The sequence below is a fragment of the Ostrea edulis genome, chromosome 10 (genome assembly GCF_947568905.1).
Source record: "Ostrea edulis chromosome 10, xbOstEdul1.1, whole genome shotgun sequence".
Classification (NCBI taxonomy): domain Eukaryota; kingdom Metazoa; phylum Mollusca; class Bivalvia; order Ostreida; family Ostreidae; genus Ostrea; species Ostrea edulis.
Window position 1 is genome coordinate 14168780 of NC_079173.1, and position 127511 is coordinate 14296290.

Below are 127511 nucleotides of genomic sequence, written 5' to 3' on the forward strand. Positions count from 1 at the left end.
ATATTCCTGGTTGATTCGATACAGATGATTCTATATCAGGAGATGAAAGACACAAAAATGCACATGTTCCCCTATAAATGTTAATTTACCAATAAAACATCGCGATCAACAATACAAATGCTTTTTCGTCTGCTGACATTTCCAGGTTTGTCTTTTGTATAGGAGATCATCACGTAACAAGGACAGACATCTGCGCCAACAGCGGGAAGTTTCTCAAATGTGATTCCAATTTTGTTTTGAAAATCAAAGATGTCATATGCATGCCTAATAACTACACCTGTCCTGAAAAGGGCAGAATTGTGTCGATTTGCGAAGGTCAACGATCTTGCGAAAGCATCGGACTGCGACAACAAATGTGGACGTACTGTCAGGATCAACCAAGCAGAACGGTACTGGTGGATTATTCATGCGAATCTGGTAATTTGCATACTTAGCAGTTTTATATATGCATATATTCAATTGTCCACCGTAAGCTTCGTTTGTTTTTCGTCAACACTTGTTAAATTGAAAGCTCTTTCGGAACTATTATTCTTGACACGAGTACGTATTTCTTAGAGGTGCATGTATACTTATCACCGAACGGAGTTCAATCATGTTGAGAAATTTAGTTCTGAATTGGAATCACTCCATGCTCTCGAAGTTCGTGAACCTCAGAACGATGTTCAATAACATTATGAACACGAGTTTCGAACGCACTCTAAATGCTTTTAAATATTTTCACAGTTGACGATAACGCCTTTTGTCGAACAAACCTATGCAGTGATCAAAGCAGGGGCCTTTTGTGTCCCCCTAAGTCCAGCATTCACGTGACTGATCTAAGATGTGGATCAGATAGTCAACACTGTCCTTGGAACCTTCATCATATCATTTATCCTACATGTGAGGGAAAGCATGAATGCCACGCTTCCGGTCTACGAATACTGGGATTGGAAAAAATCTGTCGTGTCCATTCATTCGTCATTGCTGATTACATTTGTGTTCAGAGTAAGTTTAGCAGTTTTATGATAAGAATATGTGAAAATGTTAAGGGACGCATGTGCATGGGAAAATCGAGCAAGTCAAAGTAGCATGATTTCTTCTTTATTCTCTAGCCCAGTTTCCAACCCTCTTCAGCACACCTAGTCTGATATACATATACGAGGGTTGTCACAGAAAAACGCGAACTTTTAAAGTATGTTTTCTTTCACTTTTACCATTAGGCAAATACATTGAACACTTTTGGAATATTGCTAATACGTTTCAATGAAATACTCTTCTTGATAAGTTTTAAATCACAAATAATTCAAAGCATATATAATAGTAGTCGGCTAAGCACTGATGGTCGGTCCAGCACTGATGACGTCAGTGTACAGTAACCTTACAGTCCTTCATTTTGAAAGTAGCACCCGTTTGGTGATGTACATTTCTCCTGCCGTTTAACCCGTGAATGAAACACATTTCTAAACCACTGTGGTCCAAGACATCTGGTACATGGAAAGTTCGATATTTCCCGACGAATTTCGATCACATTTTGAACCCGCTGTCCTCTAAGATGTCTTTCAATGCTAGAACATATGCAGAGTCTAGTGGAGCAAGCTCTGGTGAATATGGTTAGTGTTCTAGTATCAGAAAGTCCAAGATGTCAGGGTTCGCCTCCGTGTGTTCTGTCCTATGACTTGGAGCATTACCATTATGATGTATCAATTATTTAGGCTTGTTTGGTGTGACCGCTCTTTTTCCCTCAAAGCACATATAAAATCACGACAAACAACATAAAGAATCAAAATGATGTACATGTAATAAGTTTTTGTCCATGTGCGAGTATTTTCATATTAAATTTCCTCTAGGATAATGATCTAAACTTTAATATAAAAAACATTATTAGACACTCTATCCTAAATTTAATTTTTAAGCAATGCTGGGGTACCTCATTGACAATATCTTCGTGGTCTTTGGTGATCAGGTCTTCCCAACAGTCTTTTGGAATTTGCATGGGCACGGGTTGTCCTTCTTTGTTAGCTGACCTGTATTTTTATTGAATTTATTTGCTTCTACATGAAAAGAAAAAAAATATCTTGCTGTGGCTTTCAACTCGACATGTATATATATCGACGAGCTTATACCTATTAATTATTAATTACTAATATTCTTTCATTTGTCGAAGCTGACGATGGAGAAGCTTGAAGTCATCCCGTTTGACATAAAGTTGAACTGTTATTTTGTCATTAACACTCATGTTCAATAAAATATCCAAGTATCAAGCAGATGTGGAAGACTCTGCGGTGTCTTGTATCTAATTTCGCGTTCACTGGAATATATCGAATAAGAATATTGTTATTAGATAAAACATCGTCGATGTGTCTAACTGTCGAGTTGAAGGCCACAGCAGGATTTTTGTAAGGAACACAATTTTCTAAGAGACCGCTGGAAGAAATAATCTCGAAAGACTACACAGACATTGTCAATGAGGAACTCCCAACATCAGAGTACATGTGCGTAGAATCAAAATTGTGTTTAACAAAGAATTATTTTTGGATAAATCATCACACGATATGAAAATTTCCGAGTTCTGGGTTATATGCTGGGGAAAAAACCCACCAAACATTTCCTTCCATGACACACTGTTTTTTGTTTAGTTTTGTCTTTGGTATTATAAAATTTTAAGGAAATCATGTTATCATCTTGCAGGGAGTACTTAGATGGATTTTTCTAGAAATAATGTTAACTCTCGGGGAAATCACTTCTAAGTTGACTGTTTAATTACTAGTATCCTCCTTTATCATGCACGATATATAAAGCCAATGTGGAAATGAGAATTTAGTGCAAATATAGAGTTTGCCAGCTATGCATTTTATGCGATAATGTATATTGGTCTTGGTCTTTGTTAGCATATTCCCCAAATTACTACATTAATATAGAAATCGATTAATTGTGTTAATATGTACAACGAATGTAAGAAGACCATTGAATCCCCCTTTAGCCTAAAATCCGATTACTTCGGGGATCTTCGGAGATATTGCATGACGAAAATTGCAATTTCCATAATCTGAACATAATTGACTTTTTCCGGATAAGTAGCCTTGACTTTCATCAATGTCCAACGTTCCTAGTGGATTTAATTTTGTCTCGTAAAGGGATAATTAACTTAATGTAGTATATTAGCGAAGGCAACATAATGCGCGTAAGAACGGAATGTCTGCGTCCTTTTGACCTCTTGTCACGTGACATTGAGACGTAGTATTGTATATCACGTGGTAGAGGAGGTCACCTTTATGGTGAATGAAATAACATATTCTAAAAATGCATTGCGCCAAAGGAATTCCGAATTGTGGTGTTTTATTTCATATTTTGTTCAAACGTATCTGTATTTAATTTCTGCATCAAATGAAATATTTTGTTATGGTGTGTTTAACCTGAATTCAGACTGAGGGAATATTACCAGTGTTTTGTTTGTCAGTATGAGACGTAGTCGTAAATACATTCGATTACTTTGATTCCATGAATTATCAAAATTTGATGGCCTAGTAGATCAATTCAAAAGCTCCTTACAGGAATTCCTACGAGCCTCGTCTTTTCTTTAGTACACTGAGCCATATGTGCTAACGTCTGTAAACTCATCCTAGTTTTGAGGCTTGTGTAATCACTTGACCATTTATAACTGAATTTGACCAAATCAAATAAAAATGATCAAATCATAATATTCGTTTACCAAACACATCGAACAATCCTATTTGAAAACTCTCCTCAATACTTAGACGTACATGTATTGAAGGGCTAACATTAAATGTTAAAATTATCAACGTCTCTACCTGTTTGTAGAAGAAATGTGGAAATTAATAATTAGCCGTTATTGTTTTTAAATACACATTCTTTCATACATGCATGGGTATGCATATATTCCATAATATATATGTGTGTTCTCGTATACCATGACTATTGCATACTTGTCTTAAATACCACTTTGTTGTGCATTGTATATAATGACGGAGATTATTGTTAGGATTGCTCACGTCACTGTGTGTATATCGTGTGTATTTCAGAAGGTCCGGGGAAGAATAGCTCCTTGTCTAAACAAAGCATTTATTATAAAAATGTGTTCCTGAAACAAAACGGATTCTGTGTTACTGTAAGAAGCAAATTTCCCACAAAATGGTCAAATGGGGCCGAGTTATTATAAAACGTGTTTTCCCTACCACTACATACTGTACATGACCAGCTAGAACGGAAACGACAAAACCTAAGGATACATGTACCTTTGCCATGTACATGTGTATATTTCGATTAAGAATTTGGGGACTGGGCGAGGCTACATATTTCAATTTTCATCGATGTAAATGGTAAGCGCTATGATGATTTCAAAAAGGATTAATTGACGAAAAACAATACCAGCTTTTGTCAAATTGACCTCTTCATACAGACTTCAGTATTACTTTGTTCAAACAATGACCCCCAGGGCCAGATTAAAACCACGTTAATGGTAATCAATGATAACATAGAAATGAAGTATTTATTTTAAAAAGTGCATACATGTATTCAGACTAAAAAAAAATTAAATGGACTTCATAATAAAAAACTCGCTGATGAATGTTTGTATTGGAATGTAATACTTATTGCAATATGTTACATCATTTACATGTATAACACTATCACATTGTATATTTACACAGACTCTGTCGTGCATGACACGTGCTCAGGGTACACAAACCGGCTTCCATCCAGATTCGGCGTCATAAAAAGTCCAGGATATCCCCAAAATCCCAACGGAAATCCTAACGGTTGTGTGTGGAGAATACCTCTTGGACTAGGACAACGAATTGACGTGACAGTTCATTTGGCATACTCTCGTGAGAAAACCGAAGGAAACACGTGCTCTGCTAAATTTCTACACGTGCGTTATGTAGACTGCCGTTCCCTGACGACAGTTACGGAATACTTCTGTCAAACGCACGAGGTCAACATATCCCGTCAGTCGTGTGGTGACGTCACAATACAGAGTTATTCATACTTCAAAGGAGACGATAGAGGCAACCGGTTCCTTGTGTCATACGAGGGTAGGATTTTGATACTGTGTGACTCGGGTTCTCGTATTATCTGAAATTTATTTGTTAAGGAGGCACTCTAGATCGTCATAATGGCTGACTTCTTTTAAAAACACAAATGTAAATATGAATATCAGTAGTATTTGTCATTTCATTCCAAATATATTTGCCTAGCTGAGAAGCTCATTAGGTTAGCACGTCGACTACTGAACTGTAGATCGCGGGTTCAAGTCCAGCAGGGGTTTTATAAAAATCAGTTTGTTTTCTACTAAAACTGCATTTCTTGACTAAATAAAGTAAATTTGAAAGTTTTCAATTTTCAAATATTGTACATATCCTCCACTTTTAATCCATATCAAAATTTCTCTGGTGTAGCATTCCTCCTTAAGTCCTTTAATTTTAGTATTGTAGTTCATGTAAATTAAAAAACAAATTGCAAAAAGTGTTATTTTGTAAGATATCATGAAATATCACTAAACGTTTTCATGTTAATCGTATAATTCTCATAATAATTAATTTTCAGTTGTTGTATATGACGCCAAGGGACGTTCCTACGTGCCCTATATTCTTCCATGTGGAGGTTCTTCCGGGAGTAGCTTTTACGCATCCTCAAAGGACGTCCAAGATGGTGGTTATTTATCGTCTAATGATTCCACGAGTGGTATGAATATTCATCAGACTAACTTTCTTATTCTAATCAGTTTTTAAAATTTAATTTTAAGCTAATAATACGTCATGAATTCGATGGTTGAGGGAATGCAAAATTGCTCTCTCTGTAGCGGTGCATTCGAAAAAAGTCTGACTTGTTCTTGAATTTCCTTTAAAAGAGGAATTGAGATTGAACAAATTATTAATGCTACCTAAATGTACATTTACCTAGATTGTTAGATTGTTTGGCTTTTTTTTCGTTGATTAGGAAATGGAACTGTGATAGAATATGCTTTGGATCCTGAGAAATTTTCCCTTATTCTTAGTAAGTATCATATATATATAGTACGAACTTACACTATTTTGGAAATGCATGATACACGACTGTATATTTACATCACACCACATATTACATCTTAAGCACAAAAAAGTCTGATGATAAAATAATGCTATTCATATATACATGTCACAAAGCCGAATGCGTATACTCGACTACATGTAATGTTTTCAATTCTACTTCTGCAAAACTTGCATGTAGTCAAGTATATACTCAATCGGCTTTATGATAGTTTTATTATACACTTACTTGTGTAGATGTTTCTACACTTATTTCTGGATGGTTATATATATATATATATATGAGAGAGAGAGAGAGAGAGAGAGAGAGAGAGAGATGAATTATAGGGATAATTTTAGAGAGATTATAGGATAAAGTTATTTTTAATGCTTTCTTACTTCCGTTTTACATTTCTTTTACAGAAATAGTGATGATCATATATATATATATGTGTGTGTGTGTGTGGATTATAGGGATAATTTTAGAGAGATTATAGGATAAAGTGATTTTTAATGCTTTCTTACTTCCGTTTTACATTTCTTTTACAGAAATAGTGATGATCATATATATATATATATATATATATGTGTGTGTGTGTGTGTGTGTGTGTGTGTGTGTGTGGATTATAGGGATAATTTTAGAGAGATTATAGGATAAAGTGATTTTTAATGCTTTCTTACTTCCGTTTTACATTTCTTTCACAGAAATAGTGATGATCAACTTCCTTCTGTTCATCGTAGCCTTTATATTAGTAGTGTCAATCTGCCTTGTTTGTTACAAGTAAGTATACATATGTATAAACCAATAATATATACTATTAAATAAGATCTTTACCTTAGAATCAAATTATGGAAGGAAAATAAAGATCGATATTGCAGTTCTGAATTTGAAGAAATAACAATCTCTAATTTAAAGTTCATATTGTAAGCAAATACGTTCTATGTATCTTATGAATACATTAATATTTTTTTCTAAAACATGGTACAAATATTTGGAATATTTGCAATGGTGCACAGAGCAATGCAATTTGGCGAGAATAACAATTGATATTTATGACTAATACACCGACATTCTGATTAGGATAATGCAATAACAGAGAGGTGTGAAACTTTGGTGTTTTATGTCTTTTTTAATTTGTACTAGAACTGTGTAACAGGAGTATATGTGATGTGCTTTTCTAGAGCTTTACTGCATGTTCGTTTGGTTCAGATTAACGTTCGATAACTCTTGCATTCACCATGTGATTACTGGGTTGTCTTGTATTAATGAGTTTTAAAACAAAGTTTAAATGTAATATTAAAACATCAAACACAAATATTTCTTATAACATATGGTAGTGAATCACACTTTAATCATTGAAATGAAGAAATTTAGTGTAGATTTCGAGAGAAATAAGCAGGTGCTGGTTTTAATCGGAATGTTGTCATAGATACTATTTATACTGTATTATTTGACTGTACTTTTAACTTCTTTATTACAGTAAATGTCATTAAAGCAAAAATTACAGAGTGATGATGATTTCATTATAAGTTAAATTTCACGTTTCCTAGTATTTCAAAGGTTTAGATAAACTTTGTCTTCACGGTGTGAACTCTGTTTTATAGAACACGACAAATGGATAGACAAGGCGGTTATCAAATAGCTAAGGATGGTGAAACTGCAGGTACATCTAAACAGAATGGTGTGGAAGAAGAGACTAAAGTATTACTCAGAGAAAGCAATGAAACCACTGTATCAAATAAAGCTAGTAATTATTACCCTGCAGTTCAAAATAGAAATACATACGATGGAATTTACAATGAAATCAAATCGGAGGATTTACCAGGTGCAAAGGAAATCAAACCGAGAAAGAAGAAAGACCCTTATGCTTCGTACGATAGTCTGGACTTTGACAGCGGAGTAGGTGCGGATATGGTCGGCGGAAGAAGGTATAGTGCACGGTGTTCGGCGGAAGTAGTTGTGTCAAGTAACCTTCCGCCAACCCCACCTCAGACGCCAAGTGAACAGAACACAGTTCAAAATGGTATCAAAGACAATCAAGTTGTTGTTGGGGAAGATGGCGTTCCCCATGTGAAAATCAATAATGATTTTTACGCAATTGTTCAGAAATCCAAGAGTCTTCCAAATGGCACAAGTAGTTCTCATCCCTCAAATTCTTTTGAAGTGGAGCCACACGACAATCAAGTCAATGGTACCAATGGGGGGCCCTTTTCATCATCAGGGGTGTTACCACAGCATGACTGCATGCTACACAATGACGTCCATTGTAATATTCCCCCTTTTCCCAATCTAGATAGCTACGATAACATCCATATTGACAACTTGCAGTCTTCATCAACCGCTTGACATTATCGCTACGAAACGATAATATTTGTATGATTTTATCTCTAGTCCCATAGATAGCCTAGCCAGGGAAACGGGACAGCGCAGTAAGTTTTACTCAGCAACTGTTGGAAGTTGCGGACCCGTCCTACTAGATCTAACAATGCAATGTAAATGAGTATTTCTATAAGCCCATCTGTCCACAACATGCATTTAATTTATACATTAATGAATGCCAGCAATTAAGGATTTGATTGATAATTATTCAGGCATGATAGAACTTTACATCGAGCACCTTGCTTTGTTTAAAGTGTAATTCGAATATATCCCCTTTATAAAAATATAGTTGTCCTGTCAGTGTTTGAAGTCTTCAAGAAATGCTTTTTTATCGAATATTACAACGATTATCCATTTCTTGGCAAGAAGATATATTTACACACGGATTTACAACGGGATGGTAATAGTTTCTAGATTACATAATTATTTAAGCAGTTCCTGAATGTTTTCCCTATTCTAACCAGGAAAATTTAAAATAGAAACTATATGAATCTTGCCAGGTTTATCTATTATCAAGTGCAATATAAGTGCCAAAATAAATGCTTTAACCAGATATATTGTTTATTGTTATTAATGACAGTTAGCATGGATGGACAATACATATGCATCATGGATGTGTAATGGCAAAATATATGATTCCATGCATCCTGTAAATTACAACTGCTTCAGTGTTGGCGAATGAAAACTTTAAAAAAAAAAAAAGAAAAAAAAAGTCCATCTTCTGGGAATGGAATTGAAATTTCTCAGAGATAGATTTGATTTTCGTGACAAATCTCTTTGGTGCCATTGAAAGTTACTTCTACATATTTCATTCCTCCTTGGCCTTTAAATTATGTACACTCCCAGAGATTTCCGGTAGGCATCTGTCATTTCCAATAGTGAATAGTAGGCTTGTGAAAAGCAATGCCTCTACGTTTATTACGTCATCGACCATCTTATAAGTGTGAATAGTTACTGGCAGGAAGATGGATCTGTTAGTTATTGCAAATTATTTCTTAGTGTGGTATCTACATGTAGTTGATATTATTTCATTGATTACCTTAAATCTCTCTTATATGGAGTCCAGAATATTAAAACGCGTTTGATATCCATTTTTTTTAAATGATAAAAGCATTGATGTTTTATAAATGCCTTTCTCAAAATTTGTATAGGACACTGAACAAATCAAATGGTTTATAGAATGAAAAGGTGATAATGACAAACAGTGATCAATCTCATTACTTCTATAAAGAATACAAAATTGGGAGTAGGGCAAACACGGACCCTTTGCATACCAGGGATGGGATCAGGTGCTTAGGAGAAATAAGCATCGACAACCGGTCACCCGTGAGCCCTATATCTTAATCAGGTAAATGGAGTAATCCATTGTCAAAATCATTGTGTAAATAACGGCCTCATATTAGTTCCAGTTCCTCTTTGTATGAAACAACGAAATACAAAGAAATATCGATTTGGACCACAAAGGCGACATAGTAAAAGTAAATGGACATTTCAGTAGTAAGTACACATGTAATTACAATGTACTCGTATTAACTGAACATAAACTGGAACAAAGGGGCATCGTCAATGTGGAAAACAACAACAGGGTGGGGAACTATGATGAAAACGTCACATTATGTATATGTGTCGTATGTGTATGGGAGGTACTAGGATGAAAATCGTATCTATATACATGTATGTTCATTACATTTTCAATAGTGGGATATCCTAAGGACACTTGATAAAAATGGAGGCATTCAAAATATATTTTGGGCTAGTTTGATTATAAATTACAGATAAAAAAAAGTTCCCAGACGGTACGGGACATGTAAATTTGCTATGATCATATCTTCTTCAAAACTTGAAATATACATGTATTTTACATTCCATTCCAGTCGTAAATTACAATCCTTTTATTTATCAATTTAGTGTTCATTTTTATTATTTTTAAACAAAGAACTTAAAGTGTCGTCTATTATTTACCCATTGCGTACAAAAAATTATATTTTTACAGTTGTTATTATACCCCCCGAACGAAGTTCAGGGGGTATATAGGAATCACTATGTCTGTCCGTCCGTCAGTCTGTCTGTCTGTGCAGATTCGTGTCCGGGCCATAACTTCTTTGTTCTTTGACTTAGGCATACGGTATTTGGCACACACGTGGACCACCATGAGACGATGTGTTGGGTACCTTCATGACCTCTATATGACCTTAACACTGGACCTCAATGTCAAAATTAAAGGTTTTTTACAATGGGTTCCTGTCCGGGCCATAACTTCTTTGTTCTTTGACATAGGCATACCATATTTGACACATGAGTGTATCACCATGAGAATATGTGTCATGTACCTTCATGACCTCCATATGACCTTGATCTCAAGGTCAAAATTAAAGGTTTTTACAATGGATTCGTGTCAGGGCCATGACTTCTTTGTTCTTTGACATAGGCATACCATATTTGACACATGAGTGTATCACCATGAGACGATGTGTCGGGTACCTTCATACCTCTATATGACCTTGAACTTTGACCTCAAGGTCAAAATTGATTATAGGGTTTTGACATAGTCATACAATAAGACATGAGTGTATCACCATAAGACTATTTGTCATGTACATTCATGACCTCTTTATGACCTTGACCTTTGATCTCAAGGTCAAAATTATAGGTTTATGCCATGGATTTGTGTTCGGACTATATCTTCTATTTTCTTCTACAAAGGCATATCATATTTTTACACTCAGGAAAGAGGTAATTTATACCAATTACATGTAACAACACCCTTAGGGAGATTGGGGTAAGCGGGGGGTATTCTTAGTGGGCATTGCTCACAGTACCTCTTGTTTTCACACTGTAAAAATAACAAAAATGATTACTGCTGGAAGTATAGTTTTAAACATCAATAAAGAAACACTGAAAAGTAAAAATGAATTTTTTTTTATAACAAACAGAAATTTATAGAATTTATTTTACGAATGGGATTATTTTTCAAAAGTCCTAAGTAAATGTAAATAAATAGACAACTACGTCAAGGTAAGTGGAGAAGAGGATAAAACGATATACATTGAGGAATAAGCAGAGAAACACCATTATATAGAGTAGAGTTAAGGACACAACATCACCTAGAAGCTATGTGGTAAGATAGTCACCTGCAATTCACACATTAAAGGCAGTAATGGTAACATCCTGTATGCTGAGAAATAACAAGCAGAAAGGTGGAAGAATCACTTCAGTAGTGTATCAAACAGAGGTCTTGGGAGAATTAACGAAAGTAGAAACAGAGGCCTCGGGAGAATTAACGGTAGTAGAAGTAGAGGCCTCGGGAGAATTAACGGAAGTAGAAATAGAGGCCTCGGGAGAATGAACGGAAGTAGAAATAGAGGCCTCGGGAGAATGAACGGAAATAGAAACAGAGGCCTCGGGAGAATGAACGGAAGTAGAAACAGAGGCCTCGGGAGAATTAACGGAAGTAGAAATAGAGGCCTCGGGAGAATGAACGGAAGTAGAAATAGAGGCCTCGGGAGAATAAACGGAAATAGAAACAGAGGCCTCGGGAGAATGAACGGAAGTAGAAACAGAGGCCTCGGGAGAATTAACGGAAGTAGAAATAGAGGCCTCGGGAGAATTAACGGAAGTAGAAATAGAGGCCGCGGGAGAATTAACGGAAGTAGAAACAGAGGCCTCGGGAGAATTAACGCAAGTAGAAAGACAACAACAGAATCTGGATATTGGTACTTCAGACATTACAAGGGAGGAAATCAGGTTTGCAATAAAGAAGTTGAAGCCCAACAAGGCAGTGGGGACTGACAACATCCATGCTGAAATGATGAAGGTGAGCGGGGACACCAGTGTTGAAGTGCTATTCACACTGTTCAACACTCAACAGGGTATGGACTGAAGCAATGGAGGGGACCATCATCAAATTGTCGAAGAAGGGCGACCTTCCGCTATGCAACAACTGAACGGGAATTACTTTACTGTCCGTCGCATGGAAGTTCTTATGCCTCATTATACTGGAGATGATTAAGGGTGAAGTAGACGTCATTTTGAGGAAGACGCAGAGTGGATTCAGTAGGAGCAGATCATGTGTAGACAACATATTTTACCTGAGAAACATCATTGAGCAAAGTTTTGAATGGCGGTCCTCATTTTATATTAATTTTATAAACGTTGGGGAAGCATTTTAAAGCATGCATCGGGTCATGCTGTAGAAAATAATGGAGGGATACGGAATACCAGAAACGACCATAGGCATTATAAAAGACATGTATTCTTATGCTCAGTGAGACATGAGGGATCATCATCTGAATGCTTTCTGATGACATCTGGTGTGAGACAAGGCTGCATCATATCACAATTCATGTCCCTTCTGTGTATTGACTGGATGATGACACGGATAACAGAGGAAGCCCGTGGAATTCACTGGATAGTTACAGCGAGACTTTGTTGATGACATCATGTCCTGGGCCACATTTAACATCAGATGCAGGAGAAGACCTACAAGTTAAAGGAAGAGGGTGGTGAGATCGCTCTGAAAAACAATAAAAGACCAAGGTTAAGAGAATGAACAACAAGAACACTAACGCAATCAGCGTAGATGGAGAAGATCTGGAGGAGGTAAAGACATTTTGTTACCTTGGGAGCGTGGTGAACATCAAAGGCGAAGTGAAGGAAGAAGTCACTATCAGAATAGGAAAAGCACCTACAGCATTATAAAAACTCGACAACATCTGGAAATCAAGGACAATCTCGGGAGAGACCAAGGCTAAGCTGCACAAGAGCAATTTTAGATCAGTGCTATTTTATGTGGCGGAATCATGGAGGACCAACACGGGGATAGATAGCAGACTGAGAGGGTTTGAAGGAAGATGTTTAGGAAGGATTCTTGGAGTGAGGTGACAAGATCGGGTCAGCGACAAGGAGGTAGCGGAGAGAACTGGAATTAGAGACCTGAACATGGAGATAAAGTGCAGAAGGTGGATATATATGGGACATATTGTTAGAATGAAGGAAGACAGCTTTGGAAAAAGAGCTATGAAGTGGGCACCACCTGGAAAGAGTAAACTTGCGAGGCTTAAAGGGACTTTGAGAAGAACTGTAGACAAAAAATGAAGAGAACCAAGTCTGGATACATCTGGATTATTATAGGACGAACAGCGCAGGACAAACAAATCCTGTCTTACTTGTGAAATAAATTCTGTATCCAACAACAAAACATTGAATATCCTCTATATCTACTATACCGATTGTTAGGCCGTTCTTGGTGCACTGATTTTAACTACGGATAACTCCGTTTACCTGATCAAGATATAGGGCTCACTGCGGGTGTGACCGGTCGATAGGGGAGTCTTACTCCTCCTGGGAACCTGATCCCACCTCTGGTATATCCTGGGGTCCTTGTTTGCCCAACTCTCTATTTTGTATTGCTTACAGGAGTTATGAGATTGCGCACTGTTCGTTATCTTCACCTTTCATATGTACTAGTATACAAGAGGACCACAGGCCTTACTGGTCATCTGAGTATTAGTTAAACGTATCAATAGCCCTAATGGCTAGGTAATCTATAATATTTTTCTTGTTCTGCATATCTAAGCTACATTTTAATATTTAGGTTCATTGTAAAACAAGACGTGTTCTTTTAAAGTACACAACTCCCCCCCCCCCCCCCCCCCGAAACGGCACATCCATTTATGTTTTTCCTAAATATTCATAAGATATCAAATAACGATATGTCATCAATGACAATTTTGTGCCACCCTGGTATCAAATCACCTACCCCCTGGGATCCTACAAGAACAAAGTACAACTTTACAGCGGCGCACGTTTGACGAAATATGTTCATCAGTAGACATAGATTAAATTAAATATTTTCACATTCACTAACCGCTTTTAAATTCTGCACATATAGTAAGAGCATCAAGATGCTCCTCTTGTATTAAACTGGCGGTTATTGCGTATTTCTATAAACACGAAGTTGATCTGAGCAAAGAAAACCTGAAGAGTTTAGATATGAAATGTATAGAAGTGTAATGTTCTGTTTGTCTGTGTTTTAAAAATTTATCTTCAAAATTTAGAGTGAACCGTTCTCGTTTCTGGTCGGTACAAACAGTTCACCACATACAAGTGTATACATTATCCCATTTATCCATTCGATGTTCTTAAAAATGATGTTATCTGTCGGCAGCAGGCCTAGCCTATGTAACACTGTATACAACCGATGAATGTAGTATATAATACGGGCGTGAAAAAAATGACAGCTGGCCTGATCGGTAAAATATTTTCATTCACGATTTCAAACAATTGTATGTTTATCTACGATGGTGATTAAATGCACAGTGATGTAATTCATTCGTTGTTGGTTACTGGTATTATAGCAAATCAAACGCTTAAACGACCTCAAACGTTTGCAGAATAATGATTGTAACACTTCACGAAGATGACCGTGCGTTCGAGATTACCGTACATATATGATCATAAGATACTTTTCTTATCTTTTTTTTTTTGTTATGGTAGAGGCAGATATACATATTTAATCCAGATTTTGTGTATTCCGAAATTTTGTCTATTACAAATAAAACTTGTGGTCAAGTATTTCTTAGGATTTACTTCGAATAACTCCGTTCACCTGATCAAGATATAAGGCTCACGGCGGGTGTGACCGGTTAACAGGGGATGCTTACTCCTCCTAGGCACCTGATCCCACCTATGGTTCGTCCAGGGGTCCGTGTTTGCCCAACTCTCTACTATGTATTGCTTATAGGAGTTATGAGATTGATCACTGTTCGTTATCTTCACCTTTCATTTACCGTACCTAAACCCTTGCAAAGATGCATTGCTAAATCCAGTAAATGTTCTACCAAGCCCCTGTCTTTGATCCTCACGAAAATATTAACAGCTGTCAAGTCGAAACTTCAAACGTACCGGTACTGTGAGACTACGTATGCCGGAAGTGGTGTAAATGAAATGTGGATTCTAAAAATTTCTAAAGAACTTTTAGTAAACTTCAGCTGAGACCACAAAAACCGAGGTCTCGTGTCACAGCAGGTGTGGCACGATAAAGATCCCTCCCTGCTCAATTGCCATAAGCGCCGAGCATAGGCCTTCATTTTACAGCCCTTCACCGGCAATGGTGACGTCTCCATATGAGTGAAATATTCTGGAGAGGGACGTTAAACAATATTTAATCAATCAATGAAATCGCAAAACATTTCTCAAATCAGCAACATCAAAACGGATGACTTTTGAACACTTTACACTACCATTCCTCACGATAAATTATAGCTAGACCTTTTGACATCATAGACAGCTGCTTCTTCAACAAATTTGGAAAACGCAAATATTCCTATCTAGTGATCAGTCAGCCAACAAATTACTTTGTTAAACGCCACTCTGATTCCATGAACAAGTACTCTGAAGTTGAAATAAAAGATATGCTGGAGGTCTTCGTTGACAATATCTTCGAGGTCTTTGGTGATCAGGTCTTCCAACAGTCTGTTGGAATACCCATGGGCACAAATTGTGCTCCTTTGTTAGCTGGCCTGTTTTAATACTCCTATGAAGAGAATTTATTAAAAAACTTCTACGTGAGAAGAAGAATCTTCAATTCCTTCAATTCTACATTTAGATATATCGACGACGTATTATCTATTAACGATGATAATTTTCATTCATATGTCGATTTGATATATCACAGTGAAATCGAAATAAAAGACACCACAGAGTCGTCCACTTCTGCTTCATACTAAGATATTTTATTGAAGTAGATATTAACGGCAAACTAACAATTTAACTTTATGACAAACGGGATGATTTCAGCTTCTCCATCGTCAACTTCCCACATCTATATAACAATAATCCATTATCACCTGCATGTGGTGTTTATATCTCTCAACTGATTCAATACACAAGAGCTTTTCCTGCTTATGGTCAGTTTTTAAATCGAAGCAGGATACTAACAAACGTGTTGATGGTGCAGGGGTTCCAACAGTCTCGTTTAAAGTAAGCATTTCTCAAATTCTATGGTCGTTATAACGATCTAGTTTGCTAATACAACCTATCATTGGGTCAAATGCTGTCTGGCATGATTCATACCGATTGTTAGGCCGTTCTTGGCACCCTGATTTTGACTACGGATACCACCGTTTACATAATATACCTGCTCAAGATATAGGGCTCACTGTGGGTTTGACCGGTCAACAGGGGATGCTTACTCCTTGGCACCTGATCCCATCTCTGGTATATACAGGGGTCCTTGTTTGTCCAAATATCTCTTTTGTATTGTTTATACGAGTTATGAGATTGATCACTGTTCGTTATCTTCACCTTTCATTTAAAAGATTCTATGGAACCACCGGTAGTAGGGAGTTGACAGTTTTCACTATAATGATATCAACAAAACCAACAATCTACTATTAAATGTGAAGTTTACGAAAGCCCACTGAATTCATTTTCTTAGCTGGAAAAAAAAGTTTGCGTTATAATACGAAAATTGAGTGAATTAACGCGTAAATGTAGTGATATCCTGCGAAAGTTTCACGAATTAACGCGAACGTTTCACGAATGAATGCGTAACTTTCACCTTATAACGCGAAATTTTCGCGAATAAACGCGCAATGTTCGCGTCAGAATGCAAAATATTCCATATAAATATAGAGTGAAACTTCTCCAGACCGGCCCCTCAGAAAACCGGTTCTCCCTAAATATCGGCCGATTTTCAAAGTCCCGGCAGAAATCTTAACATTTCCTTACAAAGAAAGTCTTACAAAACTGGCCACCCAGGAAAACCGGACATCGGCCACTTTTTTGTGGGAAATTATCGACCAGAGGTGTGAAAAACACGAGTGGCCTCTTGAAAGTCTATTGTTTACCCTGTGCTGTCAAAGGTGTTAATTGACACTTAGCGTATCCAGGTGACCCTTCCAAATTCTGTATAAAAGGTAAAGAAAAAAAAAACAAAAAAAAACCCCAGATAGAAACATATTAAATGAATACAGTATCAAACGCCATATTGTTGCATCATTATATCTTATGGATATAAGCGGTAGTTAATAAAGAAAACTAAACCATGACTGTTTTAAAATGATAATAATTAAAAGACAACTTAATTTTCTTGGTTTCCATAGACTTAAAATTCCTAAGAAATATTCAAATAGCAATTTCATATTTACTACTGCACTTTTCAAAAACATCAAAACAAATTTGTTAATGATATAAGCGATGCATGTAGACAGAGTTTTTATAGGTAAGAGGAATTCCAATATGCTTCTGTGTTTTCTTTATGTACGGAATCGTGTTATAGATTTTCAGTTTAGAATTAGATGATTTCATTGAGAATATTTCTTGTTAATTACACATGTGTAGGTACATGTACAAGCAGACTAATTTGATCTCCGCCGATAATTGATCATAGATCACCAGAAAAAAGGGAACAGTACCTACTTTGTGAATATTGAGATAAAATGTCTCTAAATGCTAAATTTTCGGTTAACCGGCCACCCCTCCAAACCGGCCGTTTTTTTCGGTCCGAGAGCCGTCCGGTTTAGAGAAGTTTTACCGTGTATTATATAAAGCAGGAACCCGTTATTAGTACATTAAAAGTAAAGAACTCTTTACAAACGCTAACACACCTGCATTTTACATACGCATATTTCAGAAGTTTTGGAATATATGCTATTAAAGTTTTAATGAATGCAAAGTAGAATTTAATTTTGTTATTGATGAATACCAGCTAGTTTTGCTCAGCTAACAATAGCTTTTAATACAGGGGTATAAAATTTCATCCATTGAAATCAAGTCTTAAAATGTCAATGAATAACTCTCTCTCTCTCTCTCTCTCTCTCTCTCTCTCTCTCTCTCTCTCTCTCTCTCTCTCTCTCTCTCTCTTTTGAGAAAAATGAATGTAGATACAGAAAAATGAATTTCCTTTTTAGATCACTTGAGTCACTGATTTTGAAGATCCTGCACTGCCAGGGCCTTAGAGGCTGGGCAAAAACTTTCATAAATTGATTAATTTTCAAACTTCTTCTCTACAACTGCACGTTTCTAAGAACAACTTATTGCATAGTCATGTAGAATAAGAAGGCTTCTTAAAATTATAAATTTCACGATCTCCGGGGTAGAGGTTGTGACTCCGGGGCGGGGCCAAATTTGATACATGTACATAGTGTTTATGTGTAAAACATATAACCTAAATAACATCTTCTTTAGTGCTAGTGACACTGAATTGAAAGTAAATGGATATTTGGAAGTAGAACGTAATGTAAACCTTTACCGAAGTTATAAATTCCATGATTCCAGGGACAGGAGTTTTAGTAGCAAGGTGGGGCTAAAATGTTCATATGATTAAATGTGTGTTTTAACATTGGAACATTTCAAAATAAATCGCCTTCCAATTCTTTTCAAAGTTATGAAACATCCTTGGGACAGTGGGCATAAATTGTATAGTTCAGGACTCCTGCACCCCCAGGCCCTTAAGGGTTGGGCGAAAACTGTCAGGTTTTTTTTTAAATATACGGAGATATTTACTTGAAGCTTGTAATTAGTGGGATGAAATTCTAATTAGTGGGATGAAATTCTAATTTAATGGGATTCAATTCTTTATTGTCCTTGAGTTATACAGCTCATCGGAATACATCTAGTACATGTACATTTGTATACACAATATATCAAATTGTATAAGATAAACAACAGGTGAGTGGACAGGAGAAGATAGGAGGAGAAGAAATTACAAATAAAAATAATATATATGTAATCGCATTATGAGATTCACATGTTATTAGAAAAATACTATAATTATATTATTGATTTTCAATGCTAAACTTCGTATTTTCACAACTTGAACTAAGAATTTTCCCAAGTTATTGAGTTCTTTGGTATTGTCTACACCAAGGAGCTTAATTAATTTAAAGACACTTGGTTTTGTGTAATAAAAACTCTTAATATATTTTTTTCTCAAATCTTTGTAAAATGGACATTTCAGGATAAAATGAAACTCATCTTCTATATCATTATAATCACATAATTTACAAAGCCTCGCAGTCCTTAAAACATTATTGTGTCTGCCTTTTTCAATATTCAAAGAATGTGAAGACGTTCTGAATTTAATGATATTTTTTTCCCTTTTAAGTTGATTGGTCTTTTGAGATATGATTGTAAACAAAAGTTATCTATTAAATGTTGATAAAGAACACTTTTTGGTGAACTTGAAAGAGACGACATTAGGTTTTGTTTGTAAATATCCAATATTCTGAATTCTATTATTTTATAATCTTTAAGCTGATTCACACACGACTTTTCCAACAAATATTCTAAACCAATGCTTGACAGATCATGTTTCACATTAACAATCCAGATGTCATTGTTTGCAATCATATTTTTATAACAATCTTTCAAAATACAGTTATTCGAGGTTTTAATTTTTAACCAGAATTTAAAAATTCTAAAAAAAATTCTAATGTAAAGTGGAAATCTGCAAAGTTCACAATACACCATACTATTGTTGGTTCTTTTGTTTACTCCTAACACTTTTTTACAAAAAGAAAGATGCACCTTTTCAATGTCAGGTGCTTTATGAAAACCCCAAATTTCACATGCATATGAAAGAATACTGTGTACATAAATATCAAAAATGGAACATTGCGTATCAACATTAAAATAATGATTTCTCAAAGTATTAGATATTGCAAAAAGTGCTTTACGTCCTTGTTCGGCAACATGTTTTTGTATTTGAAAAAAATTGCCATTGTAATTAAACAACATTCCTAAATACTTAAATGTATTTACAACTTCAAGACATTGATTTTTATACATCCATTTCTCAGTTTCCATAATTTTCCCACTATTTCTAAAAATAACAACCTTGGTTTTTGACACGTTCACAATCAAATCCCAATCATTAGAATAATTATGGAGAGAATTTAACATATTTTGTAATCCTGACGGAGTCTCCGATATAATTACCACGTCGTCAGCATACATTAGTAAGAAAATATTAATCAATTGTAATTCAACAGATGGACAATTGTTACTAATGAAATTTATCTCAAAATCATTAACATAAAGAGCAAAGAGTATTGGCGATAACAGATGTTGACCATGTTTCAAAACGGCCTTCTTAATTTACAACCGCACCTCTTTCAGCAAAACTAAATGCATAGTCATGAAAAGTTTAAATACATGTAACGAATAGTGATCAATCTCATAAATACCAATGAGAATAAAAACAAAATTAAGAGTAGGGCAAACATTGACCCCTTGACAAAGCAGACGAAGGGAAGTCTCTACAAAAATTGCAAATTTCATGACCCCCGGGATGGAGGGTATGACTCCAGGGCAGTACCAGAGTGGTATGTAGTGGTTTTTTTGTTGTTGTTGTTTTTTTTTTTTTTTTTTGTTTTTTTTTTTTTTTTTTTGTATAAAACATTTAAACGTTTCTTAAATGCTACTGATACTAAATTGAAACTAAATGGATATTTAGAAGAATCCTTTTAACAACATTGTAAATTTCATGATCCCAGAGATAGGGGTTTCGGTTCCAGGGTGGGGCCAAAATTATCATAGTGATTATCCCCTTTATTATTTGAAAAATACTTCTTCTTTAAGTTTGCTGATAGTGTATAAAAATTAAACGCACGCTCAATAAAAACAGAAAGACGTACCAAAATTGTGAATTTCGCAACCCAAGGGTTCTGAATCTAGGGTGGTTCCAAAAATAACCAGATACATTGTAGTGTTAAGATAACACCCATCACAATGGGCATTTTCGGGAGTATTGTGTTTGAAGAACACATATTGTTTTAAACTGCTGCTAAATATTAGAATTTAACTTTGATATGCAGAACAAGAAAATTATTAGAAATTTTTTAACCATTGGGTCTAGTGGCACTTGTAACTGATATCCTCCACCCCTCTTGGATCCACTATAACTTTTAGGAAAATAATTGGATCCTCCTGTCCTGACAATATGCACATCTAACAATGGCAATGAAGCATTGTACAAAGTTTCAAATCTTTCTGATAAGCCGTATACACGTAGGAGGAGAAGTGTTCACAAGCTATTTTACATCCTCCACCCCTCTTAGTTCCACTATAAGTAACTTTTACGAAAATAATTGGATCCTCCAGTTCTGACCATATGCACATCTACAAACGGCAATAAAACGTTGTACAAAGTTTCAAGTCTATCCGACAAGCCATATAGGAGGAGAAGCGTTCACAAGATTTTATGACAGACAGACAGACGGACGGACAGATTAAAGTACAAAAACAATATGTCTCCCCCTGAAAGAGGGGAGACATAACTAATATCGCATGACTGTCAATGGATACACACGTTCATTTATACTACTATATACTCCTCTTGGGTACCTGCACGATGTGTGTGTTTATTATTATTATTATTATGGCACGAGGCGGCCCATTATTATTACATGTATATGAAATAAGATTTGAGAAGTCGCATGCGTTTCTGCGAGACTGATGTCTGTTACTGCCGAGGTGTTCTAATAAAGTATGACGTCTTTGATTCATTTATTTTGTTTTTGACAGAAGTTTATATATTATATTTTATTATGGCCGTAGTATGATATGTAAAATTTTAAATGTCAAGAAAATCAATATGAACTTGACGCATAGCGATGCATTCTATAAATAGAAGACAAGAAAATCAATACACTCTTAGACAAGCAAGCACGGGGCCCACGTGACACACACGTAACATGTAAAACTGGAGGATTATTTTATTGATTATCGTGAAAAATTGATAAGAAACTAACCTTATAAATGAAAGAGGTGACCATCTAGTTCGATAAAAGAATAGTTTAGAAAAGTGTGTTTAATGTATTGTGCGAGTCTGTGTGAAAGTGGATTTTGTTTATTTGCTATGGGAAAATAAAGACATCAGCCTAGTGGCCTCTCCCCATGTTTACTGATTGGGACTTTAAGTACAAAAACATACTACTAAAATTGGTAAAGTATTGAAAAACACGATTTAAGAAATTTGGGATTGGCAAGTAAACTTGTACTTTAGCACCCCCATTCTTTGTGAAATCTGTGGTACATGTAGATTAAGTAAACACTTTGTTTTTTACAGATAGGCTTGGGCTTCATTTTGCACAGTCCTACGCTTCACATAAAATAGCAGGGCATAGAAAACCTTACGGTGCCAGATTATTTTACCTGGGTGTACAATATATACGATGAAAACAATATTTTTGCAGAGCTATTTTGAATGCACATTTTGTCAAATTAAAGGGGAGGGGTTACAACCGTATTTCATGTTTATTTCTGTCCAAGTTGCAATACAATGAATTCTGTGAAATTTAGAAGTCCCCAAATGCTACGTAACTGAAATGCAGGTCAAACTGTGCAATGTTTTAAAGTTGATATGCATAAAAATTAATTTTCAAAATATTGAATCACGCGTGAAAAAAACAAAACCCAACCCAAATTTCAATAGAAAGATTACATTAGATACGGATTCGATATACATTTACATGTGATTAACACTGTCCATAGTGTGAAACGATAAGAAATTGATATAATGTAGGTGCGGATCTAGAAAATATTCAAAGGGGGGAGAGATTGAACCAGAGGATGAATTTGTTGATATCATGATATGTATTTTGAACTTTTTTGTCTGCATGAGATTTTATAGGTTAACTAACAAATAAAAACACTTTTTAATAAAAATGACAAACAAATTTACAACTTTATTGCTAAGGGGTGAGATCAAAAGTTCAATGTCTGACAAATAAAAACTAAATTCATATAATTTTCATCAACAACCCCCTCCCCCTTAAAGTTGAAAATAATAATCAGTGTATGAAAATCGTTGTGAGCCCCCCCCCCCCCCCCCTAACTAACTATTTAAATTTAGATTTTTATCTGACAATCAATTTACTAATGATATTCCCGGAAAAAATATAAATACCATACTCTGATATATCTCTCTTTCTCACTCTTGTATTACAATCTTGTTACCCCCTTTAGATCCGCCAATGTAATGTACAGGCGTTCGCTGCATGTCTTTTCTACATATCTTTTAAATGTGTTTTGGTCGTCCAAAATATTGATTAAAATTTATAAGAAGAATTTATGATATATTAAAGATATATTGATCCCGATATTTAGTCGAGGCAAAGTATATCGATCGATCGGATTAACGTATTTGTGTATCGATTGATCGGATTAACGTATTTGTGTATCGATCGATCGAACAATCGTGGACTGTGTATATAGCCTGCTGTTGACTTTGGTATTGCGAATTAAGTTGAAATCTTATAAAAGACTACCTGCAATATTGAGCTAGCAATAAATAATTACTTCATATAATTAACTATTCTTTTCACTTTGTTCTTTCATCTCTATTTCTCTATTTTTTTCAGCCTTCGTGTGTTTTAATTTTCGCGTGCTTTTAAACAAGGAATTCTTTAGAACACGTTTCTAAAATATAATAATATTTAGTTCTTACACTTCCCAAAATCTTCCCGGCCCATAAATTTGGTGCTTGCACCAATGTTTCTTGTGTTGGTTGCATTTCAGCTATTTAAGAGTTCATGTGATATATTACATCGGGACAATAAACTATTTGAGATAAAAATAGACAGGAAGGGGGGAATTTATCGAAATATACATTTAACCCGAATGTGGATTACACTTCAACATAATATTTCTCTGGACAAAGAAATTGCATACTTATACAAGTAAGGGGTTTACACATCAGAGTGTGTGTCGTATGGATTTATAAACGGCATCATTTTATTAGCAAACATCAAGGGCCCAGGAGATTTAACCCCGTTTTCCTTAACTGACAGGTCTTAATCGTGTGTAAACAAGGTATTAAATGGCGTGACCCAGATCAACACTAACTACATGAACGTGGAATTTGAAGAAAATACGTTCTTAATCAAGCAATCCAATGATTTCTGTCTTCGACAAAAGAGAGCATAGCTATCTTTGTTATTATTATTATTATTTTGTTTTGTTTATATTTTTTGAATTGGTTTTTATACATATAATAAAGCACACGAATGCATCAATCAAGTCATATATATATAAGTATCACTATGTGTGGAGAGAGTCATGTTTAAGCAGACATCACTACCCCCACTCTCAATCTGTTACACGTGTATATTATGAATAACGCGGTGCTTATAATATTATTCAATTGTTTTTAAGATACAATGATTTAAAGGTTGAATAACTCGCAAAAAATAATAATCCAAAATTCCGATTGAAATTTGAGCGCGTAATTTCATCAGTGGCTATAGACCTTTATTGCAATCAATTGTTGAAATATTTATTAAAAGAATTGGATGCATGTATCCTTTCGCTGACGCCCCATAAGAACACCGTGGTAACTTTAATTCTCCATTACATTATTGACTGTAACAACATATGATCCCTGCTTTTCTACTATAAAATTACCACCAGGATTTGAAATTGATTCGTTTCCTTGAAGGCATTTATTCTTGTGATTGCTTGAATTCCTTGAAAGCTCAAATTTTCTTTGATTCTAATAACATGGTACATGTGTTAAATATCTGCTATATAAGACTTTATTCGCTATAAACGTGTACGCACTAGTACATATGGCACACACTGTGGTTATAAACGCGTGGGAATCCCCTTCTAGTCTCCCTGTAACAACACTTCCTGGTTGATCGTCTGCTAGCAAGGAAAAAAAAAACATGGAGATAATGTGACAGTCGCAATGGATTGCTTCGATTAAAGTAAGTTGAATAGTTTGTCAGTATTTAGAACTGAGAGAGAGAAAGAGGGAGGGAGAGAGAGAGAGAGAGAGAGAGAGGAGATGGGTAGAGTATACTGTATGAATTTTTATTTTTAAAATGTTAAATTTTTATCTATGAATTTCTGTAGTCACGAACGCCAATTTATAATAAGTATCTGCACTTCCAAGGAAGTGTATTTGTAGTCTGATCGAATAAATCATTGTCATAAATAGTTTAATCACCTGAATGATTATACACGTGCATGAACTGAAGTTTTGAGATGTTTACTTTGCAATAAGATATATTGATCGAGATCTTGTGAGATCAAGTTCATAAATGTCTAGGTTTTTAAAAACGATATTTATTTGATATAGATATCAAATAAATATCGTTTTTAAAAACCTTATTATTCAGGAGCTGTATTAATATATTTCTGGAAGGAAAATGTTCTTTTATTTTAAAAGACAATTCTGTACCTTGTGAAGAGATTGAATCTTGTAAACCAACTTGTACGTGTAGATTGTATAGATGCAGGTATATTGTATACGATGTCTGTCTCTAACGCCATGAAAACAAAACCACACGCGTAGGGTCAGTGGAATCTACATACATGCAATTTCAACACAAGTACTGCATCGTTCCAATATTAAAAATAAGTTTCTGGAACCAGGTCCTAGCTCCGGAGACAATTGTACGTCATTTTTCTCGAGATATTCTTAGGATTCCGCTGAAGCGATGAGTGTGTATTGTGTTTAACGGACACCTACACGACATATATCTGATGTTTTTATACTACAGACAGTAACCTGAATCGATCTGTACGTGTGGATGTAAGGTACAGTGTTTCACTAAAACAGGAATTTGGACATATATACGCGTAACCACAATATTCTAAACAACACAAGGGTCGCCTGCGATGAAATTATGAATCATGGTATTATTAGGTGGCAGGGGACAGTTTCTTTGGTTTTGAAACATGTGGATAGGGGGTATACACCAAAGTCAGATTATGACAGACTAATGAAAAATCATATTTCCCTTTTATGTCAATATTTGTATTTCATATTAGTGTAGTTAATAAATTATGACCCTAAATTACATGTAATCTATAAATACTGGTGCTGGTGCACAAAACATGCTCTGAGCAGGTTCCCCTTTTTTGCTTTGCTTTTCCCTCATTTGGCCTAATCCGCACCACCCCCACACCATCACAGTACCAAACATGTGGATTTAGACACTGTGCACAATCAAGAACCCTATCTGCCCTTCTCAAAAATCTACCTCTCATATGGGGCCATCCACCTTCCCTCACAGCTACAGACCTTTTGCTAGACCCTGCATGTTTTCACCGGAATTTCTTCAGCAACTGACCACGTGTCTTAGTTTCGTATTTGCACCCATCTATATGCTAGGAATCATGGTGACACCTACATGTTGTATATCAACATTTTTACTAAGCACTCAGCTACATTTGACATGCATCCTAAAATTATTGTATACATTTTTTTACATGTAATATCACTTCAAATACAGGGTAATTCCATTTTTTTGAAAAAGTTGACCGGGCCTATAGTGCGAAACTGTCCCCTGCTACCTTAGAACGTTATCATAGTTTTCCATGAGAGATGTACGGACATAGTGACCACAGACAAAGTAGTCCTTATGTGCTGTCATAATTAGTAGAGGACACTTTTTAGATCATGTTAATCTTGGTTCCGTATTTTATCTATAATCTGGGTCACTGAAGTATATTTAAATTCCATGTCACCTGACCTTTATCAGGGTACTGTTTACCTAGAAACCCTGGCCAACTTCTTCGAAACGTGGAACTGAAACCAATTTTGCAAATAAACTTCCTTTAAAATGAAACACAGGAAAATACCTATACTGTGGCTTTCTGTTTTACTTTCACGGTGAATATTTTCTTAAGAATTAGAACATGCACAAATACAGTTATAGGTTTTAAAAGACGCAAGGAATATGTCATGCTGCAGACAGCGTTTGATTCAAACCCAAAACAAAAATTAAATTTCACTAAAATTGAGATGATCGATTTGTCCCCCGTCACCGATATGCGTGCCTCTTCTGCACGAGGAAGTTAAAATGCGTAAGGGCAAAATAAAAAGCAAATAAAAACCACCAAAAAAAAAAAGGAGATTGTGACCCCCTTCGCTGGGCGTCAGGGGAGGAAATCACATCATATTTGGAATGGTTCGTAAAGGTAAATGTCATCCTATCAGTTGCTAAAATTGCAAAGATTTGCTTTTATTCTGATCCTTAAATACATGACAAGCATAGGAGTCTCATGAAAGCATTTCCCCGGTTTTCCATACCCCTCAAAATCAGACCGGTTTAAGTTCCACTTAATAGGCACACACAAAGTCAAGGCGTCGACTCAATAGGTGACAATAGAGAAGGAAGAGAGAAAGGCAAATCAAAATGTTTCCTGTCTGAGTGACCCCTGCGCCGTGGCGTTTGGACGCTTCAGGACCGATCCATGTGTTCATTCTGTAGAATGTAAAACATACTTTTTCTTGATTCAGAATGTGTATTAATTAATTAATTAATACAATGGTTCATATTTTTTAATGACACCCCCCCCCTTCAGAGGAACATTTTTTTTTTAAATTTCCGACCGTCGAAAGGATATTGGAAACATATTTAAAACGCAATTCATGCAGAATCCAGACGTAAAGCGTCGCAGTTCATGCCCTCATGTATGTTCATGTATGTTTCAAAAATGAATATATCATATATATATATATATATACATAATACATTTAATATTTTACCTATACATGTATATATATATATATATATATATTAAAAGAAATAGAATAAACAGTACACAAAGTTAAAAATTTAACGCAAGCGCTTTCATTTTATAATCCTCAGGCGTTACATTTTAAAATAGTTTTTATTTAAAACTATTTTAAAATGTAACGCCTGAGGATTATAAAATGAAAGCGCTTGCGTTAAATTTTTAACTTTGTGTACTGTTTATTCTATTTCTTTTAATATTTTATACCGGACACTGTGATTTTTTTTAAAAACACAATTTGGATATATATATATATATATATATATATATATATATATATTATACCTCAGTATGAGAATTCCATGCAACGCGTAATCTGATTGGTCTTGACGGTCACACGTGCCAGGGATGACAAAACTTCATATCTCCCTGTCAAACATCATATCTCCCTATCATATTTACCCCTTGGGCAGCCTCGTGCAATTTTCATAAATTTAACGTCAAGGTAGACGAAGTGTATTGTGACGTCACAATAAATCATTCTACTTTCATAGTTCGTAAGGCAGAAAATATGCGGGTCTCTGATACACAGTTGAATCGCATGGTTTTAGTTGATACAAAAGCAAGCAAGTAAATTAGCATTTAAGGAGAATGGAAATACAAAAACTGGTTATCATATCACTGTATTTCGTTGTTTGTACCTTCTACCGTAATACATTGACGGTGCGGTGTTACCGTTAGGACGATCTCAGCTACATACAATGTATAGATGAGCGGACTCCAATTTCACATGCACTTTTGTAATCTTTTTTGTTTCGGTATAATAAACAATTTATTGCATGATAATATTATATACACATACATGTATATATATATATAATTTGTGTTTACATAATTTATTAGTTTCACTTCTGTTGAGGAAAAGAATCGTACTACATTTAAGAGGCATACGCACATTGTTTACGTTCATGAGGAAATGGCTAACATTTCAATTTGCAACGATATCGAAACATGTAAAAATATTCCCTTCATCATCCATCTGCTAGAGAAAAATAGTAGTACGCTGATCCATTTTACACCGAGTTTGAGACCGACAGAGAGGTGTGGTGAAAGTGAAAGAGAAAGTAATGCGATTTGATAAAGCCTTGATAATCATTTGATACACGTAAATAAGTATGGTAAAATAAATCATAACTAGGTTGTGTTGATATAATAATGCAAGAAAAAGTGTAAAATATAGAATAATGATAAGTGTATTTGCCAATCAGAGTTTGTCCAAGAGAAAAAAAACCATGTATTCCCCTGATTTTTGAATTCATCATAAGTATTTGCAATGTTGAATTGCAGTATACTTAAGTGTAGTTATTTGTGTTTTAAGGTCAATCAGCAGTTCCTGTGTTGATAGGCTTTGTTGCTGACATCCTTTTTTGTAAATATATGATTTGATAATTAACAGAATGTCTATCTACCAGTCCTTTTCCCTCCCAACTCCTCTTCTCTCTCTCTCTCTCTCTCTCTCTCTCTCATGCATCAGCAAAGGTATGTATGTGTATGCATTTGTTCACTTATTTATACATTTATGTGACATGGATATCGATAAATTTTTGTGAATTCTAAAACAAATTACACAAGAGTTGTAATTCCCACAAACTGGGAAGTAAATTAATGAATAATTATTTCTAAATTACACGAAATGGGGACATTCTCAGCTAAACAATCATTAGGTTATTATATGTGTTTTCAAAAAATAATAAAAACATCTTGTATAATATATATTTAATAGTATTAATGATTCTTAAAACAAAAATGTATTTTATTTATTTTTGACGACGGAGAAAGGTTTAAAACATTATTCCATCCAATCGTGATCAAATATAGTTGTTTCGTTGTTAGTCCGGGATTACATTGTACTTAAGATATTCGACATCATCTAAAACAAGGACAAGTTGGAATAAATTTTTCTATACTTTCTGTATTTAAATTTTCATGAAAGTAAGTATGCATACCCTTTCTTGGGTAGACATTTCACAAAAAAACTTGTGTAATTCAATTTCCTTGCGATACAGTATAGTACAAGTTAGCGCTTTCAGCAAACATGCATTTGCCGTGCTTTACATTACGGCATGGGATATATTAGAAATACTTTTGAAATTTTTACAAGAACAGCAAGATTCTCATTAATTTGCAAGAATTCTCAGATAGTGTACAAATGGTAGCATGCGGGGGGTGGTTGTGGGGGGTGGTTAGGGGTCACAAGGAAAAATCTTATTCTTTAGAGCAACAGTTCAATGATTAGTCAAATAAAATTGAATATGCAAGCGTTCACAAGCAGTACCGATTCAAATTTCTGAAAATCATGGCCCCGAAGTTTAAGATGGGGCTTCAATAGGAGATCAAATTCTATACGGTAATATATCGGGGTAAATAGTCTTCTTAAGAATAATGGGGTCATATATTAATCATATTGATAAGCAAGCACCATCAGGTAGTGCAGATTCAGTTTATTCAAACCATGAAGATGAAGCCGCAATACATGGAGGTGGTCCGATTTTTACATGGCAGTATAGATGTGTCTGGGTAACACAGATGTATCGTTCTTGCTCCTCACCGCTACGACCCAATGTCGATCCCCGTGATCGGCAGTGGTTGTATGTGAGAGGGTATGTTGGCCGCTCGCTCGGAGACGTGGTTTTCATCCGGGGTACTCCTTCCACATAAGGACCCCCTACCGCCAATGTCCTTGTATCAAAGGCTCACACTGAAAATAAGCTTTCGAGCTTTCATGGGTTATCCTTAGTATTTATTTATGTAGATTTGTATGTATGCGTATGGCGATCAAACATTATCTTTTATTTATTTATGCGGAAATTAATCTCCATCATTGATAGTTGTGCTCGTGCATTTAACATCTCGTACGGTCAGTGAAATGCACTTAACAAACGCTATTTGCGACCGTTCTTTGACGCTTGTGTGAATATGTTTCTTGTCTCTACTGAAATGAATACTACAGGGCCATTTAAGATAATGAGGCATTAGAGTCTACATCAAATTAAAACAAATGCTGTAGCTCTCATGAATATCCACAATTACACTGTATACTGAACAGCTAAAACACACGGAATGAATTCAGCTTCTCCATTCTCAACCCACTGTATTTATCATTCTTTATTAGCTGACCCGTTTTATATTCTTACGAGGCAGAATTTGATTTTTAAAAAAAGGTTTCTACATAAGAAGAAAATAAATCTCTTCCCGTGGCCTTCAACTTCGCATTTAGGTATGCCAACGACGTTTTGTCTATCAATAATCTCTATTTTCCTTCATATGTCGCTTCGATATATATCTCACCGCGGGTGTGACCGGTCGACAGGGGATGCCTACTCCTCCTAATTTTTAATTTAAACATATTTTATTGAGAAACTCAATAGGATTGGGCAACAGGCATATCCTACATGTATGTAGGCCCTCTCTCATGACAAATGGGATGACTTCATTTTCTCCATCGTCAATTTCACATATTTATGTAGCAGTACTCCATTGTCACCTGGATATTTTGTTTATGTCTCTCAACTGATTCAATACGCAAGAACATGTTCTGCGTATGATCAATAGTCTCGTTTAAAGTCAGCATTTCGCAAATTCTACAGTCGTTATAACGTTCAAATCTAAATATCAATACAGTCCGTGATTAGTTCAAAGGCTGTTTACCGTGTTTCATACCAACTGTTAGACCGTTCTTGACATACTGATTCTGACGTTTACCTGAGGGCTCACAGCGGATGTGACCGGTCAACAGGTAATGCTTGCTCCTGCTAAGCACCTGATCCCACATCTGGTGTGTACAGGGGTCCGTGTATGCTATACTCTTTTTTAAAAATTATTTATCATGGGATTTGTGATATTGATCCCTTCTCGTTGTCGTCACTTTTCCATCGACCACAACAGATATTTATCCTCAATTTAGGCCGAATAAGCATAAATAGCTTCGTATGCCAAGAACACCTACCTTGAATTCATTATTAAAGGATTATGGATATTGAGAAATACAGTGCACATGCATATACAGATCGGTATCTTTATAGCGAGTACCACAGGGAATTGACACGATTGCTTTACAGTGGGCCACGTGACGGTAGCACTTTATGGGCTTGCCCAGCAGATACAATACACATATCCTGTAAATGGCTCTCCAAGTTTATTTGCTTTTATCGCCAATTACTTCATGACTTTCTTTACTTTTGCAAAATCTACCCGAATAATAAGCAGGTGCTACATGTAAGACAGCTCTATTTGGAAGTCTCATTTCATTGGTTAAAGGGACTGCGCAACACCATCGATATGAAAGGACAACATCTAGCTAGGAATTTCCTTTGAGGAAAATTTAAAGCTATTCACTACCGAGAAGGATTTCATTGTTCGAGGATGAATACTTCTACGTAAAATGTCTTACACATCCTAGACAAGCAAGTTAGTCAAAAAAGCATTAAATAGATACAATGATGCTACCAATCCTGAGCAGCATGCATTACAAATGTGGATTGTCTCCCTTATGACAATTGCATTTACCATGGAAAGAGAATTACTGTCAACTGATACAGTTCGCCATGTTTTAGGATATAAAATCGCGTTTTCCAGCTATGTATATATATATATATATATATATATATATATATATATATATATACTTTGTGTTCCTTTTGAACGCTTTCCCAAGCACACTACGTTTGGGTTGCAATGTCATAGCAGTTAGTTGCATTCTAAACAAAGGTGTTGGGATAATAATTACTTAAGAACTCTCATAGTCGAGGTGAAGAAATCCTTTAATTGGGGGATTAAAAATGGTGAAAATGTTGTTCGGGATAATGATTATAGTATTTACAGGGGCATGAACACGATTTGAACTGAAATTTTAAATTTTATTTTCCTATTTTGAATGTTTACAATGCCTAACTATGGTATTTCTAATAGTCAGCAAAAATTTGAATATGTCAGTTGTTGCGTTACAAATGAGATACAGCACTCACAATTCTTTGTTACAAGTATGTAAACAAGGTTTGTGCCATGCTTTTGTTTACATATAAATTGCTTAATAGAAAATATCATGTTTAAAACAAAATAAGATGTTCCAAACACTAGAAACTGCTTACAAGTAACTGAGACATAAATCTGCTATAAACGAAACTCTTAACAGTATAATCAACCTATGTAAACAAATACATGATACGAGTCTTGTTTACATACATGTACATGTAACAATGTATTGTGAGCGCTGTATATCTCTTGTAACTCGACAACTGACATTTAAATTTTTGTTGACCATTAGAAATATCTTCGTTGAGCATTGTAAACATTGAAAATGGAAAAATAAAGTTTGAAAGTTTCATCTGAAAAAAGTTTTGCATATTCATTAAAGCCCACCTTTACGTTTTCTACGCCCAATCAATATACATGTACTAGCAATTTGTTTGGGGGTGGGTGGGGGTGGGGTGGCAAACGCAGCATTACCGCAGATAGATATCTTCATTCTTACTGCATTTTTTAAAATATTCAGAAGTAACATTTAAAAAGATTGATCACTTTTCGCTATCTTCATTTTTCATTAACATTATATTTTCTTACAAATGAATATCAGTAAATGATTTTTTTTCGGGCATATGACTTATTGGGTTGTTTTTAACGCAAGTTTTAAGAATGAATAAATTTCAGTCAGTCATACGAGTAGAACTCGTGAGCTGGAGTCAATCAAAACTTGATTGATCTATTTGCCAATATGTGATTCTTCTCATGAGTAACAGATGTGGTCCATACTTTCTGAAGCAAAACACGTCTCAAGACCATAAACTAAGAATATTCTTAAATCAAAATTTTTGATTGCTTATATCTTAAGACTTATCTTCCACAGATTTTTGAAGAAATCAAATGTTGGTTTACAAAGCACAAATTAGATGCAAACATATACAGAAATCTTTACTTGTGTATGAAAAATTATTTTAAAAGTTAGTTAGATTCGAAAGTAAGATTTAAGTATATTCTGAGTTGATAGTCTTGAGGCCAGGAAAAATAACGGGTTTTTTTGGTGGTCATTGATTTGTTTCATATATCAAACTTGTCGAGCAACATCTTAATGTTCGGTTTTGTAATAAGGCTACATTTTGTGTTGTAAATCAGACTTTGTGAACCTACTCCTGTCTTGAAATTCTGCTGTAATAGTTAAAGGATACTTTCCATTTAAATAACAAATGTAAACAAACACAACCTGTCAATATAAGCACTGATTGGTTATTTTTCGGGTGTTTTCTTTCGGGAGATGGCGTTTCAGATCGTTTGGTGTCCACGTATAATACTAGTAACTACATGTAATTACAATACAGATTGTAGGGTGGGGCACAAAATGTTTAGGAGGGGGTACATAACCTTTACAAAACCTTGACACGGCCTTTATCTGGCAAAGGATTCAGGCGACGTCAGAGGTTCTTCAGAAATGCTTAATTGTTTGAGGTTGGAGTACATGTACTTTAGAAATTTTTACGTTTACGTAACCAATCTGTTACATGGTGACCCACTTGAGAATTTCAGTTTTGATAAACATGTCGTGGAAGGCACAACCATACACAAATTCACCCACCATTTATACACACAAAAGGACGAGAATTAGAAACCTGTTTCTTAGATCTTTTAGATAACTTAATGCATAACAATGTTCATGCATATGTTGTGACAGAAGCATGCGGTCTTACTGCTCCCGTTCCCGTAAAATAAATTCCATAATGTGAGAATTAAGATAATGCACAAACATACCCATTGAATGACAGGGGTTTTACTAATTACATACATATATTGAATGAGGGTTACTTTTATTAGCCAAGGACTATTCGACTGTTTGAGAAAAATACCATCTAGTTTACTAATCACTGATAACTAGGAGGGGTATAGCGATCACCCCACTCTTCATGCAGACCAGTCTAACGGAACTTTGTCTAACCGGAAATTGACGGACGTAACCGAACAGTACTCCCATTATCCTGGAAATATACTTTGGATAGTTTTCTAGAACGCATTGTGTATGAAACATAAAATATGATGTCATTTGTTTGTAAACTGATGTTCTGTCTCACAGTGAAGGATAGCATTGCTGAAGATCAATTTTCAGCGCATCTCGCGTCATACTGATTGGCGTGATGGCTGCTCTTGTTTATAGTTAATTCACGGAGTTAATTCATGAAGGATCCTGATATGATGTGTGTTTTTATCGCCAAGTACTATTTAGATTAACTGTAAACTGATTACGAATTCGTATCTTGTGCATACACAAAGAGGTGACTCGAAATAGCAATAATGAGAAACAGGAAGAACAAATTCAAACCACAATCACCCTTTAAAGAAAAAGAAAACACTCTAAAGTTATGCGTCCGCTAGAAGGCGTTCCTCGAGACACTTCGGTAAGAAGAGGTATATTAGTATGAACCCCTACAATATCTGAAGTGCTTATTCATTATAAATTTTTGATCAGGAACATGAATTCATTCATATTATTTTTGCTTCAGGTAGCTGGCCGTTGATCTGGGAACATGTAAGTATTTTTGATCTTGAGAGAATCCATTTCGTCAGATTGTAGATAGGATGTCCATATTTGCACATGTACTCAGCACGTCTCGGTATTAGTTTAAAGAAGCCTTCTCAATATCTGAATAAAACAGTCTTGTAGATCAGATTTCTATTGTATGTGATAAAGAAATCCTTGGTATTTCGTTTAAATAAATTCCCATATATAGTACGGCATACGTAAAATTGTAGCTAAAGGTATTTGTGAACAATAAAGACATTTTGAAACTCAGGTGTCCGGATTTAAAGTCTTAATGCTTTTAAATGTTTTGTAATCAAAGCAATCGCTGAATATTTAACATTATTTTTAGAACAACTGCTTTTTTTAGCGATGACTAATTTTATTTGGAAAACTGCATATTGCCGTATAAAACAGATCATTAATTTATATTCTTATTATTTAATATCAAACAAGTAATTGACTATTATCTAAATATCATACATGTATGAACCCAAAGTATTACTGCTTCCATTCACATCTATATAAATGATGCATGCATGGGAAGCATATGATTTCAATTACTTTCTGATCAATGAAATCCCTCTTGACACTGTTTCCTGTTAAAAATAAATACATTCCATTTGCTAACAGGACGACCAATGGGGCGATACTTCCCCAATTAGGTTTATTCCGCATAATCAGGACTTCCTGAGTCTTGTGATTGCTCTACCATCATAATCATATATATATATATATAGAGAGAGAGAGAGAGAGAGAGAGAGAAAGAGAGAGAGAGAGAGAGATGATTATACATACATACATATGTATGTATGTAACATACACATCTATAATATATATATATATATATATATATATATATATATATATATATATATATATATATACATCGTTCAATCGTTTCACTCTGTCTTGATACATGCACTTCAATCGGAAAATACCAATCTATCAATGCACAGGATGTAACTGTCATTCGCTAAACAGAAAGACGACTGAACGGTTGCTGAAAGGTGATTGCATGGTAGAGCTCTTCAACTTCAACAACTTTCCAGACCGTTTAGTGAACTTTTAGTTAGTTGATTGAATGTCAATTTCATCCCGTGAATAGTTATATCTTCTTGTGGAGTACTTATAATGAATTTTTACTTTGATAGTTTTACAATATCAAGGTGTTTTCATATATCACAGGATGACCACGGTTACTTGATATCCATTACGTCACCACGTGTTATTGGAACAGGCTACTTCCGCTGCTGTTACTGTCTAAAGTTTCAAAAGGTCACCTGCGTTAAGATCAATATCACGAATCACGTGGTTAATTCGATATAACCATGTTTGCAATAAAACTGTAAAATTTATTTTTAGCAAAACGTGATAGTTTCAACCTTGTCTTTCTGTCGGACTGTTTTGCAATCGCAATACAGTGGCGGACCCAAGTTTGTATCTTTTCCACCAAAGAAAGGGTGTAGATGGGTGGGGTTAAATATCTAAAAAAAAAAAAAAAAACCGAGCGTTTTTGAAAAAATTAAATTTAATCAAAAGGGGACTGCACCCTCGACACCCCTCTTTACATCCACCACTGCAATATACATACTGTACGATATTTTTAGTAATTTATTGCGAAATACAACTCAGACGATTACAATAGAAAATGTGATGTACATGTATGTTATGTTCTTAAACAATCTTAAGCTAAGTGCCTCATTATGTTTTGTAGGAAGGAAAATGTGACAAAATGAGTAATTCCGATATAATAACCGCTGCGAAAAATGGAGACATCCAGACTGTGATTAACTGCATCAACTATGGTGTATCGGTGGACACGAGAGATCAGGACAATGCCACACCGCTGTACTGGGGCTGTTGCCGTGGACATGCGAAGCTAAGTGCCGAGTTGATAAAACTTAACCCTGACGTCAATGCCAAGGTCACGTGGGGCTCTACTGCGTTACATGCGTCATGTGATCGAGGCCATATTGCTTGTGTCACATTGCTAATTCAAAGGTATGGCCTTTAATGGAAGTTATTCTGTTATAGCGATGGCTTTTCAAGAGGCTCATTAAAAAAGTTTATTGATTTGTTTACAGATAGGAAGGAAATAATGTTTCTAACTTATGTAACAAGTCATAGAAAAGCCCACGTGTTTGTTTCTGATCAAAGTTTTCTATGTGAACATATTTTTGACTTTTCACGAATAACAGATTTCAACCATTTTTTAATCACATAATCCATATGTAATAAATGAATGTTCAAATAACGGGTTATTTATACCTTTGATTGGGAGAAGCGTGTAATGTTTACAATTAATAAAAGGTAAAAACAAAAAAAAAACAAAAAACAAAAACAACAACAACAAAAAAACAACAAAAAACAAAAAACAAAAAAACAAAACAAAAAACACGACTGAATCAGGAAAAACCAAAATGCATAATTATGAAAGCTTGCATCTATATATATTCATTGCTGATTTAAATTAGGCCCTATAATCTCAGTGAAAGTACCATCGTTATTACACATGTGTACCGTCATACCGCACTAAAATGGGTCTAGTAGTCGGTAGAGGAGTGTCACCGAATTTTTACATTTTTGATGATTTATAATTTACAATTACGCTGTAAAATGGTTGTTTTATGAAGTGGTATCTTTATACCATGAGTATTAAAAGCAACTAGGCCTAAGTGCAAATGACACCATGACAATTACTTTCTCAAAGCAGGAACGTTCCGAAAGAAAGTCTGCTAAAATAAACGGTTGATCCTATGCCTATGACGTAAACAAACTGTGTCAAAATATAAGAAAAAATCACAAAAAGTCTGAAAATAAAAACATATACCGTATGCTAGTATATGTCAAAGTGTGGCGTCCATGATTATACATCACTTTCCCCTATGACCCTTGACACACATATATCATTAGGTAATTCCATATGGCGACGATGTGTGTACAAAAGCATCTATTGATACGAAACATATCAGACAGATTGGTAAATTAAATCGCTATAACGACCATATGATTTTTCGAAATGATAATATTGATAACAGGAATGTTCCCAGGGTGAGTAAGGCCAGGATTGGGATTTGCTATTTTACATTGAAGTATATGAGAAAATCTTTAAACCTCCTCTTTTGAACCACAATAGTTCCGTTTGTTAATGGCAAATGTTGGGAAAAACCAGTTACGATACAAGTACCCTCACGTCTATTGTATAGATTTAAATCTACTCAAACTATGGCCCTAAAGACATGAACAGGGGTAGAATTTTGCATTTACGTTCTATACAGGATTATGGGAAATAGTTGTTAAACAAATCTTAGAAGGGGGGGGGGGGCAGTTTATCAATTAGTAAGCAAGCATCTCTAGTGCTCGAGGACTTCGAATAAACCAAAGGAGTTATTGGTCCATGGGCCTTTTCTTTTCTAAGATTATCGTCATTAGTTTAGGATTTCATATACGTATTTACTCGCCATAAAATAGTGTACTGATACCGCCCACTTTATCAGGCAATCGTGTTTCGATACATTTAGTAAAGATGATCTGAAATAAGCAAATGTTTCACTTACGCACTCAAACGACAGAAATAGTAATATCCCCCCCCCCCCCCCCCCCCCCCGATTCAGGAAGGCGTAAGTAATTTTCGGCACGATTGTATCTCCAATGTTCAAATTTCTTACAAATGTTGTAGTAATTTTTTATCATCAATTTCTTTTACAGTGGTACTGATTTAGATATTCAAAATAAGAGTGGCAATACTGCTCTACATTTGTCGGCGTACCGGGGCAATACTGAGATAGTGAAACTGTTGGTACAACACGGTGCAAATGTATTCCTCCGCAACGTAAAAGGGAGAAGTGCCGCGGAAGAAGCCGAAGTGGGGTCGCACAGAATCACAGCACAATTCCTTCACAGAAAAATGCAAGGTACATGCAGTACAAATGGCATGAATTTATACAGCACATAAAATTCAATTTCTATGGATTCTTGAATGAAACGATTATACATTGATTTGTGCTAAATCAGTTAGAAGTTATTGAATATGTTATTAAAATATTTTTAACCCAGAAAGATACACAGCGATATGTGATTATACTTTATTTCTTCTCGAATATCCAGCGGTTATTTCATGAATATGCTTATTATCTGTAAGTAAACTCGCTGCGAAATCGTCGATAAATAAGCAGGTGTGTAGGTATGAATAAACGAATAAAAATGACTGAAAACTTTTTTTAAAATTTAAATTCATTCGAAACGTTTCTCAGTTTATCGAACTTGCACGAGATATTTTCCAAGTGCAGGTTTGTGAAAATTTAATTATATAGCAAACAAATTTAGAGGTCATCGAGGTCAAGAGAAACTCAAACTTACTGTACATATATATCACTTTTATTTCCCGACACAATATTTTCGCGAGGATACAATAATTTATTTATTCACAAAAATTATCTTTCAAATCACTATTTATTGCTTATGTTTTATGCAATTAAGATTTTATTTGCAAGAACTAAGTTTTCGCGAATAATTAGTCTCGTGAAATTACGAATAAATAAAGTTCTCACGAATAAAATGCTATTTACAATAACCAGAGAGCCGTTAGTAATATTTATGTATCGATACCTTGAAAACCAGATATCATCATATACGTGTACATAAAACGAACTTTAATTAGTTAAAATCCAATTACCATTTTAAATTGTACCATTCAAAACGCAATTGCACAAAGGTTAGTTAACTTCAACAGACAGTTAAATTGCCAGTAACAATTAAAATTATGTAAGCAAGTGAAGATAACGAACAGTGATCAATCTGAAAAATCCTATAAAGATACAAAATTAGGTGAAGGGCAAACATGGAACCCCGTACATTCCAGAGGTGGGATCAGGTGCCTTGGAGGAGTAAGCATTCCCTGTAATATTCACCGTGAGCTCTCTAACCTAATTAGGTAAACGAAGTAAACTGTTGTCAAACTCAGATATAAAAAAGAGAATAACAATTGATAGGAAACATGTCAAACAGCATTCAACCCAGTAATAGCTTGTATTTGCAAATTTGATCATTATAACGACCCTAGAATTTGCGAAATGCTGACTTTAAACGAGACTGTTGAAACACCTGTAACTTCATCTTATTTGTCAGGAGCCTGTCTCGATTTAAAAATTGATCATAGTTTACACAGAACATTCTCTTGCATATTGAATATACAGCATTTACTAGACATATACTGTCGTTTAAGTTAAGTAACCTTTGTGTAATTGAGCTCAGATGTTCATCGTTTTTAGTCCGTCCGATTTTCCATGGTGGAAATCCTTGCAAACTTTAAACTATACTAACCTCTTCAGTAAAATCCCTGATTTGTTATAGTAAAAATTCTATTGAACTTTAGTAAAAGTTTTGATACTTAGACATGCTTGAGTAAACAAAACTTGATATTTTGAATATTTTTTTCATACTTTGATTGTATATTTTAGTAGAGTAAATATTTCAATCTAAATCATAATAATGATAATAAACTAGACACGATCTCATTGCGAAGAACGAGTGGGCTTTCAGTTGATTATGTACTAACGTTATGCACTATAAAGAACAATTTGAATGGTATGTGATCATCCAATTATCTACTTTTCTCAATTTACAAACTGCACACACACCAATTTGCTCTTTATATTTTTAGAAAAATATTTTCCGTTTAAGAGCAAAGTAGAAAGAGTTTTTGTAAGAGGTAGAAATACCAAACTTTCGAGCAATATGCCCTTAACATATCTTATTACGTTAACATATCGTCATTCTTATGACATTGGTAGTTGGAGAACGTGAAAACATTTTTGCTTGGCTTACAAGTAGTTTATAGATTTTGAAATATTTATAGTGGGGCTCACGGCGGGTGTGGCCGGTCGACAGGGGGTGATTACTCTTCCTAGGCACCTGATCCCACCTCTGGTGTGTCCAGGGGTCCGTGTTTGCCCAACTATCTATTTTGTATTGCTGATAGGAGTTATGAGATTGATCACTGTTTGTTATCTTTCATAGAATACTCCTGGACCCTTATTTTTGGGAGCTGGCTCCTCTAACTTAATGTTGCCAGATAAGGCTTAGCATTATCTACAACTATTGGTTTACAGCCATAACAGATTTATTTGAGACACATGCAATTAGGATATTCAATGTTAAGGACCGATCCCGTAATTCTCCCGAAGGGTTTGCAAGAAAAAGTTTGAATATTGCGTATCTTTCAGAATAACGTTTTAAGAAATTGTTGTTTTCACCGCTTCACTTAAAGTTTTCGTTCAAAAGATTGAAAACATATTTTTTTCGTAAATTATTCCCATATACATGTAAAATCACTTCTCACTCGTAACAAGAGAATTAACCTATAATTGTTGTCGATAGCAATATTTTGAGATTGTGCAAACATAATTGCTTAAATAGCACTTTAGAAATTCTTTATAAGTTTTGAGATCTTTCGTAAATACTTTTGACTTGACACTTTCTGGCCCTTTACTTAAAGTACTGGTCCTTAAAACTTGAAATAGCCCCCCTTGACATTATCTACAACTTTTCTTCTATGTCTTAAGAAATTATTTTTGTATAAAAAGATATTAACGATGCCTTCTTAAAATTGCACGAAATATTTGTGGCAAATATTCGAGCCCTACCGCACCCGGCGCATTTTGCAGTTATAATTTAGAGAAATCGCGATACCTCTCAAGTCATATCTACCAAGACAGGTCTTCTCCTCAATCGCTGAACATTTGAAGTTGATATATTAAATATTAAATAGTTTTTCAGAACGGACCCTCTGAACAATTATTCGAAAAAAAGATAAAGAAACAAGTTATAATTTCAAAACTTTGAATCTCTATGGTAAAAACGTCGGAATTGTTAATAACTATATTTTGTTAGAGAGAAACTAAGGTAAAACATGGATACCCTACTTTGATGATTTCTTTACAAGGAATATTCGAAAGACCATAATGTAGAGATGTCTTGTGGATTGGGAGTCATAGTATTAATTGTTCTAATTAACAGATTATGAAGTCAAATGGAGAGAAAGTGAAAGCAGAGTCCACAGCTGCCCAGAAATTTTAAGACAGAAAATGGACCAATCTGGTACAGAATCAGCAGTGATAATGGAAGATACTGAAAAGGAGAGGTGTCAGTCAGTTAAATCAGAGTGTTTCTCTTACAAAAGTCAGACCGATTGCGATAAAACGTGTTCTTGTGGGGAAAGAAGCGTTAAAAGCAACAGTAACAATTTTAAAGATAATGATATTCTGAGAGGAAGTAATGCACCAACCAGTGGAAATGATCGAGAAACCCTTGTTGCATTGGTAGAAAACCTGCAGTTTCAAATAGTTAAAGTCAACGAGGAAATTGTTCAGAAGGATAGAAAAATTAAAGAGCTGATTGCAGCTAATGAAGATAGGAGCACAGAGATCGGGAAATACAAAACTGTGTGCAAGAGACTGAGTGAGCAGAAAACGACATTAGAGGAGAAAATGAACATGTACACCTCTATTGCAGACTCAAATGATCACATGCATAGTTTCCTTCAAGAGGTCACACAAAACAATCCCAGTTGTTTCTTCAAGGATAGTTATTTTCCGATCTTAAAACAGAAAGTCAAACAAAAGTGGTCTGAGCTGTCTACAAAAACACCAATAGACACTCCCATGAAGGAGTGGTTTCCAGGAACCGATTATGTGGTTAATGGAGATCGACCAATCAAATCAGAGAAAAATGGTGTTAAATCCTTGACTTTTCTCATCAAGCATTTAAAATCTGGAAAGTTTTGTGATCTAAAGGTTTGTATAATTGATATTGCTATATATAAATTAAGAAAATCTCAGAGAGACAGCCTGTAGACGGTCAGTGTTTGTCTACGGTATAGAATTCTAGATCTCTACCCTTTTGGCGAAACGATAACGTCTTAGTTCCATACACAATCGTACTCTCAGAATGATGTCGCAGTACCTTTGTGTCATTTAAAGATTTTCAGGATTGTGTAGCATTGCCCATGCTTTTGAATTTTATACATTGGCGAAGGTAAACAAGGTAAATGGAATATATTCTTGTACAAAACTTCTACTAACACATCTTCTTGCAGATGACGTTGCTTAATGACAATCCAAATGCCTCAGCCTACAGATGTTACCCCGTAAACCAAAGTCCTTCAAAAGTCCCAGAACTCGGCATACTTTCTGACATACAGCATCCAAACATCATGGATTCAGTACATATCTATCACGGTACAACGGACAGATTTCGCAAATTTTTATCCGTGCTTGTCCCACAACCCTCAGGGGTACCAATTCCTAGGCAGGCTTTCTTTCTTGTGACGGAGCACTATCCTCATACCCTTCAGTCTTTCATTACAGCACAGCGGGGTGTTGCTCCCCTTCCTCCATACGGGTTAACAGAAGTGTTTCTATGTTCTATGATATACCAGATGATTTCTGGAATTTGTTATCTGCGAAGATTTGGAATTGTTCATAGAGATCTACATCCAGGTAATGTATACATGACCGAACGATTTTGTCCGGTTCTGGGGAATTTTGAAATGGCCACGTGTGTTCTTGACGATGATAATAAATATTTGGAGCTTCACAACACAAGCCAAATTACGACAGGAAATCCAAATGCTTGGGCACCTGAACTTTTACAATACAAGGCAAATTCACAGCAGTTGATATCGAATAAGGTACTGATATACATAATGAAACATTAAGAAATATGTAAATGGATAAATAACTAATATTATTTTTATGTATTGTAATGCACTTCACCATTGGTTCGTTCGATATCATGTGGCAGAGTATAGAAATGCGGATTGCCTGGGTCTTTCTAATTATATACATAAAAGACTCGGATTGACCTGTACTTGCTAATGATAGATTAGGGAAATTTTGCTACGTGCAACAATGAATGTGATTCGCTGACGTATGTCATTCCAACCGATCAAATTCTCTTTCCGGTTCACGTCATTTCCTACTTCTAAACAATATGGTTTCCCTAATTTTGTCAAGCATTCTTTGAAAAATAATATTACAAATGTAGCCCTTTCAATTGGTGGATCAATAGATATATCGACTTCGCAAATTCTATGGTCGTTATAATGATCCAGTTTGCCAGTACAACCTATCATTGGGTCAAATGCAATCTGACGTGTTTCATATCGATTTGCCGTACTTGACACACTGATTTTGACTACGGATAACTCCGTTTACCTGATCAAGATATAGGCTCACGGCGGGTGTGACCGGTCGACTGAGAATGATTACTCCTTATCTCACCTGATCCCACCTCTGGTATATCCAGGGGTCCGTGTTTGCCCAACTCTCTAATTTGTATTGCTTATAGAAGTTATGAGATAGATCACTGTTCGTTATCACACTTTATATAATAATTACAGCCTGCCCATAGTAGCCCAGTGAAAAGGGCACCCACTTCGTAACCAGGGGATACAGGGTTTGATTGTCGATCCCGACGTCACGTCAAACTTAATAGGATTTTAAATGATGTAGTGGTTATGCCCTCACCAAGCGCAAGTCACGTGTCGTCCGGGCATGAACTTTAAAATAAATAGCTCTCACTGGACATTGACTGTCATGCGTAGGCCATTGTTTATGGGACTTCACCTCTTGACGTCTCTGCATGAGTGAAAAATCCTGGAATGAGGCATATAACAACAGGCAAACAATCGGTACATAAGTGTCTGTCCTAATTTCATTTACATGTAGACATGGAATTAAAGAAATATGATTTTGAAATTAGGTATGATTGTAAAGTGCTGTACAAACTTTTAAATACCACAACCAAATTAATTTAACACAATACATGAACTTGTATTGAATTACAGTCATTTCATCTTCGCTAGCGAAGGGTTTACGACCTACTCCGCTTCTCTGAAACCCTTGGCTGTGTTAGCACGATTTTCGTAGTTGTGAGTGGCGTCTTCTAGCGGATGGAGAAAACAAACTACTGGATTACATCATGTCCAATGAAAATGCGTTTTTCAACTACACTTTGTGAGCTACACGATGTTATATGCAAAGGCTTATGGCACAGTCTACACACCGTCGTGTTATATGAAGACTATGCAAATCTTATTAAATGGAAGTGCTTTCAAGACAATGAGTACTTAATTGTTTACACATTCCATCCTCTTGCACGTGATGTAACGTAACACGCTATCTGACTATTTGCAGGGGACTTAGCCTGCATCCAATCATATGCAGGAAATTGTTCACATGAAAATCATGTTAATCCAGCCAAGGGTTGTAGAGAAGCGGAACGGATCGTAATCCCCTGGCTAGGGAAGATGTAGTAATGTAAAACTTATACGGTACCAATTTTGATGCACCAGATGCGCATTTCGACAAATAATGTCTCTTCAGTGATGCTCAACCGAAATGTTTGAAATCCGAAATAACTATGAAGTTTTAGAGCTAAATATAGCCAAAAACAGCGTACCAAAAAAAGTGGAGCCAAATTCGTCCAAGGATAAGAGCTATGCATGAGGGAGATAATCTAAGTATTTGGGATTTTGAGGGATATATTAAGGAGGGTTATTTGTAATTCAATTCAGTGCATCTGTTAGATTTGAGCTACAAATGGCACATTATTAAATTCTTCAGGAGTTAGTTACATGTCACTATATAACAATTTATAACGTATCTTGATCACATGCACTTGAATGTATTATGTTGACATATCGAGTGATAATGGGTTTGTCATTATCTCTGTTGTCATCCAGTTTGATAAAGGGATTTGTTTTGCTCATAGATTGAAGATTAAGTTGAAAGACTTCCTGATATAGGAATAAGAGTATAAGAAGTTATTACACACAACACCGGTCATAATGAATGGAAGGCATGGAAGAAGTAAAGTGCACATAGCATAATTACTTGGTACAACAAAACATGAAATAGATAAAGAGTGGGATTAGCAGTTGCAAGGAAGATAGCTCCTCAGCTTTTGAGCACAACCTAGCAAGTGCTATACCTAAGTACATACAATGTAGTGGGTTCTAATTCAATACTCACCTGATCAAGATATATGAATCACGGCGGGTTTGGTTGGGCGACAGGGGATGCTTACTCCTAGGCACATGATTCCACCTCTGGTATGTTTAATGGCCCGTGTTTGTCCTATTCTTAATTTTGCATTCTTTATAGGTTGATGATTGCTGGTTATCTTTACCTTTTCATTGTATTGGTCCAACTATATTTATCTAATTCTATCCAGTTGATTTTGTTTATTCCTTTCAAATTTAGAAAGGTTTAGGAAGGATTACATTTGGTGGGAAAGGGTTTTTTAAAACGAGAAATATGCATAATTTTACCATTTGTATTTCATCTATAATGTTAACAAAGTCTATATCCTTAGATGTGCATTTCGGTTTTATGATTTGTAATACAGGTAGTTAAGACTTGGAATGAGTTCAAAGGATGTGAATTCATGAATTTTGTTATTTTGTTTTCCCGAACAGAACACCGATTCTTTAATTCAAACGTCTATATCGATTTTTTTGGCCAATAATTGAAAGTGAAACTATGAAACGTAAATATAACGAACAGTGATCAATATCATAAAGTCTGTAAAGAATACAAAATTAAGAGTAGGGCAAGGATAGACCACTGGACACACTAGAGGTGGGATTAGGTGCATAGGAGGTGTAAGTATCCCCTGTTGACCGGTCACACCCGCCGTGAACCTTATCTCTTTATCAGTTGACTGACTAATCCGTAATCACAATCATTGTGTGAAGAACGGTCTAACAATTGGTATGAAATATATCGGACATCAATGACAGGTTGTATTTTTGAATAATAGAATTTGCGAAATATTGACTTTTGACTGTCGAAATCCCTGTAACATCATCCGTGGCCGAGTGGTTAGAGCATCGCGCTCAAAATCACACGGTCTCTCACCTCTGCTTGGCGAGGATTGAATCCCGCTCGCGCCAGTAAGTGAGAAAGTTTCCCAGTTTACTTTGAGAAGGTCGGTGGTCTCTTACCAGGTACATTGTATCTGAGTTCTCTCTTCCACCAATAAAAACTGGGCGCCACCAGATAACTGAAAAATTGTTGAGTGTAGCGGAAAACAGCAAAACAAACAAAACTATCAAACTCAAACCAAAACCTTTTAAAGTTTGAAGAAAATCATAATCCACAAATTGATACATGTGAATTTACCTGTGTATCGTGTACAGATGCGTAAAACTGATAACCACTTCCGTGTGTTGTATGCCTGCATGATGGTCATTTCTGTGTGTTATAGATCTATATGATATGACTATCATACTGTGCATCGTATATTTTTCTGTGTATTGTTTATCTTTTTAAACCTCCAGTATTTATCTGGTGGACGTAAATATCACTTGCCAATTGTGCCCCATCTCTACAATATAGTCAAATTTCAAATGGGACGTCAAAAACCAGCTTGAGCATGGTGATCTTTCATGAGTATATTTGATAAAAGAGATAAATAATTCCCACAGTACATATCTAGAATCTTACACAATCACACAACATGAAGAAAATGGGATATTGCCTTGGAGTGTGTGACAAAAATGAATTTCGAAACTTGATTGATTGATTGTATTGTAAAACTTATACGGTACCAATTTTGATGCACCAGATGCACATTTCGACAAATAATGTCTCTTCAGTGATGCTCAACCGAAATGTTTGAAATCCGAAATAACTGAAGTTTTAGAGCTAAATATAGCCAAAAACAGCGTGTATATGGTTTAACGCCCCTTTCGAGAATTTTCCACTCATATAAAGACGTCACCATTGCCGGTGAAGGACGGCAAAATTAAGCCTATATCGGCGCTTATATGACCTTTGAGCAGGGAGGGATCATCACGTCACACCTGCTGTAACACGTGACCTCCCGGAATGGTTTGATATCTATCTATCTATGACTATCAACAGAGAATTATATCATGTGTATTTGAAAACGTACGTGAATATGTAAGGTAAAGATAACGAACAGTGATCGATCTCGTAACTCCTATAAGCAATACAAAATAGATTGTTGGGCAAACACGGAACCCTGGACACACCAGAGGTGAGATGAGGTGCCTAGGAGGAGTAAGCATTCCCTGTCGATTTATAAAAAGTTTGAATGAAACAGCAGAGTAAATATGACCCTTGACGGTTCTCTCGGGCATGATGTTGGACGGAGCTTTCGTGTCACTGTAGGCTTCTCAACATGAATGAACAAACTTCAAATGGGACGTCAAACATCTTGATAATGGAATAACAAACGTAATTATTGTTCTTCTTTGTTCCCAAAACGGTGAAACAAACATGTTACAAGAATGAACTAAGCTTATTAGGAACCTATTCGAATTGTTCATTTGGTTGTTTACCAATATCCACTACCATTTCCATTTTAGGTAACACTGCGGATTATATATGACAAATCAGATCTTTACGCTATCGGAAGAATGCTACACACAGTTCTTCTTTTACCGGAAGCTGACAAGGAGTTCAACGAGTTAAAAGAAAGGAATCAATTTTACAAATCACAAGAAATCCCGGAACTTCCGCTCACATTATCACGTGGGCTGAAGACCTTGCTGAAAAATATCGTTTGCAGTATTCCCTCGAATAGGTTGAGCGACCAGGAAGCCAAGCTCTTGTACGTGATACTCATAAAACAATGCCTAATGTAGAGTTTAGATTTACCTTTTGTTTACTTATAAGAAGGATTAGGTTAAAATATTTTTCTCTGGGTTACAGTATTGGAATTCTCCTATTTGCTCCAAAGACCAAACAGCTCTCAAGTATTGAGGAAGTTCAGACATATTTTCATTCACGCATGCTCAGTTTGTTGGCGAAAGACCGAAGAATATTGTAAGTAGTACTGGCGTTTGCTTTTACGTTGAGCTATTAATTTTAACTAAACGTTTATCTTATGTGATTTCGCAAAGAAAATATATCATTGCTTTTAAAGAGGCCTTAGCTACCAAAGTCATTACTAAAACAGTTTAACATTACAAGTAACCATAGACATTAAACTGTTTAGATCCTGCAACATTTCGTTGTTTTTTGACATGAAATATCAAACAATGACCAAAACATTATTACATGGAAATTGGGTATTAGTCATTGCGAAGAAATTTGATATTTTCACAAAATTCTATCAAATGCCCCACCACTTGCAACTTTGAAATTTATTTCCCATTATTTTAAAGATATTCCAGTTTTTTAAAGATGGATGAGAATTTTAAAATTTTCCCTCGCTAGTTCACAGCTAATGCCTCTTTAATAACATAGGATACCCCGAAATTAGAGAATTTTAAAAAACTGTTTGTAAATATTTCTAAAAAAAAACATATTCACCATAAAATTTCTTATGAAACCACTTCTATTTTTGCATTATTCACAAGGTTTTTGGTAATTCTGATAATTCAAGAGAAAAACATTACATAAAATTGAAAACCTTTAAAAACGCCCTGTTATTGAAGCATTTTATACAGAAATGACAGATTTACATTATTTTTTATCAAATAATAGAAAATCCCAAAAATAAACACCGCAAAAGTAAAATTTCATTTGATGCGTCCAAAATCTAGGGTATCCTATGACCTGAAGATATTTCCAATTTAATGTGTTATTGTCGTGTAATGATTTACTCTGTTGTTGAAGGGACACATCACACACATTGGACGAAATCCAACAAATAATTCTTCCGGAACTGGAAAGCGACTTTTTATCTGAAGTAGTGAACCAATCGTACTTTGCGATGTACAATAGACTCTGTTCCCTGAAATGTTTACATGAATAAACATTGTTCTGTTCCCTGAAATGTTTACATGAATAAACATTGTTCTGTTCCCTGAAATGTTTATATGAATAAACATTGTTCTGTTCCCTGAAATATTTACAGGAATAAACATTGTTCTGTTCCCTGAAATGTTTATATGAATAAACATTGTGATGTAGGGTAAGAATGCCTTTAAAAAAATTGTAAATTTTATTATCCCTGGGGTAGAGGTTCTGACCTATGGGTTGGGTCAAAATTTATTAGCATATAGTGCATAAGTGTAAAACATTTAAACGATATCGTCGTTATTGCTCTTGATACTAAAATGAAACGAAATAGATATTTAGAAGGAGTAGGTCGACCAAAATTGTAAATTTCATGATTCCAGGGGGAAGCGGTTTTGTCTAATTCTTTATGTTTGCTGTTACGGTATAAAACTAACTGCATATTTTGGAAAAGGAGGGAAGGATGTAGCAAAATGATGAGTTTTGCAACTTTAGGGTTTTGACTTTAGAACAGGTCCAAATTAGTCATATCGTGTTCATGTTACATATATTATATTATGTAAAGCCTTTCATTAATATAGGCACTTTCGAGAGCATTTAAGGTTTAAGAACATTAGTTTTATACTGTTATTAAATGTTAGAATCTTAGATATGCCCTTGACACTTGTGACTAATTATCAGGTGACCGATAAGGTCTCTTGTAAATTACTTGGTTTTCATTTCAAACAAATTAACCTTATATCAAAGTATGTTCCTCTATTCTTTTCTTTTAAGTCACCTTAGTCAATCATGTGACCTATTAATATTGCTATTGGTCGTCGTCCGTCAACGACTGGACATTTCTAACATCTTCATAACTACATATGTACCCTTCCGATTCTATTTAACTACTGTGTGAAACATCTTTGGTAGAAGTGGAGAGACATGAATTGTAAATTTCATGACTCTTCCACACAAACCGATACCTAAGAGAGGAGACAAAAACGGCCAAAAATGCACCAATGTTCAAACCTTCCCTTCATTAAAACCGCACACATGATAAACTCTAAATGATATGTCAAGTCAAGCAGGAATTTCTCGACCAAACTTGTAAATTTCATGAACCCCAGGTAGTGGTTCTGACTCCAGGGTGGGGCCAAACCTGGCATATAGTGTCTATGTGTACGACATTTAAATACCATTTTCTTTAATGATATTGATATTAAATTGACAAAAGGAACAGGTAGCTGTACACCAAGCTTGTTAAATGTCATGACCCCGGAGGTAGAGGGTTTGGTAACAGGATGAATCCAACTTATTTATAGTGATTAAATGTCTTTATCATTTGAAAGACGTATTCAATAAATCTTAAATGGATAACATTATTTAGACAAAGCAGAAACTGAACTACCAAAATTGATTCTGACTATAAAGAGGTTCTAAAATGGTCATATATATATATATATATATATATATATATATATATATGAAATCTCTGTATTATATTTTTGTATAACATGTATATAATGATAGGCGAATATAACGAAAAGTGATCAATCGCATAACACCTATAAGCAAAACAAAATAGAGAGATGAGCAAACACAGACCCCTGGGTATAACAGAGGTAGGATCAGGTGCCTAGGAGGAGTAAGCATCCGCTGTCGACCGGTCACATCCGCCGTGAGCCCTATATTTTGATCAGGTAAACAGAGTTACATGTATCCAATATATAATATCAGGGTTTCATCAGTATGGACACTTTCGGTGGCATATGTTTTCCCCTTATTTTATACTGTCGCTGAATAATAGAATTAAGCCTAGGTTTCGTAGTCTTGGGGACTAGTGATATTTTAAATTTATACACAGGTGACTGATAATGCTGAGAGGCCTCTTGTATACAAACATACAGCAATTTTTGTGATTACGTGGGCTAATTAATCAAGACAACATCAAAAAGTTCACGAATCTTGCATCAGATTTACGTATTACCTATAATGCATCAGTGTGTCAAATAATGAGACACATGAGTACTTATGTAAGGCATGAACATTACTTCCGGCAAGTTTTATTTCTCGCTGCAATTTTCGTGAGGAGTTTTGCTTAATAACTTGACGAGAATCTCTTCCAGTTACGAAAGTGAACTATTCAGAGAGGCAGACCTAAATCACAGCAGTAAAACTACATAGAGAATATGAACATGTACCGTCCGTATACGTTTCGTGCAAATCAACAAGGCAATTATGTTACTACTATTACAGTAAATCCGATACCGTGGTGATATGCGCATGCTATATAAAAATATAATAATAGTCTTCATTAAACCCGGTGCATTGGGCTTATAAGTCACTTTGACATCACAAATTTCATTTAAATGCTCAGATAGAGTGTATAAAAATACGGGGCACTGCTGTCTTACTGAATAGGAGAGAGTTCGGGATTTGCAGTTAGCCTTTGGTTATTTTTCTTGAAAGTTTCGAAATTGTCAATTACATCTATATTTATGTCTAAATTCATAGCATGGAAGGCTGTTTGTCTGTTGGTTTTTTTTTTTTTTTTTAAAGAATTCACAAATAAGATAAGAAAACAATTTTTTTTCGCTCTCTGTTGATCCGTCGTTACACAACACATGGAATTACAGTCCTTGACTTATACGTAGACTAAATGATAGTAAATACAGAATTTACGACATGAAAACAAACGTACACTTTGCATTTACTGCCAACTAATAAATTCGTAGTTTACAACATGGTAGTAGTCTATATCAGGTGATCAGTCTGTCTGCTATAAATTTTATTTTTATAGATCCCAAAAGTGCAGAGATTTAGAGATGGATTGTTAATTCAATAACTTTCATGTCCTATAATAATTGAAACGAAGGAGAGAATTCAAACATTTTGTGTCACAGCATACGCGAGAAGTGGTGTAAATCAAATGTGGATTCTAAAAATTCCAAAGAACGTTTAGTAAATTTGAAATCACAAAACTTTTCTATAATCAACAACAGAAAACCGACAGTGGCTAGTACGTATTGTGAATCATAGTAATATTTACTGGTCTTTCACAGTTTATCTGGATCGAAATGTTGTAATAATTGATACTAAAAGGACACAAAGCGTGTTTCTAAACTTTTTCATTTTTTCAGCAAAATTAATTCTTTTTATGCCTTAAACAACTTTAAATATGTTTTAATGAAATATTTTGCCTTGTTTTTGAGTTTGAAAGCAATGAAATTCAAATTTTGTGATATGTATATTTACTTTCGCTATTTTACGCGTCATATGCGCCCTCGGGTTTAAAATTTCATGAACAGATTAGATTTAGTCGACAAAAACCCAATTATCACGTTAACGGCTTGTAAATAATAATTAAGGTGTAATGTACCGTGTTAGGGTGTACTAGCTGTCGGTAGAAAGGATTTAGACTGAGTAATTTTCAATTTTTCGAAGGAAGGTGTGAGAAAAAAGACATGGATAATTTTTGTTGGAGCAAGAACTTTACCTTTGAAAAAACACCCAGTCACCTTTTCAAAAACCGTTTGGACAGAGACCCAGATAAACTGCGAGAAAATGAATATATCGAAGCTAAGCACTACATAATTCTGTTCTGGTTTTCAAAATTCAAATCACACTCGGATCAACTGACCTTCACCTTGTTACAACATATAACGTGTGCTCCCAGTTTCTACCAAAGGGTAGATTAACAAAAATTTCAAAGATATAAAATGATTGAACTTTTAATTATAAATAACAGAATATTGTATTTTCTAACTTTAAATTGAATTATAAAATTATTTCTCCGTGGCCGAGTGGTTAGAGCATTGCGCTCAAAATCACACGGCTCTCACCTCTGTAAGTGAGAAATTTTCCCAGTTTACTTTCGGAAGGTCGGTGGTCTCTTCCCAGGTACATTGTATCTGGGTTCTCTCTTCCACCAATGGAAACTGGGCGCCACCAGATAACTGAATTTTTTTTAGTGTGGAGGAAAACATCAATCAATCATCAATCAATATTTCTCATTGAACTCGTAACATCTGGAGTGCGTCAGTACAACGCCATGCTCCACTTCATAACGACGAGCAGATCACAATTCAAAAATAATATTAAGATTGCTTTATCAAAATAAAATAATATGATTTCCACTTTCAATTTGATTATTTTTTTTGGATTTGTGTGGTGTTTTTTTCTTCTTTTTTCTTTCCGAAATGCACCCGTGACAGTAGCTTGACATAGGATCTAGTTGTCAACAACGTAGCGTATTATAATTTGTCTAATCCAAAAAATAAATAATAATTGCACTGTTTATTTTAGAAAAACAGCGCCAATTACAGTTGTATAAAGGAATAATATTACCAAATGGTTTGTAAACAGCGAACCATATCAACATTATTTACTCGCAATATTGCCAATTTCATACTCGCTTTCCTTGCTATATTTGGGTATTTACATGTACATCGCTATTTGTATGTACTGGTGGCAAAAACATATAAAACTCGGAAATTTGGTCAATAACGATTTAAATGTTGCCCATGGTGAATACATAAGGCCCATAAAAGCTGAGTTTTTAATAATATCTCACACTACTTTCACAATCAGTTGATCGAAGAAGGGCGCATGTGACGTCACTGTACCACGTGACTACATTGTACCTAACTAATTAACTAGACTTTTTTTTAAATCGGGGCTCAGATTTAAGTCTTTATTGTGGTTAATTATCGCAATATTTCGGTGAACGAACTATTAGAATTAATTACTATAAGCACAAAGAAGACAAAATGCATGTAATTTTGTATACTTTGATTTGTCCTTTAAGAGTCATTCTCTGTAAGCATCAAACTTTTTATTATAGGGGTGGAAAGGTACCATCACCAATTTTGCTGAAATTTGGCATATAGTGATTATTTGATACCCTCTCATAGAATTTGATACCAATAGATAAATTATCTAAACCGGCTACTAGAGCTTACCAAACGATTGCTTAGAAGATCTCGTTTTGTAACACGTAGCTATGATGTAACGTCTTTCCTTCTTATCTATACTCTGAAACAGGGCCACTAATTAAGTAATAAATAAAGTTATCATGTAATTGCGCAAGTTCAGGTCATGGAACAGCCTTGCACAAAAACAGAATTTCAAAAGAAAAACAGCTTTTAATTAATAGACTTTAAATATGCTTGGAGGATACATTTTACGTATAAATATAAAACAAAAAACGTGTACATAAGTGTTCAAAGGATTGATACTGTGAACTGTCAACATGGTAAGTGCTTGTATGATTAATTCAAAATTCTTTTCTATCCGTTACTCTTCCTTTTCATATTGTCATTTCAGAAGTTGTCTTTAATAATAATAACGTATTTTAGAGTAAATAACATAAATAATGGTTTTTATTTTCTAAGAAAATTAGAAAGAAGTACAACTTTTCTTTTTATTCTTTTAAATTGAAGCAATTTTGAATTGTAGAATTCTTCTAAATTTGTTTTGCTTTTGGTAACGTTGGTAATTCTACATCAACTATACGGGTCATGTGACGCACAGAATGAAAGCAGAAAAGGACAGAGGCGTTCCAAACTGACCAGACGTCGCTTTGATGATCGGGAAGATCGGAGGGGTGACGATAGATTTGACGAAAGAAGAGAGCGCGAGAGGGAAAGAGATGACGGAAGAAGAAATGACGATTAATAGTACTTGAGGAAATAATGCATTGAGTATTCATATGAGGATACGTTTTTCTATGCGATTAGACATTTAGGCTGTGAATATAATGTAAAGCGTGTTTAAGTATATGTAAAATATTATTCTTATAAATTACAGAAACAAAATTTGTGTAAAATGCTACAATGTAACTGAAATACTTTCGTATAATTTTGAGCGGTTTGTGTCTGAGATGGTAGAATACAACAGTCTACTTCACTGATATTGAAGTTGCTTGTATTGAACTATGCATTAAATTGATGTAAAACTACATCCCAAGTAATGTTATTCATGTGGTTTAATGTCGATGCTAATGCACGTCCGTTATAATGAACAATTCAGGTTGGTCCCCTGAATTTCAATCTATCTGGAGTAAATTGTACATAAAATGGACGCACAGGAGTGTCTATCAATTTTTATTTATGTGAGGATTGGTTTACTGTAAAAATGGTTATTCACGCGTGGGGGGAAATTTACACTAAATACGCGGTCATGTAACAAGTGCGTAAATTTCCTCCAAGCGTATAATATGAGTATTTGACATAATATATAATAAATTCCATTTCCGCGTATTTTCCCCAACGCGTAATGATGGACGTGGAAAAACGCGTACTTAACCCCCAGCGTAAATAACTACTCTTACAGTATCTTATTTCGTACAACACTAAGATTGATCTCATCAGTGATTGACGGGTTTTCGGTCCACTTCACTCCCCAGACGATTGTTTTCCCACTTCCTCTTTTACATCATGCTTCTCCAACAAAGCTTCTAAAATCTGCTGTTGGAAACCGTTAAAATGTTCGATTATTTGAGAAACTTATCATTTCCCTTGTATACATGTACCTTCAGGGAAGTTTTTTTTTAAGCCGTAAGAAAAAAAAATTTGTGTCACACCCTGTCAATGCGTGAAATACAACACAATACTTCCGTACATGTGTAGCTTTGTAGAAAAGTTTCTCTCTATAGCATAAACAGAAATGTTTTTAAGCTTCAAAAAAGGTTTCAGCGACCATCCATAATTGTCTGTGTGTCCCTGAGAAGAATGACCCAAATAACAATAAAACAACAGGTGTACAGGTAGAAGCGGATGCAGTGAATGACAGATGTGCATTTAGAAGAGGATGCAGTGACTGACATGTAGAGCTATTCTACCGTCTGCACCGTGATGTGACGCCTTCAGAGCAGATAAATCTAACATTATTGCATTTTGCAGCATCAGCCAAACAACCCAGCCGTAACGATTGTTTTTCCCAATAGGCGATTGGAGAATTCACTCCTCAGATAGCAGGACAGTGAAATCGTTTTTGTTTTCGTATTGGATTGTATATTATTCAACGTCCCGCTCGAGAATTTTTCACTCATATGGAAACGTCACCACTGCCGGTGAAGGATTGCAAAAGTTAGGCCTAGGTTCGGCGCTTACGGCCTTGGAGGAGCGAGGGATCTTTATCGTGCCACATTTGCTGTGACACAGAGCCTCGGTTTATGCGATCTTATCCGAAGGACCGCCCCATTTAGCCGCCTCCTACGACAAACAAGGGTACTGAGGACCTATTCTAACCCGGATCCACAAGGGAGTTTTGGTTTCGTTCAAAGACAAAGTCCCAAAATTTGTTGGAAGTGGGACGTCTCAATTTTCTGCTAACTGTTTGGTGTCTTAAGAGTACGCACGTGTTCCTAATTTTATTGATTTGTCCCTTTACCGATCAAACTAAACATCAATCCTTGAAAGTTGTTTCTTTTCCTGAAAACAGTTGAAACAAATTCGTCAATGAAATCCCCAAATATTTTAATTCCATTGGTTTCAATGCTCTGAAGTCTGTCCATCCCAAAGGCACCAAGCTTGCTTGAAAAGCAATACCCAGATAGTAAATCTAAAACGTACTATATTTTATAGTGCGTTTCCTATTTTGATTTGTAATAATAAATAGTTCTGAAACGAGGAAAAATCACAAATACATGTCGGTTGGAGTTCATATTAAGCTTTCTTTATTATACGAGTATACATATGTATTAGGGGTCAAAGGTTTTCAAGCTTAGTGCCTGTGGTCTAACTATTATCAGATCTGATGAATCCCTGTCATTTTCAACTTATGTTCTATTGTCAACAACCATGAGCACATACGTCTCCATGTGAGTGAAAAATTCTCCAGATTGGCGTTAAACAACATACAACCAACCAACCCCTGAGCACATCAAGTGGGGCCGATTTGTCTCTAGATTTCAATGAATCGCTGGTTTTGGCAATTGAAATGGGCATTGGAAGAAGCTCATGCTTAGTTATTCGCTCCAATTCAATCTCCCTTCCAGCTTTGTATGTAACTACAAATATTGCAGTATGTTTTCGTCAGCCTTAGTAATTCAACTCTTTTCAGTCGCTTTCGGAATAACCCGTGCCTTGTATAAGGAGCTAAATGTAAATGGACTAAATGGTTTTCAAAATATAACACAAAGGAACAATGTGATACCTATTTCAAAGTTCTTCAACAAAGCACTCCAGCTGTACAGTGCTTGCCCCAAATGGACAGAGGAAAGTAAATCATTTCTGATAACATCAATAGCTTTGTCTTTTGTAACAACATTGATATCTTTCGTAGGGAGGATCAAGTACTCCATACCTTTTCATTGCATCAACAAGTGAATCCTCAAACGGTAAAATCAATGTCCCGGTGACTCTGTGACGCGTCCCTTTGAATGCATATATCATCTAGATTTGCACCGTATATATATCTGGTGTGAAGACGTACATTTCCTTGTTGGGACTCTTCATACACTCCTTGAGGCAATTGGTAACAATCGGGAAAATACACGCTTCCCCATCTAGCATAGTTTGTATTAGACTTGCTCAAGTCTCTATGTTGTTTAATTTCATTACTTTATCATTTCGTGTTTCAGAAGTCTAAATATCATTAAACGTCACCAAACATAGATGTTTGGCATTATTAAAAAGTATTAAAGAGAGCAATGATTATTAAACATAGAGACTTAAGCAAGTCTAAGTTTGTATGGTCGTGTCGAAAAAAAAAAATATGGGAGCATTAAACAGAAAAAGATTAAATATAAATCCCATAGATCTTCTCTCCGATGTTGTAAAGGCTACAAGAATGAAGATTTAGTCCATATATGACCACCAAAACAATATGCACATATTGTGAATTTACTTCCTGAAATTTGAAAAAAAATAATCTTTGAACACGGGATCCTGCACTTGCCCTAAATTGGAGTATAAGTCTATTTGCTCATTCTAATTTCATAATGTCATTGAATATTTGCGAATGAGCTTTAATTTTGTTAACTTCGTACAGCGAAAAGCCGGGTTAAGCAGAATCTTCCAAAGAGCTTAAGCAATGATTTTGTGGGCCCATTCCACGGTTTTAAGGTTTTCCTCCTACAACATTTTGAGCAGCAACATATCCAAACAATTAACATTCCATCCATAGATCATGCAAATCAGAACCATTCATATAATCTTCCATACATTTCAAAAAGTTCATAGCAATACCCAAGCTACCCATTCGTGGCACAAGTTTGTCTTTGTACTCAGGAATTGGCCAATCTAAATACATCAACTTGAAGTACAGAGCTTGATCAACTGTTATTACAGTAAGACCGTAACCAAGATGGTCGTCGATGTGCATGCATTTCTGGACAACTGTGTTAAGCTTATCTATTTCATGAACAGGTACTTGTAAGATAGGTATGTACCCAACAATAGTGAGATCGGAGTTAATGTTGTGAATTGACTGATTAAATACAGATCAAGTTATTGGAATATCTTCTTTGTTTCTTTTCAAATGAAACGCCGGTGCCAGTTCTTTAGCATACGCACTACAAGATTGATTTTCCAAATCAGAAGCTTTGAAAACATATAAAGCAACTGCTTGTGAATATGGGAGCTATGATTTCCCCTTTATAATAGTGGTTTCATAAATCTCCTGAACGTCTCATTTGATATGCTGACGTTCGATAATATTTCCCGACCCACTCTGCCAATAACCTATTTGCGTCGCCTGTAATGTTTCCTTGTCGTCCAGTGTCGCGTCTCTACTGTCTATATCATCAGCAGTGAAATGTGTGAAACTATTGGATTTTAAAATTAAAGGCAGAAAATGGCCACTTCTGTCATCCATAGACTGGAGGTATTTTTCTGCTAGATCTGTGTTGATTCGCAGCACATCATTTTAAGTACGTGTATGCCCAGCACTACTGAATAAGTTCAAGCGCTGTTTTGGTGTAAACTGCATGCTAGACTTTGGCTTTGGAGTCCACCTTTTCCTATCACTTACCCCATTGATGATACATGTACCTCGGATGATGCTTTATATTTTTTTTTTTGCCTAGAGCATCTCAGACACTCTTCGCTAGAAACACTTTTTATAAACCTCTTGCCCGCCGTAAAGAATATTTAAAAACATGAGAATACTATCCGGGAAAATATATCAACCAAATTAATAAATAAACTTTGAACTCGTTCCAGATCTCAACTACTTGTATCATATATCATAAAACTGAAATACACGTATAGGAGTATGAAAATAGAAGATATCACGCAGATTTAGAACTCTTTGATTAATCAATCCTTCTGCCACAAAATATAGTCCCAGCGAAAACCTTTAAAAATTTGAATTGACACAATTTTTGTCAACTGTATAGGGTTCAGTAATAGATGTGTAAGGCATTTGCACCAATGGGATCAGTATTGAACCTGTAAATACTCAGTTGTAGCATCCTGTGCAGTTGTGCTCAGGAGCGAACTTCCTTAATTGAATAAATCTCGAGTCAAATTAAGTGCAGAAAAGTCATCTTTTGAAAACTGTAGCTCAATAGCAATTGTGACCCCAGTTTCCCTTTTTAATCTCCTAATTCTCCTTCAATGTAGAAATCAAAAATACACTTCCCAAAAAATGACATTACTCCAAATCCTAGGTGCAAACTTCTTTAAGCCAACAATAAGGCAATTTTGTGTGCATACCGTAACGTCTTTCCGCTCGATAGTTGTAAAATAAACAATAAAAATATAATGTTCAAATATTTTTCATACCTAAATATATACAAATGTGAAAGGCAAACCATTTGTAAGTGGTTTACAATTGATTAATGATATTTTCACTGTGAATGTTGCTTGAGAGTGTGTATAAGATCCAATGTTCTCTGTTGTTGGTAGTTAATAATAGATGTCCGTAACTGCGGGCTGTTTTTAAATCTTGTTTGACGGTCCACATGCGGTCTAATAACTTGATCCACCACTTCGTTTTTATAGTTATCCCAGTGGAACTTGTTTGTGTATGACGTCAGCAGTTGGTTGTCTGTAGGGTAGCTATAAAAGAGTATTTAGAGAAAATAAATCTCACATGTATTGCATAGTGCCCGAACCCATACAGTGCATATGACAGGTTCCATCGGACATTCAGAATGTACATTTTTATAGCGAATATTAATACACATCCAATTATAAATATCAGACAGTCAGACACTATATTCAATTAAAAGAAAACACAACGTTTGTGAATCAAGTGGTCAAACACATTGTATTAATAGATTTGTTGATGTGTTAAATGCACTAAATTATTCACCGTTTAGTTGCTGCTATCTTCCTAGCATGGTCTAGGGCCTCTCTAGAACAGACTTGAAAGAAGTTTTTCTTCTTGATTCTTAAGAATCGTGCTCCTCCACTAACCAGCAAGACGTCACTGTCAGGTGGGGAAGGCGTGAGGTGAAGGATGGAATAGATGTCCTATTGAATATGTTTTAATGCGAGTTACATGTAAGGCATACTTTTTCATTAAATAATAACTGAATACTTTATTCACGTGAAGGGATCCATAAAGCTAGACACCAACCTATGTAATGGTGTTTAAATATATAATAAGTTATATGTTTAATATTATGTATCAGTAGCGGATCCAGAAAATTTTCAAGGAGGGGGGATGTGTGTGACACACGTTTGTACCTTTTTTGCCTATAAAAGGGGGATTAAAAACCCCTGAATGATATGTGTAACTTTAAAAATAAATCAACCAAAAAGGAATGGAATGAAAAACCCTGTAACCCTCATCAGATCCACCACTGACGATGTACATGTGCAAAATTTACATCACATGTACACGTCTACAATACACATCACATGTACATGTGTAAAATAAATATCACAGTTACATGTGTATAATACACATCACAGTTACATGAGTATAATATATATCACATGTACATTCGTATAATATATATCACATGCACATGTGTACAAAGCAAATCACAGTTACATGAGTATAATATGCATCACATGTACATGTATCTGATTTATATGGAAACCTACAAATACATCCGCTCTGTGCATGCTGTCGATGTGGAGGTAAATGTGATCGGACGCTATGTTGTCTTTATCCCTTGACATCAGGTATGTCAAGGTTGTCGGCCCATTAAGGACCATTTCCTGTTTCTTCTTGACCAAGTCTTCTCGGTTTGGGGTTTTCATGGCTTTCCGTCTCTAGACAAATCGAATAAAGTTGGATATTGAAATTCTAAGGATTAAATTCAAATTATATCAATCCATTTTACAATATCACGATTTTGAACAGTTTGAAAGCATCTACAAACAAAGCACAACAATAAAACCTGCATTAAAAGAATGAGTGTAAACAAACACAGTGGTGATTAAGAAGAACAACATGCGGCGTTTGCAGTAGAATGTGAGGAAAATTGATGTTGGTGTCTGCTAAAACTATTGAATATATTATTTTGCAGAGTAATGGATTCTCCTTTCTGGAGACATAGCAGGATGTGTCATTCTGCGCTTTGAGTACGTCAATTTGCCAATTTTTCATAATACACGTAAGGGGTCATCCATAATTGTCAACCATTTTCCAAAGTGTGCAAAAAGCACGCTCGGGGGGAGGGGGGTAAAAAAATCGACAATTTTACCGTACGCTCTTTTTTATACCCCCCGCAACAAGTTGTGGGGGGTATACTGGAATCGGGTTGTCCGTCTGTCTGTCCGTCCGTCCGTCTGTAGACGCAATGGTTTCCGGGCTCTAAAGTATTATCCTTTCCACCTACCGTCACCATATCATATATATGGACTACCCATGGGATGAAGATGTTCCCTATCGATTTTGGGGTCAAAAGGTCAAAGGTCAAGCACACTGGACATCGAAGTAGCAATATGGTTTCCGGGCTCTAAAGCGTTATCCTTTCCACCTACAGTCACCATATCAAACATATGGACTACCCATGGGATGAAGATGTTCCCTATCGATTTTGGGGTCAAAAGGTCAAAGGTCAAGCGCACTGGACATTGAAGTAGCAATATGGTTTCCGCGGGCTCTAAAGCGTTATCCTTTCCACCTACAGTCACCATATCATATATATGGACTACCCATGGGATGAAGATATTCCCTATCGATTTTGGGGTCAAAAGGTCAAAGGTCAAGCGCACTGGACATCGAAGTAGCAATATGGTTCGGTTTGTCATGCCATTTGTTTTTTACACTCAGAAAAGAGGTAGTTTATACCTATTACCAACACCCTTTGGGAGATTGGGGTAAGCTGGGGGTATTCTTAGTGAGCATTGCTCACAGTACCTCTTGTTCTCTTCCGGATTTATTTCGTCTCCGCGGAGTTCGGCTTTATTTTATCGTGAAAAGACGACAAGATACGACAGAGACATTTTATTATACCCCCGCAACAAGTTGTGGGGGGTATACTGGAATCGGGTTGTCCGTCTGTCTGTCCGTCCGTCCGTCCGTCTGTAGACGCAATGGTTTCCGGACTCTAAAGCATTATCCTTTCCACCTACCGTCACCATATCATATATATGGACTACCCATGGGATGAAGATGTTCCCTATCGATTTTGGGGTCAAAAGGTCAAAGGTCAAGCACACTGGACATCGAAGTAGCAATATGGTTTCCGGGCTCTAAAGCGTTATCCTTTCCACCTACAGTCACCATATCATACATATGGACTACCCCTGGGATGAAGATGTTCCCTATCGATTTTGGGGTCAAAAGATCAAAGGTCACGCGCACTGGACATCGAAGTAGCAATATGGTTCGGTTTGTCATGCCATTTGTTTTTTACACTCAGAAAAGAGGTAGTTTATAGCTATTACCAACACCCTTTGGGATATTGGGGTAAGCGGGGGTATTCTTAGTGAGCATTGCTCACAGTACGTACCTCTTGTTTTTTCTGTAAAAACAAAAATCTATTACGTACACAAGATTTGCACATTTATAAAACATTATATCATTCATATATAACAAGAAATAGGGGTACCAATATTAAAGAACTCATTGTTTGAACTAAATTGCTCATAAACTTGATTGTCGATCTTCTTGTTGGGAATTTGAAAATGGTTGATGTACACTTTTTGAGGGGGGGGGGGGGGGGGAGTCTCAAAAAGTGTGCTTTTTCCACACTTTGGAAAATGGTTGACAATTATGGATGACCCCTAATACATGCGTCAACAATAAGTCACATAGCAACGAATCCAAATAGGTGATACACGCTACCACTCAACGTGATCGATTGCAATCATGCGAACAAGCCTCATGCAGTGATATAGAATGCAACTATTGGCATAGAATTAACCTGTATCTCCGCCTCCCACTTCAAATGTGTAAGAAAGCTCGTTCTCTACAGGTAAATAATTTAAATATAATTCAATGTAGTTTATAATATTACTGTGCAAAGGTACCAGTCTGACATTGAGTTTGATCTGTGTCAGCAATTTTAAAAGCAACAAGATGTGTTTTTGAAACACTCAATGCCCCCGGATTACAACAAAGTGGAACTCATATTAGTGATTAATTTCCAAAGGTCAAAAGTCATTTTCAAGGTCACGATGTCAACCAATATGATACCTTTGGAAAGGAAAGGTCTTCTCGCAAGAAATGCACATGCTTAAAATATTAACAGTACCTCTTACGATATGAAAGAGACGGTTCATATTCAAATTTTCTAAAAGTAGATCAAAGGTCAATATCAAGATCACCGGGTCAACAATATTGGTGTCAATGGAGAGGTCTTGCTTTTCCACCAGGAATACAAATACCAAATATAACAAGTATATCTCTTATGGTGTAAAAGATATTACCAAAGTTAAAGTTTTATTTGTCATAGACAGACGAACAGGCCAAAACAATATATCTTCGGAATAATTGATAATTGTTGTTTTTAGTCTGAAGTACATTTCAAGCAGATAGATAATCCAATTATTCTCCGTTTGCGTTATCTGAACTTACTCGGCCGTCTTTACGATAATCCAGTGACATAGACTCCAGCATTTTCTCCTTGCCTTCCTCATTATCCGATTCCTCGGACGAGAGGCTGCTGACTACAAAAATAACAGTGTCACAAATACAGCTCTGTATACGGAAATACTGTACTCTAAGAGTATAGATCTCTACCGGTCAGTTTCTTCCCCTTTATTACGGTAAAAGTAGTTATTCACGCGTGGGGGACACTAATCACACGGTCACGTAATAAGTGCGTAAATTTCCCCCAAGTGTATAGTTATGAGTATTTGATATAATATATATTTCATGTCCGCGTATTTCCCCTCACGCGTAATGTTGGACGTGTGAAAACGTGTACCCCCAGCGTAAATAACCACTTTTTCAGTATATAAATACAATATATCATTAGTCGTCTTAAAGATTTCATATTTTTCCTTTTTAAAAAAATAATGGGCATATTGTGCTCTAATTTACATCTTTCTCCGATTTGATAATCATAAATTCATAATAATAGGGATAAAACTCACATTATGAAATGGCACATACATAGAATGATTTATTTTTAAAACTTGAAAAATCCTGTCTTTCAGTACGAAAGAAATTGTGAGAAACAGAGGCAACTACATGTATAGTACCTTCTTGAGAGTCGAGCTCGTCATTTTCCAGAAGATTGAGGAGGACGTCCGTGGACTTGTGACGGCCGGACGATTTGGTGGACCGGATTTTCTGACGTTTTGATGTAGAAGGCCCGTCTAGTAACAACCGCCGTATTACTTGACTTTTACCCTGTGAACGAAGTAACAAATTATTCATCTTACCGTGTTCCATTGTTTAAAGAAGCATTGTTGTCATCAAAAATGGAATTCAATGAAAATTGCTCTATATTATACATGTATATTCCAGTAATAACACCAGTAGTTAATTATTTCAAACAGTTTTTAACCCCGAAGCAGGCATATGAATATGTAATTTTGATGATTAAATATTTATTGTCTTGAAAAACAATACTTCTTCCTTATACCGGTATTTTGTGTTTACACTAAAAGTGGATATCTAACGTAGGTTTAATAAGTTTCTCTTGTATTTGTACAAAATAAATGATTTTATCAATCATTTATATATATTCCTATACCATTGGAAGCTTTTGAGAGAGAGAAATGGTTGTCTTAACTTTCACAGCTAATGCCCCTTTAATCAAGTCAATAACAGAGTACAAATGTTATGATTCTGTTGCATATTTTAATAACGTGAAATTACAAAGTTTTGATATCCTTGTGTTTCATATTTTGATAAAGTGAAGTAAATTATTAATATTCTTGTGTTTCATTTTTGAATGGAGTAAACACGTATGGATTTTTATTGCGTTTCCCATTTTTAATGAAATGACGCAACGATGTTATTGGATTCTATTTTTGAATGAAGTTGAAGTGACATTCATCTTATCTATATTTATGCCCCATTGTTTGATAAGGTGAGATAACAATATATATGTCCTATTGTGGTACATTGTATGGTGAAGTGAAATGAACATTCTAAAATTTACCTTAGATGTGTTCTGTTGTTTGTGGATAAATATATGCTTTTGTTTACTCTGCATTATATTCCTAAATTATCAAATATATGTCAAATTGTACAGTTTCATCATAGATACATGGAAAACCTTGAAACGTACAGTGTAGGTAGTATGATTTATTGATTGTATATCGTTTAATGTCCCTCTTGAGAATTTTTCACTTGGAGACGTCACCATTGCCGGTGAAGGGCTGCAAAAGTTTGGGATATGCTCGGCGCTTACGGCCTTAGAGCAGGGAGGGATCTTTATCGTGCCACACCTACTGTGACACAGGGCCTCAGTTTTGCGGTCTCATCCGAAGGACTGCCCCATTTAGTCGCCTCTTACGACAAGCAAGGGGTACTGAGGACCTGTTCTAACCCGGACCCCCACGGAATTATGCAGTATGTAGTATGCACTTGTGTACATATATCTCAAGATGTTTAAATGGGATACTTGGTATGAGGTGGTCCTCTTTGCTCAATAAATACCTCCATACAAACGTAGATCCATTCCTCCCCCTTTCCGTCTGTGGCAACCACTTTATTGGTTTTATACTGAAAGAGAAAAAACGATTGGGAAGCAGGCTTAGTAGTACTGTAGTGTTGTCATCTTTTTCGTGTCGCAGTTATTTCGAGAAATAATTTTCGCATTTCGAATCAATTTCTCGTGTCAAACAAATACTCCTGGTTCTTATGACTCGTTCTTCATTATGTGTATTGATTGTATGCAGAATTATTCACGAGAATAAAAAAAGTATTTTGTTCGACGCTAGACATTGAAATCAATTCAAAGAAATGTTTTTAATGTATAGAATTTCGCAGATATAGTAGACCTGTTTTTCTATAGTGTGTGTTATCTATACCTCTTGAATCTGCGCCTCGTTGCATAATGTCCTCATCATTTCTTTTGTCCAGTATTTTGGGCTGAACAGTGTCAAACCACTATCAACAAAAATATTAGAAACATTGGCATACACGAATATCGCTAATGTATGGCTTAGGACGAATTAATTTTTATTCATTTTGAAAAGATGTGTATCACATCTTTTTAAAACTGTTGCTGTCTAGACAGTTGGTATCAAGTTCTTTACTTAAATTATTTTTATCAATATACTTTATTAACTCATTATTGAATATACCCTTGGTGATTAATCTTGTTTTCGACCTCGTATGTTAAAGCTAGCCAGGCCTTACATTGTATTTATGAAAGTAACTATAGTGATATGTAGCAGATTTCCTCTGAAGCATTCTTTATTACATGTACAAATTGTACATGTTTACCATGGCAATTTTAATACAACGATTTATTATGAAAACAAGATCGAAATGAAATCTGAAAACGCTTCGCAGCACAACCTCCGTAACAACATGTTGGCCTCATTGTGATAATATTCAGTTGAAAGAGAAAAGGTATAAACGGCTAACAGTGATCAATCTCATAATTCCTATAAAGAATACAAGATTAAGAGAAGGGTAAATACGGACTCCTGTAAACACCAGAGTTGGGATTAGGATACTAGGAGAAGTAAGCATATCTTATTGACCGGTTACACCCGCCGTGAGCCCTATATCGTGATCAGGTAAACGGAGTTATATGTTCAGGATAGAAGTTGTATCTGTTTATCATCTAATGTATATGGAATGAAAAGTGACGATAATGAACAGTGATGAATCTTATGAATCCCATAAAGAGCAGGGCAAAGACGGACCCCTGGACACACGGTAACAAGAGGTGGGATCAGGTGCCTAGGAGGAGCAACCATCCCCTGTTGATGGGTCATATACGCCATCATCTTGATCAGGTACACGAGGTAATCAATCAAAGTAAAAAATTAGGTTGATATGCTAGTGATGGTGGTTTTAACAAAAGCAGTTATTTTTTATCATATACATTTGGTGTATGTAAAATGTTTGCATAAAAAACTTTTAATACCCTTTCCCTTATAATAATTAGCATACTTACGAAAGAAATTTTTCTTTTTCTTCTAATTCTTCCTGAAAGATGCTGGGACAAACTTTAGCAAACGTCTCCTTGTCTACCACCAATACTTCGCACGTCTCGCGGCAAGTTATTGTGGCTGTGCGCCGAATGTCTTGCAGCAGCGCCAACTCCTTAGCATTAAAATAGGTAAAATTGTACGGTGCATGGTGCATGATTTTGTGTTTATTTCTGTAATAAAGCGTTTCAAATTATATAGGTCACGCTTCTTCATACAATAAATAAAAGTCTCACACGCCTTATCGGTCAACTGAGCATAAATTAATATTATTTCCAGCCCCAAGGGCTATCAAACTGGTACTAATATATTTCTGTTTTGTATATCTAAGCTAAATTCTAATATTCAACAAGAGTTTAGTACAAGATGTGTTCTTAAAGCACAACCCCTCCCCTCTCCCTCCAAAGTGAGCATACTAACGCACGACTTTACATACCATTATGTTATATTAATACTATATTACTATTTTAGACCCGCCCTAAAATAGATCAAGGGCAACCGTCTACTTATGAATATCCATTTGCTTTCAATTTAATATCAATACCATTAAAGAAGATGTTATTTAAATATCTTAAAACATAAATACCATATACCAAGTTTGGCCCACCTGAAGTCAGACCCTTAACCCGAATATCATGAAATATACAATTTCGGTAGAGACCTCTCTGCTTTGCATACTGTGCATTAAGTTTTTTTTTACAGACGTGCAGTTGTAGAGAAGAAACATATCGAAATTTGGTAAATTTTTGGCAATTTATTTTTTTATTCGCCCCTAAGTTCCCGAGAGAGCAGTAATCCTGAAATTTACAATTAAGGTCTCCCTTGTCCCAAAGATGCTTCATACCAAATTCGAAAAGATTGGAATGGTAATTATCCAGAAGAAGTTAAAAAAATTATTATTTGTTAACGCACGACGGACGCCGCCTGACTCTGACGAATTGCAATCGGTCAACAAATGTGACCTTATAAATCAATCATCTACGCTATTTATGTATTATTACAATTGATATTACAATCACTCAGCCAGCTATGACTTGTCACATCTAACACTTCAAGAGTATGTGCTTATATTTACCCCAAAAGAATCCCCTCGCATAAGCACTGTTTCCGTCTTTTCAAAGCGAATCCCCTTCGAGTCAATGTCCTCTACATTTACAAACACGGAACCGGAATATATAAAATAAAAGTTGATCCCTACATGACCACGCCTGAGAATGACTCTGCCGGGTTCAACACTTAAATGAAAAAACTGATTACTTAAAATTTCACAATGTACGGAGAGAGAGAGAGAGAGAGAGAGAGAGAGAGAGAGAGAGAGAGAGAGAGAGAGAGAGAGAGTTATGGAAGACGTGATTACATCAAAATTTCACCTGAAAGTTACATTAATCACGATGTATCACAAGAAAAATGCCAGGGAAAAAATCATGATTTACCTCTGGTATCGGAAAGATCGGCACATATAGAGTTGGATCCGCTCCGTGAACTTATCGAAGCTTTTCAGACCCCTGAGAAGAGCGTGGATCCGCTTGCATTCATGTTCGCTTCTAGAATCTGGGTCTTTTTCAAATATATTTAATGCCCACTTCGGAACCTTTGCAAACGCCTAAAATGTTCGAATAATACGGTAATTCATTGGTATTCATGTAGTACATAGTGATGGATCGTAAACCTGAAGGTGGAGTTTTCTTGTCTACAAGTTCTTCTTATCAGATATCATGAAAGGTGAAGATAACGAACAGTAATCAATCTCATAAATCTCATAAGTAATACAAAATAGATAGTTTGACAAACACGGACCCCTGGACACACCAGAGGTGGGATCAGGTGCCTAAGAGAAATAAGCATCCCCTGTCGACCGGTCACACCAGCCGTGAGCCTTATATCTTGATCGGGTAAACGGAGTTATCCGTAGTCAAAATCAGTGTGCCAAGAACGGCCTAACAATCGGTATGAAACACGTCAGACAGCATTTGACCCAATGATAGGTTGTATTGACGAACTAGATCGTTATAACGACCATAGAATTTGCGAAATGCTGACTTCAATCGAGACTGTTGAAACCCCTATATCATATTTGTCAGTAGCTTGCCTCGATTTAAAAACTGGCTATACGCAGAACAAGCTCTTGCGTATCTTATCAGTGAGAAATATAAACACCATATGCAGGTGATAATGGAATATTGCTACATAAATATCGGAAGTTGACGATGGAGAAGCTGAAATTATTCCGTTTGTCATACTGTTGAGTTGTCACTTTGCCGTTAATGTCTACTTTCAATAAAATATCTAAGTATGAAGCAGAAGTGGATGACTCTGTGGTGTCTTTTATGTAGAGCTCACAGGGATATATCGAATCGACATATGAATGAAAGTTATTATTGTTAATAGACAAAACGTCGTCGACATATCTAAACATCGAATTGAAGGCCACAGCAGGAGATTTCTTCTTCTCACGTAGAAGCTTTTGAATAAATTTTGCTTCATATGAATATAGAAACAGGTCAGCTATTGTTCATAAAATATAATGTGCTTTTCTTTCACTCTGTTGATTCATCTTATCTTTTTATTCAAGTAGAGAAACGTCTTCTAAAAACAAATCGTGTTTGTCGCTTATATCATTAGAACTACATTAATTTTTTTATTGATTTCAGATAATGATGCTGTCATTTGTATGCTGTACCCTTTCTTTGGAGTAGATCATTTTGTTAAAGGCTAGCCGTCTAGCTTCCTGACTGGTGTACAACGTGTACCATCTTTCTTCTGTGGCTGTCCTGATCGTCTTCATGTCGCTTATATCAATAATGGCGTTCAGCCACTGGATAAGGACAGCCACGCATTTTGCAGCCATTTTGAAGCGAACTTTAGGTGTCTGTAAGTAAAATCAATAATTATATGGTCGACATTCTCCAAAAAATAGTAATGGTAAACAGGAAAAATTAAGAAATGTATGTACATGTACTTAATTTTAAAGTTGAATTTTTTGGGTTATGAAGAGATGTGTTTCTACAGCATATACATATACATGTGCACCTTCATGAACCACTACTTGAATCTCTTATACGACAATTTCACTAAAATAAAAATTTAAAAGAAAGATTTTGAATGAAAAACAAAGTACAATTCTCAATGGTCTTTGATCGACAAGCAAATTCATGCACCCCAAACCCTTCATTAAAATTTGTCGGCATCTCATCCTCAAACCCGATTATCTATCAACCGAAATACCGATAATTTCTTTGGCGGATCATCTAGACCTGATGATTTCTTTGGCGGATCTTCTAGACATGCGAATAAGATCATGTAAATCTGCTATCACAGGAATTGTATACCGAAATTGGACTGAAAGCGTCTTGTTGATTGGACAAATTCGTTCAGGGTTTACGATGAGCGCCCAATCACATTGCCTCATTAATTATTCATGAGAACTAGCGAGTAGGAATGAATGGACCCACGGGTGATGGAGAGAGGAACGAAGCGTAATCAACCGTGGGTATCCGACGATGTTAGATCTGATAATTTCTGTGGCGGATTATCAAGATCTGATAATATCTCAGGCGGATCATCTAGATCTGATAATCTCTGTGGCGGATCATCTAGATCTGATAATTTCTGTGGCGGATCATCTAGATCTGATAATTTCTGTGGCGGATCATCTACATCTGATAATTTCTGTGACGGATCATTTAGATCCGTTTGGTTGGCTGAAATTTACACATAACGTTGATACATCGTCAAACCTCCTTCTATGATGTCAAACGTTAAGCATAGATTTGCAACATTATCAATTTCGGACTCCATATGAAAATCCTGAAGGCGTGGTTTGATAACATGTAAATCGACATGAGGATGTTTGTAATTTATTTTTATATAACATGTACTGTTGGATTTTTTTCACACGATTTATACGAATACTTTTACATTAATTTCATTTAATTGGGATCGACAGTTCAAGACAAAAATATTGTCCAATATAAATTATGCTATTGAAGTTGACAGAAAATGTAGTAGTTGCATAACTCACGGTCGTCAATTTGCAATAACTTTTAAATCACTTATATAAATTAAATATTCTTTGCCACTTTTATAACCAATTTCTGGAGGGCATATAATCAAATCAAATTAGGCCAAGTATATCAAGATATAAGAAAATGTATATGATTCTTTTGTTTTTAACTTTCTCAAACTTTGAACTTTTCATGTTCTTTTTGGTCGCTGAACTATATATTGAGCTTATAATTGAAATAAGCAATTTATTTCTATTATGGTATGATTCATGCAAAACTAGCATTTCTCGTGTTTATGACACAGTCAGAGCAATGGTAAATAAAACTGAAAGCATCAAATCATCTGAATTAAAGCCACAAGAAAAGACGATCCCATTACCTTCACTTGACAACGGAATTTAACGTGGCACCTCCCGAGTATCAAATTCACCGAAACGGCAGAATTTTATGATCAACTGAACAATCAAATCGAAATCTATCGCAACACAAATGTGTACACATCACTGGTTATGAAAAGATGATTTTATTTAAATGTTTAAAAAAAATCATACGTAATTTGATATATCGGATTGCCAAATGAAATTAAAATGCCAAATCCATCGTTTTTTCTTAATTTAATTATCGCCTGTTTATCCGCCCTGAGAGAGAGAGAGAGAGAGAGAGAGAGAGAGAGAGAGAGAGAGAGAGAGAGAGAGAGAGAGAGATGTTTTTAATTAATAACAAAGTGATGCATTAATTAAGGTAAGTCCTTTTTATACACAGCCACTATGCTTACCTTTCCATCTATAAAAACGTCCTCATCGCCGTCTTCGTCTGAAGGCGTTTTCGAAGAAGTCTTGATCTTGTGGAACCTTAAGTAAGTCCGATGTCTTTCTGTTAGGTGAGATCGTAGATGATGAAACACCGCTGAATCGCGTCCGGAATCGGGAGTTGGATACATCCGGGTACTCGCCCTGTACTGTGTAATCAGACACGGGCTACCAGGGACGGAAGTTTCCCCCACACTTTTACATCGACAGGGCATTGCAGTCCCTCGATATTGAATACTTTTCGAGTAACGCACCCCTTCGAGAAAGGAGGATGACGAATGTATGTATATCCGTTTATAGTTATTTTCCTTACTACTTCGATGGTACTTTTTACAAGGGGGAGATAACAAAGTTCCCGCTGGAGCCGACTGGCAAAGAAATCGCAAATGTGATAGTTCCTTATCACGCGTAGAACGGCTTGTTGAATCATCTTTTTGATACACATATTCAAATTTGTTTTGCTTCATCATATTTCATCCTTGAATAAAACTCAAACAAAATGAGATTTTTTCAGTTATGAATATGACGAGCTCCATCTTTTGTAGGAAACGAAGATCTTCAAACTTCCACAACAGTGAGGATTCGCAGTTTTGAATTCCAGATAAACTTTTATTGACTTTCAATTTAAACGCAGACACTACACAACCTTGGAGCCCATTGTCAAGCGTGATAGATCGGACAAAGGGTCCGCGAGGGAGGGTATGTTTTTAAACCACTGCAATTCACGCCGCGGATTTAAACGCTTTAAGCTTCATTAGGTCCTTTAAAATAGCATCTTTATTAGCTAGCCTCCCTCTGCCTGCAATATTTTTCAAAAGGAAAGTATATGATTTATGAGCCAACACTAAGAGAATATTGAAAATATATCTGTATATACGACGGCATAAATTACCATGCTTAAAAAGCATGTGCTCAAAATCCATTATCTGCTAAATATTCATGTAAAAACCTATAAATAGAGTTCCCTTACACTAACACTAAGTAGTAGTTGGATGTACATTTGTATTATACCTATTACATAATATTTTTGAGAATCATCGCTCATCCACATTTGGTTTGGCTTATGAATTAAATATGCAGGGGTATTGTGATGCATTTTATTTTTCTCTGTTTGCTTCCTGTTCACGTGTTTAAACCATGGAGATCGTCTTTTACAGTACGTTCATAACAAAGCTGATAGTAAAAATTTATAGAAACCTAACATGATAAATGCAGGTATTTGTGATTTGTCATTACTGGCATTTTATCCATTGTATACAGATAACTTTAATAAAAACGTGACGTGACTCTAGGATCTTCACAAAGAGAAAAATATTTTTTTGAATTTTGTAATTGTCACATCAAACACAAATATAGATAATGACATTGTTTAATGTGAACATAGGATATTGTGTTTGCGCACATCTTGTAAAGTATATCAACATTCATTCGTGATTTGGCTTACAATATTTCTGAATATCACATTTCAGAAGATTTCACAAAGAATTATTTGTAATTCAAATTGTCATTGAGTGATATTTAAAAGCATCTATAGGCATATATCATAATATAATCAATAACGAATAATAAAGGAATCACTGCTAGTATACGTAGATTTCAGTCTCATCGTATTTAGCTATCACAGTCGTGTGAGAAATTAAAATATTAAACAATCTCTATAAGGAGAGTTTTAACGTTGAAAGAATTAAAATCGACCGTGATAGTCATTACAAAGTGAGAAGTACGTCATCAATAGCTGCGTAAGTTGAAAATTGCGACAAGACAACCATATACACATGTAGCTATGCGAAGTTAATGAATAATGTCCTAGAACCCCCCCCCCCCCCAAAAAAAAATAGAGAGACCATTCATCTTTACCACCCATCAATGAGCACTGTCCATCATTTTAGGAGGTACATTGTACACTCATGCATACAGGATAAGAAATTCGAATATTGATAAAAATCACCCGTAGTAAAAAATCAGCTTGTAAAGATCGGTCTAACAATTAATATAAAACACTTCAGACTGCAATCTCAACATAATGAGATACTATATTTTCAAATAAAGTCATTAAAACGACCAAATAATTTGCGAAATCCTGATTGCATGTTAATAATGAACAACAATTAACGCTGATACTCCTGATGTTTAATTCTTACGCTGTTGTTAGAATTAAGTTTTCTTTAGTCGTGCTGCATGTTATAGGTACAGTAACAAAAGGTCCCCTGACCTGTTTCATTTGGTCATCTGGCCTGACCTAATATCCAGCCAATTTACGTTAAACCATTTGGTGCTTCTGCGGAACTTTAATACGAACAGCGTTTCCCACTCGACCCTCACGGTAGCTCTAATGATAGTAACCTCGTTTCGTGACCAGACGGTCGTGGTTTATACCCAAGTCCATACGAAAATCACGGATCTTCCGGAGGAGACTCGATTACGAATCATAGGTATTGACATTATAATACACCATTAATGGCATTGTTGTCCCAACGCGTCTATGTAACACTAAGTCACCCAGAGCACATAGTTTGCAATCACAGAACTCCGTAATATTTTCAATAGGTTTCTAGACAAATACGGAACATGATTTTCTACCCTCTTCCCTCCCCCAGAGAAATCATTATTAATAAACAATAATAGGGAAGAAACAAATTTGCAAAAAAAAAAAAGAAAAAAAAAAGTTAACGTTACAGGGTTTTCAACAGTCTCGTTTAAAGTCAGCACTTCGCAAACTCCACGGTCGTTATGATGATCTAGTTTACCAATACCAGGTATCACTAGGTTGTATGCTGTCTGATGTGCTTCATACCAACGACGTAACCGAACTTGAATTCACAAAACATGGGGCTATTTCAATACCAATATCACTCATGTGATCTTGCTCTTCTTGGGAAGACTTTCTGAAAGAGTTTCCTTTGAGTATGCGTTATGTTGATTTTTTATCCATTCTAACCCCAGGGTTAATTATTTGAAGAAGAAAAAACTTAAAATTCGCACAACTTAGGTATTTTCGCATTTTGTTTGAATAAGTGTGTACTCTTAAAAAAAAGTACTGCTTGAATGGATTTCCAGTGTAATCCCATATAAAATTTGATCCCTCATCCTTGACCTACCCTACCCAGGACCCTGAATATACATGTTACAAACTTGAATTTGAACTACCTGCAGATGTTTCAATATTACTTACTCACTTAGGCCTGTCGTTCCTTGAGGAACATAGGCCATCGACGACAGTCCTCCAACGAACACGATTCTGGGCTGCTTTTGCGGCGTCGTGCCAGGTCATGTCCTGCGCTTTTAGTTCAGTCTCCGAGTCCCGCCTCCACGTGTTTCTTGGACGTCCCCTCTTTCTCTTGCCCTGTGGGTTCCAGGTCAGGGCCTGGCGTGTGGTGCTGGAAGGTGGATTCCTTGGGGTGTGTCCAATCCTAAGGATGGATCTGATGTTCTTGAAATGAAGGTTTTTGATGACATGTCCCTACACATTATGTAAAAACTTTGATCCACTATTGTGGCTCCAGCCTACTTCTTGGGATCATCATTTGAACATCACTTTACACTGCCTGAAGAAGTTTGCATATCTATATGAATATTCAGCAACCTGTTGTTCTTGAGAAGATTTTAAAAAAGTTTTTCCCCACCCACCCACACCCCCCTCTATTGTGTCCCTATCCTACTTCCGGGGCCACGATTTGAATAAACATGAATCTACGTTAACTAGGGATGCTTGCATTTTAATATGACTTATCATAGCCCTGTAATTGAGAAGAGTTTTGCTATATACCCTATGTAAATCTTTGATTCTCTATTGTGGCCCCATCATACCCTGGGGGCCATGATTTGAATAAACTTGCATGTACATGTATGTCAAAGAAGCTTTCATGTACACTGAATTCAATTTCTTATCGTTTTCATAATTAATATTCATTCATTTTATGTGTAGTACATGTAACTTTGCGTATTACAAGCATTTCTTTGTGCTTCGGTCAAGGTATTTAAATGCCCACTCGGGTGTTTCTTGCCAATAGAGTTAGTACTTAGCTAAATACATTTACAATGGCTATAAATATCAATATTATTGTTGAATTTATAGCGAGCCTTATTTTTTGTATGTTTTTGCAAGTTGTTTAACATGTAATATTTTTGTTGTAGTTTGGATTGACGTCCAGACATCAAGTTGAAAATTTTCGAAGGAAATGAAGATATTTTAGATTTCTATTGTTTATTATAACGTGAAGAACAAAGACACATTCTGAAATTATTATATGACATTATAGAGCCGAGTCCAAGCTCATCTCTAATACACGTATCAACACTTCGCCGCGAGTTATGTCCCTTTGTGGGGTCAGCCAAAGGTCAATCGATCGGTGAAAAACCAAGTTTTCCTTCTGTACCTTACCAAAATGCAAGGCGTTATTACTTTGAATTTTAGGTAATTATCAAGTTTTCATACAAGTTAATGGGTTGCCCCAATCTGGGGAATTGTTGCAGTTGACTGCAATTGATGGAAAAATAACAGATATCAAAGCTACAGATAACAAAATTACAAAGGCCAACGTAGGGAAATACGATTTTTAACCGGGAGCTGGCGGACAAGGGACGTAACCTGCGCGAAATGTTGATAGGAGTGTAAACAAGGTTAACTGTTTGTTTTTGGTAGTTTTTTTTTTTATTATGGATTAGAAAAGAAATGTATCATTTGCGGATGAGTATTTAGCGAATTAGACAATGACACATTTCTTTAAATTCTCATTAACCATGCTGATCATTCGACATCAAACTAGCGTTTCCCAGTACCTTCAGTTCTTTGACAGATTTTGGTCTGCCCTCAACACCCCCTCCCCCTTCTAAGTCGACAGAGGCCTCAAACTTTACAATCCCTGTTCATTTTAACCCAGTAAATTCTACAGCACGCCAATTTTTGTACATGTTCAATATATATGGTCAAATAGTTTCTGTGATGAAGTCGAAACTGTTCAAAATGCTAACGCATGACAACGGATGAAAACAAATTGCAACAGGTCATCTGAGTATACCATCGTGCTACTGAAACTCACAAAATGAGATCGTGTATTTTTAGATAACTGTTTCAAGTTAACGTAGATTTGTAACTGCAGCTTGTTCCATTATTGTTCCAGTGGATAAAACGACGCCCATGAAACATGTGAGGAGGCGTAATCAGTTATAGAATGGATAGTAACCCTCTTCGTTACGTTTACATTAGGAATTGTGGTAAGAGTTATCGCTCCTAAACAGTGACGGTGAGCCGACTGGCAATGCTAAGTATTGAAGTGACTGGATGTGCTTTGCAAAACAACTTTCTTACATTTTCTTTCATTTTCATTAACGGGTCATTATCTGTAATTTTGTCACCGAAAATTGAATTCAATGAAAATTGTTCTATATCCTATATTTCAGTAACAACACCAGTATTTAAGAATTTCAAACACTTTTTAACTCCCAAAGCAGGCACATGAATATGTAATTTTGGTGATTAAATAATTATTCTTCCTTATATATTTCTTTACACTAAAAGCGTAGTTTTATTAGGTTTCTCTTGTTGTCGTACAAAACAAATGTTTTATTAGCCATTAATATATCAATTCCTCTGCCATTGAGATTTTGAGAGAGAAAAAAGGTTGCCATCACTTTCACAGCAAATACCCCTTCAAGGGAACGTGGAAGGGTGCGCAATGACGACGATGATATTACTTTATCATTACATTACTTGGGGAGGCTTAATACATGTGTGCAACATATGTGTAATCCTATACTGTATACATTTCTTTTCCTTAGAATTAAAAAAATAACAAGATGTGTTTGTGAAACACAAATGCCCCCGATAATGGTCAATTCCAAAGATGGCCAAGGTCACAATGACAAATATCTTGGTACCAGTAGAACGATCTTGTCACAAGAAATGCTCATGTGCAATATGAAAGCTTTAATATTTACCATTTAGGAGTTATGAACATTTTGATATCCACGGATAGGTCTTGTCACAAGGAATACTCATGGGAAATATGAAAGCTCTAGTAGTTATTGTTCAAAGGTTATTAGCAAGGTTAAAGTTTCAGACAGAATGACAAGACAGGACAAACAGAATACCCCCCCCCCCCGATCTTCGATCTCGGGGGCATAAAAAAGTGACAGTTTTTATACAGCTTATCTGAAACTATAATTTATACCAAACTTGTTGTATTGGATAGTTATTCCCTGTTCTGTATGTTCGACCGGCTGTTTACCGAAATTTCTCGTTCTATACCAATCTTCTAGTCTTCATTCCACCATTGCTGTCTTGCCAAACATCATACTTTATATCATAAAATTTACGGTGATTTTCCTATTTCTAAATGTCAACAAGTGCGAAAATGAACATCTTTTTATGTTTTTGACCTAGAAACAAAACCAATACTAACAACACAGAGCAATCCTGATTGTTTAGGGATTTGATAAATAATGAACCCCAATATACAGAACAACTCATAAAATAATATTACATCCGTTTTATGTTGATTTGATATTTACATTATTTTATTTATTATCTAACTAGATGCAATCCAGTGGTAAAGCAGTACATATTTATATTGTATTTTAGATGTATGGTTATTTTTTTCTCCATATATGCACGGTTTCTATTTACCGAAATTGAAATTCATGCTTTTAAAATTTCGACATGTATCTGCATTTATTGTATGCGAACAAATTTAGTAGGAGCTTATGAAATACATGTGCATGTCCCTTACTTGAATTCCTTCTCTCATCTTATTACGACAACTCGTTATATAAAATGGGTAATTCGATATATTTGAAGCTTTGAACGTGGCAATACCCTAGTATAGATCTGGATCACGTTTAACAAAGGAACTTATACGGCTAAGTCCAAAATCTTTTGCAATTTATTTTATTCTTTTCGTTAATTAGATTATGATTTTAATGCAAACAAAGAATTTAATTATGCAATTTGATGTACGTAATATCATACAAAATTAATTAAGTTGAGTAGGTTTTTTTTTTAGAACTATGTAACATTTTTAGTCCTAGTCGTAAGTTATTTGTAAAATAGGGTCCAGTGGTGTTCTAACATATTAGGACAGCCGAATTCAGGTGAATATGAAGGTAAAAAGTTGTTGGACGAATCCTAATTTTTTTCTTTTTGAATGGACGGGATTCTTCTTTTATGCTACTAACCATAGCATTTTGTGCAGTTTCAGAGGGGCTTGTTTACGGGTACATAAAATTCACATGATATCTTATCATTTGTATTATCAATGAAATTAGCGTTTGTAATCAAATGGGGAGAGTATTTTCTTGATGGAATATTGGATGAGCTACTGGGCCTAGGGATGGAGAAATCGACTAGACAAGAACAGCCAATTTCCATCAAAAAAGTAAACCTAGGCCTCTACGCTGTACATTGTTATGTTTTCTGCCATCGATTGTCCAATAATTATGTTGACTTATGTTGACTTGTCAGATCTTCATGTTGTCTTATCATAAAATTATATTGACTTGTCAGATAATTATGTTGACTTGTCAGATAATTATGTCGACTTGTCCGATAATTATGTTGACTTATCAGATAATAATGCTGACTTGTCTGATAATTATGTTGACTTGTCAGATAATAATGCTGACTTGTCTGATAATTATGCTGACTTGTCTGATAATTATGTTGACTTATCAGATAATAATGCTGACTTGTCTGATAATTATGTTGACTTGTCAGATAATAATGCTGACTTGTCTGATAATTATGTTGACTTGTCAGATAATTATGTTGACTTGTCAGATGATTATGTTGACTTGTCAGATGATTATGTTGACTTGTCAGATAATTATGTCGACTTGTCATTTTCAATTATCTTTTAATTCTGATATGATATGCTAATGTTATTTGCCATGATTTGGTGACACCTACATTCCACTCTAATATCTGATTAATCAACATCACGATTGATCTGACGAGTGGACATAATTATCTGCCAAATCTACATAATTATTTGACAAGTCGACGAAAAGATCTGAAGAGTCGACATAATGATTTCGGTTTGGGTTAGCCTTATGTCGACTTCTCAGGTCATTATATCGTTATGTAAATGGCACAGTTTGGGCTTGAAAGCATTTTTACGATTACCTTTTTTAAACTTTTTATTATTTGATAAGAGTACAATATTATCTGATAAGTCGACATAATAAACTGACAAGTGGACAACATTATCTTGCAGGTCGACATTATTATTAATGGGAAGTACAATGTAATATATATTCTTACACGTCAACAAATCTTGTTCTATAAATGATGCCACTGTGGTCTACAAGAACTAGGATTCTTTTAAAAGACCAATTAACGCGATATTTGGTATTAAAATATAGTTTCTGGGTCATTGATTTTCACATTTGATCTAAAATACCCATCTTTTATGTTACTTCTTAACTTTTAAATGAAAACATTGTAATTTTTGTTTAGACTACACTTTGTAACACTGACAATAATTCGCGACTGTTCTTTTAAACTTTTATATTCTATTTGATGAATTTTTTGGTTGCAAATTTTCAGTGCAAAAATAGACATTATTTATGTTAAATCCTGTAGAATTAAACCTTTTGATATCTATATTGCTAGAAGATAAGACGACATTGAATCATATAGTATTAAATCTTTTATGAAATAGAAATGTTTTAGAAACATGTATGCCTCCATGTGCCAATATTGAAAAGCGTCGATTTTTCATTTAGAAAGCCTGTAGTGGTGATGAAAATTATGGGTTGTCAGGGGCAACCATGATATCAATAAGTTTAACCTCTCAAGATACTATCCAGGCATTTCCAAGTAATTCATTACCTTTGATATTGTGACCTGGAAACAAATGGGGTCATCTACTCTTTAGGGGGCACCCGTGCTCTAAGACTGATGCCTGTCAAGGAAATGGTTCTCAAAGGTATTGAGTGGACAATATGTTATTATTATGTCCAGTTGAATCCTATTGATTTTGAGGTCACAAGGTCAATTGTCAATCTTTTCTGGACATAAGATATTGTTCGTAGGTAGAACCAGAATACAAAGTTTAATATTTGTCAGGCAAGCGTTCTATAGATATTCTGCGGAAAATATCTTACTAATGTCCAGTTTGACCCTTGACCTTGTGACCTGGAAAGCATTCAAGGTCATCTACATGTTAGGGACAACCACTGTACCAAGTTTGGTAACTGTCAAGCAATTGTTTCTTTAGATATTGAGCGGACAAGATTTGGTCTACAGATCAAGATACATCCTTGACCTTGTGACCTGAAAATCAATAGGGATCATCTCCTACTTAGGGGCAAACAACTGTAATAAGTTTGGTAACTGTCAATCAAATTCGTAAGATAATGAGCGGCGAAGACTTGGTTTACAGGCCGACCTACAGGTGCAAAACAATATGCCCCCTCACATAAAGTTTTAAAATAGATTTTTAACATAATGGATGCTATTTTATTATGATTCATCAGCTGTAGAAATTAGCATTATACTTGTACATGTAAATGAATCAACAATACTGCACAACTTAGGTGCAAACCTCTTTATGATACTCAAGAAAATGCATATTCGTTTTTTAGGGGCCTCCGTGGCCGAGTGGTTAGAGCATCGCGCTCAAAATCACACAGCCTCTCACCTCTGTCGGTGCCGGTTCGAATCCCGCTAGCGCCGGTAAGTGAGAAAGTTTGAAAGTTACCCAGTTTACTTTCGGAGGGTCGGTGGTCTCTTCCAAAATGATAAGATAATGAGCGGCGAAGACTTGGTTTACAGGCCGACCTACAGGTGCAAAACAATATGCCCCCTCACATAAAGTTTTAAAATAGATTTTTAACATAATGGATGCTATTTTATTATGATTCATCAGCTGTAGAAATTAGCATTATACTTGTACATGTAAATGAATCAACAATACTGCACAACTTAGGTGCAAACCTCTTTATGATACTCAAGAAAATGCATATTCGTTTTTTAGGGGCCTCCGTGGCCGAGTGGTTAGAGCATCGCGCTCAAAATCACACAGCCTCTCACCTCTGTCGGTGCCGGTTCGAATCCCGCTAGCGCCGGTAAGTGAGAAAGTTTGAAAGTTACCCAGTTTACTTTCGGAGGGTCGGTGGTCTCTTCCCAGGTACATTGTATCTGGGTTCTCTCTTCCACCAATAAAAACTGTGCGCCACCAGATACAGGTAACTGAAAAATCGGAAAACATCAATCAATCAATCAATCATACACGTTTTCATTGCCCTACAAATCAATTCAATATTGCCCAGTCACTACTGAGAGAGTTATCTCTCCTGTAAAGTGTTTAAAGTGTTCCGGAAGTCAAATATACATTTTGGTTTATCTTATGTATTTTTAAAAATAAATAGCGATAGTAAAATTATTTCAGTTATTTTTTAATCAATAAACGATATAATGGGCAAAAACAACCTTCTTCGTAAATTCACACCTTTACGATACCGAAAACGAGACTGAAAATGTAATACCGGATCTGACGTCACAACCCATCATTGGCGGTTTCTTCACAACAAGACGAGAGTATAAAAGAAGAAAATATTCGAAGAGAAATGGCAAGTAAGAGCAAGGGACGCATGTGTGTAGTTGTAGGAAGCAACAACAGGCCCTCGGACACCGTTTCCGTCCATGTTTTCCCGAAGGACGAGCGACAGAGAGCAGCATAGACTCGATTTGTGAGACTGACCCGTGCAGACTGGACAGGATCGTGCCAGTATACTGTTGTTTGTAGTGCGCATTTCACGGACGGATGTTTCCAGGCTCAGTTTTCACTGATGAGAGAATTTGTAATTCCTGCGAAAAAAACGCCTCTGCTCTGGTGCGATTCTATCGCTTTATCCTAAGAGGAAAGTGGACGACCTCAACCTTGCCCTCCTCTCTTCGCCCGAGCCTAAACCCAAGCGCCAGGCTGCCGTCAAGCTGGAGAAAAATAGGGTAGGTCGTGTGTAACTTTATTATGAAGATTCCATCGGTAAGAAAGTTGATACTTTTTATTGTAGTCTGTGACGTTTATTAACTTTTTTCACTTTATAAGTTACAATACACGTACCATATGACGAGTTTCTAACATGCCCCATCTAATCAGGACCCTGGATTAGATTGCCGTTTAAACATATTCTGTCATATAGATCCACTGACCTATCTTAGTAATGTTATCAAGAACTTTGCATAATTTAAATATACATAGACTTCTATTACTCTTTTAGTGGGCAATATTATTTTTCCAACACGATTAAATGTTAACACTGCAAAGATACCAATTCTGATCAATCAAGTGAAGGCTGAGGGGTGTAGAGTGGGTGGCCTGTAACCCCTGTTATAACTCCTACATGTACATCCTTTGGATTTATACGTTAATGAAAATTAAATTAAATTATTTCCAAAAATGACATGTGATGGAAACCCCTCTTCACTAATTTAATTTACACAAATCATGGGCAGATCCAGGAATTTTGGAAAGGGGGGGGGGGTTATACCATTATTAAATTTCAGTTGTTAAAGGGTGTTTCCACCATCTATATGTGTGGGTGTTTTTTAGCAACATTTTCTGATGAAAGGGGAGGGTTCCGACCTTCGGGATACCCCCCCCCCCCCTGAATGATCAGGATCCCCCACTGCAAATTATTTCAATATTTACATGGGGACATTTTATTTCAAAATAATAAAAGAATTACAGTAAATACATTATAAAGCACTATCGTAACAATTATTTTATCCTTTTTTATTGGGAAAGGTTGATGATTGCTGCTCTACATTTTAATGAGAATTCCTCAAGGCAGCATGACATAACGAAGGAGGGGGACCAACAATTTAAAATCAGTTTCCCGAAGTTCAAGTGTTCGTAGGAAGCCTGTTGATCCAACAATTAGTAAGAATGTACTTCTAAAGATAATCCACTATCATAATTCATATCAAAATTAATTGGCATGGCATTTTTACTATTTTTGCATTTGTCACTTTTCTTTCAATCAAGTTTAAAACAGCAATAACAAAGTTAATGAGAATTTTTATTACAAATGTATTTATCAAAATACAATACATATAGTAAAGAGCAATTTATTTATAAGGATATAAAGCATACATAAAATTTTAAATAGTGTCCATTTATTCCAGCCCATCATATGACCAGTCCTGATGAAGGAGTTTGGTTTTTCAAGGGTTATCAGAACCATTACCATGCTCATTGCCAGCTCAACCACCTCCACTGTGCAGTGAATTTTTCCATCCTGATAAAGAAGAAGCAGTGCTACATTTTACATCGAGGTTCAGTCGGAAGGAGATATCCGTGTGAACGTGAACAAAACGTAACACTAGCTATTTGGACATTCTAGCAAAGCAGATAAAAAATATGTTGGTCATACAGATGTGCTCTATTTTAATCTTGTTTAAAAATGTTAAATCATTGTGAAACACTTTTATCTTTGGTTTTGTTTAAATTTGAACCAAAGTCATATAGAGTAGTAGGTTGTGAAAACAAATTTTGTTATTTTTTACAAATAAAAAAAGACTGGGAACAACAATGATATAGGGTCTGACCGTTGGGTAACAATCTGTTTGGTCTTGCATGCAACAGTGTATTTTTGCAAATGATTTATATAATGAAATATTAGCATAGTATATGTAGTATTAGCTTTATAGTATATATAATAGTTGTAAGAGTTAAAAAATGGGAACATGAAAGCAGGGTCCTCGTCCCGTTCCTGGATGCGGACACATTTTATTTGAAATATTGTTTGTATAGCTGATGCTTTCTAGAAAATTGATGTATTATTTTTGGGCCATTTCTGTTAGAATGTTGTGCTTGAATTTTTTTGTATGCATCATGTATGAATCGTACATTTGTTTTTAAAAAAAAGTTGCTTCAACTAAATCATACCATCACTCAGGTGCATTGAATCCTTGATACTCCTCAGAGGCAAAGGAATTCCGTCACAGCACATGAGGGTAGAGGGACTCGCACCTTGTGCCCTAGGTATCCTTAGCACCACCAAACAAATTGCCCGTGTGTTATGTATCTGTTACGCCTGTAATTCCGGGAAATGTTTGGAATTATTCACTAATGATAAACTAGCAATCGGACCCAATGGTCATGTGAATTTTGTATTGAACAAATCAATAAAAAAAAATTGACTTGCTCTTCAATTGTTTCCCTCATTTCTCCATACTGGGTACTGGTATTATGCCGTCTCGAGCTCATGCACATTTAAACACACTGATGAAAACCCAGGGTGTTCAGTAAAGCAGGCCAGTTCCTTGTTGAATGACTCCCCTCTTCTCATCAACCCTTGGCAATTCGGTGCAGCATACACTTTCCTTGGCAGCTGAAATATGGGAATAGAATCCACATTGACACCTAAAATGATTTGTAAACCATGTGAATTTGTGAAAGAATAGAGAACTCAATAATGGGGAAAAGATAAGACAATTCTCCTCCAGATGATAATTTTTAAAAAATTCTTAGAAAAATTGTAATTACAGATATAACAGTATAAAGGGGGTGTCACATGAGAGGATAGAAAAATCAAAGTTATTTTTCAGCTCTTTCCCAATGAAGTAATGAGCGAAAATGCACCACAGGAACAAATAATTTTGTCTGTAATAATAGTAGGCCTATTGATAATTGAGGGTATATACTATACCACTCCCTAATTACTAAGGGGTGGTATGGTACACACCAGTGCGACCACTAACATTGTTATTACAGACAAAATGACAGATACCTGTGAATACGACGCGGACAGGCGTAATATGGTGATTAGACATCTGTAATTTTATCATTAAAGTAATTAAGAATGATGTACAGTTAAAAATGATTGATAAATTTCGTATTTCCCAAAATTTATTTTATAAACAAACAGTCTAACGGCGCCTTACCATTCCGTGCTTCCGAGGCGATGTTCAAGTTGTTCACGTTCAGCATTCTCCCCATTTAACTCGTCGAAATAATCGGAATCCATTGCAGCTGACTCTTATTGGTAAGGGACGATGTCCTGTACGTCCTCGTTACGATAATCTTAAAAGGAAGACGCTGCAAATGATATGTGGAGGTCGATTTCGTCCACAGAAACGGAGGTATCGCTCGCATTTGCCATACTGGCCTGTTTGAGACTGATGGGTTGTGACGTCACACGTCATTATGGCTAAATATAGTAAAACCGGAATTTCAGTTGATTGGTTTCGGGCAGGTGCAAATATAGCTAACTTTGACGGGGAATATATCGGTATTGAATGCACGCACGATCATAATTTTTTATTCTTATATTTTCAAATGTATTTCTGAACCAATTTACCATTTTTGCACCCATGACTTCCGGGGCACTTTAGTGTACTTGTAAAATGCGAAACGAAACGAAATCTACCGAAACGAAACGAAACCTACCGAAACGAAACAGATTGTATGATCGAACTCTTTTAATTATAATAATTGAAAATGGTATCTTAGGCCCCTGTTAAAGTTTACACATATAAATAAAATTCGCCTCCCCTTTGATGTAGGCTCTCGGCTTGACTGATACAAAGTTTTAAGAGTTGGAAAGGGGGGGGGGGGGGTAAGCACAAAGTACATAAATACCATGTGCAATTAGCTTCGGATCCACAAATTTCAGAACGGAAGGTTACAGTCTCAGAGGTCTGGGGAAACACACTAAACGAGGGATGGGGTCGTCGGCGTTGAATCCGATTTTGGGCATAAATACATGTTTCAGTATTTTTTGCTCTAAAGACAAATATATGTATACATGTGGATATTGTGTATTTGTATGTAGTATATCAAACGGTGGATTCTGAATGTCCTCCCGTTCTCTTTGTGATTTCTGCTTAAAACCCCTTGTTCATAAGCCTTTTCAGTTTACAAAATGTCGACCTCCTCCTAATATTATTGCATTAAAAAAAATCCGTTTTCCGTCCCGTTTTCAATTCCCCGTCTTAGCAACATCCCCAATGTATAGAGTTTTTCCATTATTGAAAGTACTCGCACCTCAGCAGTTAGAGATAAAATAAGAGGTTAAGAGCTCTTCCTGCTTTCAATTTTCTCAGACACCAGCTTCTTCAAACAATGTATCTATGCCCAAAGGCGGATCCAACGTCGGCGACCCCACCCCTCGTATAGTGTGTTTCCCCAGATCTCTGAGACTGTAATCCTCGGTTCTGAAATGTATGGATCCGAAATTAATTGTACATGGCATTTAATCAACTACGGATATGTACTTTGTGCCTACTCCCCCCTTTCCAACTTTTAAAACTTTGTAACAGTCAAGCCGAAAGCCTACATCAAAGGGGAGGCGAATTTTATTTATATGTGGTAACTTTCACAGGGGCCTAAGATACCATTTTTAATTATTATAATTGAAAGAGTTCGGTTATACAATCTGTTTCGTTTCGTTAGGTTTCGTTTCGTTTCGGTGGGTTTCGTTTCGTTTCAGTGGGTTTCGTTTCGGTAGATTTCGTTTCGTTTCGATTTCGTTTCGCACTTTACAGGTACCCGGCACTTTAAGGAGAAACGTTTGTGTTTTAGAAACTTGAATACCTACATCATATAATGTACTAGTATTATGAATTATTAATTCCAAGAATCTAATATACTAGTTGACCCAGCTGTGAGAATTGCAGTGTTATTAGAGCTACTAAACAAGGTATATACCTGAATTTCCTCTTTCCATAGAAAACAATAGTAATAAAATAACTCCATTTAGTTAGGTGGGCAATTTTCGTCTCACAAATTATTATTACATGATTGTATTTTCTTTTTATTAAATGAATTTCAAGTTACAAGTTCGACTAATTTCTACGTTCTATAACTGATTCACCCTAAAGGTAATGGACCTCATCTGTCAACACGATATACATGTATCCTCTTATAAACAGAGTCTATGAAAGTCTTAAATCTGGAGGCCCTGACTAAATTGAGATTTTGTTCTTTACTTTCGATATGATAAATACGATTTTAGATCATAAAATGCTTTATATGTAGGTTTGTCTTCATTTCATATGTCGTTATCACATATCTGGTATTTTACAAATTGTAAATTTATTTTTAAAGTTATTCATATTATTTTTGTAATTATGGTTTTGTAGCGGGCTCGGAATTCACTATATTCATAACCGAGGTGAACCAGTTTAGTCTACATGTGTTTCGGAATATTTTAACCAACCACCTCCCTTCCCCCTCCCAAAACCCGATAAATAGCATCATATTTGTAATGATTGGGAGTCCTTAGCGTGTACCTTACATATTGTAGTACATGTATATAATTTTGTTTCTTTGTTACCTTTATATGTTTACTTCTTTTGGGCTAGTACATGTATGTGCAGGTGGGCTTTCTTCTTGTGTCACCTTGTTCCACAGACTGTTAACAATTATACAATAACAGCGGGATAATCACTAATTTGCAAGATAATGTTTTTAAAGTCTAATTCATCACATGCCCTTATTCGAGCTATTAATTTTGATCAAAATTTGGTATTATAGTAAAATATTGTATGTGCTTCTTTTTTTCAATGTCATTTATTTGGTCAATAAATGACACAATTTCACATTACTTGATTTTAAGATTTTCTTTCAATACATGTTGCAACAAGAACAAGCTGAGGAAAAGTCTTCAAATAATGAAAAAGTTGTGAATATAAATATACATTACTGGGTCTGATATACACGTAGGGTAGACAGGTGAAAATTTCATACCATTGTGTTAAGTGAAGTTGCGATTTTATCACTCCTTGCGGTTTCCAGATTATAAAAATGAAAAATTCCGCTTCGTTTCTCTCTGGAATGAGACAGCCCGTTAAACTGCTTCAGCAGAAAATGCATTGGCATTATTCGTATATCTGGATGTTATCATACCGCAACGAGGCGAATCGGACTTGCGCCCACTCTGTTAATTTTATTTCTTAGGAATACTGCTTGCACTTTAAGAGCTTTCGTATATACCCAAGATGATGCACAAAGATTTATGAATCTGTTGGAAGTAAAACGTAAGAAACATTGATGTCAAAACTGATAATTTCTGCATGCTACACAATGGTGTCAGTGCACTGTTTGGAAATTGACGTAAAATATTGGGTAATTACGAAATGTACGCTTAGCAGTTTGGAATTTAGAAATGGTCATTTTTCAGAACCTTGTTTTTCATAACTCATCGCGCTCACATACCTTCTGTATATTTCAATAAATAAACACCGTGTCACAAATTAAGTGTCAAAGGTACCACAGCAAAGAATACGGTGTTTACCGTAAATCAGGAAATATTTCGGTAGATTCGCATTTTTACGACATTGGGTAAACATTCTACAAACTTCGTGTCTCGATTTTTTGTGATTCATTGCTTTGCGGATAAATTTTTTGATATATATTTTTGAACAAGTTTCCGAAAACGAAGGGAATTTGATAGACCTGTACTATTCAAGCCTACCGGAAAATTATCTCCACACTCCAGCACATATACGAAAAGTCATTGCACGTGACAGTCAGATTCTATGATCTCTATGGTACACGATATAAATAGCAATGCAAACCAACCTTGAATATTTTTGTCAATGTGATGTATAAACAGATTTCTGAGTTCAAGGTATTGCTAGTCAACACAAAGAGTTATACCACATACGATGCAGGCATGTAACCAATGGCAAAAACCAGAGTAAAAACCTCCCTACGTGTTTCACCCCTAATTCTCTTATCAATGGAGGTCGCGTGTATGAGATCTTTCGGGTTGTTTGTTTTGTTTTAGGGGTTGTTTGTTGTGCCAATAGGAACATGTAAACAAAACAGCTATATGTACACTAAATTACAAACCTTACTTGATATTGAAATTAATACTATATATTCGAAATATATTGCTGTCATACAATGAAAAGGGTCTATCTCCATACAATGAAAAGGATCTATCTCCATACAATGAAAAGGGTCGATCTCCATACCTTGCGATTTAAACAAAGGATATTTTGTGTACATCCCGTGGGAATCCGGGTTAGAATAGGTCCTCAGTACCCCCTTGCTTGTCATAAGAGGCAACTAAATGGGGCGGTCCTTCGGATGAGACCGCAAAAACCGAGGTCCCATGTCACAAGAAAATGAAGTGTATGCAAGTATGGCAAGGGGTCTGCCTGACGACAGCCCCCAGTTGGTCCAGGGCAAAGCCCTAGTGTGAGCCCGAAGCTCCGAGTTAACCTATTTTTGTGCATAGATATAGAGTTTCTTGTCAATACAAAAAGAATTTACAAAATTATTTTCTAAACTGTTTTTCAAAGCAAACTCACATTTGAAATTCAAAATACATGTAGACTTAAAATTTTATTGAATGAACATTATTATGTTGATATTTTAACGACAGAAATCTCTCTCTATCTCGAAAATGATGTGTACGCAGTTGCGTACTTGCGTATAGGCAGCTACACGCCTGCCAACTTGGTCCCACGGTTAACACTATTAACGCGGCTATTCTACGTTTACGACAACCGCGTGCCAAGGTTTTACAGTGTTTAGTTTTCAGTTTTGGGGATTAAATGCTTAACTCATATTTGACCTATTGATACAGTTATGATGGATTTAAATCTGACACTACTATTTCCAACTAAGAATTTTGGCTTCGGGGCATAAAACGTTGTTCTCAGTCTCACGTTTTCACTACAGTAAAACATTATGAGCTATACGGGTGTAATGAGCTGATATATACATGTATAGCGAATCAAAATTAATCAACGCCAGCACTTCGCTATAAGCCTGTTTTACTGTACATTACGGTTGTTCAAGAGTGACCTTGTCAAGTTTTATGAAACTGGGATCAGAATTCCACCAACAGAGCTGTGTTACATTTCTTGCTTGCGTGGCTGTTTGATTCACACTAGGATATTTTATCAAAGTGAAAAAATCATTTGCCCCCTTTTTTCACCCCCCCCCCCCTCCTTCGTACTTTGAAGTAAAACGTAGAATTCACTTATTTATTAATTTCCGCCATATTCTTCACCATTTATAACCGAACTGTTTGGTTTCAGAAAGGACAGGTCACATGCATCGAAGAGGATTAAATTTATAAATTAATTTCTCAATTCTAATTTTAAATACACTTGTATATGAAAATGACCGATGCATGTAACCCGCCTAAAATTTTATAAGTTTAAATGGGATTCTCTCCAAGAATCACCAAATTTGTGACGCCTTACTTCAACACGAGCATTGACCTTTAAGGTCAAGCAAGTGTCACACAAAAAAATCTTATATGCAAATGTTGATGTTGCAAGGAGAGTATATATTAAGCCTTCAGATTTTGTGATCTATCATTCCACATCTGTTCATAAGCCGCCTACTTCTTTATTACAATCTTGTCGTCTGCTTGCAAAGGAGGAGAGAAGGGCAGATAATGAATGAGTTGACAGACAGACAAGCCGATTCCTTTATACAATCTAAGCCTTGTTTGATGGGGAGGTTGCTATGAACTTAATTTGTTTGCTGCGTGTCAGGAATAAAGGATTTTCCACTAATTGATCCAAACAGCATTGGCCCAGGGACCAGACACTTAAGTTTCCTTACATGCTTCTTACACCTTATACTGTCTCCATGCCCCATGTTTGATATCCAGGAGAAGAGAAAAAATATATATCATTGCATATTCACTCTATGAACCATAGGACCCCATCCTTTTTTAAAAGTCCTTAACCCAGGGGACATCAATAATAGGGGCGTCTCTCCTCCTTATTACTATGTGCCCAGTGTAATTGTCTGATGCCCAAGATTCAAGAAGACGATTTAGAAAGAAATGCCATAATACATTTTCACTACATAAGTCCTCCCCTACTGCGACACAGTATCCCCCTGACCTATTAAGGGGACCATACAAAGGATTTCGCAATTTTCACATAAATGTCTTCTTTTTACTAGGCATCCAGTTTGGTTCTTTGATGTCCAAGAGTCAAGAAAAGTTTTAAAGATATAAAACAATTTGAAAATTTCACTGGGCTATAGAATTCCACCCTGGTACTAAAACTCCTAACCTATAGGCTATATGTTTCACAAATTTGGTTTTCGCCGTTCACCGTTACTATGTACTCCGTTGTCTGTTTTATATCGTTGAATAATTATAGGTTATAGACTTTGTATGGGAAAATATGACGACCCAGTTTTTTTGGCGCGTAGACGGACTGAGCTTGCGAGGTCCGTTCGTCGTCATATTTCCCATACAAAGTCTATAACCTTTTTATTATATACTTTCAATTTCATTTAGAAACTAACAGTAATTTTATTTTTAACAATAACTTTATCGGTTTAACTGAGTAAAAGATGAAAAGCACGAAAAATTTGAAAATTAACGGCGTAGAAATTTGATTGTGACGTAATGTTTGCGGGCCAGAATGTTTCCGGGCATATATCGTGTGATATACATTGTATGCCCGCAAACTTTTAAAGAAAAAAGAAGAGATGAAATTGAAAGTATATAATAAAGAAGATTGTATCATTGTTTAAGCCCCAAGAATTAAGAAATTCACAATCCGTTCCCCCTAACTTCAAAATGAAAAGTGCCATTTAGGACAAACATTGACCCCGTAGTGCATGTAACACATCAATACACGGCGAACACAAACATATCAAGAGAGTAGCTAAATGTACGCAACTCTTCCACATCATTTCCCAAAAAAGTAAAACACACTATGGACTGAATCAATACACCTATCAACCAGTAATTTCAACCATCTCCCTTTGTAGGGTAAACCAAAGGTCAATAGGTATATTAGTAAAGTTTTCCTTTACTTTTTTAAGACGTCAATTTTCATAGAAGTGTTTGGGTTGTCCCAATCCTGGGTGTTATTGTAGTCAACTGCAATTAATGAAAAAATAACCTAGCTATCAAAGCTACATATCAGAAAATTACAAAGAAGATTTGTTTCCCCTCAAGATGGCGGACAAGGGACGTGGTGAAGTGTTGCTATGTCTATATTATAAAACAACAATCTAAAAAAAAAATGAAATAGAAAAATATAACACGATTTCCTTTTTAAAATAAATGCATGCATACATGTAATATCTATAGCGTAATTGAAGTGGGTCGTTTAGTTCAATCCACATACCCATCATGATCATAAGCCGCCATATCTAGGGGAAAAACCAGAGGATTATATTCATGTAAGACATAATTTTTTTGAATCTTTTATTTGGAATGTCCCATGGTGGTGCTACTCATTCACAAACAGAAATGAACAGCTGTGAATATATTTGGTAGCATATTGTTTTATTACCTCTAATTCTCCTTTCAATTTCATAGTAAGTTTTCCACTAATCTATGCATGCTTGTGATATAAGGCTCACGGTGGGTGTGACCGGTCGACAGGAGATGCTTACTCCTCCTAGGCACCTAATCCCACCTCTGGTGTGTCCAGGGTCCGTGTTTGTCCAATTCTCTATTTTGTATTGCCTAAAGGAGTCGTGGGATTGATCACTTGTTCATTGTCTTCAACTTTCATTCACTTTAAAGCCCCTATACTGAGTATAGAGAAAATTGGCAGAGTACTACAGTTCCGAGTATTTTCTAAATGGTACAATACTATCTATTTTTTTTTTTTTTTTAGATTCTTATTTAAACTGCATTTTGTAGAGTTCAAATTCAGCACAATTCATTGTAAAATCTGGTAATGAAGATATTTCAAACATTCGTAAAAAATGTTGACAAAATTGTTTCACCAACTTCCGGAGACTCTGAGTTGGATTCAACGAGGTCATAAGACGGCCTCAAGCCTCAAGGGTTTAGGAGGAGTTGCGAACTCAAAGTTAAAGGGACAGACGGACGACAGCGGTATAGCACAATACGCTCGCATTTTTATACGGGCGTATAGAAAGCGTCAGAGTAATGCGAATTTCATCTGAAGTTGCTCCTTTCTATTTATATCTTCTCACATTGTCTGATAGGTATACGGATTTGGAATATGTATTTAGTGTATATGTGAAATCTTAATACAAAGAATACAATATCTGGAATAGAATTTTAAAAAGTGATAATCAACAGTGTTCCCTAACACTTTTTCAGGAATTCACGAGGTTTTCAAGAACACTATTAAGACTTTGAATGAGGAGAAACAGAAAAGCAATTCGGTTAAACGCAATTCCTCTGAATTTCATCACGTAAACAAATCTCATTTCATGCGACCTTGAGGTATCAACATTTTTTGTTGATTTACAACAGATACTGTCACACAGGTCGGCACAAACCTTCAGCGAAGCTCAAACTCAACATATTCTGACAACCAATTTTATAAAAACAATATACTTCGTCTATAGCTAAACGTCATAGCCAACTGCATGTAAATAATATTTGCACTCTTGAATAACCTTTAATCATCTTTTTAGCAACTTCAATGTAATTGCAATATCAAATTGACAACTTTAATGATGAATGAATAATTCAGACTCTGCTGTCGTTCTGTGTAATGGCTAGGCTTAAATGAAAATCAAATTACCAATGCGAAGATGTTAGATGCTTGTTGTTCGCATATAAAATAAATATTGCAATTTTCTAGTAGCACATGTATATTCATGATATTAAATCAAGTGAAATAAATCATGCAATACATTCTTGCACGATAATTATAACCAGGAAATCTAGTTAAAGTGCACGTGCGCTTTCTACAAAACAATTGTAGAATTAGTACATAGTCATGTTTCGTGTATGATGAATCTGTTCATTTTCTAATTCAAAGAGCAATGTTTCTCATTCCCCGCTTCCATGTGCACTATTTGATTTGTGAATCGGAAAGGCAGCGGACTCGCAGAATTTGACGTCATCGTCAATGGTACCACATTTCTCGTGATGTCATGGATAATCGTGTTTGCCATCTAGCCTCACCCCGCACCTGTTCGGTCTTTTCTCCCGTCTAGGATGTTCATACTCTTAATGACCTTGGTTCATTTTGCATGCATTTTTCGTTAAAGGTCGTAGACGAAAAAATTAGCAAAGATAATCACCTGTCAAAACCATCATCTGCAGTAATTTCCAGATTGAGTTGATTCGGCCTTCAGCGGTACACCATTTTGATTAAACGCCCGCTAGAGTACCTCCTACTCCAAACCGAAAGTGTTTGTAGAGCACACGTCAGGTTGGCTACACTCAATTAAGATCTTGATAAAATAACTTTTTTTTCCCATTTCTTATACTTGATGTGTTCAACCTTTCCCCCATTTCAAAAAATGTATTTACCACATCGCACAAGCTCTTCTTTCACATCTAAGTTTTATCTGCTAACATAGTGCGCCTGCACAACACATCTTACTCCAAAATATAAAAATTTAGATAACATTACCAAGTTTGATAGCCAACATAGCCTTTGATTATCTTATCATGATTGTAAACACTCCAATTTAATAAAGAGCTAATTGCTTTGAATTCAAGAACAGTCTCCTGCAGTTATACGTCTATGAAATGCATGTACCGAACAGTAAACTAAACTAACGGGGAAGCAGGTTTAAATGTCAAGGTTGTGGTTATTAATGGAAGATCAAATAACCTTATTCTACATTGCTGCGAGGACCTTATTTATGTTGTTTACTGCATAGCAATATCCTATACTGCAATTGCCACGTTCGCCACACACTATGAAGAATGTGTAATTAGTGGTTAATAAACTTTATGAGGTTGACGTTAATACATGTATAATGGAAGAAAATATATTTACGGAGAACCGTATATACATGTAGTCATTTTCAGAACGGAGAATCACCAAATTCAATGTGCCAGTTTATGCAGAAAGTTACCTTAATTCCTGCTTATGTTATGGTGGTTGGTTGTATATTGTTTAATGTCCCTCTCGAGAATTTTTCACTTGTGTATGGAGAGGTCATCAATACCGGTGAAGGGCTGCAAAATTTAGGCCTATGCTCGGTGTTTACGGCCATTGAGCGAGGAGAGATCTTTATTCATGCCACACCTGCTGTAACATGGGCCTTAGTGTTTGCGGTCTCATCCGAAGGACCACCCCATTTAGTCACCTCTTACGACAAACAAGGGGTACTGAGGACCTATTCTAACCCGGATCCCCACGGGAACTTTATTTTATGAAACCTGTGCAAAGAACCCTTTAGGGCACGATTTGAGCTGAAAATTTTCAAATTTCATTTTTATTGTTTATAATGCTTAAGTACAGTATCTGTAATAGTCAACCAAAATTTGAATACCAGTTGCTGAGTTACAAATGAGATACAGCACTCGCAATTCCTTGTTACATATGTATGTAAGCAAGGCTCGTGCCATGTTTTTGTTTACACATTGAATGCTTTTAATAGAACATAGCATGTTTAAAAGAAATTGAAATGTGCACCTATGTAAACAAAAACATGGCATGAGTCTTATTTACATGACAAAGAATTGTGAGATCTGTATATCCCAGGTACCTCGAGCTCTCATGAAGAATAATTTTGTCATTTTTATCAGAGAAGTTTTGGTACGAAAATTAATTGAGAAAAACTTTCAACTTGTCAATTTATCAGAAATATGGGCGAGTTCTCCTGGAGAAAACTCTCTTACAAAGATAGTTTTGTATATGATATAAACCTAGAACACTTTTATCTAGATTCTTTATGTCTACTATACGAGACCGCAAAAACCGAGGCCCCGTGTCACAGCAGTTGTAGCACGGTGAAGATCCCTCCCTGTTCAATAGCCATAAGAGCCAAGCATAGGCCTAAATTTTGCAGCCCTTCACCGATCTTGGTGACGTCTTCATATGAGTGAAATATTCTCGAAAAGTACATGTACGTTAAACAATATTCAATCAATCATTCGTAATGCACATTGTTTTTATTTATATCTACACCAAAAAGACTAGACGAATTGAAATGCGTATAAACGATCATCATGATAAAAAAAAATTAATTAGCCAAAAATCTTTTAATTATAAATTGCTAGAATGGTAACTTTATTCTCTGGGTGTTTTGCCTGTTTCACACAAGAAGAACAGTGCTAGTAAATAATCGTTCTCGAAATTATTTGGTAATATGACGGTTGAATTTGAGAGCTGACCTTCACTCTGACTAAGATATTGGCCCATTATAGAATGCACTAAGCATGTTGTTTCTGTTGTTCGTGTTTTTCATGATAGATTAAATCTAACGATGGTCAATCGGAGAAATATGTCTGATACTAGCAATCTGCCAAGCACAATTCATATTTGGTTGTACCCGAAATTCTTTGGATCGAGTTATTTTTCCGAGAATTTCTGTTCCGTTTCAAACTAAAACGTTAGTCAGCTGGGTGACTGATTAATTGGTGTTCTTCCAGGGAGTGAAACCGGAAATAATCACACTAGAATCGTTAAATCTCCTCGAGTTTAATGACTTAATATGCAGAGATCGCCAAAACTCACAATTAAAAATAAATTATACACAACCATCCTCATTAGTTTAGAGAAGATTGGCAGCATATCAAGGCGACCCATGCGCTGGCGCAATAGATTCATTATCTCAATAGTTACAACTTATATATTTTATTTTGAAACAATAAAGAATTCTAACACCATGTTAAGGTAATTATTGAGCTATTATTTTAAAATTGATTGTGTGTCATTGCTCTGGGTTTTCTTCTTCTTCCTTTTTTTAGTTTACAAAAGGAATGTCATTAGGGAATGATTTCAGTTCGGAAAGTACAGATCACATTTTTTAGAAAGAAATTAACATTCAAGAATGTTGAAATATACACAACGTTTACTGCGTTCCTTTCATTCGTACCTACGTAATACTTCTTATGTAACGCTAGATATTCCTTTATTTACGTTAACAATAAATAAACAATTGGATGTAGGGAGTGATGACGTTATATCTATTTCCAGAACTTTATATTCTTCTGCGTGTTTACCGAGAAATGGTATTGCATCTTCCCATAAAAAGTGGGGACAATTATGAATGATTATGGTGGGTTTTTACGAACAAATTTCTTTCATACTGCTGAAGACTCACGAGGAGAATGCAGCTCAAGTTATCTTTGTTGTTCAGTTGCATTAGCTGGTATGAAACTAAAATAACTATAAAAAGATACTATTGCAATCTCAATAGAGTCAACATTTTATTTCTTAAGAAAGTTTTAAGTCCATGTTTAGTTACCAGGGGACTTAATGTCTTTATCTACTTGAAAATTATTTTCAATTTTTTTTCTAGGATGAAATTATGATATGTAATGAAGACAATAACATTTGTGGTCAACATCACTTCCCAAATGACCCTAACCATTTAGAAAAACCCTACATTCCAGGTATAATATTCAATTATTTCACTGATGAAAGGTGAAGATAACGAACAGTGATCAGTCTCATAATTATACCCCCCGAACGAAGTTCTGGGGGGTATATAGGAATCACTCTGTCTGTCCGTCCGTCCGTCTGTCTGTCTGTGCAAATTCGTGTCCGGGCCATAACTTCTTTGTTCTTTGACTTATGCATACCATATTTGGCACACAGGTGGATCACCATGAGACGATAAGTCGAGTACCTTCATAACCTCTATATGACATTGACCTCAAGGTCAAAATTAAAGGGTTTTTTTTTTTACAATGGATTCGTGTCCGGGCCATGACTTCTTTGTTCTTTGACATAGGCATACCATATTTGACACATGAGTGTATCACCATGAGACGATGTGTCATGTACCTTCATGACCTCCATATGACTTTGACCTCAAGGTCAAAATTATTGGTTCTTACAATGGATTCGTGTCAGGGCCATGACTTCTTTGTTCTTTGACATAGGCATACCATATTTGATACATGAGTGTATCACCATGAGACGATATGTCGAGTACCTTCATGACCTCTATATGACCTTGAACTTTGACCTCAAGATCAAAATTGATTATAGGGTTTTGACATAGTCATACCATAAGACATGGGTGTATCACCATGAGACTATGTGTCATGTACATTCATGACATCTTTATGACCTTGACCTTTGATCTCAAGGTCAAAAGTATAGGTTTATGCCATGGATTTGTGTTCGGACTATATCTTCCATTTTCTTCTACAAAGGCATACCATATTTTTACACTCAGGAAAGAGGTAATTTATACCTATTAACAACACCCTTTGGGAGATTGGAGTAAGCGGGGGGTATTTTTAGTGAGCATTGCTCACAGTACCTCTTGTTTCTATTTATAATTTTGAACACAGTAGACTATAAGCTTAATGCACCAGTCAAAACTGATATGGATGGTAAGTGGAGGATATGTATAATAATATTTTGAAATTGAAGAGTTTCAAAGTTACCATATCAAGATAAAAAAAAAACCAACTGCTCAGTTTTAGTAGAAAGTATTCGGAAAAAAGCAAAACAGTTGTTCAACTCGAACACACGCGCTACAGATCAGCAGTCGACACGTGCACCTGTTGAGCTACCTAGCTAGGCGCATATATTTTGAAAACTTTCATATTTACTTTATTTAGTCAAAAAATACAATTTTAGTTGAAAGCAATCTTAGAATTTTTTTTTTAAAAAACCCACCTGGTCTCGAACACGCGATCTACAGTTCAGCAGTCGACGTGCTAACCTACTGACCTACTCAGCTAGGTGAGAATATTTTAAATGAATAGACAAATATTGCTGATATTTATATTTTCATCCATGTTTTAAAAGGAAGTCAGCCATTATGACGATGTAGAGTACTTCCTTAAAGAGGTGGGTGTGACCGGTCGAGAAGGGATGCTTACTCCTCCTAGGCACCTGATCCCACCTCTAGAATGTCCAGGTGTCCGTGGTTCCCACCTTTTAATTTTGCATTCCTTGTACATTGTAGGAATTATCACCGATTGATTGTTTTACGCCGTTTTGGAAATATTTCAGCAAATCAGCAAATATTTCAGCCATTTTTAAACGGCTTATAGGAGGTATGAGATTGATCAGTGTTCGTCATCTTCACCTTTCCATTGGCAAGGAGGCTGTTACCAAAATTGTGAATTTCATGATCCATGGGTCGAATGTTGTGGTGCTATATATGTAGGACGGGGTTTTACGGTTCTTTAGAAATTGTTCTCTTGAATCTTGTACACCAAACTACCGTAATGATTTCACACACGCAGCGACGATGAGCATGGGACCTCTTCATACAGTAAGAAACTGGTGTACACTCCATCAGAGGTTTTGGTGCTATGGTAAGGTTGTATGGTTAGCGTAGTGAAAATGTATTATTTCTTTTCTTTTTTTAAAATCTTGACTCCTGAAAATCAAACAACCAAACTTAATGCATAGTAATGATGAGCATTTATGCCTCTGTCAAAATTGTGAAATCCATGACACATATGTCAAATGTCACATGGTTTATGGCTTAGAATAGTTGTCTGAAATGGTTAAATATCTCCCCGAAACACATTTTACATTGCAGCTCTTACATTGGGTACATATTCTTTGTTCCCCACCGTAATGCGGAAGGGGACATAGAAATACCGGTTTCCGTCCGTCCGTCCGACTTGACTTTGTGGACGCAACTCCTCCGAAACCGATCAACGGATTTTCTTCAAATTTTGTAGGATTGTTAGTCACCATATGTAGTTAACCATAGTTTGCCATCATTTTAATTTGACAAATGTTACAGGAGTTATGGGACCTTTTTAAATTTGTACATGCTAAACTATAGGAACACTTTGTGGGTACAACTCCTCAGAAAACGCTCAATGGATTTTGTTCAAACTTGGTAGGATTGCTAGTCACTATACGTAGTTGATCAAATTGTGCTATCATTTCAATTTGACAAATTTTACAGGAGTTATGGGACTTTTTAATTTGTACTATAGGAACACTGGACGCAACTCCTCAGAGACCGCTGTACAGATGTTATTGAAATTTTGTAGGATTGTTAGTCACCATGTGTAGGTGATGATATTGCGCCCTCATTTTGATTTGACAACTTTTACAAGTGTTATGGGACTTTTGTGCTTCAAACTTTATGCAGCGGTGGGAGGCATGGATACGCGTAACAATCTTGCTAAAAACGGGTGCCCCGTATCAAAATGGTAAAATTCATGGCGCTATTGCGTAGGTACGTGTAGATGTATCATATAATGAAAATACGTAGATCTTGCCATCTTTACAACGAACACATAGACTATATATTAGTTATAATGGGCTTATTAAGAGATTACAGTGGTTTGCCGTCAGTCTGGAAAATGTATTCTTAATGCTTTTGACAATTTATCTAAGATTTGTGTTTACAAATATTAGAAGGTTCTTTGTCACCCCCAACAAATTCAGTATGATTTACACCACTTTGTCTTAAACAGACCATAGAGAATTTACCAATATAACAGAATCGTACATGAAATTGATGATATTAACAAGATTTACAACACATTTAAAATTTTGTTCCCTTTGAAACGCTCCCTGATCCCAGTTATGTAGATGGGGCCCCACTTTCAGTACTTTGATTCAACAATAGCGTAGATTTTATTTAGCGCTTTTCTAAATGTGCTGCATAAAAATATAATATACGCAATATACTGGATTTAACGGTAGCTGCTTTCCACGAAAGTTGCTAAATAGAATACACAGCCAAATGTAAATACATCAAATTTTACAGTAACATTTTGTCTGTGTAGAAATAGTCTTTGTGTTTTAAAAGTATGAACTTTTAATGTCTCTGCATTGCCAAGACTGAAGCATATAGGCGATTTTGAAATATCTCAAATCATCACTGAAGACTAAACCACCAATTCCAGGGCCAATGAATTTCAATTTCTGTTTAGGTTTCCAAGTCCATTATAACTATATACTTTCATTTACCAACAGAAAAAAATGGCCATTTTAGACCAATGCATCATTTATAGATTTATTGCATGTCTCTTTGGCGAACATTGATTAAATCACACAGGGCAATTTCATCGTTTTATACTCAAGACTTCTCATTTTCAATTATACTTTCATTTTCGCTTTTCCGGATAACAGCCACCTACCTACAATGTAACTGTCAATCACAATTCTCGGGTCTTTCCGGCAACCTCAGCACGTATCCAATGTATTGCGTTCACCGGATATATGAAAGGATCACTTCAGGGCAAGAAAAGAAAAACTATATTCGGTCGGATTTGGCTTTCATTCATATTCGATCTAGATTATCCCTATGCAATAAGTTGTTTATCACACATGTCTAAGGTATGCGGATATAAGACAAAACTTTTAATAGATCTCTTACCACGATATAGAATGGTACATGTATTGTTTACGCAGTTTAAGTTCGTTATTTCCAAACAATATTTCATAATTTGATAATGGTACTATCGGGTCTTAATCACTATGGGGCTGATTGTTTCATTTGTTAATATTTTTTGCAACAAAAACATGCCGCTGATCATGAAGCATGGTATGAAGATTCTGTAAATCAAAATTCGAGGGATTGTAGCTACTGTGTCTACGACAAATAAAAACATATCACAATACGCAATTTCCGAGATATCAACTCTTTTGTGATGGAGGTACGTTCAGTATTCTGTTGAACACTTGGATGGGTACAAGATGTATACATATAGTATAGACTTACAATGTAAATGAAAATAAAATTTATGAAAGTGTAATTCATTTGTTTATTTTTTTGTATCAGCCGTTGATATACATTAAACTGACCATATCAAGTATAACTGGTTGATTTAGTTTACCTTTAATATACGTATTATTTTCCATATTTTAAAACGTTAAAGTACATATTGTATAGAGATTATTTTAAACTCAATATAAAGGTATATTTAAAAAATACAAAACAAAAACATATATACGACGAGAAGATTCGACAGAATTCACTTATGACGTAGATATTTCAATATTTATAACAATTAAACGGAGCAATGACCACTCTATAATTAAAATTAATTCAGCTTGTGTAAGCATTTTATTAGCTCATTAACTTTTTTAACTCGCATTTATTGTGTTATAGTGAAGCTAGTTAGCAAATGATAATATATATTTTTCATAAATTTGATAAAAGGTGGAAATCCGGGAAATATCTATATTGATAAATTTATGTGTCGTTCATAGGCATTTTGGCTCGTTTTATTCTTCCAGGTTCTTTACCACATTTAGCTCGCCTTTATTTTCAATTTTACTCTTGAAATAATTCAAGTTCTTCGATACGTAGACTTTAAACACTATAAAGAAAGTAGTAGTTTGATTATTTTCATATGCATGCAGCAGTGCACGTTCACCAGATGTATAAGTGTGTCGTTATGGTATGAATAAAAAATCAGAAATCAATTTTTATTTGCACCCTCATTTTATAATTCCCAATCGAAAATCTCAATTTTATCCATTCAGTTAATAATTCTGAATTATCGTTTCTCATTGTGCCTATTTTGTTTACCGGAAGCTTCTACTTGGAAGTTGTTTGGATTTTTTGTTAATTTTCTCTGTTGTGCTATTTAAAGTACAGCTGACCATTTGCAGGCCTACAGTTTCGCAAAGTCCGAGTAAATCGTACGTGGATATATCTTATCCTATCATTTTGTAAAACGAATATAACTACATGTATCTATATAGTGCTCATAATTTGAAATAAGCTCTTTTTGTTTCAAAATGCATGGTTATATTGTTTGGAGAACGTTTTCCGAAACATACGCTATTTCAAACAAAACGAGAATGTGAAGAAACGCAAACCAAAGACTTGCGTAATATATTCATGCGCGTAGTGCGTTGGGGCCTTGGGAAATTGACGACGTTCAACTCACAAAAAGGCAGAAACTGCACCTATACAAAGAGGTCGGCATTAAAATGAAAGTTGCGGGCCTCTCTGGTGATGTTCAGACACCGGGGTCCTATGTCAACCTTCATTTCCACAATATCTGGAAGGGGTTTTTTTTTTCTGGGACGTTAAACCGTCATATTTGTTTCGTAATAAGCACATTTTCTAACTTCTATAACGTTTCTTCTCTTAGAATTCCTTTTCCCTACAATAATGCCCCTTTTCATTCTTTATTATAATTCAAAACTGGGAAGATATAGCATTTCCATATTTTGAAAGCGCAATTTGTATGCATTATCATCTTTAGTGCAACTCGCTATTAAACTGTAAAAATATTTTTTTCAAATCACCAATTTAGAAAAAAATGTGTATACATGTAATCTTTTACCTGCTGTATCTCTGCACCCAAGGCATAACTGACAGATTCAGAAGATGGCATCTTGCAATTCATTCATTGCTGAGTCGTCAAAATCGATCCACTCACGACTGAAATATGTCAACAATTCAAAACTTTAACCGCTTTAATTATCTTTTATCTATTCCGTGCATAAACATGTCATTACCAAGGCAAAACTTAAAATATCTTACCTTACACCTCTATAACATTTATTACGCACTACGCATTTAAAATAAAATTTACAGATCGTAATATCACGACAGGGGAAATAAGGTCCATCATTTTTTTTAAAAAGATAGACAGCATCTTTTTCACTTGATTGTCACGTTTGCGTGTGAGTCTCACCATCTGCAGATTTTGAAATGGAACAGCAAAACCAAAATATGAATTAAAAACACGCAGTTCTGTTAAAGAACCTGCATTATGAAAACTAACTAGACAACAAAGTAAGGTATCTCAGTAGAAGAGTCAGAGGCGAATCAAGATGGGGGGTTCTGGGGGTTAAAACTCCCCATTTCGTCAGAAATATTTCCTTAAAAGGGTACAAATTAACGCATTTTGAGAGTGGACACCCCCTCCCCTTAAAAATCAAAATTACTGGTAGAACCCCCTTTCAAAAATTCCTGGATCCATCCCTGAGAGCGGTTACCTTTCATCAGTGGGAAAATAGTCTGATCCCACGCCGGGTCTGGACAAGTACTTCAAATTAGACAGTGACTGATCTTTTGTCAGAAATGCCACGGGTGTTTTGGATGAGACCTAATATCTTCGAGAACCCATGCAACGATAGGTCAATAACCACGTTATCGGATAATTCAACCCCACCACCAACAGTGGGGGAAATCCACTGCAGTATTCTCAACTTGCAGGTGAGGCATTGATTCTCCTAAAATAAAAAAAATAAAAATAATACCTCAGTTGAATTTTCTACGAGATACCCTTTCTTCGTTTTTGAAGCCAAGTTGCATTTGAATGATTTTTTTTAGATTTTAAACAATTGACTTCTGATACAGTCTGCCAATTAAAACAAGAAAGTTCTTACATAAGTAATGATTATTATACAAATTATTAAAATATTTGGATAACGTTTTTTCAAACCCAGTGAGAAAAACATGTTGCAAATAAAGTGTTGGTCAACAATTGAATGATGCACATGCATACAATGTACCCATAGAAAGTTTCTCTTTGCTTTATATTCCATATTTCTTCACATAGGACAGCAGGCGTGTTCACGCATCTATTTTATGACTAAGATATGTCCTATGCATGTCTTGGTGGGTTGTATATTGTTTAAAGTCCCGATTGAGAATTTTTCACTCATATGGAGATGTCACCATTGCCAGTGAAGGGCTGCAAACTTCAGACCTATGCTCGGCGCTTACGGTCTTTGAGCAGGGATGGATCTTGGGGCACATCCTAACCCATAGTCGGTTTCTCGAAATCTTAAATCTAAGGCATCGCCATTACAAACTTTGTCCTAAGATGATCCTTACTTATGATGACACAATAGTCAGCCTGCTCTTCTCATTGATATATCTAATATTAAAATAAAACTTTACGTATTTACGTAAATATCTATATGTAAATGTATGAAGATTTTAATAGCTTAACTGTAAATATGTTACAAACATTATATATAAAGGTAAAGAAATAAGAATTTCCCTAAGCACTTAATGGAGTGTCCTACAGTGTAACTTAAGATGTTTTAAGCTACCATAGAGCTACCTCCTAAGGTATGTCCTAAGTTGATCGTAGGATGCCAAACCTTTCCCCTAAGTCATATCTTTAGTTTGGACTATCTTATGACACATGAGTTTGGACTATCTTATGACACATGAGTTTGGACTATCTTATGACACATGAGTTTGGACTATCTTATGACACATGAGATTGGACTATCTTATGACACATGAGTTTGGACTATCTTATGACACATGAGTTTGGACTATCTTATGACACATGTGTTGAAAGTTTCGTGAACATGCCTGCATGTTTGTAAAGTTAGCAATATACCTATGGTTTTTAAGATTTTTCAAAGTATAGTGTGTATCATGTTGGAACATTTTCTTTTCCAATGACCTTGTAGCATGTGACAGAATGACCAAAATTGCATCATCATCGAAATTTTATTTTTAACTTGCCTAGACGGTCTTGCTGCCTAGCATGCTTGTCATGCGCCGCTGGGTTTGGTTCTGTAGTTCATGAGTTCATTTAAGTCTAAATGTACATGCTTCTTGCATCCTTTGATTCCATTCTTTGGGATTGCAGTTGTGTCTGTTTGTTTGACAGTGATTGGCAGTCAACAATTTCAAGTCTGAGGAATTTGAAATTTTTTATTGCGTTTTCCCCACAATTTATTTTCCTCTACCTATATGCACCAGTTCCAAGTTGATGATGTTTCTTTTTTTTACTTTAAAAAATGAAACAGAAAAAAGGAGAGAAGAAAGAAAAACTCAGACAATTTAGTGCTGACATTTACAACAAGCCCTAACGTTAGACGGCCAGATAACGTTAAATGCATAAAAATACCAGCTATGTATAATCGGTAGCCTCCCAGTTTCATACATATCTTCGGATTTTTACATAAACATTAGCAAAAGATAATAAAAATCCCGATTTTTATTTTTCCACCATTCCCTTTGTTTTCGAACACTGATTTATCAGTAAATGTTACACAGATATGAAGAAAAGTTATCTTTCGTGTTTTTATTTGTATAATTTCGTGATTTATTTTCTTTCTTTTCTAAAGAAAATAATATTCGGTATGATAATGATTTGTGGAAAGTTGTTTGAACGTAAGAAAAGTTCACTAAAATACCATTTTATAAATAAGGACTAATACTAAGAAAAACATATTGACGTACTACCGATTTTTACTTGCTGGTGAGGCAATAAGATTAGAACTGACATTTTCAGCGCTCCAGACCATGAACCCATTCTAAAACGTTATAAGAAGTTGAGATAAACTTAATATTTCATCTTCACTAGCAGAGTTTATGCACAACCGAATTAAAGAAAATATGTACATCCGTGATAAGTTCTTAGAAATTCCTACTTGGCGTAAACACTGAGCGATTGTTACGACGTTCGTCGGATGGATACGCTAACTTTCCGCTGTTGCAGACATCTATTAAAGCGAACGCAAATTGACATCGTATCACTGAGATACGGGCGGTTGCACTGAGAAGTCAATAATTATGTCTGATGTTCAAAATGCATGTGGGTCTTTTTCCTTTGAGCCATGGTTAATGTTATAACTGCCTGAGTTACTCTTGGTTGTTTTTCCTCTTTCCGTAAGCAATTGTAACATTCCAGGGAGATGGCATTTAAAGTCCACACATCTTTGCCGCGATTTTACGGAATAGTTGCAGCACTTTACGTGGTATTTTGTAGCGTTAACGCTTTCAATTTCCCGGGTAGGGGACAGGACATTGATACCATGTTAGTACGGAGTCGAAGCATACAGTCCATCCGGGACTCGATCCTAAGGACACTTGGCAGGGCCTCTACTAACATCAGAGATAGAATGCTACCGGAACCGCAGAATATGACGTCGCCTGCGACAACACTAGAGCCCGAATTTATTTCCGAAACTCAAGAAATCATTGCCTTTTCCGAACCAGTTGGTGAGTATGCCTATGTAAGAAAACAATATTTGTCAAAATTCATGATACGTGACGTGATAAAAGACTACTGTAAAGTTTTCTTTATATTCTGATACACATTGTAAACTCGTTTTAGTATACTTATTCAATGGGTATCGCGCCTGTGTTATTCTATAATATATATATGATACATATTGTGACAGTATGCGATTAAGGATGTTTAATATGGAAGACTACTAGGTTTCCCGCCGTAAAATGGCTGAAATGTTACCAGAGCGGCGAAAAACCCCAATCAATCAATCAACCCATTAAATTAATTCTGAGTATCTTTTAAAGGACTTTATGAAATCATTTTTCTCATTCACCTTTCTATAATTTTGAGATGATAAGCTTTTAACAGGTCAGCTAACTCTGCGGTACTGGGTACTTTGTATACTTGATGTATTTTTAGAGATTCTATATCCACTTTTAAGACAATCATGCACCATAATAAATGTCCAAAAGGGACGTTTTTACCGAGACATCCCCCACTCTAAAAAAGCAAAAGCATAGAATAGTGCTTGTTTGTGTATTGAAAATTACTTTTTAGCGATACGTTATGAAATAATTTATGAATTTTGAATAATATGAAATATACATTAAGTAATGTACATTTTTTGTGATGAGTTTTTGCAGTCTGTTCATATCTTGTAAAAAATGCATTGATATGCTTTCTATGGGTGTCCGTTTCTTGGCGGTAAACCCTATCGATTCCATGTTGAACGTAATACTAAACCTGTGTAAGTACACTGACTGATTACTTCGTCTAATGTATGTCACGCTATAGAACTAGAGTCGCATGTATGTTTTAACAATTGTATATATTCCTTACGTGAGGTTTGTTTAATATTCACAATGATTGATGACGCCATTGAAGTGGACACGCGTATCTCTTGCACCATTTTAACAATATTAAATCTTCATCGTTAATATTAGTTGTTGTGTAAATATTATCATTGTATTTATGAGTAATAATAATCATACTATTCCAACTTCACTAAGAAATTTAAAAATTTTATTTTTAAAGTAATTTAAAATTACTGTGTTAATATCAGCTGGATTCTAATACCTGTACAAATGTATACGGGTTTCGTACACACGTAGATCTATCTAAACACTCGGACGAAGGACTCACAGCGCAATAAGTACCACGTGAACTAACATCAACTAAAAATTAAATGCCATAAAAACATTCGTTTAAAACTGATCCTGAAATGTCAGTTAATGTCCTGATTTGACCTTGTTGTACGGTGTGTATAATCCATAAAACGTTTTGCATCTTAATCTTAATTTTTTCTTCTGCAGTGATTTTATCGGTGTTCTATTCAAATTGGAGTGATAATATGGTCTTGAAATACTGCATTAATAATTACAGATTCTGAAACCCTGACGGAGATCTCAAATACTCGCCATGCACACTAGCAGTTAGAGCCTTCAAATCGGATATAAGTTTTATACAATTGACTTGATAATTCCAGGATTTGTGCAATCATTAAGCTGTTGGAACGCGATGGGAGAACGTTGCGCCAAATATCTTCAAGTATATCTTAAACACACATTCTAAAAATAAAATATTTCTTTCGAAGGTATGCCAGATTTTGTCATTCCGGGAATCTTGATTTCATCTGATATTAGTTTAATTATAGTGTGTGCTCTGAAAATGATAAACATAATTGAATTTAGAAAGTAAAATTTACTGGCAATTATTTCCCAACAGGGACGACATTTGATCAATGAATGATTGAATCGATGTTTCTGGTTAAAGACGAAACAGATTATTCTAGTATGAAAATAACAGGAGCTAAATATTCTCTGCATAAAACTTGCTTCCCGTAGAGAGTAAAGATTTCGAAGCGTTGACTCTACGTTACAGTCATTACAAGAACACGTAGAAATTTAGCTTCTTTTTTTTCAGTTTTGAACCCACTGAGCAATCTATTCTCATTAATAATTTAACGTAACTGATTCTCTCTGTAATCTGTTTGCAAAATAAATTAAGGAGATTAGCATTAAAGGATTTCTACATGTCGATATTTTCTGATAGAGATGACGAATAGCCCTGTCATTGTTGGTATATTATAATCAATAAACAAACAAGAGGCCCATGGGCCATAACAGCAACCCGAGTGATAGACAACAAGAAATTGGACCTAATATTACTATTAATTGCATCATGTGGATCTTTCACCTGGCAAATAGGAACGGTAACATCCCTTTTGTTTTCTTGCCATTAAAAGCGATGATTGTGCAAATGTCACTATTCCTTATCAACCGTTTAAACTTTGTAATCCATTCCTCTTCAGTCCAACTAGGGGTAACCATTTAAGATTTTAGATGTATACATTCAGTGTTATTTAGCCACTAAAATATCAACAATTCAAATAACTTTTCAGCTATATTAGGCAAAATATTAATATATATTCTTAAAAACCTTTTTTTTCTTCAGAAAATGTGACGAGTGACAACGTTTTCAAATTCTCATTGACAAAGGACAATCGCACACACGAGATTCAAAGTGCAAGTGTACTCGTACAAGTGAGATTTAAGAGACGGAAAAAGAACTCTAAACGGATATCCAAGAAGAGAAGGAAAGTGAGAGCACAACGAATAAAGCTCATTCTGAGTACCGTTGATGATAAAGGACATATAATCCAACAAGTTTCCTCAAGAAAAGCAAAAATTTCTAGAACAAATTGGTTTAAGCTGTTCCTGCCAAAAAATCTGATTAAGAGAGCTCTGAATTCTGATAATGCCAGCATCAAGTTGTACATCCGCTGTAAAGGCTGCAAAAAGTTTGCCAAACTGGTCCTTTTGCATGGCACAAAACGGAAGCGGAAGCGTTCAAAAACATTTAAACGGAAGGGGAGGCGGCACCGTTTAAGATCTAGGACACCGCATAGAAGAAAGCTAAGTCGAACAAGACCGTTTTTGCTTATCCATACAAAAGTAAATATCCGGAACAAGAGACACGCCAATGAATGTGATAGACAAAAGAACCAGTGTTGTAAAATTCCATTTTCGTTTTCTTTTGCGGAGGCCGGCTGGAGTGATTGGGTTATTTCTCCGCAATCTTTCAAAACTCATGTTTGTAGTGGAGGTTGCAATTCTGGTCTCAATTGGAACCGGAAGTATAATTACACATACAACTGCGTTGACAAAAAACACAAACCTTTGCGTATTATGTACTTCGACAAAACTGGAACTTTCATAACAACTAAACTTCCTAGAATGATAGTTACTGAATGCGGTTGTTCATGACAGGAACATGTTAAAATTTATATATTGGAAAATGACGTTTAGTCAATCATATTGATTTGCAATGGCCTTACAATTGCTATTACTTTCCGCTTTACATATCATTACCAGGCAATAACTCATTCACATTCGGATTCCTATAGTGTGGATATCCACGGAATTAAAATCCTCCTCGAACAGGCTGTCAGTAAGAACGACTACTCTTGTCAAACCAAGGGAAAAAATCTGACCCTACGAACGAAAACAAGTGAACAAGTGATTTTTCCATATTAAAATGCAATGGGTTTTATATATATATATATATATATATATATATATATATATATATATATATATATATATATACATATAACACAACAATATATATTTGTAGACGTTCATCAACATTCTGTACAAATTGCTATAGTTCTTTAGTATCTAGTCTTTACAAATGTCCATTATGCTATTAAGAACAACTGTATATAGAAGCTACCTTAATGTTACATTTCTCTCAGTTTTTTTTAGACACATTTTTATAATATTTACTTTGGTAAGCTAGATATACTGAACATGTCGAGAAAATGCAAAATAGATCGATTTCTATACGGGTATGACTTTAATGTGAGGACAGGTGTAAGCATGTTAACCGGTGTTATTTATTTTATTTTGTTCCGTCCTTGTCTTGAAATAAATTTCCTAACAAGTCTTAATAGCATTGGCTGTGATTCAGAGCTGATTCATTGCAAAACCACTCGTACGGATGCCATCCTGCTCTACTGATTAAACATGCATGAAGTACAGAACTTGTGATCATCCGTGTTATTTAGGATTTGATTTCAGTTCGTGTGATATAAATTAATTAATTCTTAAATTAGAAAAACAATCTATCATCAAGCCTATATATCCTCATGCTTAACAAGGTTAATTTCTTTGCCATCTGTGAACCCCACTCAATGTAAAATCATTTATTCAAGAACATTTTTCTCTAAGTGCAACCAGTTGTTCCCAAATTTCAGCACCATATCGAAGTGTTTGTTTGAAAGCTTTTATCGTCTTCAAAATTTCACACATGTTCTGTGACTACTGGTATTTTAGAAATTTTGTTTTGGCGATACTGGTCGTGGTAACATTGGGGTTGATGCGCTGGCCCTGTAACCGTCAGGTCTCCGGTTCGACTTCAATCGTGGCACCGTGTCTTAGACATTTAGGTATGGTGGTGACTGTTCCTTCGTCAAGCGCCCGGCGGTACGTCTGAAAGTCACGAGTCTTTCGGATACGGCCTTAAAATCAGCACAATAAAGATTATGTTAGTCGTTTTATGCCACTTCAAAAATCTTCCATTCAATTTTAGATGAAACATGCGGTAGGTGAAGGGTCACAAATTTACAATTAACAATTGCTAGAGCACTCGGGGCCGTAGAAGTGACGGTTTTGTGTCGTGGTTACGCCTGTTGAAACACTTGACTTTGGCTTTAAGATCTCGTCCGAAACACCTGCGCCTCTCGCTTGTAGATGCTGAGCGATTGGCCAAGGAACAGTCGCTATCTATTTTTACGTCTTTTGTTTTAAATACGGACATGACACGAGCGGGAACCGGACACTCCAGTAACAAAATGAACGTTTCACGACTGAGCCACCGCGACCTGTCAATAAAGAACTCACGCGGCTGCGACATAGTGTGTATGCATAAGGCACTTCATCAACAGCTCATGGAGTTTGTACATGAATGAAAGATTCTCAAATGGATGTAAAACAACAACAAAAGTTTCCCTAAGTATGCTTTCCCTCTATCTAACAAAACATAAGTTCGTAACAGACCATCCATGGAAAATCAGACAGAGGTTGGTACATTGTATAAGTCTGCCAAACCCTTTATTCATTTCTTTGTTGATTCGTGTCGTTTTGAAACGTTTTCACTCATATGAAGACGCCACCGCTGTAGGTGAAGAAGAGCTACAAATGGTAACCTTTATGATGAAAATTTGAAGATAAGGAACAGTGATATATCAGGCTTGTAATTCCTATACAGAGTTATAAAACTAAGAGTAGGACAAGCACGGGGCCCTAGACAAGCCAGAGGTGGGATTATGTGCCTAAGAGGAGTAAGCGTCCCCTGTTGACCAGTCGAAGCCACCGTGGGTCCTGTATCTTGATCAGGTAAACGGAGTAATCAGTAGACAAAATTAGTATGCAAAGAATGGCCTAATCAATTTCGAACTACATGTACGAATCCAGTGTTTATATAATAATATTTTGAATTGCTACTCATGAACTGTACTAAAATATTTTTAATATAAAAATATATATTTTAAAAATTATTTCTATAAAAACATTTTGTATTAACAGAAAACCTGGCTCCCTTTATCGTGTTTGTAAACACGGCGTTACTCTATAATCAAGTAAGATGAATAAACGCTCATTCACAAGACTGTAAACAAACGCTTATTAACCACGTGCGGAGGTGAGAACACCAAATATTTTTAAACGTATGTCAATAGCATGCAGCATTTCGATAGGGAATATTGCTAAATCAATTTAGGGAGCAAGTACAAAGAAGTAAGAACTGAAAATTTTCGTTCTAAAAGCTCTTTTATCTGGAGCCGTCAACTTTGGCGCCTTGGTGATAACTGAGTCGCGTTACGTGGAAAACAGAGCCCGTGCCTTGTCTTGAAAATGAAAAGTTTAGACCTTTACATAATTTTTTAGAAATTTAGGTTAGATGTTATGTTTTACAAACACCAAATGCTACCATATTACTAATATCCAAGTGATTATTTCGCCATTCTCTCGAAGTATTCTCGTAAAATAAGGAATCTACAGTAGGTAGCCTCGATCTGGGACTTCGCATTTTCGGTAGAAATCCCCAATCTTATGGCTTAAGCATCCACTGTGTATGTTTTACATTCAAGGATAGATTTTTTAAAAAAAAAAAAAAAAAAAAATTAGCACATCTTCACACTATGTATATTCCCACACAGGGGCCGGAATCACTCCAGACTCGTGTATTTCAGAAGTTTGGTAAAAGCTTCGGGTTTTTCTACACAACTTAGCGGACCTACGAGTCTTGTGACTTCCCAGCAGTTTTTGACATCTTATCGCTTAGTTGGTTATTTTTAACCGTAATCATATGGAGACGTTACCATTGCCGGTGAAGGGCTGCATAAGTTAGGTCTATGCTCGGCGCTTAAGGCCTTTGAGCAGGGAGGGATCTTTATCATGACACACCTGCTGTGACATGGGGCCTCGGTTTTTGCGACCGCTCCATTTAGTCGCCTCGTACGACAAGTAAGGATCTATTCTAACCCGGATTCTCACGGGACTAACATCTTATTCGAAAATGTTACTACATTTTTGTTTTGAAAATATTTTTCTTCAACTTCTGCTTGGAGACGGCTGTTTCATGTTGGAAATTTAATTTCCAAATTTCTGAAGTAAAATATTTAATTACTTTGCACATTCAAATTTTGGTTTAAAACGCTTATAAACATGACGTCTAGACGAACTGTTGATTCCACTATACCGCTTTCGTATAAACAGGCATCTTAATCCTGGCTATACTGCAACTGTAATCCATTTAGTGTGCTTATACCATTGATCAATTCCCTACATTAGATAATCCAAATAGATTTAATATGCGGTGTTTACACTTAATCCCTGGGGTTTTGTTGTTGTTGTTGTTGTTTGTTTTTGTTTTTTGTTTGGTATCTTCAACAGAGTGTTTTATAAATAAATATCTATATGAAATAAATACCATTTTGTTTTCTGAATCGGTAAATAATTTTAATCAGCAGGAAATTATCCTAGTGTAAATATAATAAATTACATCAGTTACATCATGCGTCTTGGAGTACTGCTTTTTTAAATGAAATTAAAAATTGATTATAAATCTAAATTAAAAACATGGTTTCAATACCAGTATTTGAGGCGTATACGTTCAATAACATATAGGTTTTTAAAACAAGAAATTTCACATCCATACAGTAAAACTGGTGCAAGAAATCAAACTGACTTTCAACAGACAAATGAAATGGTTTTTCTTATCACATCATGGCTGGGATAAGTGAAAATGCAGCCGATTTAATTTTTTCAGTCCTTGGAGCTATTACGGACTTCAGTTTATGGATTGGGGTAAGAAATCCAACATAGAAATGATATCTAACGCTGCACATTCTATATGTAATAGCTTGTTGCAATACTCAAACATTCTGTTTAGTAGTATAGTGCCAGGACCCAGCTAAAATTCGACCAAAAATGATAGGCAATTTTCTGAGTTCAGATAACTGAAAAATTGTTGAGTGGGGCGGAAAACATCAATCAAGCAATCAGAGTAGAATTTTATACCATTTGGTTTATTGTTTTTACATCGGCTAACTTGGGTACCCTATATATAGAGTCCTATACCTTTTTTCTTTAATAGTAAATTCAAACACAAGCGATATAAATGTAATTGCTTGTGGGTGAAAAGGACGACTGTACCCGGGTGTTATTTCTTATCTCGGCGGTTCTCATTACAGTATTTTGTGGACGAGTTTAGTTCAACGCCATGACAGTGTACAATCAGCGGTGAGGCAATGTGCAATGGTAATCAACTGCCACTCACCATTGGTTAATCCAGCCCTCCCATGTCTGCGCTAACAATAAATACTTTAAAAATCATTGACAGGTTTCCTTCAAATACCTGCACGCGCGTGGAAACATGAAGAAAAAGATAATCACATTTATTATCTAAATATTTTGAATTCGCTGCTGATTTTTGATAGTTTTATTGTCGTTTTGAGAATAAGCGTGACATTTTACAAAACTTCATGTATGTCCTATCCCCCAAAACATTACTATCGAAGATGTGCACTGCTCGAGTCAAATTAGAAAATTTAAGGAAGATAAAATATTTGATAGAAATATAGCGGACTTTCTCGTTTATAGTTTCTTTTAGCTATTTCTATTTCCGATGTCAGTAGAACTTTAACTACACCGTTTTGTCTATGTCTGATGTCAGTAGAACTTTACCTACACAGCTATGTCTATGTCTGATGTCTGTAGAACTTTAACTACACAGCTATGTCTGATGTCAGTAGAACTTTAACTACACAGCTATGTCTAAGTCCGATGTCAGTAGCACTTTAACTACACAGCTATGTCTATGTCTGATGTCAGTAGAACTTTCACTACACAGCTATGTCTGATGGCAGTAGAGATTTAACTACACAGCTATGTCTGATGTCAGTAGAACTTTAACTACACAGCTATGTCTATGTCTGATGTCAGTAGAACTTTCACTACACAGCTATGACTATGTTTGATGTCAGTAGAACTTTAACTACACAGCTATGTCTGTGTCTGATGTCAGTAGAACTTTAACTACACAGTTATGTCTATATCAGATGTCGGTAGAACTTTAACTACACAGCTATGTCTATATCAGATGTCAGTAGAACTTTAACTACACAGCTATGTCTGTGTCTGATGTCAGTAGAACTTTAACTACACAGTTATGTCTGTGTCTGATGTCGGTAGAACTTTAACTACACAGCTATGTCTATATCAGATGTCGGTAGAACTTTAACTACACAGCTATGTCTATGTCAGTATAACTTTAACTACACAGCTATGCCCGATGTCAGTAGAACTTTAACTACACAGCTATGTCTATGTCCAATGTCAGTTTAACTACAGGAATTGCAACACGTTGCAAGGAGTGTTGCTGATTCAATGTTAGCTTTACTATAATACATATGTATAAAGATTTCTGAAAGTGCAGAATGTGGGCTACTATTTCAAAAGTTATTCATGTTTAAAAAGACTGGGTTTACACCATTCTGATTTTTGTCAGTTCCTGGAAGTAGTTTATCTTAATTTTGTGCCATAATGTATACATTAAAGGTTCATATGTGCAATTTTTATCTTAGATTTTAATAAAGATATCAATACTACGATATTTTATAATCAAAATGAAACACAATATTCTACATGTATCAAAGAGGTTCGCACCTGAAATTTGGAGTAATGTCAATTTCTTGGGAAGTGCATTTTTAATTTCTACGTTGAAGGAGAATTAGGAAACCGAAAAGAAAAGCTGGGGTCGCAATGCTTGTTATTGAGCTACACTGTTTTAAACATGTCCTTTTTGCACTTAAAATGTATTCAATTAAACTTGATTTGTCTGTTGGTGGCAACACAATATTAGTAACAGAAATCAATCATTACTTGGAATAGATACATAATCATGTCTTCGTCTTCTAACAATACAGATATAAAAAAAAAAAAAACTTTAATACAAGTAATGGAAATAAAACTGAATTGAAAGCGAAATGAGCTTTTCTGGTCGCTGTTTGTCGGTCGTCTGTCCGTCCGTCAGTCTGTAAAGTTTGCACATCTTCATCTTCCTCCCCAGAATTACTCGGTCAATTTCGATCCAACTTGGTACAAATCATCCTCATGTAAAGGGAAATTGTGTTTGTGCAAATGAAAGACCATACCCAATCAAGAAAAGGCGAACGTCGGGAGTTGTCATTTAAAAAAAATTCTCAAGAGCCATTGGGCCATAACAGTTGAAATTTACATGAAAGCTTCCTAGAGATTCAAGTTTCTTCAAATTATGACCCACGGAGGTACGATGGGACCACAATAAGGGATTTAACTTTTTACACGCGGAATATAGAAAGCATCTTTTAAAATCTTCTTAGGAACCACTGGGCCAGAAAAGTTGAAATATATGACAAAATCTTGTGTTTCAATTCCAAAGTTGTTGACCCTTTTAAGGTAGCTCCATCCTCGTGTGACTTATCAATATTAATGGTTAAAAGTGGAAAAACATTATTAATTTCCACTCAATATAGTTTAATTTGATTAATGACCAAAGGAAATGGATATGTTGCCACCTTTTAAAAGATGTCAGACATACAAAAACAGAAGCATATATCAACATCAGAAAATCACACACTTTCGTTAAACAGAATAATAAAAATAGATAAAAACTTGTTGAACTGACAACATTTAAATATCAACAGTTTTAAGAAACTGCTAATTTATAAATATGTAGAGATTAATTGTGGATATTATGGAAACCAATGTATAATAGACATCCAGTAGAGGAGATTCCAGCATAGGAGTTATTGCCCTTGACAACATTTTTTAATCATAAATAATTGATTATCTATGGAAAATATAAACTTTTTCAGTATTATTAGTTTACCAGATATTTTATTATATCCAGTGAATAACATTCCTTAAAAAGATATATTTCTATCATGTGCAAAGTTTAATTTATTAAGATTTTTGCAAAAACCTATGGCATCACATGAGGATCGATCAATCTTAAAGATAATATCTCCTTCACAATTTAAGGTTAAGGTAGACTTTCATATTTTGTATATTCATATAGATTCTGTATGGTAAGACCATTCGTGTGATTGCATGCTGTATGATAGTGATCTTGACCTTAGATTTTGACCTATTGTAAAGAAAAACTAACCTATTAAATATCTCCTGGCTTGAATTTCTCGAGATAAACTAACTTAAGTCGAAACTTGGACTTAAGTCTGAGATTTAACTCAAATTTTGAGCGCTCAAATGCAAGGTGAAGATAACGAACAGCGATCAATCTCATAACTCCTACAAGCAATACAAAATAGATAGTTGAGCAAACACGGACCCCTGGACACACCAGAGGTGGGATCAGGTGCCTAGGAGGAGTAAGCATCCCCTGTTGACCGGTCACACCCGCCGTGAGCCCCATATCCTGATCAGGTAAACGGAGTTATCCGCAGTCAAATCAGTGTGCCAAGAACGGCTTAACAATCGGTATGAAACACGTCAGACAGCATTTGACCCAATGCGAGGTTGTATTGACGAACTAGATCGTTATAACGACCATAGAATTTGCGAAATGCTGACTTCAATCGAGACTGTTGAAATCCCTGTACCATCAACTTGTTTGTCAGTAGCTTACCTCGATTTAAAAACTGACTATACCCAGAACAAGCTCTTGCATATCGAATCAGTTGAGATATATAAACACCATATGCAGGTGATAATGGAATATTGCTACATAAATGTGGGAAGTTGACAATGGAGAAGCTGAAATCATCCCGTTTGTCATACAGTTGAGTTGTCAGTTTGCCGTTGATGTCTACTTTCAATAAAATATCTAAGTATGAAGCAGAAGTGGACGACTCTGTGGTGTCCTTTACTTCGAGCTCACAGGGATATATCAAATCGACATATGAATGAAAGCTATCAATGTTAATAGACAAAACGTCATCGATATATCTAAAAGTCGAATTGAAGGTCACAGCGAGAGATTTTGTCTTCTCACGTAGAAGTTTTTGAATAAATTCTGCTTCATATGAATACAAATAAAAGAAAACTCAAACTTAATGTTAAGATTGTTTCGCGAAATTCAAACCTGAAGTATCAAAGGTAGGGCTTTCATATTCAGTATGCATATTCCTCATGGCAAGACCTATCATATGATATTGTGATGTTTGTCCCTGTGACCTTTACCTACTTTTCAGAAAACTTACCCTAATTACAAGAATTATTTAAAGTATACTTATCTTGCATATTTTATAGATTTCTTATGGCAAGACCTTTCATTTCATACCGTGATCTATGGCCTTGTGACATTGACCATCTCCGGAAGAGGAAGGTCATGTTGATACAAGTTTGGTTGTCTTGAACCTTTTGGGCTAGGTTGGGGCAACAATGGGGTCAACATGTTTCAGGGGAATAAAGATTGAAGAACAGAACGTTGAAAAATCTCAGCAGCTGAACAAAGATAGGGCCAAGGTGATTCAGGTGAGTGATGTGGCCCATGTGCCTCTTGTTACACACTTTTTTTTTCAAAACGAGCTGAGTGCTGATGACGTGACTGTCCTTTTAGCATACCACATACTATTTTTCTGAGCAATTCTTGGATCTGTGCATATCTAACTAACCCTTAGTGCTTCACATATGATCCTGTACAGTGAATGCTAGTATTCCTATAAACTACAATCGATGACTTCAACAACGCCATCTTTTTTTCTGGGTACGTTTGAAAGAAGGCGCATGCAATACATCTTTACTTATAAATTAACAATCACTTTCAATGCCGCGTCTGATGAAGAAGACGACGACTTATATCCAGCCTGGTACTATAGCGATGACCAGAAGAAAAGAAGTCGAGGCTGACCATGTTCAACTCCTCAACACAGCTGATTCATCTCATGAAATTTACCTCAATGACACTTTCCTGTTTGACCATGATGGCAGTTCACATGAAAACAGACAGCCATATAACAGTGAGTCTCCACTGAAAACCAGTGAAAATGATGGTCCCAAGATACAGTTGGACCAGGACACCCTCAGTAGAGAGCAGCTACTGTCCGAGCAAAATAAGGACCCTGATATTATTCAACTGAGCAAGAGGGCACTTCCACCAGAAGAGGTTGCTAAAGTTGGAGAGTGTTTTTATACCAACGCCGGGATCCTTACGCGAAAATGGCGACCATCTGATGCCCCACCAGATGAAGTATGGCGGGTGGTCAGCAGATAGTGGTCCCAGTGATATATCGTACGGACATCATGAGTTTGGTTCACGATACACCCATGGCAGGTCATTTAAGAATCAATAAGACTTGTAACAGGATTTTGAGTCATTTTTATTGGCCTAAGTTAAGAAAGGATGTTTCTGAATTTTGCAAGTCTTGTCATGTTTGTCAGATGGTAGGTAAACCTAATCAGCAAATTTCATCTGTCCCTCTTTGAAGAACCATTCAGTGGTGTGAATAGATTGTGTAGGACCCTTGCCAAAAACTAGGTCAGGAAACTTTAAGAACAGAAGTGCAGTACATGCTGGACAATGGCATTATTGAACCAAGTAAAAGTAGCTGGAGCTCACCTTACATTATCGTACCGAAACCGGATGGCAACTACCGATTATGTACGACTTTCGAAAGGTGAATGCTGTCACGGAAACAGACTGGAGGCTATTCCAAAGTTTCCGCTTCCTAAAAACAAGAAAGCGTTAATGAGAGTTTTGGGCATGACCGCTTTTTTACCGAAAATTTTGTCCAAATTTTTCTTTAACAGTTGGTCCGCTTACAAACTTGTTGCAAAAGAGGGATACATTTGTATGGACAAAGGACTGCAACGAATCATTTTGTAAAATTAAATCTGTTCTCATGAGTAGTCGAGTTCTTTCGGCTCCAGATTTAAGCTTACTGTAGATGCTAGTGATGTAGGAATCGGTGCTGCTTTGTTTCAAGAACATAGTGACAATGTAGATAGCGTTGTTTCTTATTTTTCAAAGAAACATACAAAATGCCAAACAAGAATCAAAGACTCACAAGATGGAGCTTATTATTGCAAGAGTATGATGTTGATATCAAACACATCAAAGGCAAAGCCAGTGTTATACATGTAGCAGATGTCTTATCAAGAGTGTCTTCAGTATGCTTTGTTATTTCGTTGTTGCTGTGAGTGACGTTTATTGTATATTTGAGTTTTCATTGTCATTCAAACTTTTTAAGGGGGAGATGTTGTGTACATGTATAATACTATTTGCACTGGGTTGACCTGGAGTGTTCTTGAGAAACGATGTTTATATTTATTGTGAGGAGACTTGTGCCCTTGATAATTCTAGAAGGTGATGTTTATTTCATTGACACCTGTGACCGAGATTGTTCCAGACTTCATGTCATTTTTAGTAGTAAGATTACGTAATTGTTGCATCATGATCTTTCAAGATTGTACTAGAAAATTCATTCCTGTTATACATGTATATACACTGGAATTCTTTTGATAAAAAAGGGCTCTGGTTAGACACTTTTATATGCTGTTGGATTTAATTTCACTGGGAATTACGATTTTGGATTATTATTTTTCTGTGTGTAAATATTAATTCTGTTTGGATTTATTATTCATCCACCATAAGTTAGTATTTTGCTATTGTTACAATTATCTTTCAATTATTAATTGTAAATAAATCTTATTAATTGTTTGTTTTGTTTTGAACATATTTTATTGATGAAATCAAAAGGATTGCGAACAAGTTCTGACAACTTACAAGTCCCTCTCCTAAATTGTTTAATTACCTTTTGTTTGTAAATTCTGATGCACTATACTAAGGGTTTGTTCTGACCCATAACAATAGGTAGCAATCATTTCATCATAGTTGGATTGATACGATTTCTTCTTATAACTGAATTCTTGATAAATTTACGTATTTTTGTTATTTGGACAACCATCCTTGGTGAATGTCAACCACGCACGCGTGTTGGTTGTTAAGAATGATCTCTTGTGAAGTCGGAACAAACACATTGCACGACCGTGCTTTTTTTAATACTGGTATTCCTAATGTTTTAAATTTGTAATGATGCGAATTTTATAGTGAGCTATATCATACTCGCAATCAGATTACAACGAAAAACTTTCCAGCAGTGATGAAAGTAGGAAGTATGAAATAAAAACACCCATAGCTACATGCTGTACTAGAATAATTTACACACAAATCATACCGTGGTTCCCGGGTAATTAAAGCAAAATCCGAAACAGTGGACATATCTCATGCTTACACGTCTGAATGAAATGTATCATAATTTTAATTCTCGTGATTAAATAAAATAAGGTGATGCAATTTAAATCCATATCTGATATAGGGTATCGATTAAAGTTTTAAAACACAAAACAGGTGTTAAAATTTGATTTACACGTTTTGAAGTGATTCACTGCTGACTCGCCCTAAAACCTCCTAAATGTCATTGTTATCTCTCTGAATTGCCGACATAAAATTCATTTCAAAACTAATTTCTTTGCCGTCTGAGACAGCCCACTCACTGTGGTTTCAATCCTTCCATATGGGGTTCCAAATGTCAGTATTTTGTCAAAATACTCATAGATTGACAGTTTTTAAATTAAAGTATGATGAGAAATCCGTCCACTAGTATCTGTTGATGGTAAATTCAACACAGTTACGTGTGTCGTAATTCTTTAAGACTTTTTGGATGATGTATGTCTTGATTTTAAATTGACACTCATATAATCGTGTTCCATTTTCTAGGATTTTTGGTGACCTTCACCCCATAATAATATGGATAAATCATGTTATTTCATGCATATATTATGAAAAGAACGACAACTCTTAGAAGTAATTGTTCATGCACACGCCCTTATCTATTACGAACGACAACTCTTATTAGTAATTCCATTCTTAGTACTTTTGATCATGCGCGTTATTTACCTTCTTTTGGCTTTATCACCGAACTTGGGTACCACAGACGAATCATGTCCCTCACACCTCCCAGTTTTTGTATCTTTGTTTCAGTTTTTGTTTTCGTTACAGCATCATAGCCATGGAAATCCCATACAACTTTCATGTCTCATACAAGGGAATTCACGTCGGAAGTGACGTTGAGTAGCGTATTGGACCAGTCAAACTCGACGAACAGTCATCATTGACTATGAACTGAACTTTGCGATGTATTTTTTTAATTCAAATATTGTTCCCCGTGTGTTCTGGGGTGGGGTTTTTTTTCAGGCTCATCGGGTAAAAATATTGAGTGTTTTTCATAATTGTGTATCTTACGTATGATAAGCTTCCATAATGTACATGTAAATTCGACGCATCGATGAGTACCGCCGTAAAATGGCTGACATATTGCCAAACCGGCGTGAAACTGCAATCAATCAATCAATCCATAAGTGCCTTGATAGTTCGGAAGGGTGTCCGGGTAGCGCAGAGGTAGCGCTCTCATTTCTCACTACTGCAACTCGAGTTCGATCCGAGTGGTTAATGTGAGAGGGTATAGTGGTCGCCGGTTCGGACACATGGGTTTCCTCCAGGTGTTCCGGGTGCTCCGATTTCTTCCGGGTGCTCCGATTTCCTCCCGTATAATGACCCCCTAGCGCCAACATCCATGCATTCTCATTCTTAAAGCCGCGGTGGTGTAGAGGTTAGAGCGTTCGCACCGCATGCGGAAGGCCGGGGTTCGAATCCCGGGCGCGACAGGCCTAAGTCGTTAAAAGAGGTAGTGGCAGTTCCAGGCCCGTAGGCAGGATTTTTCAAGGGGGGGGGGGGGAGGGTACGAACCCCACGAACCAACCCCCCCCCCCCCCCCCCGGCTACTGGTGTGAGTTCCATCGCCAAATGCTCAGCATCAGGTATGAATGTCACGGGTCCACGGAGATGACCTAAAAAAAACGGATGACCTGTTTCACAGTAGGCGTGGCACGCTAAAGAACCCTCACTGCTCAATGACCGTAAGCGCTGAGCAAAGGTCTAAATTTGAAGCCCTTCACCGGACGTATCCTTATGAGTGAAAAATTCTCGAGAGAGACGTTTAACAAGATACAATTTTCTTCTTCATCTTCTTCTTCTCATACAAAGTTTGTCCGGGCCGGAACTTTTTTTTCTTTTGACATAGATCTAGATCTAGTAGGCTTTTGTGGGTAAATCATAAGACATTGTGAGACGTGTCATTTGTGATTACCTTTGACCTTATCCTTTTAGGTAAAGATCAAATATAAGTAATATAATTTTTGGGCTAGGTCTTTGATATATGGTATGTTAGTATACCATGATAAGATAGAATGTCATGTGCCATTTTTGATGACTTTTGACCTTGATCTTTTATATAAAGGTCAAATGATAGAATTTTTAAGGCTTTCTTTTGTCCGGACTGTAACTTTAATTTGACTTTTGACTCAGGCCTTTAATATTTGTATATGTGGGTAGGCCTATACCATAGACAGTGTGTCACATGCCATTTTGCTGACCTTTGACCTTGACATTTTATGTAAATGTGAAATAAAAATTTTGGAGTATTTTTTTTTTGTACGAACCATAATTTCTTTCTCTTTTGACATGGATCTTTGATATTTGGTATGTTGACAATTTTAATTTACTATCATATGTTCACAACATTGTTCCTTGTTTGAAGCTCATATGCATGTGTGCGAATATTACGTATCGCAAGACTTAGTTTTGATTTTCCACTTTTAAGATGTTTTTAAAAACTATGGAAAATGGTAGGGGAGACATCAGTTTTAGAGTGCTAAAACAATTTTTCCTAGCTATACTTTTAATAGTTTAGACTAGACCAATATTTATCATTTTATGAAGATACATGATTATATTACTTATATACATCTCATTCAACGAAGGACATCCCCTCCCCCACTGAGATCAACGATCCAACACATATTTTTTTCCCGTGATTATAGACGTCACTGGTATATGTACGACTCTTTGTAATAATTTAATAACAGTTACTGATAGGTACAAACACATGGATGAACACAAAAAAGTTTTTCCTTAGGTTGAACATCTAATGTGATAACACAGATCTTCAAAGTAATAAGCCGAAAGCTGTCCAATAAGTCAGACATCGAATGGTCCGGGACTCTTCTGGGAAATTTGCGCCTTATAACTTTAAAGTTAAAACATTTTACCGAAATTAGGTTGTTCATGTACACTACCTGACAATGTCCAAGAAATCAGGCCACTGTTTACTATATAGCAATTTTTCTGTTTGTCTTCATATAGTGCATTACGTTTTTTATTATTGCATTTGACGAGAAGGTACCACGTGTATTCATAATTCTGTCCTTAAATTATCGCACTGGACAGAATCTACCGTTATAAACACCTTCGCAATACTGAGTTTCAAGTGTTGAAATTATGAACAACCGTCCATTTTGTCTTTGGTCAACTATTCGGCATGGCGGATTACAATTGCATTCATAAAATCATTATCTAATTTTCAATACTGAGAAAGATCATTTATGTTACATAAGGAACATTTAATTTGGAGCTCCAAGTGACTTCCAAAGAATCAAGTTTTATTTACGGTACATGTATATGATATCAATGAATATAACATAACTAAGACACGCAATCATTCAAAAATTCATTTGAATTAAAGATATTGTTCATTCAATTCATGTGCGCAACAATTCAAACACGTTTTTAAAAGTTTTTCTTTTATGGAATAGTATTTATTCTACCATGATGGTTATTGTTAAGATTAACAAAATGCCGCGATCATTATTCTGCGATATACCTTCATACGTAATAACCGATTATGAGAAAATTGATATATCTGTAATACA

General features: G+C 35.7%; 4 protein-coding genes and 2 long non-coding RNA genes across 13 annotated transcripts in view; 5 read left to right on the forward strand and 1 right to left on the reverse strand.

The window, feature by feature from the left end:
- LOC130050990 (uncharacterized) overlaps positions 1–8935 on the forward strand; it is a 12419-nt gene extending 3484 nt beyond the window's left edge. Inside the window, exons 2-8 of the mRNA XM_056152045.1 lie at positions 163–417; positions 724–984; positions 4647–5030; positions 5542–5679; positions 5935–5991; positions 6708–6783; positions 7608–8935. Coding sequence (XP_056008020.1) covers positions 163–417; positions 724–984; positions 4647–5030; positions 5542–5679; positions 5935–5991; positions 6708–6783; positions 7608–8349 — 1913 coding nt within the window. The 3' untranslated portion in view covers positions 8350–8935. The remainder of the gene's footprint in view (positions 1–162; positions 418–723; positions 985–4646; positions 5031–5541; positions 5680–5934; positions 5992–6707; positions 6784–7607) is intronic.
- Positions 8936–24973: 16038 nt separating this feature from the next.
- LOC130050991 (uncharacterized) lies at positions 24974–56151 on the forward strand. 4 transcript variants are annotated; one of them, XR_008799360.1, is made up of 10 exons: positions 34902–35304; positions 35400–35425; positions 37134–37420; positions 39128–39333; positions 42437–43212; positions 43515–44108; positions 48816–49060; positions 49162–49275; positions 50071–55429; positions 55633–56151. XR_008799360.1 is itself a non-coding variant. In XM_056152047.1 (9 exons), the coding sequence occupies exons 3-9, from the start codon at positions 37152–37154 to the stop codon at positions 50207–50209; spliced, it is 2343 nt and encodes a 780-aa protein (XP_056008022.1). In that variant the 5' UTR covers positions 24974–25094; positions 35400–35425; positions 37134–37151; the 3' UTR covers positions 50210–56151. The 4 variants fall into 4 exon arrangements, 3 of the variants coding, with proteins under 3 accessions (XP_056008022.1, XP_056008021.1, XP_056008023.1); XM_056152047.1 differs by lacking the exon at positions 34902–35304 and adding an exon at positions 24974–25094 and having other exon boundaries at positions 50071–56151; XM_056152046.1 differs by having other exon boundaries at positions 50071–56151.
- Positions 56152–60786: 4635 nt separating this feature from the next.
- Positions 60787–76655, reverse strand: LOC130050992 (cyclic nucleotide-binding domain-containing protein 2-like). 3 transcript variants are annotated; one of them, XM_056152051.1, is made up of 13 exons: positions 76634–76655; positions 71329–71517; positions 70082–70251; positions 69724–69883; positions 68615–68763; positions 67515–67593; positions 67141–67206; positions 65733–65883; positions 65104–65195; positions 64451–64495; positions 62178–62348; positions 61438–61598; positions 60787–61181 (listed from the first exon to the last, which is right to left on the reverse strand). In XM_056152051.1, the coding sequence occupies exons 2-13, from the start codon at positions 71494–71496 to the stop codon at positions 60971–60973; spliced, it is 1623 nt and encodes a 540-aa protein (XP_056008026.1). In that variant the 5' UTR covers positions 71497–71517; positions 76634–76655; the 3' UTR covers positions 60787–60970. The 3 variants fall into 3 exon arrangements, with proteins under 3 accessions (XP_056008026.1, XP_056008024.1, XP_056008025.1); XM_056152049.1 differs by lacking the exon at positions 76634–76655 and adding an exon at positions 73428–74312; XM_056152050.1 differs by lacking the exons at positions 64451–64495; positions 76634–76655 and adding an exon at positions 73428–74294.
- On the forward strand, positions 63525–66691 carry LOC130050994 (uncharacterized). 2 transcript variants are annotated; one of them, XR_008799363.1, is made up of 3 exons: positions 63525–64501; positions 65040–65270; positions 65688–66691. It is a non-coding gene; the product is annotated as an uncharacterized LOC130050994 (long non-coding RNA). The 2 variants fall into 2 exon arrangements; XR_008799362.1 differs by lacking the exon at positions 65040–65270.
- A 2074-nt stretch (positions 76656–78729) lies between the features above and the next one.
- On the forward strand, positions 78730–86610 carry LOC125666865 (uncharacterized). Of its 2 annotated transcripts, XR_007366948.2 has the most exons (3): positions 78730–84409; positions 85209–85343; positions 85589–86610. It is a non-coding gene; the product is annotated as an uncharacterized LOC125666865 (long non-coding RNA). The 2 variants fall into 2 exon arrangements; XR_008799361.1 differs by having other exon boundaries at positions 78730–85343.
- Positions 86611–108592: 21982 nt separating this feature from the next.
- LOC125666852 (inhibin beta A chain-like) lies at positions 108593–112769 on the forward strand. Its single transcript, XM_048900177.2, has 2 exons — positions 108593–109169; positions 111634–112769. Exons 1-2 carry the CDS (start codon positions 108863–108865, stop codon positions 112443–112445), a joined length of 1119 nt encoding a protein of 372 aa, XP_048756134.1. The 5' UTR covers positions 108593–108862; the 3' UTR covers positions 112446–112769.
- Positions 112770–127511: the final 14742 nt, after the last annotated feature.

Coding starts and splice junctions, on each gene's coding strand:
- LOC125666852 (XM_048900177.2), top strand. CDS start 108,863: ATGGCATTTAAAGTCCACACATCTTTGCCGCGATTTTACGGAATAGTT. Junction 109,170..111,633: donor TGCCTTTTCCGAACCAGTTG/GTGAGTATGCCT, acceptor TTTTTTCTTCAG/AAAATGTGACGAGTGACAAC.
- LOC130050991 (XM_056152046.1), top strand. CDS start 35,259: ATGCGTCCGCTAGAAGGCGTTCCTCGAGACACTTCGGTAAGAAGAG. Junction 37,421..39,127: donor GTCACATTGCTAATTCAAAG/GTATGGCCTTTA, acceptor TTTCTTTTACAG/TGGTACTGATTTAGATATTC. Junction 39,334..42,436: donor CCTTCACAGAAAAATGCAAG/GTACATGCAGTA, acceptor TCTAATTAACAG/ATTATGAAGTCAAATGGAGA.
- LOC130050992 (XM_056152049.1), bottom strand. CDS start 73,931: ATGATGAAGCAAAACAAATTTGAATATGTGTATCAAAAAGATGATTCA. Junction 68,764..69,723: donor TGCGAGGGGATTCTTTTGGG/GTAAATATAAGC, acceptor TTTAATGCTAAG/GAGTTGGCGCTGCTGCAAGA. Junction 67,207..67,514: donor ACGAGGCGCAGATTCAAGAG/GTATAGATAACA, acceptor TTTCTCTTTCAG/TATAAAACCAATAAAGTGGT.